Source organism: Archocentrus centrarchus, chromosome 1 (genome assembly GCF_007364275.1).
Source record: "Archocentrus centrarchus isolate MPI-CPG fArcCen1 chromosome 1, fArcCen1, whole genome shotgun sequence".
Taxonomy (NCBI): domain Eukaryota; kingdom Metazoa; phylum Chordata; class Actinopteri; order Cichliformes; family Cichlidae; genus Archocentrus; species Archocentrus centrarchus.
The window spans coordinates 21,404,020-21,520,181 of NC_044346.1; the positions used below are offsets into that span (position 1 = coordinate 21,404,020).

A 116,162-nucleotide genomic window follows, 5' to 3' on the forward strand; every position below is an offset into this window, starting at 1 on the left:
AAAATTTATAATATATGTACGGTATTGTACGTACGGTATGTACAGAAGGTACGGTATGAAAAATAAAAATATAATAAATATATAAAAATTAGAAATATAAATTTTAAATATATTATTAATATATTTATATATTTTCTATATTTATATAAATGTAAAAATAAAAAGATAAATATAAAAATATAAATACAAATTTATAATATATGTATTGTATGTATGTACAGTATGGTACATACTGTACGTACATATGATATGGATGTTGTGGAATGTACGGTATATACGGAATGTATCGTATGGAATGTACGGTATGTACGATATGTATGTAATGGAATGTACGGTACATACGGTATGTATGTAATGGAATGTACGGTACAAAAAAAATATAAATACAAATTTATAATATATGTATTGTATGTATGTACGGTATGGTACATACTGTACGTACATATGATATGGATGTTGTGGAATGTACGGATATATACGGAAGGTATGGTATTGAATGTACGGTATGTACGATATGTATGTAATGGAATGTACGGTACATACGGTATGTATGGTATGTATGTAATGGAATGTATGGTACAAAAAAAATTAGAAATATAAATTTTAAATATATTGTTAATATATTTATATAAATGTAAAAAGTAAAATATAAATAAAAATTTATATTATATGTATTGTATATATGTACGGTCTGGTACTGTACGTACATATGATACGGAAGGTATGGTATGGAATGTACGGTATGTACGGTACATACCGTATGTATGGTAAGTTTGGTAGGTACGGTATGATACGGTACATACGGTAGGTACGGTATGTATGTAATGGAATGTACGGTACATAATGTATGGAATGTACGGTATGTACGGTACATACCGTATGTTCGGTAAGTTCGGTACATACGGTATGATACGTACGGTATGTATGGTACATACGGTAGGTACGGTATGTATGTAATGGAATGTACGGTACAAAATAAATCTAAAAATTTTAAATGTATATAAAATATAACAAAAAATTTATAATATATGTACGGTATGGTACGTACGGTATGTACAGAAGGTACGGTATGAAAAATAAAAATATAATAAATATATAAAAATTAGAAATACAAATTTTAAATATATTATTAATATATTTATATATTTTCTATATTTATATAAATGTAAAAATAAAAAGATTAATATAAAAATATAAATACAAATTTATAATATATGTATTGTATGTATGTACAGTATGGTACATACTGTACGTACATATGATATGGATGTTGTGCAATGTACGGTATATACGGAAGGTATGGTATGGAATGTACGGTATGTACGATATGTATGTAATGGAATGTATGGTACATACGGTATGTATGGTATGTATGTAATGGAATGTATGGTACAAAAAAAATATAAATACAAATTTATAATATATGTATTGTATGTATGTACGGTATGGTACATACTGTACGTACATATGATATGGATGTTGTGGAATGTACGGTATATACGGAAGGTATGGTATGGAATGTACGGTATGTACGATATGTATGTAATGGAATGTACGGTACATATGGTATGTATGGTATGTATGTAATGGACTGTATGGTACAAAAAAAAATTTGAAATATAAATTTTAAATATATTATTAATATATTTATATAAATGTAAAAAGTAAAATATAAATAAAAATCTAAATAAAAATTTATAATATATGTATTGTATGTATGTACGGTATGGTACATAGTGTACGTACATATGATACGGAAGGTATGGTATAGAATGTACGGTATGTACGGAAGGTATCGTATGGAATGTACGGTATGTACGATATGTATGTAATGGAATGTACGGTACATACGGTATGTATGGTATGTATGTAATGGAATGTATGGTACAAAAAAAAATTAGAAATATAAATTTTAAATATATTGTTAATATATTTATATAAATGTAAAAAGTAAAATCTAAATAAAAATCTAAATAAAAATTTATAATATATGTATTGTATGTATGTACGGTCTGGTAATGTACGTACATATGATACGGAAGGTATGGTATGGAATGTATGGAATGTATGGTATGTACGGTACATACCGTATGTATGGTAAGTTTGGTAGGTACGGTATGATACGGTACATACGGTAGGTACGGTATGTATGTAATGGAATGTACGGTACATAATGTATGGAATGTACGGTATGTACGGTACATACCGTATGTTCGGTAAGTTCGGTACGTACGGTATGATACGTACGGTATGTATGGTACATACGGTATGTACGATATGTATGTAATGGAATGTATGGTACATACGGTATATATGGTATGTATGTAATGGAATGTACGGTACAAAAAAAATATAAATACAAATTTATAATATATGTATTTTATGTATGTACGGTATGGTACATACTGTACGTACATATGATATGGATGTTGTGGAATGTACGGTATATACGGAAGGTATGGTATGGAATGTACGGTATGTACGATATGTATGTAATGGAATGTACGGTACATATGGTATGTATGGTATGTATGTAATGGACTGTATGGTACAAAAAAAAATTTGAAATATAAATTTTAAATATATTATTAATATATTTATATAAATGTAAAAAGTAAAATATAAATAAAAATCTAAATAAAAATTTATAATATATGTATTGTATGTATGTACGGTATGGTACATAGTGTACGTACATATGATACGGAAGGTATGGTATGGAATGTACGGTATGTACGGTACATACCGTATGTATGGTAAGTTCGGTAGGTACGGTATGATACGTACAGTATGTATGGTACATACGGTAGGTACGGTATGTATGTAATGGAATGTACGGTACAAAATAAATCTAAAAAATTTATATGTATATAAAATATAACAAAAAATTTATAATATATGTACGGTATGGTACGTATGGTATGTACAGAAGGTACGGTATGAAAAATAAAAATATAATAAATATATAAAAATTAGAAATATAAATTTTAAATATATTATTAATATATTTATATATTTTCTATATTTATATAAATGTAAAAATAAAAAGATAAATATAAAAATATAAATACAAATTTATAATATATGTATTGTATGTATGTACAGTATGGTACATACTGTACGTACATATGATATGGATGTTGTGGAATGTACGGTATATACGGAAGGTATCGTATGGAATGTACGGTATGTACGATATGTATGTAATGGAATGTACGGTACATACGGTATGTATGTAATGGAATGTACGGTACAAAAAAAATATAAATACAAATTTATAATATATGTATTGTATGTATGTACGGTATGGTACATACTGTACGTACATATGATATGGATGTTGTGGAATGTACGGATATATACGGAAGGTATGGTATTGAATGTACGGTATGTACGATATGTATGTAATGGAATGTACGGTACATACGGTATGTATGGTATGTATGTAATGGAATGTATGGTACAAAAAAAAATTAGAAATATAAATTTTAAATATATTGTTAATATATTTATATAAATGTAAAAAGTAAAATATAAATAAAAATCTAAATAAAAATTTATAATATATGTATTGTATGTATGTACGGTCTGGTACTGTACGTACATATGATACGGAAGGTATGGTATGGAATGTACGGTATGTACGGTACATACCGTATGTATGGTAAGTTTGGTAGGTACGGTATGATACGGTACATACGGTAGGTACGGTATGTATGTAATGGAATGTACGGTACATAATGTATGGAATGTACGGTATGTACGGTACATACCGTATGTTCGGTAAGTTCGGTACGTACGGTATGATACATACGGTATGTATGGTACATACGGTAGGTACGGTATGTATGTAATGGAATGTACGGTACAAAATAAATCTAAAAATTTTAAATGTATATAAAATATAACAAAAAATTTATAATATATGTACGGTATGGTACGTACGGTATGTACAGAAGGTACGGTATGAAAAATAAAAATATAATAAATATATAAAAATTAGAAATATAAATTTTAAATATATTATAAATATATTTATATATTTTCTATATTTATATAAATGTAAAAATAAAAAGATTAATATAAAAATATAAATACAAATTTATAATATATGTATTGTATGTATGTACAGTATGGTACTTACTGTACGTACATATGATATGGATGTTGTGGAATGTACGGTATATACGGAAGGTATGGTATGGAATGTACGGTATGTACGATATGTATGTAATGGAATGTATGGTACATACGGTATGTATGGTATGTATGTAATGGAATGTACGGTACAAAAAAAATATAAATACAAATTTATAATATATGTATTGTATGTATGTACGGTATGGTACATACTGTACGTACATATGATATGGATGTTGTGGAATGTACGGTATATACGGAAGGTATGGTATGGAATGTACGGTATGTACGATATGTATGTAATGGAATGTACGGTACATATGGTATGTATGGTATGTATGTAATGGACTGTATGGTACAAAAAAAATTTGAAATATAAATTTTAAATATATTATTAATATATTTATATAAATGTAAAAAGTAAAATAAAAATAAAAATCTAAATAAAAATTTATAATATATATATTGTATGTATGTACGGTATGGTACATAGTGTACGCACATATGATACGGAAGGTATGGTATGGAATGTACGGTATGGACGGTACATACCGTATGTATGGTAAGTTCGGTAGGTACGGTATGATACGTACGGTATGTATGGTACATACGGTAGGTACGGTATGTATGTAATGGAATGTACGGTACAAAAAAAAATTTGAAATATAAATTTTAAATATATTATTAATATATTTATATAAATGTAAAAAGTAAAATATAAATAAAAATCTAAATAAAAATTTATAATATATGTATTGTATGTATGTACGGTATGGTACATAGTGTACGTACATATGATACGGAAGGTACGGTATGGAATGTACGGTATGTACGGTACATACCGTATGTATGGTAAGTTCGGTAGGTACGGTATGATACGTACGGTATGTATGGTACATACGGTAGGTACGGTATGTATGTAATGGAATGTACGGTACAAAATAAATCTAAAAAATTTATATGTATATAAAATATAACAAAAAATTTATAATATATGTACGGTATGGTACGTATGGTATGTACAGAAGGTACGGTATGAAAAATAAAAATATAATAAATATATAAAAATTAGAAATATAAATTTTAAATATATTATTAATATATTTATATATTTTCTATATTTATATAAATGTAAAAATAAAAAGATAAATATAAAAATATAAATACAAATTTATAATATATGTATTGTATGTATGTACAGTATGGTACATACTGTACGTACATATGATATGGATGTTGTGGAATGTACGGTATATACGGAAGGTATCGTATGGAATGTACGGTATGTACGATATGTATGTAATGGAATGTACGGTACATACGGTATGTATGTAATGGAATGTACGGTACAAAAAAAATATAAATACAAATTTATAATATATGTATTGTATGTATGTACGGTATGGTACATACTGTACGTACATATGATATGGATGTTGTGGAATGTACGGATATATACGGAAGGTATGGTATTGAATGTACGGTATGTACGATATGTATGTAATGGAATGTACGGTACATACGGTATGTATGGTATGTATGTAATGGAATGTATGGTACAAAAAAATTAGAAATATAAATTTTAAATATATTGTTAATATATTTATATAAATGTAAAAAGTAAAATATAAATAAAAATTTATATTATATGTATTGTATATATGTACGGTCTGGTACTGTACGTACATATGATACGGAAGGTATGGTATGGAATGTACGGTATGTACGGTACATACCGTATGTATGGTAAGTTTGGTAGGTACGGTATGATACGGTACATACGGTAGGTACGGTATGTATGTAATGGAATGTACGGTACATAATGTATGGAATGTACGGTATGTACGGTACATACCGTATGTTCGGTAAGTTCGGTACATACGGTATGATACGTACGGTATGTATGGTACATACGGTAGGTACGGTATGTATGTAATGGAATGTACGGTACAAAATAAATCTAAAAATTTTAAATGTATATAAAATATAACAAAAAATTTATAATATATGTACGGTATGGTACGTACGGTATGTACAGAAGGTACGGTATGAAAAATAAAAATATAATAAATATATAAAAATTAGAAATACAAATTTTAAATATATTATTAATATATTTATATATTTTCTATATTTATATAAATGTAAAAATAAAAAGATTAATATAAAAATATAAATACAAATTTATAATATATGTATTGTATGTATGTACAGTATGGTACATACTGTACGTACATATGATATGGATGTTGTGCAATGTACGGTATATACGGAAGGTATGGTATGGAATGTACGGTATGTACGATATGTATGTAATGGAATGTATGGTACATACGGTATGTATGGTATGTATGTAATGGAATGTATGGTACAAAAAAAATATAAATACAAATTTATAATATATGTATTGTATGTATGTACGGTATGGTACATACTGTACGTACATATGATATGGATGTTGTGGAATGTACGGTATATACGGAAGGTATGGTATGGAATGTACGGTATGTACGATATGTATGTAATGGAATGTACGGTACATATGGTATGTATGGTATGTATGTAATGGACTGTATGGTACAAAAAAAAATTTGAAATATAAATTTTAAATATATTATTAATATATTTATATAAATGTAAAAAGTAAAATATAAATAAAAATCTAAATAAAAATTTATAATATATGTATTGTATGTATGTACGGTATGGTACATAGTGTACGTACATATGATACGGAAGGTATGGTATAGAATGTACGGTATGTACGGAAGGTATCGTATGGAATGTACGGTATGTACGATATGTATGTAATGGAATGTACGGTACATACGGTATGTATGGTATGTATGTAATGGAATGTATGGTACAAAAAAAAATTAGAAATATAAATTTTAAATATATTGTTAATATATTTATATAAATGTAAAAAGTAAAATCTAAATAAAAATCTAAATAAAAATTTATAATATATGTATTGTATGTATGTACGGTCTGGTAATGTACGTACATATGATACGGAAGGTATGGTATGGAATGTATGGAATGTATGGTATGTACGGTACATACCGTATGTATGGTAAGTTTGGTAGGTACGGTATGATACGGTACATACGGTAGGTACGGTATGTATGTAATGGAATGTACGGTACATAATGTATGGAATGTACGGTATGTACGGTACATACCGTATGTTCGGTAAGTTCGGTACGTACGGTATGATACGTACGGTATGTATGGTACATACGGTATGTACGATATGTATGTAATGGAATGTATGGTACATACGGTATATATGGTATGTATGTAATGGAATGTACGGTACAAAAAAATATAAATACAAATTTATAATATATGTATTGTATGTATGTACGGTATGGTACATACTGTACGTACATATGATATGGATGTTGTGGAATGTACGGTATATACGGAAGGTATGGTATGGAATGTACGGTATGTACGATATGTATGTAATGGAATGTACGGTACATACGGTATGTATGGTATGTATGTAATGGACTGTATGGTACAAAAAAAAATTTGAAATATAAATTTTAAATATATTATTAATATATTTATATAAATGTAAAAAGTAAAATATAAATAAAAATCTAAATAAAAATTTATAATATATGTATTGTATGTATGTACGGTATGGTACATACTGTACGTACATATGATACGGAAGGTATGGTATGGAATGTACGGTATGTACGGTACATACCGTATGTATGGTAAGTTCGGTAGGTACGGTATGATACGTACGGTATGTATGGTACATACGGTAGGTACGGTATGTATGTAATGGAATGTACGGTACAAAATAAATCTAAAAAATTTATATGTATATAAAATATAACAAAAAATTTATAATATATGTACGGTATGGTACGTATGGTATGTACAGAAGGTACGGTATGAAAAATAAAAATATAATAAATATATAAAAATTAGAAATATAAATTTTAAATATATTATTAATATATTTATATATTTTCTATATTTATATAAATGTAAAAATAAAAAGATAAATATAAAAATATAAATACAAATTTATAATATATGTATTGTATGTATGTACAGTATGGTACATACTGTACGTACATATGATATGGATGTTGTGGAATGTACGGTATATACGGAAGGTATCGTATGGAATGTACGGTATGTACGATATGTATGTAATGGAATGTACGGTACATACGGTATGTATGTAATGGAATGTACGGTACAAAAAAATATAAATACAAATTTATAATATATGTATTGTATGTATGTACGGTATGGTACATACTGTACGTACATATGATATGGATGTTGTGGAATGTACGGATATATACGGAAGGTATGGTATTGAATGTACGGTATGTACGATATGTATGTAATGGAATGTACGGTACATACGGTATGTATGGTATGTATGTAATGGAATGTATGGTACAAAAAAAATTAGAAATATAAATTTTAAATATATTGTTAATATATTTATATAAATGTAAAAAGTAAAATATAAATAAAAATCTAAATAAAAATTTATAATATATGTATTGTATGTATGTACGGTCTGGTACTGTACGTACATATGATACGGAAGGTATGGTATGGAATGTACGGTATGTACGGTACATACCGTATGTATGGTAAGTTTGGTAGGTACGGTATGATACGGTACATACGGTAGGTACGGTATGTATGTAATGGAATGTACGGTACATAATGTATGGAATGTACGGTATGTACGGTACATACCGTATGTTCGGTAAGTTCGGTACGTACGGTATGATACGTACGGTATGTATGGTACATACGGTAGGTACGGTATGTATGTAATGGAATGTACGGTACAAAATAAATCAAAAAATTTTAAATGTATATAAAATATAACAAAAAATTTATAATATATGTACGGTATGGTACGTACGGTATGTACAGAAGGTACGGTATGAAAAATAAAAATATAATAAATATATAAAAATTAGAAATATAAATTTTAAATATATTATAAATATATTTATATATTTTCTATATTTATATAAATGTAAAAATAAAAAGATTAATATAAAAATATAAATACAAATGTATAATATATGTATTGTATGTATGTACAGTATGGTACTTACTGTACGTACATATGATATGGATGTTGTGGAATGTACGGTATATACGGAAGGTATGGTATGGAATGTACGGTATGTACGATATGTATGTAATGGAATGTATGGTACATACGGTATGTATGGTATGTATGTAATGGAATGTACGGTACAAAAAAAATATAAATACAAATTTATAATATATGTATTGTATGTATGTACGGTATGGTACATACTGTACGTACATATGATATGGATGTTGTGGAATGTACGGTATATACGGAAGGTATGGTATGGAATGTACGGTATGTACGATATGTATGTAATGGAATGTACGGTACATATGGTATGTATGGTATGTATGTAATGGACTGTATGGTACAAAAAAAATTTGAAATATAAATTTTAAATATATTATTAATATATTTATATAAATGTAAAAAGTAAAATAAAAATAAAAATCTAAATAAAAATTTATAATATATATATTGTATGTATGTACGGTATGGTACATAGTGTACGTACATATGATACGGAAGGTATGGTATGGAATGTACGGTATGGACGGTACATACCGTATGTATGGTAAGTTCGGTAGGTACGGTATGATACGTACGGTATGTATGGTACATACGGTAGGTACGGTATGTATGTAATGGAATGTACGGTACAAAAAAAATTTTGAAATATAAATTTTAAATATATTATTAATATATTTATATAAATGTAAAAAGTAAAATATAAATAAAAATCTAAATAAAAATTTATAATATATGTATTGTATGTATGTACGGTCTGGTAATGTACGTACATATGATACGGAAGGTATGGTATGGAATGTACGGTATGTACGGTACATACCGTATGTATGGTAAGTTTGGTAGGTACGGTATGATACGGTACATACGGTAGGTACGGTATGTATGTAATGGAATGTACGGTACATAATGTATGGAATGTACGGTATGTACGGTACATACCGTATGTTCGGTAAGTTCGGTACATACGGTATGATACGTACGGTATGTATGGTACATACGGTAGGTACGGTATGTATGTAATGGAATGTACGGTACAAAATAAATCTAAAAATTTTAAATGTATATAAAATATAACAAAAAATTTATAATATATGTACGGTATGGTACGTACGGTATGTACAGAAGGTACGGTATGAAAAATAAAAATATAATAAATATATAAAAATTAGAAATATAAATTTTAAATATATTATAAATATATTTATATATTTTCTATATTTATATAAATGTAAAAATAAAAAGATTAATATAAAAATATAAATACAAATTTATAATATATGTATTGTATGTATGTACAGTATGGTACATACTGTACGTACATATGATATGGATGTTGTGCAATGTACGGTATATACGGAAGGTATGGTATGGAATGTACGGTATGTACGATATGTATGTAATGGAATGTATGGTACATACGGTATGTATGGTATGTATGTAATGGAATGTACGGTACAAAAAAAATATAAATACAAATTTATAATATATGTATTGTATGTATGTACGGTATGGTACATACTGTACGTACATATGATATGGATGTTGTGGAATGTACGGTATATACGGAAGGTATGGTATGGAATGTACGGTATGTACGATATGTATGTAATGGAATGTACGGTACATACGGTATGTATGGTATGTATGTAATGGACTGTATGGTACAAAAAAAAAATTTGAAATATAAATTTTAAATATATTATTAATATATTTATATAAATGTAAAAAGTAAAATATAAATAAAAATCTAAATAAAAATTTATAATATATGTATTGTATGTATGTACGGTATGGTACATAGTGTACGTACATATGATACGGAAGGTATGGTATGGAATGTACGGTATGGACGGTACATACCGTATGTATGGTAAGTTCGGTAGGTACGGTATGATACGTACGGTATGTATGGTACATACGGTAGGTACGGTATGTATGTAATGGAATGTACGGTACAAAAAAAAATTTGAAATATAAATTTTAAATATATTATTAATATATTTATATAAATGTAAAAAGTAAAATATAAATAAAAATCTAAATAAAAATTTATAATATATGTATTATATGTATGTACGGTATGGTACATACTGTACGTACATATGATACGGAAGGTATGGTATGGAATGTACGGTATGTACGGTACATACCGTATGTATGGTAAGTTCGGTAGGTACGGTATGATTGTACGGTATGTATGGTACATACGGTAGGTACGGTATGTATGTAATGGAATGTACGGTACAAAATAAATCTAAAAAATTTATATGTATATAAAATATAACAAAAAATTTATAATATATGTACGGTATGGTATGTATGGTATGTACAGAAGGTACGGTATGAAAAATAAAAATATAATAAATATATAAAAATTAGAAATATAAATTTTAAATATATTATTAATATATTTATATATTTTCTATATTTATATAAATGTAAAAATAAAAAGATAAATATAAAAATATAAATACAAATTTATAATATATGTATTGTATGTATGTACAGTATGGTACATACTGTACGTACATATGATATGGATGTTGTGGAATGTACGGTATATACGGAAGGTATGGTATGGAATGTACGGTATGTACGATATGTATGTAATGGAATGTACGGTACATACGGTATGTATGGTATGTATGTAATGGAATGTACGGTACAAAAAAAATATAAATACAAATTTATATTAAAGCTGCAAGCAGCGATAATAGGCCCTCGCCGGCCGCCGCCCAAGCGCTGGTGCCGATTTGAACAGTCCTTTTCCGGCCGTGCCAGTTTTAGCGGGTTTTTTTTGGCTGCTACATGTGAAATTTTGAAATGGATGAATTAGCCAATTCATCCATTCAAGGAAAAAGATGCCATTTTCCGGACTTTGCCATGGCAACGTCTTACATATTACATCTTTTTGACCTGTAGGTTTGATGTTCAGGGAGATGTGGAGAATGCGTGTACCAAATTTCAGGCATTTGTATGCATTTTTGAGAAAGCAAGGGTCATTTTTCCATCGCAGAAATTTCACATTTTTTCCCATAGGGATAAAATGGGGCAGTTTTGGCACCGTCATTGGAACAGCGTCCAAAATATTACATAGGTGTGATTGACTTTTTTGATCAGGCTGACATCAGCAATCTGTGTACCAAATTTCATGTATTTCGGGCAAACTAAGCAGAAACTTTAGTATGGGGGATTTTTCGCTTTTTCCCATAGGGATAAAATGGGGCATTTCGGGCTCCACCATGACAACACAGTAGAAAATAGAGTATGGGTGTAATTGGCTTTTTTGATCAGGATGATGTCAGGAATGTTGACACAAATTTTCATGCATTTCAGACAAACTAAAATTCTGGACCTCCATACAAATTTTTGTTTGCTTCTGTAGGGGGCGCTATTGCACCTAGAAACTTGATTCCCTAATTGTGGGTTCAGGCCGGTTCAGTAAACAAGTTATTAAATTTTGAGGCTGATCGGCCAAAGATTGTGCGAACGAATGCACAAAGAAAATTGCGGCGAGAGACAAAAACGAAGACCAAATTCACGCGGTTGCCATGGCAACACCGTTGAATATTCTATAAAACCCCGAATAACTTTTGATGGCCCACTTCTCCAGATGATCCTGAGCGATTTTGGTGGCAGTCGGTTAAACGCCATAGGACAAGTTGATTCAAATACGAGGTGTGCAAAAATGTTGAATCGGCAAAGGTCAAAGTTCAATCCAAAATGTTTGACTCCCTGTTTGTCAGGCGGCAACTCCATAATGTAATTTTTTGTCGGGCTTCGTATGGTCTCTGTGTGACTCGAATTTTCGGAGTCTACGACAAAGTAAATTTTAGCCCCGCCCATAGGAATGCAAATTTTGAATTTTCCAGGGGGCGGGGCTTCACCATTTTTTTAAGTTTTTTAATGGCGCCATTAAAAAACAAAATTTTTCACCAGACCTGGCTTGTATGCAAAAATTGGTGAGTTTTCGTATATGTTCAGGGGTTCAAATTAGCGATCGTTTACTCAGAAAGAATAATAATAATAAAGAATAATAATAAGAAGAAGAAAAAGAAGAAAAATTCTAACGATTCCAATAATGCGCCAATCCAGTCACCTTCATATATACGTTTTCGGAAACGTCTCGACACGACCCACGTTGTCGTGAGGTCCATGGTCAATGACGAGCACGTTGCGCTCGTCATTGACCCACTTTCGTCGCGCAAGCTAGCTGCTGACGCTAACGATTTCAATTATGGGCTGCTCCATTCACCCCCATATATACGTTTTCGAGAAGCGTTCGACCTGACCTACCTTGTTTGAAGCGCTCGACTTTGACCCTTTTTCGTTTTTCGCGCGAGCGAATACAATAGGCTCCTCGCCGATCCCTTCGGGAGGCTCGGGCCTAAAAATAGCATTTAGTGGATTTTTTGGGGGGTTTTAACACAGTGGCGGGTCAGTTTGACCTGAGGACAAAAGGAGGGTTAAATGAGGAGGTCAACATTAAATAACCATGTATAAAGTTTTGTTAACCTGTCTGAACATCGGAAACTTTTGGTATTCCCTGGTTTTGTGGTGCCACTAAGGATATCTGTAGGGTGCAAAACCAAAGGAAAGGTTCTTTTTATTACAACTCTAAAATGCTATACTCCAACTTTCATAGCAGCACTTATTTTATTAAGGATTACAATGCATATTTTATGTAAATCCTTTCAAATACAGTACCAGTTAAAAGTTTGGGCACACCTTCTAATTCAGTAATGCAAAAGTCATCCAAACTATGAAGAAATACATATGGAATTATTTAGTAAACAAAAGAAGTGTTAAACAAACCAGAATATTTTATATTTTAGATTCTTCAAAGTAGGCATCTCTTGCTTAGATGATAGCTTTGGACATCTTGGTATTTTCTCAGTCAGCGCTTTATGAGGTAGTCACCTGCACCTTGTCAATTGTTAATTTCTTGAATTTCTTGCCCTCTTAATGTGTTTGAGACCATCAGTTGTGTTGTGAAGAGGTAGAGTTGGTAATGTTCTAAACAATATTTCGGCAAGAACTACTCAACTGAGTAAAGAAAAATGTCAGTCCATCATTACTTTAAGAAATGAAGGTCAGTCAATCTAAAAGATTTCAAGAACTTTGAAAGTATCCTCAAGTGCAGTCGCAAAGACCATCAGACACGATAAAACTGGCCCTCATCAGGACTGCCCCAGGAAAAGAAGACCAAGAATTCCCTCTATTGCACAGGATAAGTTCATCAGTTACCAGCTTTAGAAACCACAAGTTATCAGCACCCCAGATATGAGCCCACCTAAATGATTCATAAAGTACAAGTAGCACACACATCTCAACGTCAACTGTTCAGAGAAGACTGCGTGAATCTGGACTTTGTGGTCGAATTGCTGCAAAGAAGCCACTTCTAAGGAAGAACAACAAGAGGGGGAGAATGGTTTGAGCCAAGGAACACAAGGAATGGACATTAGACCAGTGGAAATCTGTTCTTTGGTCTGATGAGTCCAAATTTGAGATTTTTGGTTGCAAACCCCATGTCTTTGTAAGATGCAGAAAAGGTGAGTGGATGGTTCCTACATGTGTAGTTCCCACCATGAAGTATGGAGGAGGAAGTGTGATGGTATGGGGGTGCTTTGCTGGTGACACTGTTGACAATTTATTCAAAATCCAAGGCACACTTACCCAGCATGGCTACCACAGCATTCTGCATGTTCCTACCATCCCATCTGGTTTGCGCTTAGTGGGACCATCATTTGTTTTTCAACAGGACAATGACCCCAAACACACCTCCAGGCTATGTAAGGGCTATTTGACCAAGAAAGAGGGGGATGGAGTGTTGTGTCAGATAACCTGGCCTCCGCAATCACCTGATCTAAACCCAACTGAGACGTTTGGGATGAGTTGGACCGCAGAGTGAAGGCAAAGCAGCCAACAAGTGCTCAGCACCTGGGAACTCCTTCAAGACTGTCGGAAAACCATTTCAGGTGATTACTTTATGAAGCTGATTGAGAGAATGCCAAGAGTGTGCAAAGCTGTAATTAAAGTAAAAAGTGTAGTAAGTTTACTACATGATTCCTTATGTGTTCCTTCATAGTCTGGAAAACTTCAGTATTAATTTACAATGTAGGAAAAAAAAAATTGAATGAGAAGGTGTGTCCAAACCTTTGACTGGAACTGTATATTACAACACTGAAGGCACTGTATGCATCAAGCATAAAATCGACCCTTTTGGTTTACATATTTGCCTAACAAACAAAACATCCCTGGTTCAGTTCTGGGAAAAGATATAAATCCTTTTGCAGCCGAGTCAAGCAGAGCATCCAGCATAAAACGTCTGCCAAAAGAAACACGCACAGCCACCCACTGTGGTGACATCTTGTAAGTAAGGGCGATTCTAGACAAAGCACATGGACTTGATTATTCTCAGTTCCAGTAAGCCGTGAATTGGGTTATGCAAGACCTCCTCTGAGTTGCAGCCATCAACATTATGACCATGCTACTGCTTTGGCATGTCATAATGGTCTTCTACAATTTCAAAAGACGTAACCACATACAACACTACACACTTGTAGATTTTTATTCTCAGCTATTGATACACTGCAGCCATTTTGTTTTCTGTATTTTTGAATTTTGATACAGTAATACATGCCTTTAGAGATATTTATTTATATATGCACTGTATATGTATATAACTGTCATCATCACAGAGAAGGGATGCTGATTCTTGAAATTATAAGCATATCTGTCACAGTGAATCTCCACTAATTTGCATTTTACATTTTTTTCTAAATCACATAATAATCAGTGATAGTGAAATAAATACATTGCATGTTGTAAATACAAACAGTAGCGATGCTCCGAGCTGTGAATAATCATATATTTAAGCTCTGAAATGGCTTCCTTACAGATGTGTCTGGTGTATCATTATCTTGCATTCATCACCTGTCCCTCCACAATGGGACTATCCCTGTGGCTAATATATACTGTACGCAGTGCACGGAAAGCATGTAGGTGTCCTCTTCTGACATTCAGGAGTGCAAAAGCAATTTGTGGAAAATAAATATTTCTTTTCTTTGCTGACAGAAACTGCCACCCACTCTTTAACTACACACAGAATCATTCACTCACAAACATAAATCACAGAACTGCCCGTGTGTACTTCAACAATCCAATTCAAAAGATAAACTAAAAAAGCTTTACATAAATAAAACAGTGAGTGTATTACCACATATGTAATATCAGAAAAAATGTCTGTGATTATTCCATTCCCCAGTAATGAATTCTGAGGGGCTGAATTGCTAAATAATTTCTGTATACTAAACAGTAAAATGAACCCAAAAATACAAAAAACAGAACAAAACAGAAACTTGAATAAGACATCTGCAAACATCTTAAAACACCTAACTCAACCAAACATAAAGCATCTACAGTCAAGCCTTACTCACACATGCATTCATCCCCTCCATACAGTGTAAGTTAAGGTCAACAATTTTAGCTAAAACATAATAATAAAGACTGAAAGACACACTGAAGGTAAAGAAAGGCAGAAAGACAATCCACACAACAACAAAGCAGTCAAAGCTGGGATCAAACTGACAGATGTTGATTAGTCATGCCTGTTAACTTCACATGAGTGATTATTAATTCCTAGGCTACAGATGTCAGTAATGTTGAGATTAAATATAAGATATAATTCCCAAAGACAGATTACACATAGTCTACACGAAACACAACAGCAGCAGTTAAATTCTGTGTCAGTACAGTCTGATTTTTCTGTTTGTGACATCTTGATCATCTAAATCAAAAAAAGCAGAGAGGCTAGTACAGTGAGTGAGAGATTTTTTTTTTTTTTTTTTCACAAAGGATTATCTGTGAAACTCGAGTTGTGAGAGGCAGTGCAATGTGAAATATCGTCTTTCAGTCCAAGCACCTACTCAGAGAGCAGTACCAGTGTTTAGTAGGTAAAGTGTTCTTTACCTTCTGGAGGTTTGTGTGTTATTATGTTTGGTGTGTTATGGGGAGAGTGTTGCTCTGTTTTCTTTGTGTGTTTTGTTGCTCTACCACAGGATAAAGACAAAAATATCAGACAACTCAAGTTGGAAAGTAAAACAATCAAGAAAACAACAAAAGGCTTTCTTTGGTCACAAAAAGGCAAAAAAAAAAAGAAAAAAAAAAGAAAGAAAGAAAGGAAAAGAAAACATTTGAAACATGTAAAGAAACTCAGAAATACTTTAACACCATGCAGGGAAGAAAACTCCAAATCAAGAACAAAAGATCATCTTCCAGGTCCTAAGTGGGAAGACTGCAGTAGCTTTGAAGTGCCTTTGTGCACACTAGGATTGCATGTGACTAATGCATAGGATTAGCCGGGATTTTAGCATGGACAGAACCAGGGAGTTGGGTAGAGTGCTCTTTCACTCTTCCTTCTCCTCTTTGTCCTCATCATTGTCCTTTTCTTCTTTGTAGTAGTGGTGAAAGAGCTGGTGGAGATGCTGTTGGAGATCACGGGTTTTCGATCCTTTTCTGGGGTGGTCCACTCGCTCTTGAACGACCTGTTTGCGCTGCCCAGCTCCCTCAACCACTGTTCGTGTGAGAGTGTGACCTTTATGCAGACGGGCCCTGGAGAAGCAGCGAGGGGAAATAGATAAGGAAAGATCAGCGTCTTTTAAAAAAATGCACCTGTGGAAACTAAAGGATGTGCTGTAGATATAGATGTGTTATGGGAGAAAAAAAACCCCACATACATATTACAACAACAGTCTCCTCAAGGCATTTGATATGGTAATGTGAAAACCCTACAGTGTTCTGGAGAAAACTCCCATGAAGCACTTTGTGATGGTGGGAAGGAAAACCTCCCTTTTAACAGGAAGAAACCTCTGGCAGAACCAGATTCAGGAAGGCGCAGCCATCAACCCTGACTGGTGGGAATGGGTGTGTGGGGCTTGGGGGGCTAAGGAGCGCATAGGAAGACAGGACAAAGACACATGATGGGGGAGAAGACAAAAAATCCATGACATGCTGCAGCAGTATATAAACACATGGGGAGTGAAAAGAGGTGAGTGGACAAGAAATGCTCAGTGTATCACAAGAAGTCCCACAGCAGTCTGAGCCTATAGCAGCATAACAAAGGGATGATTCAGGTTTACCTGATCCAGCCCTAACTAGGAAAATGAATATTATCAAATATTAGTAAATATTAGTAAGACACACACACACACACAGTTGCACTCCAGCATGTGCACACCTCCTGACCACATTTCCATCCTCTTTGACAATCTCTCTTTCTACCATATGAGGGAGCTCTATTCCACTAAAACCACTTAGATAACCAAGTGCCTGAAAAGCAGAAAACACAATCTCTTAATTTATAGTGATTAAATTATAAAAACAGAAACTGGAAATAATGGTGACAATAAGGGTGACAAAGTGTATAAAAACCTTTTTGAAGTCATCCTGGGCTGTAGGGAGGTCAGAGGCCAAAGACTGATCACCATGGTGTGCCACTGTCCTTTCACCCTCCAACACTATTGTCCTTTCTGTGTGACTGACCTTACGGCCATCAGCTGTCTCCTGCCTTGATGATGAGGAACCCTCACATTCAGTAAACGTCACCTAGGTCCAAAAAAGTTTATTTAGCTGTACTTTATATGGCAATATCAGTACAAATGTTATGCCTGCGATTTTCTGTGAAAAATAAACAAACATGAAAGTCCAACAGAAAACAAAAACAGTTTGAAGGAGGAAACCTGCAATACACACACCTCTGTGTGACCCCCCTCACTTTTCAGGACTGTCCGCTTCACCACCTTAGAATACCCATCTCCTTCCGCTGCAGGAACAGACCCCTGAGGAGCTCCTTCTAACGACATCTCTTCACGCTCCACACCATCCGCGGAAACACACTTGCGAATAATTTTACGGGTAACCTGAGCGAGATAATGCATTTAAAGACTATCAGGAAATGAAGCATTCACTGATGGAAACAGATGACCAAACTAAATATTCTACTGGAATATAAATAAATATACACAAAAAACAGTGTTGTCGGTACTTAAATGGAGCAATGATGCTACAAAGAACCTTTCCTTTACATTGACAAATTTACTTTGTTAGAATTAACTTTTTAAGGTCTCTCCCAGTTTAAATACTGTCATACTGTACACATTTTTCTTTACCTTTTTGACAACTATATGTCCATTTTCATCTGTGTACTTTTCTTCTGATGCTGACTGGGCAGGGAGGTCAGGCATTTCATCGGCCTATGAGGGAAACAAGACACATAATAATCAGAAAAGCTAACATGGGTCAGTGTGACATTCATGTCCTTAATTGACAAATTAATGCAACCGCATGTTAGAAAGAAAAAAGGGCACAAACCATTAAGGCAGTAATTCAATGAGAAAACAGGGACTTTGGGAAACAGGAAACAAACTTGCATTTTCAGGGGTATGTTGTCAAATAAACCAACAAAAGAAAGAAGAAGTTCTCACAGCAGCACATAACTGTTCAGACGTGTTTATCGAGTGGCGTGTTTTGAAATTTTCACCCATTTTCATCCATTCTAATAAGATTAAAGGTTGTTAGAAACATTTGTAACTTGACAGTTAAAGTTTTTAGCTTTCATTTAGTTGCCACGCTGGTTTCAAACACCATCAGTCATGCTAAATCAAATACCTGAATGACAACTTTCCTTCGTACTATTCTGGTGGTCAAAAAGTCTTCATCTGAACTTTCTGACATTGATCCAAGCTCGGTGGTGATCTCCTGACCAAGCAACACAAATCCACTGACATTTAATGAATGACAACATGAATGCTAGGTTTGCAGGAAAGCAAGCAAAAAGCAGAGTGATATGTTGTGCTTTCAAATGATTGCATGTCACAGTTGTTTTGTACATTGAAAGTACAACATGGCAGTCTGTAATTTGTAATTAAAACTAACAAACAAATAAAAAACACCATGCTTTCACCTAGATAACAATAAATGTGCCTATTGCTGAAAAAAGTAGCTTATGTTATCACTGAGTGAACCTACTAGTTACAGGCAGCAAAGTGACATGCTAAGTTAGGATTGGTTAAATCTGAAATCAAAACAAAATAAGGGTAATAAGGAGTTTTGGATCCCATTCATGTGGTTAGAGGGTTACCAGCAGTCATTCCTCTCTGAAGCAATTATAGTAATTTGGCCAAGCTCAGCTCTGGGGAAAACACTTGCAGGTTTTTTTTTTTTTTTACCAACTCTCATCTTACCCTGGTTAGAGATTTATCAGTATCATGATATGCTCCAGTTTCACAGACAGGTGGTGGTTGTGAAGTCCTACACAAGGTGAATTCTTCATCTGACGTTTCTTGCATTTCTTCTCTCTTTACATTAACATGATAAAGAGGCTCATGGACAAAAGAAGCATCCTCATAATCTTCACTTCCAGAAGACGACAACAGTTTTTGATTCAACTTTTCCAGCACCTGAGGTTGATCCTGGGTTTGACCTCCACTTGACCTAGCTCTTGTCTCAGGTTCATCAGGATCAGGCTCAGAGAAATCGGACGAAGCCTGTTTGCAGTCAAAGTAAGACTCTGGATCTGAATATTCAAAGGTTGGACTGTCTGCACCACTACGCACTGTATGAGTGTATCCTGGAGGTATTTGAGTGTAGCTAGATGAAACAGAGGAGACCTCTGCATAGCCAGGTGGGAAGCTGAACTCTTCATCGGATGCTGAGAAAGAATCAGTTTTCGGTTTGACTGAAGAAGACTGAGAGTCAAAACATTCATCGTCTACTGAAGTCAGAGATCCTTCTGAACGGTGTTCACTGGTCCTGTCCTCATCTGAGGATATTTTCAAATTTCCCGAGGAGGGGTTTGCCATCAGCTCCTCAAAGCTAAAACATCTTGCAGATATAACTGTCTCGGGAGTCAAATCAGAAAGAGACTGTGAAGACAAATCTTCATTATGAATACTGTCACCAGAGGCTACTGCCCATAAATGAAGTCGATCCTGGACACTCTGTGATTCTTCTGTCACACCTTTCACGTCATTAGATGGTGTATCTGATTCATGTCTTTTTTGACTTTGAAGAATGTCAGTTGTAGAGTCTTCCCAACAGATATTGTTCTCAAGTATCTCAGACTTGCTCTTTGCAGCAACTGAAGGAAATTGCTGAGTATCCTTTAGATCATGTTTGCTTAACTGGAATGCATCCACATGAAAACTTGAATCTAGTGGTTCGTCCATGTTTTCACAAAGTCTTTGGGGAGATTCTGGATTTGAAAGGGATTCATTAGAGGACTCGGGACTGTCTTTATGAAGACCAGAGCTCGATGGTACACTTGTGCCAGTTTCTGTTACATCGGGAAGTACTGAGACCACTTCATGTTCAAGTTGAATGGATGTATGTAAATGTGGAGCTTTGGTGACTGCTATGTTTGGGTTATCTACTGCAAGCTGTGCAACAGATGATAGACTGATTTTTAGTGTATCACTATATTCTACAGGACCCTGATCCTGAAGCAAGAAGTCTTTGATCTCATGCATTTCTTTAACTTCAGGGATCTCATTGGTGGATTCAGATGAATACGAGTCAGATGCCTCTGGTCTAAACTTAAGTTTCATCTCCTCCAGATCTGACAGAAGCTGGTCAAGCTGAGGGGACCCAGACTCTGTTGGTGTTGATGTGGATTTTGAGGAACTGACAGTAGTACCATCTGGGCAATCTTGAACTGTATGACAAACTGATTCTGTTGCCACCAAGCCTGGTGTAACTAACCCAGAATCTTCACTTAGTGTGGGGAATGACTTTTTGTCTTTTTCCTGTGGTGCACTAGTTTGATTAGTGAATGCGATATCATATTCTGTTTTACTTATATCAAAGGTAGACGGAATAGGTAATTCTAGTTTTTCAGTGGAAATCGCATTTGAATCATGTAATAATGATGGGGACTCTGCTGGAAAGACCTGCCTTTGTCCTAAATCAACATTTTTTTGTTGTGAATCTTGTGAAAGATTTGTCTTGGAAGATGCAGGTGATACCTGAAAGAAATGGTACAATGGAGTGGGAATTAAAAATAAATATCATTGGTGGTTTCTTTGCTGATGCAAGGAAGACTCAAATGAAACATGCATTTTTCAAGGACAGGTTGTTCTAAACATGAGAGCAGTGAGCAATGTCTGAAATGATGAAGTTCACTTGTAGCCCACATGCATATAGAACAGAACTATTAACATATTATTAAGAAATATGTTAATAAAATATATTTAACAAGCAGCATGAGGTTTAAAAAGCATGACATGAGCAATTCAGATGCACATAGATATTTTTGAATCTAATTGACAACACATTATAATACAAACATGATCATTTGGCACAAATTAATAATCAAAGATTTTATGTACTGTGAAGATGGACATGCTATTTTGCACTTCTAAGAAAATAGTCACTTCCATGTCATACTGTAAGGTCAATCACCCATCAGTTTGCATTATTCTAATGATAATTCCCCTATTACAAAAACCCCTCCCAAATTACAAAAGCTTCACAAAGAAAACTACAGTTACATCAGGTGAAGATTAGAATCAACACAACCAACCCAAGGTGTTGTGTCCTCTGCCAAGACATCTGAGAAAGCAACATTTGTGGGTTTTAAATTTAACTTATTTGACTTATATGGGAATTGGTCATTGAGCATTACATGTGCAATTGGAGCTGTATTTTTATTTTTAATGTTTTTGAATAAAACATTGGGAGGATGTACCTACAAAGAGGAAGAAAAATATTATCTGTGCCAATTTAAGACTTCTGTGGTTGTTAACTGAACAGCTAAACACGGCTAAGAAACGTATTGCAACTACAAAAAATAAAAAGCTCATGTCACTAGGCAGCATCTTGGTAATTTTAATTAGTTTTGCTTCAGGGAAAGATCATTCCATCTATTCTAATGCAAACATGCCATGGTAAATGAGCCATTGCTTGTTATTAGTGGAAGCTACTTCTTCCAAAATCAGCACTGCATTCAATGATATGCAACAGCTTGAGCTGCCTTACCAAACCAAGGATTTTTTTTTCTCTTGAACTTGATCGTGGATTTTCTTTTCATGTCTTTTCATATACTTGGGAAGACAAATCTTAGACATGTGATATAGTTGTGTCCATTCTTTTTCGTACACAATTTGCATTCATTTCATGAATTCTTTCCTTGCTTGAGGTTGTTCATGGAAAGCCTCCTCCAGCCAGGTAGCATGATGAAAACCATCATTTTCTACAGATGGCTTGTGACTCAAAAATAGCTAAAACTGGCTATACTGTGTGGTTTATTCTGATTTAGTATATATTCTTTGGCATTCAGTGAAAAGGCTTGATTAAAAAAAAACAAACAAATGAAAAATGGTTATCTGCATCGTAGGAAGGAGCTATGGATTCTGTTTCAGATGTTCTAGTTTGTGTAGTCTTTGTTTCAAGATATGTATATGTGACTAACTACTGTAGAGTGAGATAGTTCAGAATTCTGTAATCTATCTGAATGCTTTCCTTTTTTTCTCTTCTAATTTCATGAAACCCCCAACAGGTTGCAACAGATGGCTGTCCCTCCCTGAGCCTGGTTCTGCCAGAGGTCTCTTCCTCCTAAAAGGGAGTTCTTCCTTTCCACTGGTTGCTCAAAGGGGATCATATGATGTTAGGGTTGTATCTATAACATTATATTTTATGAACAGTGTCTTTACCTTGCAATATAAAGCACTCTCATATCACCACTGTTGTAAATTGGCATTATATAAATTAAAAAACTTGCACTCAATCAGGTATGATGCCTGCAAAATTACAAGATCTGCCATTTTGACATTGTCACATTTCTTCTGAAATTCTTAAAATACCATTTAATAAGAATAAGAACAACTTTATTGATCCCATAGGGAAATTCATATGTCTGACATAGCTCATCTGCTATTTGCATGAGAATTGAAAAGCCTGATGGCTTGTGGGTACAAATGATTTTCTGTATTTCTCCATTGTAAAATGGAGAAAGAGGAGTCTTCAGAACTGATGTTTTTTGTCCCATAAAGATGTTATAGACTGGGTGATCAGAGTTGTTCAGAATGGCTTCTAACATCTTTAATGTGAATTTTTTTCACAACTGCTCTCATGTCCATTCTGGCTTGAATTACACAGTGAGCTTTCCACATTAGTTGGTCCAGTCTCCTTGCATCCTTGTTTCTGATGCTGCCACCCCAGCAGACTGCAGCATAGAACAACACACTTGCCACCACAGAGTAATGGAACATCTTCAGCAGATGTCAAAAGATCTAATTTTTCTTAACAAAAAAAGATGGCTCTACCCCTTGTATAGTTCATCTGTATTCAGGGACCAGTATAGTTTGTTATCTTGGTGTAAACCTAGATATTTATATTTTTTTACCACCTCTACGTCCACACCACAAACCTTCACAGGCTGTAGGGGGGGCGGCAATCTTCAGAAATCTACTATCACTTCTTTCGTCTTAGAGGTGTTCAATATGAAGCGACTTTTGTGACTCCAGTCACTGAGGGCAATAACAAGATCCCTATATTCAGATTCCTTTCCATTCCTGATACACGCCACAATGGCAGTGTCATCCGAGAATTTTTTGATGTGGCAGGACTCTAAATTGTATTTGAAGTCTAGTCTGCTGTATACAAGGTGAAAAGGAATGGAACCAAGACACTCCCCTGTGGAGCGCCTGTTAAAACAACATGTCTAATATTGGGTAGGTCCCCAGCAAAACACTTATGATCCATTGGGGCATGCACATGGGAACTCAGGGTGTATTATTAGGTGTCTGACTGGTTGCACTGCACAATATCACCCCTTTTCCACAAATGTGGCCTGCATTTCCAGCATTAAACACCAAAACTTGTTATAAAATGAGCTCAGCAGACTGGCATGGATCAGCCCAGTATTAGGGGACATGACGAGTTTGGTACTTATAACACAAAGCTTATGAACGGAACATAAAACTTCAAATTTAGCACTTGAAGTGCAGCCACATTCACTAAATAAGGCAGCAGTGGATAACACCAAAGGACTGGTTCTTATACAGCACTTTTCTACTTGAACACTCAAAGTGCTTTATACAACTTGTCTTCATTTATGCATTCACAGACATACAAGCACTTCTATGTCTAAGTATTTTAAACATTTGCACACAGACAGAGCTTTATCAGTGAGGTAAAGAACATAAGGACTGAGGAATAATTGATACTCAGAATATATAGTACCAGTTAAAAGGTTGCAAACACTCATTCATTCATAGGGATGGGTGAGTGTGTCCAAACATTATACTGGTCTAAGGGAATGCACACATGGCATCACAACTTAACTGCCAAAAGGCAGGATTAGGGGTGCTGCAAGTATGGCAATGCAGGAGTATGATATCCCACAGGCAATATCTATAATACCAAATAATGTAATACTGAAAGGTGAAAGTTAAAAAAACATTGAAAAATATGTTCTCTTGTTCTGCAGTTTCAGTTGCTATTAGAGTAGTATATTTTGTGATGTAGAAATTACTTTACTAAACTTGTTGAAAAGTTTCAGCCAGTCGTACATCACAACAACAACATTTTCCCTTATACATTGGATCAAAAAGCTGTGATATTAGTTTGTAAAATAAAGGCTTGTTTGTGATGGTATGTGGTGGTGGTTCCTTAAGAAATTTAATTTCAAATGACTGTGATGACATGGAATGCAAAGATGGAACATGGAGCTGGGCATGACTTTTCTGTGACTCATGGAGCGAGACCAAGTTCTTGAAAGATAAGGGTTTAAAGTCGGATGAAAAAGCCTTGACCAAATTTGACTTTTCTGTGAAAGGATAACATGTGTGGCTTTCAAATGAAGATCCATTATCAATATTTGTATATGGTGTAACAGAAAACAAATGTGGGGATGCAGTGAAAGTTTCGTCAGCTAAGTGTTTGGATTCAAGATCTGAAGAGCACTGTTTACATTGTTTATCACTCAAATCGAAATTTTCAGTCTCTGACACTGCTGAAAGAGGTGAGGCAGTGTGATTGTTAGAACTTTGCAAGTAATAGTTACAATGTTGACCGTTTAATTGACAAAAACTCAGCTGAACACAGTGTTGAACTGATGGCACAGACACTAGAGAGGAAACTGGGTGACTGGGTGAACACAATTTTCTGTTGCTGGCTAACAAATCCAGTTCAACATTGGATGAACTAGATTGCACAACCTCTGCATAGGTCAAAGGTCTTGTAGCAAACAGCAAAGGTGACGCTTTTACACTTACGCCTGAGTGTTTAGCTTCAACACTCGAAGAATGGGAATCTGGTGAATCTGGTCTCTCGTCCTCAAACATTTGGGCAAAACAGGATTCAAAATCCTCAACATCAGACGCTGTTGAAAGAGGTGATGCGGCTCTATTGTCAGAATATTGCAAGTAGTAGTTACAATGTTGACTGTATATTGGACTCAGCATCACGGAAGAAGAATGAGAACATTGATGAACTGACACCACAGATTCTGGGGAGGAAGCTCTAATGTCTGCAAGCCAACTGTGCAAGAGCAAAATATCAAAATCAGAAGACACAGTATCTGGAGACAATGCTCTGTTACTTGATAATAAATCCAGTTCAACATCGGATGAATCAGATTGATTGGACGCTGGTCTGATCTCATCAAACATGATTTCTAGAGACATATCCGTATCCTCCCAGTCTGAAAATGTTGATTCTGGTGTAAACGACCTTTGCCGTAATAATTCCACATTGCACTCATTATATGGGCATCTGAACTGAGGAACAGGTGAGTCAGGTGAGAGAGGCCTAATTTCACTTTGAGAGTCGAGTGATTCAGGAGATTGTGGCCTTAATTTTGCCACCCACTCATCTATAAGTGAAAGGGTGCTTTCTGTTTCTGATGGTTCTGATGGCAGAGATGGAGAGGACAGAGGTCTCAAGTGACTCCTTTGGAAGTCACACAAAGTGTCACCTTCTCTTTCTTGTGTAAAGCCTCGCACAACCTCTGCATAGGTCAAAGGTCTTGTAGCAAACAGCAAAGGTGATGCTTTTACACTTACGCCTGGGTGGTTAGCTTCAACACTCGAAGAATGGGAATCTGGTGAGTCTGGTCTCTCGTCCTCAAACATTTGGGCAAAACAGGATTCGAAATCCTCAACATCAGATGCTGTTGAAAGAGGTGATGCGGCTCTATTTTCAGAATATTGCAAGTAGTAGTTACAATGTTGACTGTATATTGGACTGAGCATCACGGAAGAAGAACGAGAACATTGATGAACTGACACCACAGATTCCGGGGAGGAAGCTCTAAAGTCTGCAAGCCAATTGCGCAAGAGCAAAACATCAAAATCAGAAGACACAGTATCTGGAGACAATGCTCTGTTACTTGATAATAAATCCAGTTCAACATCGGATGAATCAGATTGAGGGGACGCTTGTCTGAGCTCATCAAACATAATTTCTAGACACATATCTGTATCCTCCCAGTCTGAAAATGTTGAATCTGGTGTAAACGACCTTTGCCGTAACAATTCCACATTGCACTCATGATATGGGCATCTGAACTGAGGAACAGGTGAGTCAGGTGAGAGAGGCCTAATTTCACTTTGAGAGTCGAGTGATTCAGGAGATTGTGGCCTTAATTTTGCCACCCACTCATCTATAAGTGAAAGGGTGCTTTCTGTTTCTGATGGTTCTGATGGCAGAGATGGAGAGGACAGAGGTCTCAAGTGACTCCTTTGGAATTCAAATAAAGTGTCACCTTCTCTTTCTTGTGTAAAGCCTCGCACAACCTCTGCATAAGTCAAAGGTCTTGTAGAAAACAGCAAAGGTGACGCTTTTACACTTACGCCTGGGTGTTTAGCTTCAACACTCGAAGAATGGGAATCTGGTGAATCTGGTCTCTCGTCCTCAAACATTTGGGCAAAACAGGATTCGAAATCCTCAACATCAGATGCTGTTGAAAGAGGTGATGTGGCTCTATTTTCAGAATATTGCAAGTAGTAGTTACAATGTTGACTGTATATTGGACTGAGCATCACGGAAGAAGAACGAAAACATTGATGAACTGACACCACAGATTCCGGGGAGGAAGCTCTAAAGTCTGCAAGCCAACTGTGCAAGAGCAAAAAGTCAAAATCAGAAGACACAGAATCTGGAGACAATGCTCTGTTACTTGATAATAAATCCAGTTCAACACTGGATGAATCAGATTGAGGGGATGCTGGTCTGATCTCATCAAACATAATTTCTAGACACAAATCCGTATCCTCCCAGTCTGAAAATGTTGATTCTGGTGTAAACGACCTTTGCCGTAATAATTCCACATTGCACTCATTATATGGGCATCTGAACTGAGGAACAGGTGAGTCAGGTGAGAGAGGCCTAATTTCACTTTGAGAGTCGAGTGATTCAGGAGATTGTGGCCTTAATTTTGTCACCCACTCATCTATAAGTGAAAGGGTGCTTTCTGTTTCTGATGGTTCTGATGGCAGAGATGGAGAGGACAGAGGTCTCAAGTGACTCCTTTGGAAGTCAAACAAAGTGTCACCTTCTCTTTCTTGTGTAAAGCCTCGCACAACCTCTGCATAAGTCAAAGGTCTTGTAGCAAACAGCAAAGGTGACGCTTTTACACTTACGCCTGGGTGTTTAGCTTCAACACTCGAAGAATGGGAATCTGGTGAATCTGGTCGCTCGTCCTCAAACATTTGGGCAAAACAGGATTTGAAATCCTCAACATCAGATGCTGTTGAAAGAGGTGATGCGGCTCTATTTTCAGAATATTGCAAGTAGTAGTTACAATGTTGACTGTATATTGGACTGAGCATCACAGAAGAAGAACGAAAACATTGATGAACTGACACCACAGATTCCGGGGAGGAAGCTCTAAAGTCTGCAAGCCAACTGTGCAAGAGCAAAATATCAAAATCAGAAGACACAGTATCTGGAGACAATGCTCTGTTACTTGATAATAAATCCAGTTCAACATCGGATGAATCAGATTGATTGGACGCTGGTCTGATCTCATCAAACATGATTTCTAGAGACATATCCGTATCCTCCCAGTCTGAAAATGTTGATTCTGGTGTAAACGACCTTTGCCGTAATAATTCCACATTGCACTCATGATATGGGCATCTGAACTGAGGAATAGGTGAGTCAGGTGAGAGAGGCCTAATTTCACTTTGAGAGTCGAGTGATTCAGGAGATTGTGGCCTTAATTTTGTCACCCACTCATCTATAAGTGAAAGGGTGCTTTCTGTTTCTGATGGTTCTGATGGCAGAGATGGAGAGGACAGAGGTCTCAAGTGACTCCTTTGGAAGTCACACAAAGTGTCACCTTCTCTTTCTTGTGTAAAGCCTCGCACAACCTCTGCATAAGTCAAAGGTCTTGTAGCAAACAGCAAAGGTGACGCTTTTACACTTACGCCTGAGTGTTTAGCTTCAACACTCGAAGAATGGGAATCTGGTGAATCTGGTCTTTCGTCCTCAAACATTTGGGCAAAACAGGATTCGAAATCCTCAACATCAGACGCTGTTGAAAGAGGTGATGTGGCTCTATTGTCAGAATATTGCAAGTAGTAGTTACAGTGTTGACTGTATATTGGACTGAGCATCACGGAAGAAGAATGAGAACGTTGATGAACTGATGCCACAGATTCTGGGGAGGAAGCTCTAAAGTCTGCAAGCCAACTGTGCAAGAGCAAAAAGTCAAAATCAGAAGACACAGAATCTGGAGACAATGCTCTGTTACTTGATAATAAATCCAGTTCAACACTGGATGAATCAGATTGAGGGGATGCTGGTCTGAGCTCATCAAACATAATTTCTAGACACAAATCCGTATCCTCCCAGTCTGAAAATGTTGATTCTGGTGTAAACGACCTTTGCCGTAATAATTCCACATTGCACTCATGATATGGGCATCTGAACTGAGGAACAGGTGAGTCAGGTGAGAGAGGCCTAATTTCACTTTGAGAGTCGAGTGATTCAGGAGATTGTGGCCTTAATTTTGCCACCCACTCATCTATAAGTGAAAGGGTGCTTTCTGTTTCTGATGGTTCTGATGGCAGAGATGGAGAGGACAGAGGTCTCAAGTGACTCCTTTGGAAGTCACACAAAGTGTCACCTTCTCTTTCTTGTGTAAAGCCTCGCACAACTTCTGCATAGGTCAAAGGTCTTGTAGCAAACAGCAAAGGTGATGCTTTTACACTTACGCCTGGGTGGTTAGCTTCAACACTCGAAGAATGGGAATCTGGTGAGTCTGGTCTCTCGTCCTCAAACATTTGGGCAAAACACGATTCGAAATCCTCAACATCAGATGCTGTTGAAAGAGGTGATGCGGCTCTATTGTCAGAATATTGCAAGTAGTAGTTACAATGTTGACTGTATATTGGACTGAGCATCACGGAAGAAGAATGAGAACGTTGATGAACTGACACCACAGATTCTGGAGAGGAAGCTCTAAAGTCTGCAAGCCAACTGTGCAAGAGCAAAACATCAAAATCAGAAGACACAGTATCTAGAGACAATGCTCTGTTACTTGATAATAAATCCAGTTCAACATCGGATGAATCAGATTGATTGGACGCTGGTCTGATCTCATCAAACATGATTTCTAGAGACATATCCGTATCCTCCCAGTCTGAAAATGTTGATTCTGGTGTAAACGACCTTTGCCGTAATAATTCCACATTGCACTCATGATATGGGCATCTGAACTGAGGAATAGGTGAGTCAGGTGAGAGAGGCCTAATTTCACTTTGAGAGTCGAGTGATTCAGGAGATTGTGGCCTTAATTTTGTCACCCACTCATCTATAAGTGAAAGGGTGCTTTCTGTTTCTGATGGTTCTGATGGCAGAGATGGAGAGGACAGAGGTCTCAAGTGACTCCTTTGGAAGTCACACAAAGTGTCACCTTCTCTTTCTTGTGTAAAGCCTCGCACAACCTCTGCATAAGTCAAAGGTCTTGTAGCAAACAGCAAAGGTGACGCTTTTACACTTACGCCTGAGTGTTTAGCTTCAACACTCGAAGAATGGGAATCTGGTGAATCTGGTCTCTCGTCCTCAAACATTTGGGCAAAACAGGATTCGAAATTCTCAACATCAGACGCTGTTGAAAGAGGTGATGTGGCTCTATTGTCAGAATATTGCAAGTAGTAGTTACAGTGTTGACTGTATATTGGACTGAGCATCACGGAAGAAGAATGAGAACGTTGATGAACTGATGCCACAGATTCTGGGGAGGAAGCTCTAAAGTCTGCAAGCCAACTGTGCAAGAGCAAAAAGTCAAAATCAGAAGACACAGAATCTGGAGACAATGCTCTGTTACTTGATAATAAATCCAGTTCAACACTGGATGAATCAGATTGAGGGGATGCTGGTCTGAGCTCATCAAACATAATTTCTAGACACAAATCCGTATCCTCCCAGTCTGAAAATGTTGATTCTGGTGTAAACGACCTTTGCCGTAATAATTCCACATTGCACTCATTATATGGGCATCTGAACTGAGGAACAGGTGAGTCAGGTGAGAGAGGCCTAATTTCACTTTGAGAGTCGAGTGATTCAGGAGATTGTGGCCTTAATTTTGCCACCCACTCATCTATAAAAGAAAGGGTACTTTCTGTTTCTGATGGTTCTGATGGCAGAGATGGAGAGGACAGAGGTCTCAAGTGACTCCTTTGGAAGTCACACAAAGTGTCACCTTCTCTTTCTTGTGTAAAGCCTCGCACAACCTCTGCATAAGTCAAAGGTCTTGTAGCAAACAGCAAAGGTGACGCTTTTACACTTACGCCTGAGTGTTTAGCTTCAACACTCGAAGAATGGGAATCTGGTGAATCTGGTCTCTCGTCCTCAAACATTTGGGCAAAACACGATTCGAAATCCTCAACATCAGATGCTGTTGAAAGAGGTGATGTGGCTCTATTGTCAGAATATTGCAAGTAGTAGTTACAGTGTTGACTGTATATTGGACTGAGCATCACGGAAGAAGAATGAGAACGTTGATGAACTGACGCCACAGATTCTGGGGAGGAAGCTCTAAAGTCTGCAAGCCAACTGTGCAAGAGCAAAACATCAAAATCAGAAGACACAGTATCTAGAGACAATGCTCTGTTACTTGATAATAAATCCAGTTCAACATCGGATGAATCAGATTGATTGGACGCTGGTCTGATCTCATCAAACATGATTTCTAGACACATATCTGTATCCTCCCAGTCTGAAAATGTTGATTCTGGTGTAAACGACCTTTGCCGTAATAATTCCACATTGCACTCATGATATGGGCATCTGAACTGAGGAACAGGTGAGTCAGGTGAGAGAGGCCTAATTTCACTTTGAGAGTCGAGTGATTCAGGAGATTGTGGCCTTAATTTTGCCACCCACTCATCTATAAAAGAAAGGGTACTTTCTGTTTCTGATGGTTCTGATGGCAGAGATGGAGAGGACAGAGGTCTCAAGTGACTCCTTTGGAATTCAAATAAAGTGTCACCTTCTCTTTCTTGTGTAAAGCCTCGCACAACCTCTGCATAAGTCAAAGGTCTTGTAGCAAACAGCAAAGGTGACGCTTTTACACTTACGCCTGGGTGTTTAGCTTCAACACTCGAAGAATGGGAATCTGGTGAATCTGGTCTCTCGTCCTCAAACATTTGGGCAAAACAGGATTCGAAATCCTCAACATCAGATGCTGTTGAAAGAGGTGATGTGGCTCTATTTTCAGAATATTGCAAGTAGTAGTTACAATGTTGACTGTATATTGGACTGAGCATCACGGAAGAAGAACGAAAACATTGATGAACTGACACCACAGATTCCGGGGAGGAAGCTCTAAAGTCTGCAAGCCAACTGTGCAAGAGCAAAAAGTCAAAATCAGAAGACACAGAATCTGGAGACAATGCTCTGTTACTTGATAATAAATCCAGTTCAACACTGGATGAATCAGATTGAGGGGATGCTGGTCTGATCTCATCAAACATAATTTCTAGACACAAATCCGTATCCTCCCAGTCTGAAAATGTTGATTCTGGTGTAAACGACCTTTGCCGTAATAATTCCACATTGCACTCATTATATGGGCATCTGAACTGAGGAACAGGTGAGTCAGGTGAGAGAGGCCTAATTTCACTTTGAGAGTCGAGTGATTCAGGAGATTGTGGCCTTAATTTTGTCACCCACTCATCTATAAAAGAAAGGGTGCTTTCTGTTTCTGATGGTTCTGATGGCAGAGATGGAGAGGACAGAGGTCTCAAGTGACTCCTTTGGAAGTCAAACAAAGTGTCACCTTCTCTTTCTTGTGTAAAGCCTCGCACAACCTCTGCATAAGTCAAAGGTCTTGTAGCAAACAGCAAAGGTGACACTTTTACACTTACGCCTGGGTGTTTAGCTTCAACACTCGAAGAATGGGAATCTGGTGAATCTGGTCTCTTGTCGTCAAACATTTGGGCAAAACAGGATTCGAAATCCTCAACAACAGATGCTGTTGAAAGAGGTGATGCGGCTCTATTTTCAGAATATTGCAAGTAGTAGTTACAATGTTGACTGTATATTGGACTGAGCATCACGGAAGAAGAACGAGAACGTTGATGAACTGATGCCACAGATTCTGGGGAGGAAGCTCTAAAGTCTGCAAGCCAACTGTGCAAGAGCAAAACATCAAAATCAGAAGACACAGTATCTGGAGACAATGCTCTGTTACTTGATAATAAATCCAGTTCAACATCGGATGAATCAGATTGATTGGACGCTGGTCTGATCTCATCAAACATGATTTCTAGAGACATATCTGTATCCTCCCAGTCTGAAAATGTTGATTCTGGTGTAAACGACCTTTGCTGTAATAATTCCACATTGCACTCATTATATGGGCATCTGAACTGAGGAACAGGTGAGTCAGGTGAGAGAGGCCTAATTTCACTTTGAGAGTCGAGTGATTCAGGAGATTGTGGCCTTAATTTTGCCACCCACTCATCTATAAAAGAAAGGGTACTTTCTGTTTCTGATGGTTCTGATGGCAGAGATGGAGAGGACAGAGGTCTCAAGTGACTCCTTTGGAAGTCACACAAAGTGTCACCTTCTCTTTCTTGTGTAAAGCCTCGCACAACCTCTGCATAAGTCAAAGGTCTTGTAGCAAACAGCAAAGGTGACGCTTTTACACTTACGCCTGAGTGTTTAGCTTCAACACTCGAAGAATGGGAATCTGGTGAATCTGGTCTCTCGTCCTCAAACATTTGGGCAAAACAGGATTCGAAATCCTCAACATCAGATGCTGTTGAAAGAGGTGATGTGGCTCTATTGTCAGAATATTGCAAGTAGTAGTTACAGTGTTGACTGTATATTGGACTGAGCATCACGGAAGAAGAATGAGAACGTTGATGAACTGATGCCACAGATTCTGGGGAGGAAGCTCTAAAGTCTGCAAGCCAACTGTGCAAGAGCAAAAAGTCAAAATCAGAAGACACAGAATCTGGAGACAATGCTCTGTTACTTGATAATAAATCCAGTTCAACATCGGATGAATCAGATTGAGGGGATGCTGGTCTGAGCTCATCAAACATAATTTCTAGACACATATCTGTATCCTCCCAGTCTGAAAATGTTGATTCTGGTGTAAACGACCTTTGCCGTAATAATTCCACATTGCACTCATGATATGGGCATCTGAACTGAGGAACAGGTGAGTCAGGTGAGAGAGGCCTAATTTCACTTTGAGAGTTGAGTGATTCAGGAGATTGTGGCCTTAATTTTGCCACCCACTCATTTATAAGGGGGAGTTCTTTTTTGGGTGGAACAGAGAGAGGACATGAAGTTCCTGAATGAGTTTTATTAATTTGTGCATCTTCAAGAACTAAGTAATCTGTGTATGATGGTGAATGTGGCCTTAAGTTTTTCTTGTCACTTTCAAACAATGAACAATGACATTTTTTGTTTATAGTTTCATGTAATTCTGTTCTTGTGTTTGAGAATGTAGCCCTGTTTGGAAACTCCAAAATATATTTTTGTCTCTGCACTAATTCAAACACCACTGGTTGCACTAATGATTTTTCCTTCAACTTATGACACGTTTCACTATGTTTTTTGTGTTCTTTGTGAGGAAGTGAGGAAGCGTTTCTTAAGGACAATTCCTTCACCAAAGACAAATTTATGGTCTCTTCTTTTTCATTGTTTTCTGGGGCCATTTTTGTCTTTTTTGTTAAATCACCTGACTGTCTTGATGAAGAGTTATTTTCAGAAGATTCTGATTGCAAGTTTGAAAACCAATAATCAAGGTAAAATTGACTCCCTTTTTCCCCTGGTTTCGTGTCTGTAGCCACTACAGGCCTAAATGAACAGCCTGAATATTCGGTGTCAGTTATTTCAACATCTACATGTGTAAGATTTTTTGTAGTTTTTGTTGAGTCCAGAATTGGTATTTCTCCATTTTTTATGTTACATTTCAATGAATCTGATGCATCTGTGGTTTTATCATCTGACAATTTATTAAGGTCAGATGAACAGTTTTTTATAGAATATTGCATGAAATCACATGTTTTATGCTGGTGCTGTGAAGCTGAAAAATCTGGTGGAGGATAACAAATTGCTGTGTCTGATTGCTGAGGGAGAGGAGGAAGGTAATCGGGATCTACAAAGTCTTCCATTAAAGGGCTACTTTGACCCACTTCCTTCCCACTAACTGGATGGTAAGTAGCTGACCTCAGTGATGGTGAGGATGAAATTTCTCCTGAATACTGTAAATAATAATCACAGTATTGGTTCATCAGTTGGGTGCGAACTGGCTGTGAGAGCAATAACTCAAGAAATGAAAAACTGCACTGAGAAGTCTGAGATTGTGGGGAAGATGGTCGGCAATCTCTATCTGTAGATAAACAATTATGAATAGATGTCAATAAGTCAGGTGAAGACATTCTTTTTTGAGACAAAACATGTTCATTTTCTGATGTCGTAGGTGAGAATGTTATGGACTCTTTCTTTATGTGTACACCCTCATGTCCAGGACTATATTTACATACTTGATAGTCAGGGGATACTGGTCTAGGATGTGAAATTACAGGAACAACAAAATCTTTTGAACCAAACAGTGGTTTGTGTTCATAATTACATGACTCACAGACATATTCATTTTCAGTTACATTTGTTGCAACTTCTGGAGAACTACATGTCTCATTCATTAGAGAGAGTGCATAAGTCCCGTCCAATATATTTGAAAGGTCTGCAGGTAATACTCTTTCCCCACCCCGAGGAGAGTCAGGTGACATTGCTCTATAATCACTAATTGACATGACAGATTCAGGGGATGATAGTCTAGGTATAGAATCATTTAACATCCATGCATCTGCAAGGAAGAGATCACTTTCTTTAATAGGTGAAAAGGAGCCCCCTTGCTCTTCAGATGTCAAAGAATCAGGGGTCAAATGGCTGTAGTCTATAAAAGTGGAAGGTAATGTCACATCTGGCTCAGGTGCTTGTAGTGTGAGATAGGTGACAGGGTAGAAATAGTGGGAATATACATTCTCTGGCTCAGTAATGTAGGGCATGTTTGCTTCTGTCACAAAATGGTTATTTTCTGGAGTAATAGAAGACCAATTACAGCACACATCAGTTGAGTCACAAGCCATATGTTGAGAACAACTGGTTGTCTGACTGCGTAGCGTTATTGTCTGTACATCATTTTTAAATGGATTCAGCATGCTGGATTTAGCTGTTGCAACACTGGCTTCATTTGACTGTATATCGTCATTATCATCAATGAATGGGAAGTTTTCCAGAATTATTTCCCTATATATGTTGTATTTTGTGTTTTCTTCTTTGCTTGACTTGAAGGGTTTGATATCCATGTCCACACCTGAAACCTGTGAGATCTTGTCATGACCATAGTGTACTTTGGTGAACTGAACTGTGAATTCATCAGTACCCTGCTCAAAGAGCCTGACTTTTTGAGCTACATCAGTGTTATCTTCAGTCAAGGCCAGAGTTGGTTGATATGTATTACAAAACAGTGGAGCACAACGTAACTCATCACAAAGTTTACTGAAGTCATTTTCAGCTTTGTCTGACTCTGACAGGCTCAGAGTAAAGTCTCCAATAGATACAGATGAATGAGATGAGTCAATATGACAGGATTGACCTTGGTCGTCTTCACAATCATACTGCTTTAGGCTGTAGCCATCTTTAACTTGAGCTCCACTTTGGGAAGACCTGATGAAATGAGCTTCTACGCTGCAGCAAACTTCCTGGTCTTTGACTTTGAGGTCATAAACCTGAGGTGCTTGGCTCCCAAATGCAGCTTCTTTTAAAGTGGGTTGCATACTTACTTGCTCATCTAAGTTGTCTTGACTTGGTTCACGTGTAATTACATCCTCAGAGGTCCACAGATTAGGGTTCAACTCACTGTAGAAGAAAAAGAAGGCTAGGTCACAAGACTGCAGTGAAACACACCCAAATAACTGCACCCATTGTACGATACAAAACACCAGTGGAGGTAGGATAGGGCACTGTTCAATGTTCTGGGGCCAACATGGTAGGAAACGTTGACCTTGAGAAAAGTAGTTTAATCTGACACTATGTTGCATTGCTAGAGTATGATGTAGAGTCACGAATCATTTCAAATGAATAACTTACTGTGGAATCTCAAGCTCCTCCAATAAATCACCATGCATGCTCTCTGAGTGGGTCTGTCCAACAGGCTCTGCCCACGAAGGAATATCCAGGAGGGAAGCAACTGACAGGTCTTCTTCTGAAACAGCTGGGGGTGGTCTGCGGTCTGACTCCATCCTTCTCACGACTCTGGGGCTGTCTGCATCTTCTTGCACTGAAGACAGGGCTACTGATACTGAAAAACACACAATAAATATGAGTGCCATAAACACACAGAGAGCTTAATCTTAGGGCTCCTTTATACCTGCCGTCCTCATCAATGGCACATTGGGCTGCTGCTGCAGTTGAAGATGTGTGCATGACTGTGTTGGTTTTTACCACCATTTTATTGACATATCAATACAGAAGCACAGAGATCAACAGATTATACAATGATATATAATCTGTGTATAATCTGGAAATGTTGCAAAAGTATTAAAAGAAGAAACTGTGGAAAAAACTTTGAAAAAAAAAACTCAGCAATTTCTTTGCTTCAGTTTTTTTTTTTCTCCTGCTATACCAGCGCTAATGTGGAGGTTTTGTCTGAGTGGCAACACCTATCATTCAGGAGAATACTGCAGTGGGTATCTGTGGCATAATGGTGAGCATAAATTTATGTGGCTGTGTGATGACATCACCAGTGGTGTGCCAAGTGACCAATGCAGCAGGTATAATGGGGCCCTTAGGTAGAGTCTTCAGCGTGTTATGCTGTACAGCTACCTTCACTGTGATCCAGTGTCTTCTCTATTTCTGCATAAGTTCTAGATGTTTGCTCTTGAACTGACTTGTTCATCTGGGTTTCAATAAGATGGACAATGTCCATGCGATTGATCTTGGTTAGTCTCTTAATCAGACAGTCCTCTGTGGAAAAATGTATCATTAATAGACATAAATTAATATAAAGACATTCATTTAATAAAACTGGAAACATAAGATTGTGTTCAATCAACAATATGAATACAGGTCCACCAAATGCACAAATAATTCAATAAATAAGACCAAAAAATACATTTATTCTATAGGCTGTGTATCTGAAAATAAATTCACTACCTTGAAACAATTTACCAATGTCTAAAGGATTTGAAGTAATATACTGACCAACACTAATACAATCTTAAGACAAGTGCTATGGACCTGTGGCATGTTTGCCTTCCCGTTCAACCCAGCGTTGCAGCAAAGCATGGCTCTGCTCTTGGAGGGAATTAGGATTCTCTGTTCTCACTAGTTGAATATCCTCCTCACTGAATTCCAGTTCTCTTGCCAGTTCTGGGGAGATGGGAAACGAAGCAAGTAATAAAAAAGTTTTATATATAGCATCACCTGTTCCTGCTTATGAATAGATGAGTTCAAGTTAAAATACCATTTTAAAAGTGCAGTAAATACTGCCTCTACCTAAAATGCATTGTATATTTAAAATTTAAATTTAAAACAGAAAACAACTGCATCATTTGACAGCTTACCAGTCCAGCTGAAGCCGAGAAGATCTGAAATGATAGCTAATGTCTCCTCTTTTCTGTCCGCATCTTCCTGCCAATCAACTAAAGAAATGCCACCATAGCCAAACATTAAATGTTAACAACTACCAGAGGGGAATAAAATTCTACTGAGCAAAAATTTTACATATTCCAGGTATTTGTCATGTGAATGTGTAGATATAAAATATTATTTCCTGAAGATTCTATGCTATAGGCTGTAAACTAAATGTAGATCTGTGATACTTGCGTGGATGATAACATAAAGGCTGGATTTGAGATGAATTAACTTTCTTACAAATGACTGGTCACAAGCCGCAAATCATGCTTTTTAATTATTAGCATAAGGAATGTCATAGATCTGCTTTTTATTAAGTTAATATTAGTAAAGCTGTAGTATTAGTACAGACAATAATCAAAGTCTATTTAGACTATTTCTTTAGCCAACATGGCAATTCAATCTTGAGATTGCACATTCACAAACAGAGATGGGAAAGTAACTCACATGTGCAACACAACAACATACACATAGAGGCACACATACGCACACACAAAATACAAGCATTAAACTGTGAAAAATGGGACCTGGCAAATCACAACACATGAAAGCAAAATGAGTAATGGTGATATTGTTCTTAAGCAGAAGAACAAGGCTCTTTCAACTGAGGAGAAGAGGTAAGAAATCAAAAACCCACTGTAGGTCTGGCCATACCTGCCGTACATTCTGGAGTTTGGTCATCGATGATTCTCTGCATCTGAGTTTCCACCTTTTCATCCCAGGCAGGCCTGGATTCAAATACATCCTCTGTTCCACAAGACAGATGTTCTGCTGGCTCAACTCTACTGCCATCAGAACCTGAACTGTGCGAGGCAGGAATTTCATATGTGAAGATAACGGAATCTGGGCTTCTCTGGCTAGCGCTACTTAAATCATCTGTAGCCAAAGAAGACCTAACAGATGTTTCTACAGTCTTGGAGAGCTTGATATCTTTCCTTGGAGAAGAGCATGTGGGGATCATATGAGCTAAAATTTTCTGTTGCGTCATTACCGTAAATGTGGAGGGAGAAAGGCTGGATGTATTAGTGGGCTGGCTACAGTCAGAATAACTTCTCCTCTCTTTAACAGAAACTTTACTTGTGTCACTAACCTCAGATCTAGTCCTACGGGCCAAGGTGGACGTTTTTTCTGCTTCTCCTTGAACTTGAGATATCTGGGAGTCTTTCTTGGCTTTTTTAAAATGGCCATCTCCCTTAACTGTGGTGGCTGGTTTTGTCAAAGGTGGAGGTGAATCCTGATGATATGCTGGCATGCCAGGCTGTCCATATGAAAGGGCCGTTTCTATGACTGAGCACTGATCATCGTCCTCTTCCTCATCAACCTCATCATCAGGGGAGGAGTCTGAGAAATCATGGGCTTGCCCTGAGCAGAATGAATGGGCAACTGCAGATGTGTCTGACTGAAGATCGGCTACGGTAGAGTCTAGATAGTCCAGACCGAGGCTTTCAAGGCTTTCAGTGTCTATTTGAACATTTATTAGACTCTTCAAAGCACTGGAGGAAGCAAGATGAACCTCCATAGAGCTGCCAATTTCAGCTTTTGTAAGTGGCTTCTCAAGCTGTGACTTGCCACCTGTGGGTACGATGACAATTTCAGATTTGGGACTAGATACTTTGTCACTAGTACCCTGAGTCAGATATGAATTTAAGGTCTCTTGAAGGTTTACATCTGGAATAGAATCACTGGTCTGTAAAGTTAAAGACTTTGATTGAGAATGTTTAGTCTCTTCTGGCACAACTTCATCAACTGGATGTTCCCCAATATGAAAAAATGCATATGCTTCCCTTTCTTCATCAAAGCTTCTTGTCATGTCAATAGCTCCACCTCTGGTCATTTCGAAAAGTTTTCCCTCTTGAAACTGAAATGGATCAGGGGATTTCACATCACCTGGTGTTTTATCTGGTGTTCGTCTATCCTCTGCAAAGCAAAGATTTATTTGCTTCTCAGCCTCAACCTGTGCATTGATGACTATATTGTTACCCTCACATTCTACAACAAATTCTTCTTCTCTAGTACACACTGGTTGACTACCAGAAGCTGAGCCATCGGTAAGTGGTGACCCAACTTCTTTGTCCTCATCTGAATGATGCTCATCTGACCCAGAAAAGGGCATGTCAATGACTGCACCTCCAGTAGTGTCTTTACCTTGGTGTGGCACAGAGTATTCACCTTCTTGATCAGGTTTCTCTTTTTGAGTCGCAGATAAACACAACGAATTGTCAACTGAGTGAGTAGTTTTAAATTTTGACTGAATTTCTTCCTTCTCATTAAAAGTCATATTTGTTGCCTCATTAAGTGTGTGAGTGCCTTCTGTAACAACTTTTTCTGTTATTTTCTGTATGATATCTTGTGAGAAAGACTGTAAAACTGGGTCAGATTTAAGATGAAGCTCACCATCTTCCTGATCACTTGTTTCTGATTGTGCAGTGGCGTCAAAAGATTTTTCTCTCCTCAGTTTTGACTCCTGTTCCATCTCCTCAAATGTTTTGATCTTTGCAGCCATTTTAAACATCTCCTCTTCTGGTGTGAACTGTTTATTGGTGGCATCATCCTCTCTCTCTTCTGAGTCAAAAGAGTCTTGCCTTATAAACATATGAAGACTCCCACCATGAGCTACTCTCTTTGTAGATTCAGAATAGTTGTCTTCTTTAATTTCACTATACATTTCAGTTGTCTCAAGATTTTTGTCATAAGCAAAACATGCTCTGAGCTGGGAAGCATAATCTTCATACACAGCAGTCTTTCTTGGGATCTTAAGTTCTGCATTGTTTGACTGAGTAGGGCTTCCCTCAAGAGAGTCTGGACAAGGAGATTCTTTGGTAGGGCTTGGCTCAATTGAATCAGGGGATTTCTTTGAGGATTTATCCTCCATGAGAGGACTTGCTTCTAATGAATCTTGAATACATGACTCATTAGCTGGGTCATCGAATGTCACAGAGTTTAGATTCTCCAAATCATCTGGTCGTTGTAGTGTGCTAAAACTAATTGGTAGTTGCAAAAAATGTGTTTTGGGAACTGAATCAGAGACAGCAACACTAGCATCTTTAGGATCACTTTTACAGTCATCCATCTTTGCATATGACTTCCCATCCATCATCCCTTCAGTTGCTGAGGTTTTAATCTCACCCTCCTCAGATAAGAAACTCTTCAGACCTTCATCTTCTTTAGAACATGTGTGCCAGCCACTTTCCAAACCTTGTTTATTAGTAATGTCTACACTGTCAAAACTTGTATCATCTAGGGACATCATTTTATGTTCAAGAGATGAGGCATGAATTTCTCGTTTAAAATCCTTTATCGCTATAACTTGTTTGTAGCTCTCATGGACTAGATCCTCTTCCAGTTCAGATTGCTCTACCATTGGCTTTTCCTGTAAATGTTGATCTAAGTCTTTACTGAGAAGTGACAACATCCCAGACATATTTCTCTCAGTTGTAAACTCTTGTTGGTTTAAGTTTCTCTCAATGCAAATCTCTTGAAATGATGCCTCTGATACAGAACCTGGTGTTAATTCTTTTACTTCAACCATATTAATTTGTGTCTGTTCATCTGTCTGTGCACTCATTTTTTCCTCGATATCAGCACTAGAGGATTGACAGACTTTGGTTTGAATAACTTGCTCAAAGTTCTCCTGGGTAACGACTTCCTCTGAAGGCTTACTTTTCACTGGCTTGTCCTTGAGGTACTGATCCAAGTCATTGTTCAGCAGGGACATCATGCCTGACATCTCCTTTGGTTTTTTATCTGTCTGTCTACTTATTCTGTCTGGTACATCATTACTTGTCAGTATAATTTGTTCACATTTCTCATGGACAAGATCTTCTTCTGACTCAAACTGCATTGCCACTGGCTTTTCCTTGAGATGTTGATCTAAGTCATGACTGAGAAGTGACAACATGCCAGACATATTTTTCTGGGTTGTAGATTGCTGGTGGTGTGCCTTTCTCTCAATGCAGACTTCTTGGAATGGAGTTTCCACCACTGAACTTGGTGTTCCTTCTTTGTCACCAGTTACATCGAACTGCAGGTCTTCATTTGACTCTCCCCTTATCTTGTCCTCCAAAGTATCACTTGTCAATAGGACTCGTTGGCAGCTCTCATCGACAAGCTCTTCATGTGGTTGGGATTGTATTGTCACTGGCTTGTCCTTGAGATGTTGATCTAAGTCATGACTGAGAAGTGACAACATGCCAGACATATTTTTCTCGGTTGTAGATTGTTGGTGGTGTGCCTTTCTCTCGATGCAGACTTCTTGGAATGGAGTTTCCACCAGTGAACTTGGTGTTCCTTCTTTGTCACCAGTTACATCGATCTGCAGGTCTTCATTTGACTTTCCGCTTATCTTGTCCTCCAAAGTATCACTTGTCAGTATGACTCGTTGGCAGCTCTCATCGACAAGCTCTTCATGTGGTTGGGATTGAATTGTCACTGGCTTGTCCTTGAGGTACTGATTCAAGTCACTGTTCAACAAGGATAGCATGCCCGACATTTCCTTTGGCTTTGTAGTTGGCTCATATGACTGTTGATGGTGTACTTTTGTGGCAGTGCACACCTCTTCTTCCTCTCTAATTAAATCCATCTGTAGGTCTTCATTTGCCTGGCTACCAATTTTGTCCTGTACATCATTACTTGTCAGCATAATTTGTTCACATCTCTCATGGACTAGATCTTCTTCTGACTCAAATTGCATTGCCAGTGGCTTTTCCTTGAGATGTTGATCTATGTCATGACTGAGAAGTGACAACATGCCAGACATATTTTTCTCGGTTGTAGATTGTTGGTGGTGTGCCTTTCTCTTGATGCAGACTTCTTGGAATGGAATTTCCAACACTGACTTTGGTGTTTGTTCTTTGTCTCCACTTAGATCAGTCGGCAGTTCTTCACTTGACTCTCCCCTTATCTTGTCCTCCAAAGTATCACTTGTCAATATGACTCGTTGGCAGCTCTCATCGACAAGCTCTTCATGTGGTTGGGATTGTATTGTCACTGGCTTGTCCTTGAGATGCTGATCTAAGTCATGACTGAGAAGTGACAACATGCCAGACATATTTTTCTCGGTTGTAGATTGCTGGTGGTGTGCCTTTCTCTCGATGCAGACTTCTTGGAATGCAGTTTCCACCACTGAACTTGGTGTTCCTTCTTTGTCACCAGTTACATCGATCTGCAGGTCTTCATTTGACTCTCCCCTTATCTTGGCCTCCAAAGTATCACTTGTCAATATGACTCGTTGGCAGCTCTCATCGACAAGCTCTTCATGTGGTTGGGATTGAATTGTCACTGGCTTGTCCTTGAGGTACTGATTCAAGTCACTGTTCAACAAAGATAGCATGCCCGACATTTCCTTTGACTTTGTAGTTGGCTCATATGACTGTTGATGGTGTACTTTTTTGTCAGTGCACACCTCTTCTTCCTCTCTAATTAAATCCATCTGTAGGTCTTCATTTGCCTGGCTACCAATTTTGTCCTGTACATCATTACTTGTCAGCATAATTTGTTCACATCTCTCATGGACTAGATCTTCTTCTGACTCAAATTGCATTGCCAGTGGCTTTTCCTTGAGATGTTGATCTAAGTCATGACTGAGAAGTGACAACATACCAGACGTATTTTTCTCGATTGTAGATTGTTGGTGGTGTGCCTTTCTCTTGATGCAGACTTCTTGGAATGGAATTTCCAACACTGACTTTGGTGTTTGTTCTTTGTCTCCACTTGGATCAGTCGGCAGTTCTTCATTTGACTCTCCCCCTGTCTTGTCCTCCAAAGTATCACTTGTCAATATGACTTGTTGGCAGCTCTCGTGGTAAAGCTCTTCATGTGGTTGGGATTGCATTGTCACTGGCTTGTCCTTGAGGTACTGATTCAAGTCACTGTTCAACAAGGATAGCATGCCCGACATTTCCGTTGGCTTTGTAGTTGGCTCATACGACTGTTGATGGTGTACTTTTGTGGCAGTGCAAACCTCTTCTTCCTCTCTAATTAAATCCATCTGTAGGTCTTCATTTGCCTGGCTACCAATTTTGTCCTGTACATCATTACTTGTCAGCATAATTTGTTCACATCTCTCATGGACAAGATCTTCTTCTGACTCAAACTGCATTGCCAGTGGCTTGTCCTTGAGATGTTGATCTAAGTCATGACTGAGAAGTGACAACTACCAGACGTATTTTTTCTCGATTGTAGATTGCTGGTGGTGTGCCTTTCTCTCGATGCAGACTTCTTGGAATGCAGTTTCCACCACTGAACTTGGTGTTCCTTCTTGTCACCAGTTACATCGATCTGCAGGTCTTCATTTGACTCTCCCCTTATCTTGGCCTCCAAAGTATCACTTGTCAATATGACTCGTGGCAGCTCTCATCGACAAGCTCTTCATGTGGTTGGGATTGAATTGTCACTGGCTTGTCCTTGAGGTACTGATTCAAGTCACTGTTCAACAAAGATAGCATGCCCGACATTTCCTTGACTTTGTAGGTTGGCTCATATGACTGTTGATGGTGTACTTTTTGTCAGTGCACACCTCTTCTTCCTCTCTAATTAAATCCATCTGTAGGTCTTCATTTGCCTGGCTACCAATTTTGTCCTTTACATCATTACTTGTCAGCATAATTGTTCACATCTCTCATGGACTAGATCTTCTTCTGACTCAAATTGCATTGCCAGTGGCTTTTCCTTGAGATGTTGATCTAAGTCATGACTGAGAAGTGACAACATACCAGACGTATTTTTCTCGATTGTAGATTGTTGGTGGTGTGCCTTTCTCTTGATGCAGACTTCTTGGAATGGAATTTCCAACACTGACTTTGGTGTTTGTTCTTTGTCTCCACTTGGATCAGTCGGCAGTTCTTCATTTGACTCTCCCCCTGTCTTGTCCTCCAAAGTATCACTTGTCAATATGACTTGTTGGCAGCTCTCGTGGTAAAGCTCTTCATGTGGTTGGGATTGCATTGTCACTGGCTTGTCCTTGAGGTACTGATTCAAGTCACTGTTCAACAAGGATAGCATGCCCGACATTTCCGTTGGCTTTGTAGTTGGCTCATACGACTGTTGATGGTGTACTTTTGTGGCAGTGCAAACCTCTTCTTCCTCTCTAATTAAATCCATCTGTAGGTCTTCATTTGCCTGGCTACCAATTTTGTCCTGTACATCATTACTTGTCAGCATAATTTGTTCACATCTCTCATGGACAAGATCTTCTTCTGACTCAAACTGCATTGCCAGTGGCTTGTCCTTGAGATGTTGATCTATGCCATGACTGAGAAGTGACAACATGCCAGACATATTTTTCTCAGTTGTAGATTGTTGGTGGTGTGCCTTTCTCTCAATGCAGACTTCTTGGAATGGTGTTTCCACCACTGAACTTGGTGTTCCTTCTTTGTCACCAATTGCATCGATCTGCAGGTCTTCATTTGACTCTCCCCCTGTCTTGTCCTCCAAAGTATCACTTGTCAATATGACTTGTTGGCAGCTCTCATGGACAAGCTCTTCATGTGGCTGGGATTGTATTATCACTGGCTTGTCCTTGAGGTACTGATTCAAGTCACTGTTCAACAAGGATAGCATGCCTGACATTTCCTTTGGTTTTGTAGTTGGCTCATATGACTGTTGATGGTGTACCTTTTTGTCAGTGCACACCTCTTCTTCCTCTCTAATTAAATCCATCTGTAGGTCTTCATTTGCCTGGCTACCAATTGTGTCCTGTACATCATTACTTGTCAGCATAATTTGTTCACATCTCTCATGAACTAGATCTTCTTCTGACTCAAACTGCATTGCCAGTGGCTTTTCCTTGAGATGTTGATCTATGTCATGACTGAGAAGTGACAACATGCCAGACATATTTTTCTCGGTTGTAGATTGTTGGTGGTGTGCCTTTCTCTCAATGCAGACTTCTTGGAATGGAATTTCCAACACTGACTTTGGTGTTTGTTCTTTGTCTCCACTTAGATCAGTCGGCAGTTCTTCATTTGACTCTCCCCCTATCTTGTCCTCCAAAGTATCACCTGTCAATATGACTCGTTGGCAGCTCTCATGGACTAGGTCTTCCTGTGGTTGGGGCTGTATTGTCACTGGCTTGTCCTTGAGATGTTTATCTAAGCCTTTACTGAGAAGTGACAAAATCCCATACATATTGCTCTCAGTTGTAGGCTGTTGTTGGTTTAAGTCTCTCTCAATGCAAACCTCTTGAAATGGAGTCTCTGAAACAGAACTTGGTTTTAGTTTATTTACTTCAATCAGATTAATCTGTGTCTGCTCATCTATCTGTGCACTCATGTCTTCCTCAACATCAGCACTAGAGGACTGATGGATTTTGGTTTGAATAACTTGCTCAAAGGTCTCCTGGACAGCAACCTCCTCTGAAGGCTTACTTTTCACTGGCTTGTCCTTGAGGTACTGATCCAAGTCACTGTTCAACAGTGATAGCATGCCCGACATCTCCTTTGGTTTAGTAGATGGCTCATATGACTGTTGATGGTGTACTTTTGTGGCAGTGCAAACCTCTTCTTCCTCTCTAATCAAATCTGTCTGTAGGTCTTCATTTTCCTGGCCAACAATTTTGTCCTTTACATCATTACTTGACAGTATAATTTGTTCACATCTCTCATGGACTAGATCTTCTTTTGACTCAAACTGCATTGCCAGTGGCTTTTCCTTGAGATGCTGATCTAAGTCATGACTGAGAAGTGACAACATGCCAGACATATTTTTCTGGGTTGTAGATTGCTGGTGGTGTGCCTTTCTCTCGATGCAGACTTCTTGGAATGGTGTTTCCACCACTGAACTTGGTGTTCCTTCTTTGTCACCAATTATATTGATCTGCAGGTCTTCATTTGACTCTCCCCCTATCTTGTCCTCCAAAGTATCACTTGTCAATATGACTTGTTGGCAGCTCTCATGGACAAGCTCTTCATGTGGTTGGGATTGTATTTTCACTGGCTTGTCTTTGAGGTACTGATTCAAGTCACTGTTCAGCACTGAGAGCATGCCTGACATTTCCTTTGGTTTTGTAGATGGCGCATACGATTGTTGATGGTGTACCTTTTTGTCAGTGCACACCTCTTCTTCCTGTCTAATTAAATCCATCTGTAGGTCTTCATTTGCCTGGCTACCAATTTTGTCCTGTACATCATTACTTGTCAGCATAATTTGTTCACATCTCTCATGGACTAGATCTTCTTCTGACTCAAATTGCATTGCCAGTGGCTTTTCCTTGAGATGTTGATCTAAGTCATGACTGAGAAGTGACAACATACCAGACGTATTTTTCTCGATTGTAGATTGTTGGTGGTGTGCCTTTCCCTTGATGCAGACTTCTTGGAATGGAATTTCCAACACTGACTTTGGTGTTTGTTCTTTGTCTCCACTTAGATCAGTCGGCATTTCTTCATTTGACTCTCCCCCTGTCTTGTCCTCCAAAGTATCACTTGTCAATATGACTTGTTGGCAGCTCTCGTGGTAAAGCTCTTTATATGGTTGGGACTGCATTGTCACTGGCTTGTCCTGGAAATGTTGAACTAGGTCACTACTGAGAAGTGATACCATGCCTGACATATCCATCTTAGTTCTAGATTGTTGTTGGTTTAAGTCTCTCTCAGTGCAAACTTCTTGAAATGGAGTCTCTGACATAGTACTTGGTTTTAGTTCTTTTACTTCAACCACATCAAACTGTTTCTGTTCATGGGTCTCTGCACTCATCTCATTGTCTGTGTCAGCACTAGACATTTCATGTATTTTGGTGTGAATAACTTGCTCAAAGTTTTCCTGGACAGTAACCTCCTCTGGAGGCCTACTTTTCACTGGCTTGTCCTTGAGGTACTGATCCAAGTCATTGTTCAGTACTGATAACATCTCTTTTGGTTTTGTAGATGGCTTGTATAAAGTATTCTTCTCTACCCATTCTTCCTTCACTGGTAATTTTTCTGTCATGCTTTCTTGAGTTTCTTTTTGTCTAGATGTTTTAACTTCAAATGTATTCTCTACCTTTTCAGTGTCCCTTTTAAGTCTATGTTTGTCCTTCTCCACAGTTGCATGATTTACATCTTGTGTTCTTTCATCTATTATTGCTGCTTTATTTTCATCAGTAAGGAAAGTGAATATTTCTTTTTTTATGTCCTTTTTCAAAATAACTTGTTCAAACTTCTCCTGAACAATATCTTCCACTGATGGCTGCCTGTTTGTAGACCCATCTTGTAGATCCTGATCCAAGTCCCTGTTCATTAAGAACATCATCCCTGACATATCTTTGTCTGCGGTGGAAGCCTGACTAGATGTTTCTATCCCAAAGTAGATTTCTTGAAGTGGTGGCTCTTTGACCACTGTAACTTCAGTTTTACTTTCTGTAAAGAATTTCTTTCTTTCATGTTCAATGGTTGCATTTTCTTTAGTTGCTTCAAGAGATTTATCTTTCACTGGTGGTATGATATATATTTCTTGTCTTTTAGCAGCATTAGAAAGCATTTCATCGGTCAATCCTGATACGAGTCCGTCAGAGTTGTCTCTCTCATTTGTGCTGGAATGAGATGTCCTAATAACACTAGTGTCTGAGAATTGATCCATGCCTTCATGTTTGGGACTCTCAAGACACTCAGGGCTTATGTCTTCCTCAAAATAAGTATCAGAATCATAAGCCATGGTCTCCTCCTCACGTGTCTCAAGTTGATTTCTGACATTTGAAGCTGTCTTCTTGAACTGCTGGTACTTTGGATTGTCCTCCAGCTCAGCTTTTATCTCAGCACTAAAGTCCTCAGAAGGTCTGCGATCAGGGCTGATCTGTGTATCTTCAGGTAAGCAATCAAAAGTGCTGATGGCTGGTTCTTCTAGCTGCATTCTCCTTCTTGATAACTCAGGCTCATTAATCCGAGGGGTAACTTTTCCATTATCTAACTGAATCCCATAAGCATTTTCTACTGTTTGTCCAAAACAAGAAATATCTGAAATTGGTTGTGAATCCTGAGAATTCTTTAGACTTACTGTTTGGACTGCTAAATCAGTGACATTAATCTGGGGTTGGAAAGCTGTAATATTCTGCATTTGGGTTTGCAATTTTGTCTCCTTTCTGGAACTGTGTTCACTCTGCTGAATCTCTGACCCTGATTCTAATAGTTCAACTTTACTTTTCAAAGGGTCCTTCTCAGACTCAAATGTTTTCCTCAGCTCCTTTACAGACATGGCATCCTTGTGTAATATCCTTGGCCACTCATCACACTGTGTCTCAACCAATTTTACTGTCTTTCCATAAGGAATATCTGAAATTATCTGTGATTCCTCTTTGATTAAGCTTACTGGTTGATCAACTAATTCTGTTTGGTCATATTGATTGGCATCACTCTGTTGATGTAAATTTGTGAGGCTCTGAGTTAGGATTTGAGAATCTGTCTGGTTTGTAGGACTTTGTTCAATAGTCTGTATCTCTGCAGAATCTCCTGAATGAGATGTTAATTTTGAAATAGAGGAAGGCAGATGTTTGTGTTCAAAGAGTCCTTTAGTTTTTGAGGGATCTTGCACAGTCTGGAATGTTTTCATCAGCTCCTTAACAGACACACACTGCTCTTCTGAAAACTCTGGCACTTCTCTCTGTGGGCTAACAGCATCATAATGAATAGTGTCAGAAAATTGTACCTTTTTCGTCACAGAACTGTCTATACTTGATTGTGCTTCCTCGTTGATCAAACTTTTTGACTGATCTTCTAGGCCTGTGATTTTATGTATGTCAGTATTACTCTGTGAATCAAAAACTGTGAGGCCCCAAGCTGGCTCCAATGTAGGACTTGGTAAGGTGGTCTGTCTCTCTACAGAATCAATAGAGTCTAATTTTAGTGCTGAACAAGATCCTGCTTCATCTTTCTGATTATCTTGCCCAGTCTGGTATGTTTTTATGAGATGTTTCACAGAGACTCCCTCCTTCTCTGACAACTCTGGCACCTCTCGGGATGGGCTAACAGTTTCATCACCAAGTTTAATAGCATCAATAAATGTAACTCTCTCTTCATTATACACACTATCTGAAGTTTGTGATTCCTGAGAGCTGATTAGGTTTGCTGGTTCATCCTTTGTGTCAGTTTTATCACCTTTCTTGATATTACTCTGTTGATGGAAAATTGTGGGCCTCTGAATTTGGATTTGTGATTTTTGCTCCTGTGTAGGACTTTGTTCCATATCGTGAATCTTTTCAGAATCTGCTGATTCAGAAATCAATGTGGACATACAAGAAGAATGAAAGGCTTTGTGTTCAAAAAGCCCAAATTTACTCTTTGATGGGTCCTCCCCAGTTTGGAAAGCTTTCATCAGCTCCTTCACAGACATAGTCTCCTCTAATCTTTCTGTCTGAGATCTAGGTGACTTGGGAACTCTGGGAAGTTCTGGCATAACTTCCTCTGTTTTCTTTGTGGTGATAGAAGATTTTTCATCATATATAAAGACTTTAGTACTTTTTTGCATCTCTTCCTCTTCAACTTTGTTCTGTAAAGCTTTTACCCTGTCCTTTATTGATCCTATTGGTGTCTCAACCACTAAAGGAGAAGCAGGTGGATCAGTAACTGGGGTGGGTAAAAGGCCACTCTCTTTAAGAATAGTATCACCATCTAAGGACTCCTCAGAGCTCATCCTTTCCAACTCTCCCTCAGAGCTGCTACATCCAGAACGTGATCTGTCTCTAAGTTTTTTACGAATAGGTTTCTTGATATCTGGGGGATGCCTTTTGCCAACGTGCTTTTCAATGACCTGTTCAAATTCATGTCGGACAAGAGCTTCTTGAGAGTCATATGTTCCAATAGGTTTCTCTTCAAGGTATTTTTCCATCTCTGTGGCAGGGTGTGAGACCAATGGCATATCTCTGACATCTGTTTCAGATCTACTTAAACTTTTTGTCTCAATGCAAATGTTCTTTATGACTGGTTCTTCAAGGGCACTGGCCCCATGGAGTGAATATTGCTGTTTGCTAGCATCATTTTGTTGTGCCTTCTGTTTACTAATATTCATCCCATCTTTGCCAGCCTTTTCTATCCTGTCTTTGAACTGTTCCACAATGGCCACAGACTCTCTTTCCTCCAACCTACTAGTTCCACCTCTCTCTTCATACATATCTGGAGTAAAGACAGCAGACATTTTGACATCTGACATGTCTGACAGGAGATCTGGGCTTGCAAGTGTTGCAGGATCAAGAGGTTGGTTATTTCTGAAGGAGAATGTCTCAGTTGATTCAGATTCATCATCTTCAATGAAAAATGTTTGATAACCAAAAAGGGTACAGAACATAAGGGACAAATGAAGTGGGGAAAAAAGACATCAGAAAACTGTCACCAAGATATGTCATCAAAAATCCATCTTCAGTTCACAGAGTAAGAAGATGACAAGGCAGAGAATAAGGAAGTCTCAAAAAGAAGACCAAAAGAAGATGACAAAGTAGTCCCCAGAGGTTTGAAGGGAAGTAGTGTAGCAACAGCATAAGCAAAGCCAAGAGGAATAACAAAATGAATAGAATGTAAGGAAGTATCATAATAATCTAACTCATTTGACTATGCATTCAAAAATTAAACACAAGACCTATAAAAAACAAAATTAAACAGATAAACTAAGATATGGAACAAAGGGGCAAGGAACACGGAAAACAGACAAACAAAATGTCTCAAGATTGTTGCTGTAATAGTCATGTTTGCCAACAAAAATTTTAAAATAAACTTTGAATTAAAAAAATAAACGTATTTGAAACAAATTCAGAGATAAGCGCAAAGTAATAGAATCACTGTTTCTAGATTGTTTTATCTTTTGAAGATTTTCAGTATGTATAGAAAGTTTCTATAAGCAGTGTAACAGAATCCTAGATTATTGGAAAATACTAAAATTTAGGATTAAGATTCTATTTGATGTATACAGGTTCACTAGTATCAAATATTACAGCTTAAAAGTTAGAAATGGACTACTAGAATCCTAATGTTTTGTGACTTGATCGCATATAGAGAAAAGACAAAAATAGTGATGTAAAATAATGTAAACCTGATTTAAAACTGAATGAGTGAATGAAAGCAACTTAGAAAAACTGGTTAATTTAAAGATTTTGCAGTGGAAGTAAAACTACAAAAGAGAAAGCAGTGGCAAAAGAAAATCATACAAAATAAATGATAAGAATAAATTGGCTGGTAATGAACTACAAACAACATGATATTGTTTGTTTTCTGTGTGAAACAATTTTTTCTACATGCTTTTTACATGTAAAATTGTTACAGAAATGTAGCATGAGAAAATAATAGGTCAAAATAAACACTTCTTACACTTAATAATAATATATATTATTACCACCAACCATAATTATCTGGAGATTAACTTCAAGTACAAATACCGAGATAAACCCAGAGAAGACATGAATTAAAAAGTATTATTTTGACCTTTATTTTAGATTAATTAAAAAAATAGCAATTACAGAAAAATTAAATAATAAGAAAGTCAGTTGGGTTTGGAGTAGGCGAACATAAAGTACAGCAGCCATAGCATAGCCTCCAGTCACAAACATATAACTGCATACAGTGTTAGTAGAGCACAATAACAGACAAATTTCTAAACTAATATTTCAAAATCTTTATGGCTAGTAATCTTATGCCAATCATGTGATGTGTCTCAATTTTATGCTATGCTGTACTGTAAAGATCATATAATATATAGACCCATTACCATTAAAAATATTTTGTAAAATGTGTCAAATGGATGAATATATATTAGAAAGAAAACTAACTTCTAATGAGACACAAATAGCGAAATACCAACTTACATTTCTTGTCACTCTTCTCACTCTGAAAAAAAGGCAATCAAAAAAAATCAAAAAGGCACAGTTAGCTGCAATGTAAATATGCAATATATGGTTCTTTGCTGTAGTGTGAAACCAAGCAAAACTTTATTTACCTCATCGTCTGCATCTTGGTCTGAATCAGACTCCTAAAGAAAAGAATAAAATAAGGAGAAATCAGCAATGCAGCAGCTTCAAAATGAAAATAATCTACCATTGTTATATAATTACAGGGTGAAATATATTCAAACTGACCTTTGAATATGGTGGAAGGGTGATGTTTAGGTTGCAGATTGCACTGTGATTAAGACTACGGTATGTGCGTGGTTCCTTGGTGAAAGACAATCGACCACATGGCTCCTGTGCTGTGTCTCTAATCTGCTCGTATATGAAAAAAATATATATCCATGGATTGGAGATATTTGGATTTGCTGAATTTCTGAGTAAAGAAGTGAACATTTTATAATGTTTTTACAGATTTAAATTCATACTTTAATAAAGAGCGCCAGCCTGTTCTCTTTGAAGGCATAAAAACTGAACACATGGTGTTGTCCACTCTTGGTAAGAGGCACCAGGTTTCCAAAGCAGTCAGCAAATATAGGTTTTCCCTCTAGCACCTGTATCAGGATATGAAAAATCCAAAATCCAAAAATTTTCATGGCTCAAAACAAACAAAAACTCTCATCCCTCTGTCTCCATAATCAGCTTCTGTTATTATGTAGACAGTGTATTGTAGCCACAGACTAATTAGCATTACTTTTCTCATTTACTTTAGATAAACTCTTTCACACACTTATTTTTCTTATTCATTCCTCAACATTAGACTGCACCTCAACATCTCGACTGCGGGCAACTTCAGTGAAGTTCTCTTGCTGTTCCAGAGTTTTGTCCATCTTGTCGTCTGTCATGCAGAAACACCGCAGGCGACCCTCAATGGGGTCCAGTGTCTTAGCAAAAATGACAAACTTAGCCATGTATGGGACACAGATGATTTCTCTGTAGACCTGAGTGCCAAAACTAACAGAGTCCTGGATCTGTCTGCAGTCTATCAGCCAGAACCTATGAACAAACAAGATTTTTAGTTAGTAACTAATAGGTGTCACTGGGTAAAATATTAAGCTTAAATGTGTATCACAGTGCTGACCTTCAATCACAAGACGTCATGTAACACCAAATGAATGATTTACCTTGCTGATACATTTGTGGTGAAGGAAACACATTGGTTAACAAAAGTGAGAGGTGTGGAGCCGGTGATGTCCTCCCATTGGGCTGGAGTGGTGCCACCTGAAAGACAGACCCATGACAGACCTTTAAAAATGATTCACTAGGTTTTTGTAATATTTAGACAAGATTTGTCTTTCCACTGGAATTAAGCAAACACCAAGATGGACAGATCAAATTACATTAATTAAACCCAGTAATCTGCACACTAAAAATATCAAAGATTGACAAAAGAGCTTTATATTGGAATTTTAAACATAAAATGAAGATATGAGTAAATTTATAAAAATGTAGATTTCTTAATAAATCATAAAAAACGGCAATTGTACAAGCAGCAAATAAAATGTCAGCAATGCACTTAGATGGTAGTGTATTATAGAGGCAGCATTTCATCAGTATTTGAAAGTCAACTGATCTTTATAAAACAAGAGATTTTAATTTTATTTTTTAGATACTTACCTGTAATACTGCAAAGCAAACGTAAAGTTGGGGTCTCCCCACTGAAATTTGCATCGCTACCGGAGCTCTTGGGAATTGGAATTGTCATTGTGATGGGTTTGTGGAACTTTCTCCTTCTTGGCTCCAATGTGACAATTGGACTGAAAGTTGCTTTACTGCCAAGAATCTTTCTCACCACTTCAACATCAATAGGCTGAGCCTGGGGCAAGATGTAGTGAAATTTATTCATATTTTTTTTCATTGCCATAATTTGGAAATTCTGTTGGTATAAGGAATGCACGCACCTGTAGCCCAACTCTAATCTTCTTAGTAAGGGCTCCTTCGGGGAATACAGCCTGGACCTGGGGCACAAGAGTACTACTGAGGACCCCGCCCTCTGGGCCAATCAGATGACTGTCCTGCTTTATCCTTGACACAACAGCAAAATACTGTGGGAAATCTCTGGTGATGATGCGACATATTCTTTTCTTCTCAAGCTCCTCGGGGGAATCAAGTTCTGTGAAAGCGATATAAAGTATCAAGTTAGTGCTTTGTTTTTACCATTATTATTTACTTCCTGTACTTCACACTATTATTCTAGCATTTTCAAATCTATGCAACAAATTTTTCCTGCTCTAGTGCTGCCCTTGTTATAACTTTCATGTATTGTTTTACGCATTCATGCATTTTTTTTTTTAAATACACTGAGATAGCAACCTATCAATCGTGGTTGAATACCACAGTCCAGTTCAGATCCCTTACTTTCATCCATGCCATTAAGTATCTGGTTCAGTTCCTCTTCAGTGAAGTCACAGTGATGTTCCTTCCAGCTCTCCCCTGTTTCACTCCTTAAGATCACTAGCTCTCGCTCTGTCCCGCGCAGAGCAGCAAAATGAGGAATCTCCACAATCACAGGCCTAAAAGGTGTGACAATGTAAAACCAAATATAAATTGGAATTGGATAAGTGTAAAATGGATAGATGGACTAACGCTAATTACTGCTTGTCAGTGCTGACTTTAGAAAAAAAAAAATCAGACAGCACAGTGTTTTGGTTGACACATGAATGAATTTACAAAGAAAGAAAACAAAAAAAAAGTCAGTTGAAAGTAATTTCAAAAATGTGTCAACATAACTAAAATCTTTTTTCCACATTAGAACCAGAATCCAACTAGAAACATTAATGGGGATAAGGTGCCGGTGGGAAGCATGAGGAAAACTCAACAATATAAGCCGACAGATCAGGTGGTAAAGTTGCGCTTCTCTTGTAAGAAAGAGAGGGAGCAGCAAAAAAAAAAAAAAATAAAATAAAATAATAATTAATATATATATATGATGAAAATCTCAAAAAATCTCATTTGAACACAAGGGGAAAAAGATGGGTAGTCATGTAACCAGGATTTGAGGGTGGTCAGGTATCCCTCTCACATGTTCCTACCCGAGGAACTTGGTTCCTGGAGGACCCAGCTGCAGGATGCGACTGACCAGGCTCTCACCCTCATTCAGAGGGGGTGGAGCTGTAGGAAGGTGGAGCTTACTGATCCATACGCAGCACAGAGGGGGGAGTGAAAAAGAAAGTATGAACACACCACACAACTGTTGAAACACAGTTATACAAGATAGTACAAAACCACAAGCAAGTACACAAACTGTTAGTACACACACACCCACACTCTCTTAACCATACACTTACCCCAAGAACTGGGCTCCAGTGGGTCCCACTTCTATGATGCGACCAGCCAGCCCTTCACCCTCCACCATAGGGGGCATAGAGGCCAAACGATGTCTCTTTACCAGCCTGCATGTCACCCGTGTAGGTGCAGAGCACTTTCTTGGTGGCACAATAATTCGCAAACCGTTATGACGGCAACCACGCATAGCTCCACCTCTGGCATCTACCATAAAGCTGACCAGGAAGCTAAAGAAAAGGCACCAGCAATGAATAAATTGGTTTCCAAACATTCAATCAATAAATAATGCACAGGTTTTGTTTGTCAATTAATCTCCATGCTGACATGGCAACTGAAGCAACTAAAGAGAAATGCAAAGGGCTACTTTTATGACACGAATAGAGATATTAATAACAAGCAGGTCTCAATAAATAATGTTTTCTTCTGCATAAATGCTTTGTGGCTTTACGCTGTTTTAACTATTTAGCTTGCAAGACAGGCAACAAAACAGAAACTGATCATCTGGTTGGGACATGGGATGTAGTATGAACAGATCTAATTTATAAAGAATAATGTTTTTGGTCAACTATATTCATCTAATAATTTAATTACATTAAAGACAGGGAAAAACCTGCAATGGATGAATTAGAATGGAAAGAAATGATCTCTGCAGCTACGTAAAGCCTAAAACACTGAAGAATTACTAATGATTTTTTTTGATTTGACAACAAGAAAAACCTATCAAATTCAGATCTGACTTTTACAGATGCCCTATTGTGTACTCCTATACAATATAAAATCATTCTTTATGAATAAATGGTGTATTTGGACTTTGTCTCTGCAGATCATAAAGATCAGAAAAATTAGATCTGCATTAAGGATAAAAAATCTGGTTATGCAGGTAATATAAGGGCATTCATTATGAAATAAAGCAGACAAACAGGATGGAAATGAGGTCATTCAATAGTGACAAAGGAAAAAGAAGTAAGGACACAAAGGAGAGAGGAAAATAGCCAAAATAAAGAGTTTCACCTGCTGTTGTCATGGTCTAGGCATGGTGAGGAACGGCTAGAAGCAGAATACAAAAACAACACACACACACACACACACACACACACACACACACACACACACACACACACACACACACACACACACACACACATACGTGTTTTTCCTCAAACGTGGGGACTCTCTTTAGGCCCCTGACTAGGTGGTTACACGTGGGGACCCAACTTTCTAAACGATCTAGAGGCTTGGTTTTAGGTTAATTTTAGTCTTCTATTTTTTTGAACATGAAATATCATCTTTAATATAAAAAATAATCAAATTTAGAAAATTTTAATCTTTCAGGTTTTTGGCTCCACATGGGGACCTGCTCATTTGACTTATCCACCAGGTGGCACTGTTAAGTTTTAGGGACCACTGAGATATATGAGGATGTCAAATATAAGCAATAAATAAGTCAATAAACCACATTATATTTGATTCTTTTTTGTTAAAAATTATTTTTAAGTACTGGTAACCTGTTTACTGCCAACCATCAATACTGGACTCTCCTTTCTGGTTTTATGCAAACCATTTTATTGCACAGTTTATAATATTTCAATCTTGTGGCAAAAAAAATATACATAAAAGCCAACATGTAAAACAAATGAAAAAATAAAAATTTATGTATTCATCAATACGTATTCATAAACATGAACATGCAATATGTATACATACTTCTATTACAAAACCTGACTGCAGCTGTCCCAAAACTTCAAAACTTTCAATCTCCAAACAGAACTGGCGTGGTTATGGTACTAACAAATGGCCCGTTTCCATTCACTTTAATAAAAGGTCAACGCTTACCTTTTTGTGAAAGTCTCTCGTTTTAATGCATCTATGCGATTTTTCACATAGAACTTTACCGCTTGCCATGTCCTGTTCTCAAGGGCCACTGGTGAGGCTTCAATGCACTTCATACACTGGGCTTTCCCAGGAACCGTTCCAGAGTCAATACAGTCCATGAGCGTTTTCTCCACCGCCTGGATTTCTTCTTGGCTCCACTTCACTCTCTTCCTATGTGATGGCCCTGTAAAATGATTAGAGGGCGTAAGCATTCTTCAGTGAAAAAAAAGGTTTCAATCTTTGTGACAGGGCAAGTTATATGCTATTATGAAAACATTTCTTCACCACAGCAGCAGCACACTGCAGTAAAAGTATTATTGGGGGTGGGTGTATTACTTGTTGAAGCTGACAACTGGTAATAAATCAAGACACAAGTTTCACCAGCACTTATAAAAGCATCAGCAGGTACAGGAGAGAAATAATTGTTCAAAGTACATCACAAGAATAAATGATTAAGGTCAGGGGCATGTTAAAAAAAACAAAATTGCTTAATATATCAGACATTTCCAAAGGATTTCACCAAAAGAAAGGTTTTGAGTGATTTGATGGTGGCTAGAGACTCTGTGGACTTGAGTTAAGAGAGCATCAACATAAGTGGGGCACTCTAATGGATGAAGCCCAAATTTCCCTTTTTCACAGAGTCCAGCCTGGGAAAACTCAGCAGGGCCTGCGCAGTTTTAACACTACAGTGGAAAAAAAGTGGTGTTGAAAATGTTATTGGTGCAGTTAAACAAAAAGATTAAGCTAATCATCCAAACTACCTTGGATGATGCTAGTTAGTTTGCTGTTCCAAGACAGTTCAAGGCGAAATTAGTGGGGAAGAAGGGGAGAAGAAATAAAACCAAACTATTGCTTGAGGGTATGCAGTCAAATGAAAAAAAAAAGCTATTCTAAAGTTTTATGTGTAGAGACATCATCTGGTCTTCACCAGGCTGCAAAACGAAGAAACCTCAGATTAACACCACACAGAAAGTGTTGTGAACTGTTAATAAATTTCCCATTGGTTTAGTTCAATAACAGATGGAGGAAATATTGGAAATAGGTTTACACCTGTTAATGTGAAGTATTCATTGAACAGTGACAGTAAATGCTTGTAAAAAATAAGTAAAAGTTTACGTGTTTTCAAGCCTGGCTTACAGGAGGAAAATTCAGTTATCAAGACATTGGACCCAATGGGTATTATTCTTTTTATGATAACAATTAGAAGTCAAGTAAATTCTTCGGTTTGAAAGATGTCTGTCTGGCAACATTTTTAACACTTCTGCCCATTTATAATCTCCAAGTTTGAAGACAAACTACCTTTAGTTGTGTTGGAGTTGCCAGAGACTTCCATGGCCACCGGTACCTTGTCATTTGATCTCTCTATGAAACAAAACAAAACTCAGAATATATATGCAACTTTGAGAAAATCATCAGGTACAGAATAAATTGAAAAACTTAGAAGCCAAAAAGAACATGCATGAAGAAGAGTAAGGATACAGGACAGTGGCCTCTAAAGGTCCAATATTTATCAGAAATCTGCAATCTCATTTTCTTTCCACTTAGAAATATTCTTACCTTTGGCTGAAGGCAGATCTTTGTTTTGTCCACCTTCAGTGGTGCATCTCCTGGTCACCCCAAATTGATCTAAATAAAGCAGGTCTATTAAGTAAATGAGTATTAAACAGTAAGCAGTCAGTGTGTTTGCTTTATACAAGCATCTTAAATGACTAGTTTAACAGCTGACCTTCTTAGGAATTCTTAAGAGCACTAAATCAGAAGCTGCTGACATTGTAATCTAATTTTCACCATCAACATTTAGTTTTGCGCTGTTAGCAACAGTTTTTAAAACAGTCTTCCTTTTATGGATGAAACTGTCAATCATTAGACAGGTTTCCATGATCCCTGGATTTGCGTAAAACCAAATATCAAAAAAAGAAATCCTGTAATGGAAACTGCACTAATTTTTTTTTTCAAAACACTCCTCAATATCGAATTAACCTTTTTATGCTTCCAGGAGGTGGGTTTTCAGGCGATTTGAAAAATGTTAAAAGTGTTATAGAAACACTTTTTTCACATGTCCACATCTCTGGCAGACCTGGATGTGACATAGTCAATCTAAAGTTATCAAAATCTAGTTTCCAACTGTTTTTGGCCTAATTAATACGATGTAGTTGTCCTGTAACACGAACTAATCATTAGTCCATTTTCTTCAATGTTAAGATTTTGTTTTTCATTGTTTTGAAGAGAAGTCTCGCAGGACAAGATACAGAGAGTTACAAGAATTACACACACACTCGAAAAACAGCGATCAGTGGAAACACTGACCCCCTGCAGCACTGTCTTTATCGAACTTTCAGAGATAGAGGGACAAACAGAGACTACAGCGCGTTGTGCACTCTGCTGAGAAGGTGATTGGCTGTAACCTCCCATCTCTCCAGGACCTGTACACCTCCAGGACACTGGGGCGTGCAGGTCGGATCACAGCCGACCACTCTCACCCTGGGCACAGACTTTTTGACCCTCTCCCCTCAGGCAGGAGGCTACGGTCCATACGGACCAGAACCTCCCGCCATAAGAACAGTTTCTTCCCCTCTGCTGTTGGACTCATGAACAATAACCCTAAGACTGTTACCACCACCCTCCACAAACGCTGATGACCCTATGTCTATGCACCTGTCTGACTGCACTGATGTACATATTAGTGGAATATAGTCTACATTCTTTTATCTTTTAATTAGTCTCTGCACTGTATATTTTGTAATTTTGTAATATTGTGCTATAGTTATAGCTCTAATATCTCTGTATATTTGCAATTTGTATACTTGTATATTGTCTTATAGTTTTTATACTTATTTGTTTTTTTTTTCTGTAAGCACGAAGTACCGCAGCAATTTCCTAATGCTGTGAACCTGTTCACCCATATGGCAATAAAAACCTTCTGATTCTGATTCTGATTCTGATATGATTTTCTTTTGTGCAAAAGTGTCATGAAAATACAGTTATCGTTAATTGACAATTTCATCCATACCTGGTGATCTGTAAGATGAAGTTGCAGGATCCCTCTCAGCTGAGTCAACCTCCTCTTCAGTGTCTGATCCACTGTCCACAGACATTTTCTCTGAAAAACAAAGTAACATCATCCATCATATTAAACTATTAGATGTCTAAAGCCACTTTAAGCAAAACTAAAAAGGCCAAAAGAAGGAGTAATGATAGAGCTAGTACTAAGCAACTAATAATGAAATATATATATGCTGCCATCAAAAAGTTAGCGCTATTCCTTGTTTTATTACCATTCAAGTGAGCAATTTGCAATGGGAAATTATGTGGTAAATTGACCAAAGGTTAAAACAAACAAAACAATAACAAAAAACTTACCAAAGACTACAAGAATTAGACTATATAATATGTAAAAGTGCCCACTGGGCTACTTGTTCCTACAGGTGTCAATTTCTCACATGCAATTCATTTATAAAAAGTATTGTTATAATTCACCAAATTCAAAAAAAAAAAAAAAACATTTCAAAGAGGAAAAAAAAAAAAACATCATTAAAATAAATAAAATCTGCCATGCCAGGAGGTCAACTTAAATCTTCACTAATAAATCACACCAATTTACCTTGTGGATCAATGCTGATCTCATCCAGATTTCTTCCTTTGAAGTTGGAGAGCTGTCCTCTTTCCAGCGCCAGCAACACTTTACTGATTTTTGCAAGCTGTAATGTACCTTCAGGCAATCTGTAGAACTGACGATGGACTCTAATGTCATGGCCTAGGAAGTCAGCCAGGTCATCCATTTCATTGTCCTTTAGGTTAAGAACCTTTGACATGGTGGCCATATGCTTCCTGAGTTTGGTTGAGGACAATGCTTCTGGGTGTTTTGCTCCACAGCTTTGAGCTATCTCACGAATAATATCAGATCCTCTGAAGTGATTGAGAGTCTGTGGTCTGCCAAACATGTACGGATTTTCATCCAACACATCACAATGATGACGATTTTGTACAAGCAACTCCATCGATGAAGCCATATCAGGAGTGAGGAGAATGGGAACCTTTCGGCCGCGTTTGCCTTTTATCTCAATTCGCTGGAAGTGCTTACACAGCTTCTTCTCAAGTTCTGACAAAGCAAGCTCCACATCTGGATGGGTGACAGAAGTATCTCTCAAGGTAAAAGCATTCTGAGGCATCTTGGATACTTCTCCCTCTCTTCTCCGGTTGAATATTATCACCTCACACAATGTGATCTTGGCAAGTTCAGCCCAGTTCTTCTTTACTGCTTCTTCCTTCAGGTTTCTCTGGCACTCAATCCTTTTTGTGTCAAGATACTGATGCATTTTTCTGACATCATCAGCAAAGGGAATAAGCTGAGGAGCATTCCATTTAGCCTCATTCAAAGTCCTAAGGGCATGGGAAGAGACACACTCGCTCCATCTGGTCTCACAGATCTGTTTGAAAACTCGCACATTCTGAATGGTATTCTCATCGCCTGAGATCATAGCCTCACATTCAAGAATACTGGCCACTTTGTTGAGGTTGTGACCCAACTTGAGTGCTAAAGATGGTGTTTTGAAGACTTTTGTTCTCTCGTCCAAGCCAGCCACCTTCTGAACGGCATCTATGACGTGAGGGAAGTTAGCTGGCACAAAGAAATCTGACAGCATCTCCAACTTGCCATCTTTCTGTCCTTGCAGAACAACTCGTGCGGTCTCACGCATCTTCTGTCGGATGTATTCGTGTCTTGTAACATCTTGGCCATGTTTATTGAACAAATGTTCTCCTAATTTCAAGATGCACTTCTCACTGCGGACAACCTTTGTTATGTCATCATGGTGCATGTTAAGTACTAGTTTCCAAAATTGTGCATTGACACTGTCGGGTACTGGCTCTGCATATTTACAAAGGGCTTGGACTCGAGATGTTCCTGGCTTAAGTCCTTTGACTTTTTGACTGAGGTTACACCTCCGCATATGACTCCACAAGGATTTCTGCTTGAAGTAACCCTCACAGTAGATGCAATGCAAGTAATCAGCAGCTTTTGCAGGTTTGGTGGATTGTTGACGGGGTATGACCATTCCTTTTCCCTCTTTAATCACTTTATTATTATGGGCACGGTTTCCTTTGTTTCTCAATAAAGAGAACTGCAGCCATCGCTCTTTAGAGCCTTTGGGGCATTTCAGTGCATTTGCCACTTCTGGTTTATCACTGTGTTTTGCTTCTAGATGGCGTGACATTTTGCTATAAGGTTTATTACAAAATACACAATAATACCTTTTATTGTAAACCCTACTGCCATCTTCCTTCTTCTTCAGGGTCATGACTGTCACATCAGGTGAAGAAGATTCTCCATGGTCATTCATATCAGCTGAAGAAGATTCTCCAGGGTCATTCACATCAGCTGAAGAAGATTCTCCAGGGTCTTTTGCAGCCAAGGAACAAGAAGTGGTCACACGCCTTCTCTTAAGTGGTTGGACTTCCAGAGAAGAAGCTGAAGTTGTTTTCTGGGCTCTTTTCTTCCTCCCCTTAAGCTGTTTAACATCTACTGAACTGTCACTGTCAGATTCAGGAACATACTCTTCCTCACTGATCTCAGAACTTGATGGAGCCTCTTCTGTGTATCCAAGCATTTGTTCGTGTAACTAAAAGGATTAAAAAAAAAAAAAAAAGAATACTTTAAGATACTCTCTCAAATATAAAACCAAATCATAAGAATCTAAAAATTTACAACTAGTATTTAAAGAAAGTTGAATAAAAAGAAAAACTCCCAATACTGGTATGATTTTTTTATTTTTCGGTGCTTGGAGCTCAAATGTTTTTTCAACTTTTTTAAGCATCCCCTGAACTTTGTTTTCAACCATCCATAAAATCATAAAGAGACTAGCTAAACTGGAAGTTGCTGAATGTTTTACAGCAATATGTCCTATAAAGAAGCTTAGATTTTAAATGCTACAGTTTTCCCTCCATTAAAACTTTTTTTTGTGTGTGTGTGTAAAATTAACTTGATTTTGTATCTCTAAATCTGTGACTAGGAAAGCTCTTTGGGAGTAAATGTCTTACGCTAAAAACAAGCTTAGGTTATTCTTATGGTACAAATAATTTTAATTTCTTTGGAAAGAGAGTCAAAAATAGAGGACATATTAAAAAAATAATGGGTTCCTTTGATTTATTAATTTTCTTCACTTTTTTAAAAAAATTGTCTTTTTTTTTTCCAGGCAAATGCATCACAATCCATATTTAGAGAAATGAAATTAACTTACTAATCATAATCAAATCATGAGTAAAGATTCCCACCAACAAACAAGGTTACCCCAAAAAGTGACAGATTTACCAGCACATGGCCACTAACTGAGTTAGACAATTTGTTTTTAAATAGTGTAATAAAACAATACAATAATCCAGGAAAAATAGAATTTCTAACCCAAGTGAGTTTTAATATTAGGGTAAAATAGTGATACCAGTTAAAATAACAAACCAAGTACCTCCTAGGTTAGACTATGATGCTTGTAGATAAACTTACAATCACACTGTTGGTTCTGGCGAGCTCAGGCACACTCATGTCCTGGATTACTGCAGCTGGTGTTGGACCAAGGATGATGGTATCGTCACTCTCACTGGATGACTGTTGTGATTGCTAAAAATTGAGAAGTTTAACACTTAAATTAGTCCACCCCAAAATGAAATGCAATGCTTCAATACAGAGCTAACTTTAACTGTATCAAGGTATTTAAAAATTCCAAAGATGTCAGTTCTCAACAGCACCAAAAATGCAAAGGGTCCTTCAGATTAAACTTGAGTTTCTGAATCTTATGGTGTACAATATCACAATGCACAGTACTTTTTTACAAAGTGGAGAAATAAAGCAATGCCTCCAGAAGGGGGGCAGCAGGGCCACAGTTCACCTATCACCCACACAGGAGGTAGGCACTGACCACTGCCAAATACTTCTGGATTTTGGTATTCATTGCCGACTAATCCTACCCACCAAGTTTAGGTTAAAAGACACTGAAACTATGTAAACTGATTTTATAGTTTAATTTGACAGGCCATGAAAATTTCATAGACTGGCAGATAATAAATCCTTCAGAGTGTTTTGAGTTTAGTCCTGATTAGTCCATGTTTGTATTGTAATGGACGCTATATAAATAAAATTAATTGAATGACAAAGGTGGGTCCCCCTCAAAGAAAGCTCCTGTGCACGTTCTCAAATTTCATGTTGCAGAGATTCATCTGCAACGTGATTTTGCTCAGCTGCCACCACCACATGCATTTCTTCTGATAAGCACAGTGTCTGCATCATGATGTTGGCCATTTGAAGTCTTGTAATGGATAACTGAATGCAATTTTTGTTTAATGAAAGTTTTAAAGTTGAAAAGACTGTTTTATCAAACATTAATTATGGCTGTTTAAATTTGAGTTGATTTCATAATTATAGCAGGTACTAAGAAATTTGCAACTCCATTTTACAAAATATTTTTACAAAACTAAGTCAAAACAGCTCAAGCCATACATACTCTGGTACATTTACTGATGACACACCCATAACAGTTCTCATCTCTGGGATGTAAATCAGAAAAACGGTGAAGCAAAACTAACCATTAAACCCTTCTCATGTAGACAAGACGTCCTCTCCTTCTCTTCATTTGCCATCTTTACACAGGCTGCCTTGTAATGAGCCTCACATTTATCATGATGGGCTTTGAGTTTCTTGAGGTGACAAGTGTGACGTGTTTGATCCTATAAAACAGAAAACAAGCATTTGTAAATGTCCACATTTGTGAGGTGAACAGACCGGAAACACAGTAAAAGACATCGGATGGAACTGAAACCTGACCACAATGATGCATCCAGATGAAACTTTAAGTCAAGGATCAGCAACTCTTGTCCTGCAGCAGCACACCTGATTCAAATCAAATGGTTCTCCACTAGCTTGTTATCACACATTTGTTAAAGATCAATTTTGGTCAAGTGCAGTGGAGCAGGCAAACATCTAAAACAAGCAGGAAACCAGCCTTCGGAGACCTGAGCTGCAGATCCCTGTTTTAGGCATTTATCTACTTGACAGTTTGAACACAGATAGTGATCTCATGTGTCTCAAACTTCTTGTGATCAATTTTTAAAAAAGCCAAAAAAAGTGAAGCAGTGTGGCTTTAAAAAAAATTCACATTATTTTCAAAATCAGAGACATCTTAACGGGCCTGATTTCAGTGGTCATCTATGATTCAGACATAACATCTGCTTTACACCTGAAATGTCAGCTTGGTTGGAGGCATATTTTCAAGATATAGCTTACTCCCAAACTCAATACCACAAGCTTATATCACAAGTCAGGGACTTTAGACATCACCTTTTACTCCAGTTTATCTTTTTTAGGCATTTCTCTACATAACAATATAGGCAACCTCTCTACAGTGAAAATAGATATCACCACTGTAGGATTTGAAAAGTATTATTGAAAATACTGATGAATACTTTGGTCAAGTTCAGTGGTTAAGACTAGAAAGCAACCTTTCCAAACTTAAATTTAGAATAAGATTTAAATCAACTTTGCAGTATGTAGAGTACAAGTGAGCTAGAATTAAACTGAAATAGTGTCACATCATTTGGACCTCTTCATAGGCACACTTACCTTTTGCCTCTGTTCAGGATCAAGCTCATTTGTCTCATCAGTGGCTGAAATTTAAAAAAAAAAAAGAGAAAAAAGTTAATTGATTTAATAACTGGTCACCTTGAAGCCATTCAGAGGTTGTGCATCTAGATTTGTTCTTCTCAAAATAGTTCTGGGCCTTATCCCTAGGTCACGAATGCTAAATTTGGGATTAGAAATTAATACCCTCCCTTAAGGATTCAATAATTCAGGTAATGCTTTAAGATTTCTCACTTTATCCATTTAATATTAAAGGTTGGCAACTATGAAGGACTGAAACTGACAATATAAAATAAAAGCAGAAATATATATATTTTGTTTTGCCTTTTCCTTATTCAAGCATTTGTGCGTTTTACATTTCCTTGTGTCTTCTTTTTACTTTGCCATCTGCATTTCTGCCTCATTATGCAAAGGAGGAGGGCTGCCTTCTTGGTCCAACTCCTCTACTATTGGTTAATAAACGGGAAGGAGCAGGATCCATGTACAGATCAATTGTGTATCCCTAGTTTTTGGCCGTTTCAGGACAATGCCTTATTTGAGAGGAACTGAAGTCCTCGCACTATACTTAGGTTGCCTAACTGAAGTCAAGGGCGCAGGCATGCACAATCGATCTGCACATGGATCCTGCTCCTTCCTGTTTATTGACCAATAGTAGAGGAGCTGGACCAAGAAGGCAACCCTCCTCATTTGCATAATGAGGCAGAAATGCATAAGGTCAAGTAAAAAGAGGAGACAAGGAAAGGTAAAAAGTACAACTCATATAAAGAAAAAAAACATACATTTCTGCTTTTATTTTTAAATATGTCAGTTTCAGTCCTCCATAGACAACAACTAGACTAAGCCTAATTAAATAAAATTTGCAAAGCCATGACAAATCAACAATGGAAGCATGCAAAAAGTAAAGCAGTTGAGCTGGGTCCTAACAAAACATTATTCCCCCGTCAGAGATGACATCACTAATCTTTATTTCCTCTGATATTCAAAAACAATTGGCATTTGAAATAAAACTGTTGAAGGACAGATGTGCTGAGTCTTTTCTGGTTTGACAAGAAAAACTTGAGAACTCTTAAACATTAACTGATATTAGTGGTACCTTCTTCTAGGCAACTAAAACCATGTGAATAAAAATTATAATTTTATTAGACTTCTTGTTACACCTCCCTTCTCTCACCTGTCCAATTATAAGTCACATTATATTAATTTAGCATAAACGTTTATGCAAAACAACTTACAAGTGAGAAACATATTGTGGGCTAATGTATCTTTCCCTAGGATAATTCACCTTTTGAACTGGGACAGCTGGGTGTAGACTCGTCAAACCTCTCCCACGCTACCGGCACTTCCATCATATGATCTAAAACTCTGGTTGGCATTCTTTGAAGAAAAAAAAAGTGTAATGATTAGAAGTCAGTGTCAAAGCCCTGAAATTCATTTTTCTAAAACAGGTGCCCCTGCCCCCAAGTTATAATGCTGAAGTTAGTTCCCAATTCACAGCTCCTGATTCACAATAACCCCCCAAAAGACAAAAAACAAAAAAAAACTTAACCTTTATCATTCTACAAATAATGTAGGGTCTGGTGTAATGTGGTCTGCAGGCCCCACCCCAGCATAATCAACCTTTATGCACAATGAGTCATCCATTAACTTCAGCCTCATGTTTTAGCATGCCATGTCTATCATCTCTCCATTCAGAATACATGCAAAAATTTATAACCCTTTTCAATAACACAAGTGGGCTGACTGAAATAACTTGTATATTTCATGATTTCTATTCTATTAGCTTTGCAGCTGTCAAACCTTTTTTTATTTTACATTCAAGCCCTTTTTGAGAGCAGTCATATTTAACTAATTTAACCTTTTTTTAGGTTAATTGTCACTTTCATTTCTATTTATTTGCTGGACCTCATTAAATGGAAAGTAAAACATGCATGCGTCTCAATAGCTGTAGCTCAGGTAATTTCAGCTAGCCATCCTAGCGAAACTCGATTGAAATATAGCTTTTATGGATCAATACGTATAAACAACATTTAAAAGTATATCTAACTGGTACTATGACATATAGATAATAAATAGGAGCTTGTTAAAATAAGAAGAACCTTACCATTTTCTTCAGTGTGGCACAGCTAGAATGCTCCTCATTCCTCAGACATTAGCATGAAGGTCTGAATGCCGTCGTTGGTGCAGGTGTGAGGCAGTGATAAAGGAGCGCTTGATTTAGGCTCCGGTACAAACCGGAGTTCCTGCTTGGATACAAAAAGCAGCTAGCTGAGGCTGACGGCTCAGCCCTGTGTAAACAACTAATGACACTTTAACTCAGCCTTCACAACGTTACCACGCATCAATTAAGTAATAAAACTATGAAATTAATTAATAAAATTCGATAATCTCCCACAGTAATGCTTCAGGAGACAAAGTTATTCGTTATAATGGACATTTTGTACGTTTCGCACCAGTCAAATCTGCAAGATTTGAGAGTTTCAGCAAGCCATGGAGGGAGTGTTGAGGGGGGATGGGCGTGGGTGCGGTGGGGACGTCAAATCTCAGGATGCGTGTGAGATGGCAGCCATTACAGAGACTGGGTGGAGGGGCTACAGAGAGTGGGGGCTCCACTGAATTATAAAGGGGGGTTCTGAGGTTTTATAAGGGGGTACAAAACATTTTTTACACCTCCTATCTCTCACCTGGCCAGTTATGACTCACATTACATTTATTTAGCATAAACGTTTATGCAAAACAACTTACAAGTGAGAAACGTTGTGGGCTAATGTAGCTTTCCCTGGGATAATTCACCTTTTAAACTAGTACAGCTAGGTTAACTCAGCCTTCACAACTTTAACCCAGATCAATTAAATAATAAAACTATGAAATGAATTAATAATATTCTGTAATCTCGCACAGTAATGCCTCAGGAGACAAAGTTATTCATTGTAATGGAGATTTTGTAGGTTTCACACCAGTCAAATCTGCAAGGTTTGAGAGTTTCAGCAAGCCATGGAGGGAGTGTTGAGGGGGGATGGGCGTGGGTGCAGTGGGGACGTCAAATCTCAGGATGTGTGTGAGATGGCAGCCATTACAGAGACTGGGTGGAGGGGCTACAGAGAGTGGGAGCTCTACTGAATTACAAAGGGGGGTCCTGAGGTTTTATAAGGGGCCCAAAAAAATCTTGATGCAAAATAAAACAGGAAGTGACCAACATAACATGCAGACCTTGACACTGAAAACATTACACAAAGAAAGAGGAAGGGCACTAAATACAGAAGGGCCACACACAGACAATACACACAGGTTCTGGTTCTGGGGATGCAGAGTAGACCAGAACCAAAAGACCTGAGTGGTCTTGAAGGTTGATACAATAACAGGTCTGTAATGTATTTTGGTGCTAAGCCATTCAGTGATTTATAGACTAAGAAGTATTTTAAAGTCTATTATCTGAGCTACAGGTAGCCAGTGGCAGGACTTTAGAACTGGGGTGATGTGCTCCATCTTCCTGGTCTTAGTGAGAATATGAGCAGCAGCATTTTGGATCAGCTGCAGCTGTATCTGTAATGGTCCAGGGCCCTTTTAACCCTGTGTGTTATTGTTTTATTTTTTCTGTTCTGGGTTTCTTTTGGTTGTCGGGTTTAGTTGTTGCATCACCTGTGATCCCACCTGTTTCCATTCCCTCGTTATCCCTCTGTGTATATATTGTCTGTGTTCTCACTCGTTCCTTGTTGCATCCTCATCTCTGGTCAGTGTTGTCATCCCTGCCCTGCTGTGTGCTTCGTGATTCATGCCATGTTATGTTCATAGCTATGTTGAAGTTTAGTATTGTGTACTGCTGGCACCCGACTAGCCCCACTTTGGTTCATCGTTATAAAGTTTAAGCTTAAGTATAAGCTCTGCCTCTGAGTCCTGCTTTGGGGTCTTCTGCTTTGCCTGCACCAGCAGAACGTGACAGTATCACTGTGACGAAGACGTTTTTCATTATTTGTTTTTTATTCATTTGTATGGTTTGGGTATTAAATGTTGGAACACATTTACACTTTATTAGCACTCAGCACTTTTTGACAGACTCAAAATGAGGGCTCCTAAATATTTATTGATTCTTTATTGAGTATTTTACTTAGTATGGTTCTGTCTTCCAGGCACTTGAGCAGCTACTTGGTGTGTGGCAGACAGATGCTGTAAAATAAACTAGTGTTAGCCACAAATGTAATTGACATGTGGTTAAGAAAAGTTTGGGTATTTACAGTTGTGTTCAAAATAGCAGTCCAACATGAGTAACTAGATCAGTCATTTTACTACATGGCAAACAATTTACCAGTAAGTGTAGTAGAGTCATAGAAAACCAATAGACCCAACATTCATGATATGCATGCTCCTGAGTCTGTAATTGAATAATTAATTGAAAAAGGTGTGTTCAAAATAGCAGTGTAGAGTCCAATCGGTGGTCATTCATACTGTGAAAAAACAGGTGTCAATCAGGTGGCCCTTATTTAAGGATGAAGCCAATACATGTTGTACATGCATTTCTCACTGAAAACCTGAGAAAAACGGGCCGTTCCAGACACTGTTCAAAAGTAAAGCGTTCTTTAAAATGTTGACTGAAAAGGAGAAAACAAAGTGCAGAAAACGATAGGCTGCTCAGCTAAAATGATCTCCTGTGCTCTAAACTGGAAAGCAAAGCCAGAGAGAAATGGATGAAAATGGAAGACTACCAATTCATTGGCTCGAATAGCCAGGATGGCAAAGACTCAGCCAATGATCAGCTCCAGGGTGATCAGAGACAGTCTGATGTTACCTGTGAGTACTCTGACAATTAGAAGACACCTGTGTGAAGCTAATCTGTCACCTAGAGGCCCCCATAAAGTCCCACTGTGTAAAAAAAATAAATAAATAAAAGGCATATGCTAAGAGGTTACAGTTTGCCAAAGAACACATTGACTGACCTGTAGAGAAATGTAGAAACATTTTGTGGACTGATGAAATTAAGATTCTTTTTTTGGTCCAAGGGCCCCTGACAGTTTATCAGATGAACCACAAGCACCGAATTCAAGCCACAGTATGCTCTGAAGACAGTGAAGCATGGTGGCGCAAGCATCATGATATTCAAATGTTTCTCTTACTATGGTGTTGGGCCAATTTATTGCATACCAGGGATCATGGATCAGTTTGCATATATCAAAATCCTTAAAGAGGTCATGCTGCCTTACGCTGAAGAGGAAATGCCCTTGAAATGGGTGTTTCAACAAGACAACCCCAACCACACCAGTAAGTGAGCATCATCTTTGTTCCAAACCAACAAAATTAAAGTTATGGAGTGGTCAGCCCAATCCCTGGACCTTAATCCAATAGAAAACTTGTGGGGTGCCATAAAAAATGCTGTTATTAAGGCAAAACCAACAAATGCAGAGGAATTGTGGAAAGTTGTCACATCCTCCTGGGCTGGAATACCTGTTCACAAGTGCTAGAAATTGGTTGACTCCATGCAACACAGTTAAGAAGTACTAAAAAACAGTGGTTATACAATTAAATATTAGTTTAGTGATTCACAGGAATGCTAATCAGAATCAGAAGGTTTTTATTGCCATATGGGTGAACAGGTTGACAGCATTAGGAAATTGCTGCAGTACTTTGTGCTTACATAAAAAACAAATAAGTATAAAAACTATAAAACAATATACAAATTACAAATATACAGAGATATTAGAACTATAACTATAACACAATATTACAAAATATACAGTGCAGAGAATAATTAAAAGATAAAATGTAAACTATAGTCCAGTATTATACACATTAGTGCAATTCCTAAAGATTTGTCAGTTCATAAAGTGAAATTTGAGTTTATAAAGAAAAATGCAGACACTGCTATTTTTTTGAACAACCCAACATTCATTTTTTATTTCCTGTTAAGTAATTGGAAAAATTATAAATTTTTCTTCTTGTTTTGATTTAGAATATAATGTGCAGTGTTCCCAATGCCTGTAAATAAAAACAATTTAAAGATTCCAAGCTTTACTCATGCTTTTAAATGCACTGCTATCATTTTGAATACAACTGTAACTTGTGCAGTGATTGGATGCGGATATAGTGCAAGTGGGTTTGTGGTATAGCAATTACTCACCTGTTTCTTCTTTTGTCTTTCCAGGGTGTGTTCAGGCAAAAATGTTTCCTAGGCTGTCTGAACACAATTTAAAGGTTCCGGGAGAGACCAAGGAGGAAATTGGGTGGGGAAGTTGCTTGGGATTTTTTGGGTATTTTTGTAGATGTTTTGTAGGGGTATCTGGTTTTATTGTAGATAATGGTTTATGGAGATGTTTGGGTGATGGTTTTAATTATAAATGCTGTTGTCTAACTGTTCGTGTATTTTTATTGTTGTAGGGAAAATGTGTGATGCTCCTGCAAGATGTGTAGCAAGGTGTGGCTCATAAACAGCTGGGTATGAAAAGGGGTGCTAATTGCCCAATTGGCAACTTCTGCTTTACTTGGCTTGGGGTTGCTGAAAAGCTTACGCCTGCCTCACGAGGCAGCTGAGTTAATGGTTTATATTAAGCCTTGAGAAATAAAATGGAAAAAATGTGGTACAGAAAATAAAGTCTGCCTGCAATGATTTAAAGCCTTGCCGCTCATGGTCTTCTCTGCGTCACAATCACCAATCACCTTTAAGAGCTTGTGGAGAAAACCACTGGAAGAAGATAAGGGAAGTTGAGCAAGATGTAATACTAATTTGTGCAATTATGTTAAGCATATGTTATTGAAATATTCATAAGAGCCTGTTGATTGATGTAAATATGAAGTGCTTCATGTGGTGTCAGTCACAGCTCAGTTCACTTTTATAGATAATTTCTTCAATCAAGGAGGATATTAAAGGCAACTATGAGATCTCAGTTGGGTTAGCTGTCTTTGATGTGTTGTTTGATGGCCATTAACAATGGCCAAAAATTTTGGGGGACCAGGCATGATATATTTTTGACTGACAATGCCTACTAAGCAGAAACGCAGTCTGTCAGCTCTGAAATTAGATTTTTGTTTATGTGAAATTTTGTTTTGGTGAGCCGCGTAAAGCTGCAGTATATAACTTTCATAAAAACAATATTTTTCTACATATTTATTGAAATTGTCACTATTTCATGACAGTAAGGTAGGAGACAGATAATCTGTGTCTCAGGGAGGAGGTGGAGGAGATTGATCTTTTTACAGGTTATCTGTCTCATAACATATTGTCACAGCATGGTGATAGTGAAATATGTGGAATTTAGAGCCAAACGTATTGCAATGGCATGACATCTGACTTCGCCACGCCACCACGGCCAAGCCCTCTAGTGAAAACTTTTTGTGCTTTAAAGCAAGTGAGACCAACTTGTTATCTGTCTTCTGACTCAGGATCATCTTGATTAGGTCAAGGGGATGAGATGGAGCATTCCAGGAAAAAAAAAATAGACTTCCTGTTCTGAGGGAGCAGGTCTTTGATAATGTCAGCATATGACCACATAGTATCGTTGGGGATCCCACATAGATGACTCATACCAAGATTGGTGTAAATCAGTCTTTCTTTATGAAAGTTATAGTGTTTCGAAATTTGTGGCGTGTACGTCAATTTTGAGACCTGGCCACGCCCCTTTAACTTGCACGAAAGTTCATTGTTTTGATAGCTATTACTATCTAATGTCTTAAGAACGTATTGACCAACTTTGAAGCTCAAAATCCCTAGGAGGAGTTCATTAAAGTTTAACATTTAAGAAAAGTCAAAATAGCTTAAAGAAAGCCCTTTGACCCAAAAAGGCTGACTTCCTGTTGGGGTTAGTGCATACTTCCAAGAAACTTTTTTTTAATTGTTTCAGTGCATTCTACCTACATACCAAATTTCAGCTCTGTATGACTTACCAGTTGGCCTTGCTCATGTTAGGGGGTGCTGTAAAGCCATTTGGCGACACCCACTTTCAATTCCATCAGTTTTGGGACAAGTTTAGTGAGTTTTCAATTATGTTTAGTCCCCCAAATTAGTGCTTATTTTCAGAGGAGAATCATAATAATAAACATTTGAATAACAATAAGCCTTTACAATAATTTTGTTAAAATAAAAAAGTAAATATTCAATTTAAATAAAAATAAAATAAGCTAAATGAAAAATACTGTATTAACCCCAGACTGTAAGAAATAAAGGTAAAAAGTTAATTATAAAAGTTAAAGTTTAATTTGACCATTAAATTGCAATACCCTTTCTGACCAATAGGTCAGAAGGGCGCTAGAGAGTGAGCAGGCAGTTACGCACACTTCCCGCACACCAACCTAATGGGGACTGCAGTACTCGTGTGTGACCACAAGGAGCGCATGCCTATACACTTCACACAAATTTTGTCTTGAAATGACGTTCATGGGGACTTTCTAGAAAATTGCATGGGGCATATCTACACACTATTTTCTGCTTGAAAATGGGGTTGTGCCGGTGGGGACCTCAAATGTGGTCCCCACGGGCAAACAGGTCCCCATGTGTATGTATAGAGTCAGGCCAAAGTCCCCACGAATGAGGAAAAACGAGTACACACACACACACACACACACACACACACACACGCACACAGTCACAAACAAACACAGGCAAGATAAGAGAATGCACAATGAAGCAACAACAACAACAACCACAACCACAAAAAAAGGAAAAGAGATAAAAAAGAATGAGTAAAAGTGAGAAACAGACCAGACAGAAAATTACACAGCAGCAAAGATAAAAGAAGTAGAGTAGAAAACACAGATGTGAAGCCATGAAAAATACAAGTACACCTGAAAAAAAAATAAAAGCATGTAAAAGATGGAATACCTGTTTCAGGATATAATGGCAGCAGTGTAATAACCAGCACAAGCAGCAGAATGTTTGATAATTAGTTACAGGAAGCATATATGCTGAAGGACAGGTGCAAACGGGAGCAAAGCACGAAGGTGTTATTGTGTGTCTTATTTATACAGCAACAACATCAAGGAGCACCCACTTTGGTTGCTTTATCAGCAAGTAAATTAAATTACTAATGGCAACAATGGCAGAATAATGCTTTGAGTATAAGTGAATCATTATAATAAATCAATTTCAGCTATCCCTTTGACATGCTGCTGCCCATACTGTACATAAAGCAAAATGAAAATTAGGAGATCAGCTTAGAAATGCCCAAATAGCCTGTTCATCCAAGAGGTAAAGCTTTGAACATGAAAATAGAGCCCTCAGCCTGAATTCTAATGTCTACCCTCAAAATGCTACAAATGTAGCAAAATGTTGATTTCACTTTGGCGTTAATGTGCCTTTGGAAAGCACTGCTGCCATAACAGATATAGTTAGAATTTCCAAAGATGAGCTTTATTTATTTATTTCTATAAGACATACCATACAAAATGTCATTGTACCTGAGTGTAGTGACAATAAAGACAATCCTGTTTTTGGTTGTGAATAATTTGGGTAAAGTGTGCACCCTAGTATTAATAAATGCAAGTCCAGAAAAAGTTTGTGGCATCTTGTGGACTTCATAAATTGTTGGGTTTTTAAAAATTAAAAATTAAAAATTTACAGACATGATGGGAATGCTCATGTTGAGTTTGCAAGTGGCTGAAGTCCTGAAATTTGGATTTTCTTTGCAAAAAAAGAGTGTGGATTTTTCTTTGTGTGTTTATACCCAGAATGAAGCAGACTGGAGGACAGCACAACATTATCGAGATGTTCAGCACCCCAGCTCAGGCGGAATGAGTCCTTTTCATGTTCTCTAGACAGTGCTGACACCTAAAGACCAACAAACATCAACAGGCTGGTTGGACTCAAACTCTAAAGAAGTTTTAAGTAAGGTTACACCACACAGATACTACACCTTATCCTCACCTGGTGACTTGTAAGCATCTCTTCAATGAGAACTCCTTCTCTCTGATGGAAACTCTGGTGAATAGGGGTGTGCTGGGGCCTGATGAAAAACCAAGGTGAATTTTCTCAGTGCCTTTTTTCTGAATTTATCTGTATTACTGTAGGTTTTCCTGTGGATGATGATGAGCTTGGCTAACAGCAGATGAGGAAGGTATGCTCTAAGCAAATTTAGACATCTGTTAAGCTAAATACAATATATGTGTGTTGTTTCTGACCTGTCCAGGTTGTGGCTCATATAGTTGAAGCCATCCAGATAGTGTCCTGGCAAAGAGTCATCTCCCAGCTCACGGAGGTCCTCCGCTCTTAGATACTCTCCCCCATCGCCAGTCATTGTGTCCTCACCTAGAAAAGAGATAAAACAAAAATGCCAACAGTTGTTATAACCAATTAAAATTTATATATATGTTAGCTCTGGGGGAAAATACGTGAGATTGTTTAAACATATTCTCAGTTCCCTTCTACTTTAATTCTCAGCTCATCAAACCATCAAACCTACCATCAAACCAGTCAAACCATCAAATTTGACATGCAGTTAGTTCATGAACCTAGAATTCTGGATCTAATTCAAGCCCCCCCCCCCCCCAAAAAAGAAAAAAATTAAATACTGCACACCAAGCACAGATGCTGTACCTTCCAACTCCACAGAAATGTCAGATAATGGTTCTTCTTCCATCCTTAGAGCTATGAAACATACAGTTTTCAGACCCCAAACTATACACCACCTACAATACACACTTTTTATGACTACTAAAGAATGAGCTATAATTTTCCTTAAGATCAGTCATGACTTTGCCTGTAAAAAGGGAGTTTGATATAGATAAGCAGCACAGTAAATGATTGTTTTCCACATTTCAAGTAACTTACCCTCTTCGTCAGATACATCAAGGATCTCAGTCATAGTCTCTGGAACATTCAGTTTATGTTTCTCTGTGACCGTCTAATGTGACACCATTCACAGTCATGGAAAAATGACAACCAAAATAGAAAAAGGTTAGATTGTATTTTCTGGAAATTTTAGGACTAAATTGCTTGACTGCATATCCAGCGGTTAAAGCTATCATGAGCTTACAGTTGTGGTGGTGATGACCTCCTCAGTGACAACTTTCAGTGTGTCTACTACAGAGATGTAACCCAGACGTCTGGCAATTGACAGAGCGGTGTTTCCATTCTAACAGAGAGAAGGATATAGCATAGCATACAGCGGCACAAAAAAACTATTTTTTTATACTAATAAAAATGAGAGTTGAGCTCTATTCTCTTACCACTGTAGTAGCACTGGGCTTGGCCCCATGTTGTAGTAAAACATTAATTATGTGTGTATTCCCTTGTTGTGCTGCTTGGTGAAGTGGTGTGTAACCATTCTGTAAAACAAAACAAAAAACAACCACATTTTGTTTAGTCACAGTAAAAACTAAAAGGAAAGTGATGCTATATTTGGCCTTAATTTCATGCTGTTCTTGCAGTTTAACTTAAACAGAGATTGCATGCTTCAAAAATAAGATTTGAACACAACCTTGGTTTTGGAGTTGACGCTGGCACCTTGTTGTAATAGGAAGTTAACCATCTTGACATTTCCATAATGACAGGCGACAATCAGAGGGGTATATCCAAGCTGAAATGTAGCAAGGAGGAGAAGATGAGAAAAGGAAAACAGACTGATCTGCTGTAAGAAAGTATACTGACTCATAATGCTTCCTGTATGTATGATGCAAACTTTGTTTTCAAAATGCCACTAGATGCCTCAAATTTCATGCGTGTGTATGTGAGTCACTTACATATCAGCAGGTAAACATAAACTGCACCAGTGGATAAACACGAAGACATACTGAACTGTGCTGCTGATTAACTACTTTTTTTTCTGTGTATGCTTGTTGGTCAATTTGTCATGTATATGCATGTCTATACTTTGGTTTGCTGGTCCAAGTTGGCATCATGTTTGGTCAGTACTTCTGCTGCATTGACTCTGTCCTCTTGGGCAGCAAGATGCAAAGGAGTCAGTCCACTCTGTAAAATACGAAGCACATACATGTATTTCTTGTGTGGAAGGTTACATACATATAAGCTGAACTGTCTACATCAGTGTAACTACACTGTCGCTGCATATTCTCAATGGCTGATTGGCAATCAAATCCACTTTGAAGCAGAATGCCATATTTGTGCAGATGACTTATAGTGTTAACAAAACCAACTGCATTAAAAAATTGTGCTTCTGTGTGACCTTTGTGGCTGTGTTCACATGAGCTCCTTTTCCCAGCAGGAGGCTGGCCATCTCGGCGTGTCCTTCCTGAGCTGCCAGATGCAGAGGGCTGACTCCCTGCTTGGTTAAAACATTGGTCTCTGCTCCATACTGCAGTAACGCTAAAGCAATGCTTGTCTGGTTCTTTTTGGCTGCAATGTGAAGAGGAGTGTAGCCATTCTAAAAACAGAGAAAGGAAAGAAGATAGATATCGTGATAACAATATGGCCTTGTAACATAGCATCAAAGCTATAGTGTGACACTATCAGCAAGATAACATATTCCAAGCAAGTAAGATTAATGCATTACATGTAAAGAAGTGTGACTTTCTCATGTACTTTTTTCTTTAAAACTCTTTGTCTAACCTTTGCAGTAGCATGAGGTGATGCCCCTTTATCCAGGAGCAGCAGCGCCACCTCTTGGTTGTCGTAATGAGCTGCCACATGTAGTGGAGTTAAGCCATTCTGTAAGAGGAAGCATTTGGCTAAATTACACTTTTTACATACCTTTATGATTTTGTTGTGTTCTTTTATTTTCTGCTTCAGATCAGTTTTATTGTATTCCATAATGTGTATTTCAGAGAAAACAATCTGACATTGTTTTACATTTCATGTAATGTGTCTCTCTCACTGAGATAAATACAATCACCCTCAAATAATGTTAGGTTTTGTTTCAGAATCTACGTCTACATCTTCAGCTCACCTTGCCAGCATCATCAGGAAGAGCTCTGCGTTGAAGGAGAAGTTTTGCTACGTCAAGGCTTCCATATTTTGCTGCTACATGTAATGGAGTGAATCCCTTCTGTAGATGTAAAAGGGGGAAATTAAAATTCCACTGATTTACCTTATCACATGGTATTTATCTGTCTATATGCATCTACCCATTTTTCACCTTGGTGGCCATTGAGTGTGAAGCTCCAGCCTCCAGGAGCACAGCAGCGGTCTCCACTTGCCCCTCCCTGGCTGAAATATGGAGAGGAGTGTAGCCATTGGTGGTGGCAGCATCTGGGTACGCCATGTGCTGTAGAAGTAGCTGGACAATATCTGTTTTCCCCAGACGGGATGCAATGTGGAGGGGAGTCTGATCCTCCTGTAGTTGGATGAAAAGGTTTAACATGTTTTAGTATAACGGGATAAGGATAACGGAAAATGAAGCAGTCATAAGCAGTAAAATTAGAATGAACAGTGATGCTGCAGCCAGAGCTGAGACAGGTGACATAAGCCATACAAACCAGTGCATGAAATATATTCATTTATGTAAACAGAAGGAAAGAGTGATTAACTTTAATGTTTACAGTTGACTCACCCTGGCCATGGCATCTACCAACGCTCCATTTCTCAGCAAACAGCGAACCACTTCCATCTGTCCTGCTCGTGCTGCCATATGGAGAGCTGTCTCACCGCGCTGATATGCAAAGGCAGAACATTGATAAGCTTTAAGACACCGCTAAACACAAAATGTACATAAGAATGGCCTCGGGCGCTTGCACTGAAATGATGATAGATGAAAAATGTGTGTTTATTTTGTGATGTGTATTTCCAAGCGCTGGCCACTGAGCTGAACAAATTACCACTCACAATGTTACGAACATCAGGAGAAGCTCCATTCTGCAGCAGAAGTAAAACAATGTTGAGGTGACCCATGAAAGCAGCTACATGGATGGGAGTCAGACCAGACTGTAATAAAGAACAGTCATGAACAATACAGAGAACCATTATATGCAAATTTAGAACAATGTTAGGGTGAAAGTGTACTATACTAATCCACGATATTTTGACATACTAAAACAATCTCACCTCAGTAATTGCCTGTATGGATGCGCCGTATTTGACTAGCAGCTCCATCACCTTCACTCTGTTCTTCTTACAAGCAATGTGGAGAGGAGTAAAACCATTCTGGCAGAGACAATAAGAGAAAAATTAACAGGTATATGCATACCTCTAGCTGTATTTAAAAAGGAAGTATAGTACTTTAATTCTATAATTAGCACCTTATTTTTTATGTCAGGAGTTTTTTTAACTTTTGGGGTTAAATGACCCCTGATAAGCCTAATTCTGATTAACCAATTAATTAGCCTAATTCTGTATGTGCAAATGTCCTAATGCCAATTGTGGTGCTTCTCTAATTGTTTCTCTGAACCCTTACCAGTGCTCTTGCATTGGGATTGGCCTTCTTGTCCAGGAGGAGCTTAGTCACTCTGTAGTGGCCACAGTGAGCTGCGACATGCAGTGCTGTGAGGTAGTCGAGCGTGACATCATCAACAGGCGCCTTGTGTTGCAGCAGTAGTTTCACACACTCTATGTGGTCTCCTTGGGCTGACATGTGCAGCGGAGACAGTCCATTCTGTATGGGTGCATAGACAGATTTTTTAAAAAGCAGTACATTGAAGAGAGCAGCAGCAGAGATGAGAACCAAAGGGATATAAAAAGGGGCAAAAGAACATATTGTGTCAATTATAAGTGATATGCTAGTGCAAGTACGCTGACCCAGTAACGGCACAGTCTACCTTGGTTCTAGCTAAGATGGGGGCTCCTCTTTCCAGCAGAATCTCAACTGCAGGATCATGTCCACTCCTGGCTGCACAGTGCAGGGGTGTCAGCCCATCCTATGGAACAATCACACATGCACAAACAAATACACACATTAATCCAGTTTACTGATTTTGATACAAGAGGACCTGAAAAGCGGTTGCACACTTTCTTATATGATCACTACAGGTTTTTAATAAAAGCTGAGTTTTACCCTTGTTTTAGCATCTATCTGAGCACCTCGGTCCAATAACAGGGCCACCATGTTGGTGTTGCCTCTCTTGGAGGCAACATGTAGAGGTGTTATTCCATTCTGATAAGGCAGATAAAGAAACAAAGATAATTTAACTTGACAACAAATTATTGGACATTGCTGTTAGTAGGAGTTGGCAGTATAGGACATGGAACTATAGACAATAATAGGAAGTTTGACTAAAACTAAAAACACACAGGAAGAAATGCAACTTTTAAAGGGCTAGAGCAAAATGCATTATTACAGATTTAGATTAAAAGTGAATGCTACGATGGTAAATAGCATGGTGTTCTGCAACTGTCAATGTCAAAACAGCCACACAGTAGGAATTTGGCTCTACCCTGGCTGTGAAGTCAACAGCAGCTCCTCTGTTCAGCAACAGGGTGGAGACATTCACATTACCATAGTGAGCAGCAATGTGCAGAGGGGTGAACCCACTCTGTTTGGAAAAGAGAAAATAGAGAGAGAGAAGAGTGAAAGGGAAGGAGGTTAGAGAGCATAGATCAACTTGGAGGAAAATGAAAACGTAAAACCAAAGAAAGACAATAGCAAAAAGAGACTTTTCTGTGTTGAATACAGGAACAGACTCTGCTGAAGCAGTAATATGATGAGAGAGAGCGTGCTGAAAAAACAGTGTAAGAAGGAGCACAAAAAATGCGCAGATCCCAAAATAGCACATCCAATACATAATACATGCAAAACTGCTCAAATTCAGCCATGCTTACTAAAAAAAAGAACTAAAGATGAATCAACTTTGCTTTTGAATCCTTAAACATATCCAAATAAAGGGCAAACCAAAACTCAAATACACAAAGCAACACTATGGAGGCTCGCAAGTATGTGTATTACTTGGATGGACAAACGGACATTTATATATTAGCTATTTATCTATAAATATCTACAGTATACAGTTGTAGGTCGGTTCACTCCTTACCTTCCCATTCTGATAGACATGGTGCAATTTAATTAAGAAACAGAGTTAACTTAAAGATCAGAGATCAAAGTGTTTCAGAGAAGTAAATCAATATCAACGTGCACAAAAACATCCATGCTGTGAGTTACGCATAGAAAGAGAAGAGTAAAAGAAATTTTGGCTGAATGCTTTCAGTGTTTCAGTTCAGTATAAAAATCTGCAAAACCAATACATTTTAAAGAATTATCAGTTAAAAATGTTTTAAAAGGAACTATAAAACAAATGATTAGTAATTAAGTGCAATAAACTGACATTCTAAGGGAATTACTAATACAACACAATGTGTTTTACTGTCAGCCATGCAGTGTGTAGTACAGCAAAGTCTGACATGCAGGATATCCCTATGTCACAAAAGTCCTCAGTAAGTAAGGGGGACGGTCAGAACACAAGAGCTGAAAGAGATGGTCAGAAGCGACAAAATTTAAAATCAAAGGAAGAGGTGATGAGTCAGTATACCTCTGTGGTTCTATTGACCATCATCTGGTTAGGACGCATTGAGAGAGAAAGGGGGAATAGGGTGAAGGGCTGTTAGGGGAAGGACTTAATACAACATTTGCATAAAACAGTAAGCATCTTTTCTGTTCTCCCCTCCCATCTACAACCCCTCCACCCTCCATCAACTTGTCCCTGTTTCCCACCCTCACCTTAGACTGGACATCAGCATTGTGGTCATTCTGAAGCAGCAGTGCAGCAGACTTTGTGTCGTCTTTGCGGGCAGCAATGTGCAGTGCTGGAAGGCGTACCTTCCCCTTAGTGTCATGCTCCAGCAACAGGGAGACAACTGAGTTGTGCCCCTGCTGGAGAGCAATAGCAAGTGGAGTAAAGCCATCCTGGAGGACCAGAGAGAAAGAAAAAAAAGTGAAATGGTTACAATCAACTACAGACAAAAAGGAAACCAGGCCGTTTTAGTACATGATGTATTTACCGTCAATATTTAATATATAAGTAAAAATGTTAAACACAAACATACTTCTGTTGCAATGCTTTGATTTCCTTCGTTTTCCAACAGGTATCGCACAACCTCCAAGTGATTCTCCTGGGCTGCCATGTAAAGTGGAGTGAAGCCATTCTGCAGAGGCATACAGTCCATACACACATACAGATGTACAAAAACAAAACTGCATCTTATTCTTGTTGTTTGTGTTACACATTAATGCATTATCTAAAAGCTCTTGTTAATTGGCACCTGTGACTGAGCATTGACATCTGCTCCTCTTGACACCAATAATTTGACTACTTCTTTTTGTCCAGCCAGGGAGGCAATATGGAGGGCAGTGTTTCCTTTCTACAAAGAAAAAACAGGGTTAAGACCACCAACCGAGTATGTATGCCCATCTCTTACCTTCTCCTTTAAAACCAAATTATGCAAACTAATATTGCACAACTGTCTTCATTTCATATCTGCTTTAATTTTCAGGATGTGATGGTTACACTTAATACCAAGAAATATTCATATTAATAGAAGAACACTAACAGCAAGGTGGCAGGCTCTGCGTCAGCTGTTCAGTGCTGCTAGCTGTTAAGCCTGAGTCATGAGACAGTCACAAACTCACATAGCAAGCAGCCTGCCAAAAAGCACACTACACATTCACTCTCGTCTTCTATTACTCCTTCCGACTGAATGGTACAATATCAATGTGCATGATGCAATTATAAATGCTTATGAAGCTGAGTGTGTGAAGCCAACACTTTCAACCACATTCAGCTCTTTTCTCATTTCTTTGTTAAATCTTAAATCACCCTCATATCCACTCTTATGACTCCATAGTTCACCAGAGAAGGAATGATTTTTATACTATTTTACAACTTATTGCACTGTGTTACCAACATGTGCATTCCTTTACATCATCTCCCTCTTTCTCTTTTGGTCAATATCACCCCCCACTCCTTTTTTTTTTTTTAATTTCACATTTATATTTGCCAATGCAAGCCAAAGAGCAAACCATGCTATGCTCATATCTAGGTAGTGATTAAAGCAACAATTATTTTAACTAACAACCCCCATAATGTTAATTCATACGTGTACCTTGGTGGAAGAGTCAACAGATGCTCCTCTCTGCAGCAGTTCCTCCACCAATTCTTTGTGTCCCTCCTTAGCCGCCAGGTGCAATGCATTGAGACCATTCTGAAAAGAAAATAATTACAAGAGAAGATTTCAAAAAAGCTGATGTGAAAAAGAAGTGAAACTGCATGGTGCTCAGGGAATAATATTACAAGGAGACACCCCCATATCAAAGACCTTAGGCAATATGCATACCAACATTACGTGATATAAGGCGGTATCTACAGGAAATTGGCTTAACCCTAGAATGCTAGCGTGAGCTTTGTAACACTATCACTCACTTTCACATGAGTGAGAATCTCCCATTAGTGTTTTAGGGTTAATGACATCAAGAACTGCACAATCCACTGCATTCAGATATGCTCTTGCAATAAAAGCAAACTACCACTGTGAATTATATAAAATTCTTGAAGAGGTGATTAAATTTGTGGTAACTTATGAGGGAATAATGAAACCTGGCACTGCATTTTACTATACATGATTTATATTATTCATTTCATTCATATTTGGAGATTTCGGTGTTTAAGAATTAAAATAGAAGAAAAACTGCCTGGGTCAAAAAACTTGCTGATTTTCCACAGTTCAGTGTCAAATGTGCAAATGTTTCACACCAACAAGCACTCACAACACAGCTGATCTACTCCTATTCAAAAACGCACATGTACCTCCTCTGAGGGTGGCATATATACACAGAAAAAGAAGAAAAAAAAAACGTTCACCTCATCCTCCTTTTTTTCCATCCTGTGATTTTGTCTCTTTGAAATGTTGTTCTTGTTTTTTCATTCAAAATAACTGCTCCTTTGGGTATTCTGCATCTTCATTAATCTTTTGCTCTGTTATATTTTGCCTTCTTAAAAGGTGCTCCAACTCAGAAATGACAGATGATGGAACTCCAACCAGTCCTCCACCTCCTGCTTCCTCTACACTCCTGGTTTAGAACCAGTGTTCTAGGTCTGTGTATTCTGTTCTCTTCCTGCAGGCAAATTCAGATGAATGACAGCAAGGAAATGTGCCTCCAAGCTCTGGAGGCTCTTCTGGCACTGATGTAAAAGAGGAGCTGTTGCTAACCCCTCTATCATTGCCTTTTTCCTTCCATAGTGCATGTACATCATGCATATGCACTCTCACACAAATAGACACACGCCTACTCTTTCTTTCTCGCGAGTTGCCAAATGCCAAACAGCCAAGAGGGTATCATATTTCTGCACAGTCATAGAGGGTACCCAAACACAGATACTCATATTTAGAATCAACTGAAAATGTCAACCTTTAAAAAAAGAAAAAAAAGGGGGGCATTCCTCAAAAGGTCAAAGTATATCAGTAACTCTCTGGCTGAGAGATTTGTGACATGACTTTAAAAAAAACAAAAAAATGACACATAGTTGATACCAATATAGTATGACAGCATAAGCATAAGCATGCGACATAAGTCAGCATAGATGTTTTGCAAACTGTTTCTAATGAGCTATGAGTAAAGTGGCACACATGGCACTAGACCAGGGTCTCTTACAAGTCTTAAACAAATCTGCAGAGATGCACCGATCAACAGGCCAGGGACCAGAATCGGACGATTTCCAACATTCTCGAGTCTGACCGGCTTTGTGTATGTCCAATTATGAGCTGGTCACACAGCGGCGCAGGAAAAGGCTAAATGTCATTAATGTGGAAGCTCCTCACTGTGAGGGAACACACAATGATTGCCATAGTAAACTATGGAGGACCACCGTGAAAACCTTGTCAGACACTTAAATCATAATGAGCCAGCTGAACATGGGCATTTTAAAGACAATCAGTTTTGATTAGTAAAGACTTTACATTTCAATTTTTCTGATAAACCAGTGGATGGATTTTATTTTGATTAGTGTCATTATCACCGCCAGAGTGATCGGGTGAGCTTGAGATGCTGGCTGCACTCTGCTACGGAGAACTGTATATCATGTTTGTCAGGTTACACTACCAAAGCTACTAATGTCATCAGTATATTTTAAATCAGTATGCAGTTGTGACTTTTGTCCACTGCACTGGAAGATGAAAAAAAGAAAGAAAGAAAAAAAAAAAAATAGGCTAGGCGTTCTTTGCTGAAGGAGAAAGTCAAGCTTCCATTATGCAACAGTTCTGAAATGGTGGACTTCCTGACACAGCAAAAATGATCTTATTTTCAGTCACATTTCAGCCATTACACATTTCAGGAGAGACAGGAAAAAACAACACACATGCATTCTGTCACAAACTGATCTAAATCTCCTTTTCCTCTGAGCTGAGTTGTACGTTAGAGCTTCATTTAGCTAATGGACACAGTGATCCCTGGCACTTTGTTGCTTCCCCTAGCATGAGACAAAATGTTGAGCTCCATCCAGCACAGACTGTCATTCAAGCTCCTTTGACCGCTGAACTATGTTATAATCACACATGGTAATAAAAAAAAAAAAAAAAAATTAAAAATCACTCATACTTGGTGCTGTTTTATGGTCCCAAATGTCACAGGGGATAGACATTAGAGGAAATAATGTAAATGCATGCAGATTAAAGAGTAATATTACTCACCAAGGATTAACATTTTGAGTAGATTAGAGGGGAAATCTGGCCTTTAATTGTGAGGAACAAAACAGCTCTTACACACACTCTTGACGCGCAAGCAGATAGGTATATTGTATTAAAAATGTATGTTAAGCAGCATTTCCCCATTCTTCTCTGGAACCCTAACAATCAAGATACCATGCTTAAAACTAGAAGAACAAGCATTATCTGTACAGAACAATATTTATTTATATATCTCATTCATAAAATCTGTGCAATGGAGAAGCGTGGTACGACAGAGGCTTTGGCAGGCTAGAAGTATACCTCTCTCCCTCTCTTTAACTAACTTGGACAGCCTTCTGCCCTTGGTGCCAGTTTCTGGCTGTTGCGACTCTCTTCCTGCTTTCTAGGTTTTGACTCTTCAGTTATTAATGAACACGGCACCGAGGGCGACACTCAAAATTCCTGCATGAAATTGGTGTGTGAAATCTTCAGCTTCTCTTGGCGTTTTGCAAATGGATAAACTTTTTAAAGAAAACACCAATAATGTTATACATATAAAATGTTAAGATACATTTCCTCTGTTGTATCTTGGGCACAGTAATTGCAAACACATTAATATGAGCAAAGGAAATTGACTTCTTCAATTGTTATATCAAATTATCCAGACTGAACTGCTTAGATTCCTATGATTTTATGTCTTCTGAGGCTCTTATCAACAGACCACTGACTCTACTAATTCATTATCTGACATTATTTCAGAAAATGGCTCTGTGATAATATATGGGGTGCTTTTCCATTGTGACCATTATGAGCCACTCATCTTTTTGGAGAAAATCTGTCTAGAATCACTGTATTTTTGTGGTGGAATCTCTCTGAAATATCAAGACTCAAAAAGCATATCTGGGCTTATGCCATCATTTCCAGCATGGTCATATCACTGTATGTTGTGTATTGACTAAACAGAATCATTGTAGAGACACTCCTCATTAGATGCCATACACGTTCAGTAGAAAATAAGACTCGTAATGCATGCAATATGCAGGTAAAAATTGTAAAACAAATTGTAAAAAAATGCAGGCAATTATTGTATGTAGGTTCTAAACAAAATTACATTCACTGTATACTGGTCTCTGCGCACACAAACAGTGAGGGCATAACTAGGATATGTATGAAAATGTCCCTCACATTTTTTGGTTGGCTGACAAGGTCTCAAATTTGATCATCTGACCACCGAGAAATCCTATGAAGGGCAAGGCTCTCTTGTTGCAGGACAGGAGGTGTGTGTGCGTGCGTGCGTGTGTGTGTGTGTGTGTGTGTGTGTGTGTGTGTGTGCGTGTGTGATTTCTATATTCAGGCTTCCCTCTTGGGGCACAAAACAGAATCCATGGTCCCCATGATAACAAACAATAGAGCTATGGGTCAGCTTATTATAGCTGCAAACCAACTATAACAGTCAACAGCAATGACACAGTAAGAAATAATGACATGCATGCCCACACACAACACGTACACTCACGTAGTCTCACTACTTTAAGCTGTCTTGTGACCGCTATAAATCATATTGATGTAGACACGGCAGAGGGGTAGGGGGAAATATTTTACCCTCTCCAATCCCTCCCCTTCAGTGGAATGTGGGACAGGGTGAGTATGGGGGATGGGGGGGGGGGGGGGGGGGGTGAACAGCTGTCAGTGGACCATAGACCTTTCAAAAGCTGCTGAGTTTGGAGGGAAGAATGGGTGTGTTAGAGGGAGGGAAAATGAGTAATTGTAGTTATGAGGGTGGATGTGAGCTTGTAAAAGGGATCTGGCAGGTTAAGGTATGTGACCCAGCTCAGTGGTGTGATGTCACCATGACACAGCAGGGCGAAGGTTAGTCTAAGCAGGTTTGACAGTAGCATGTATTGTATGTGCAACATGAGGCCTTAAACAGCAGATTTCAGATATGACTTCACGTAATTGGTGTGTCAATTCTGGAAAGACTAGCTGTAATAAATATTTTGATATTAAAACTAAAACAAGAAACATGAAATGCAGTTCATTTTAAATGAAACAACACAAACGTGGAATTGTGGACAATATAACTGAACTCCATAAAACCTGAAAAACAGTCACTGTTCATCACCTCTGTTCAAAATCTGTTTGCAATCAGATGCTGGTAAGACGTTTTCCTACCTGGTTACAGGTGCTAATATCAACCCCGTTTTTCAGGAATTCAAGGACTTTGTCAATGTTCCCAGCTCTGGCAGCCCGGAGGAAGCTGGTGTTACTGTCCGACTAGAGAAGAAAACAGAAATTAGGATGATATTAGAAACGGGCAGACAAGCATATCTTTATATTTTCCTTTGTGTTGTGTATTGACCTCATTCTGGAAAAAGTGCCACATGTATGGAAGATTCGCGTAAAGGTTGGTTGCACAACATAATAAATTCACATTACATTAATCAGACAAAAAGTGATTTTTCTCAGTACACAAAAACAGTTTTGGTGGGTATTACTAACAGACCTATGGGTCTTCTAATTCTGAAAGCCTTTAATTCGAGTACAAGTGATGCTTTAATCCCATGCTCTATTTACACAAACTTGTGCATTAAAGCTCCTGTAATATGAAAAAACAATATAAAGGATTACGCACACGTTTTTATATGGCTACATAGCTGCTTGTGTCAGTGTCCTACTAGGCTACTCTAAATTTAACCATCAGACATCAAGGGTGCACAAAGCAGCTGCGCGCGCGCACACACACACACACACACACACACACACACAGTGTAGTGTTTCTTCCACATCAGCGGACGTTATGCTGAGTTACATTCATTTCATGGAGATTCTAACGCTGATCCCTACATCAGGTTTTCATACCGAATATTTGCATTATAGATAACATTGTTTGGGTTTTTGGTTATGTTCAGAGTCATTTCCTACTTTATTTAGCAGTTCCTGTTCTCAGTACACTGTTGTCAGTTTTACTTCCTGACTTTGGTAGTTTCCCTCCGTCTGTCCTGCACTGATTAGTATCACCTGTGTTTAACCTGCCACACCTGTTCCTAATCAGTCTCCTCATTGTATTTATAACACCAGATGTCCAGCAGTTACTGCTTGTCCTCAAGCTTTCCAGCATTTCTTTTGCTCCTGCTGTATGACCTATTGCAATTTTGAAAGTATACCCAGGTATTTCTTAATTCTACTGTCCTACTGTAACTGAATATCACATTAGTTGAAAAATAGTACTGCCTTTATTGACTTGAGAGTGTTGACAAGGTTTTAACCTGAGGTTAAAATGTTAATGTGTCAGTCAATCACCACTGGGCGTTAACTAGTAAGGTCATCATCATCAAGCTCCGCACTGCGCGTCAGGGATTAAGACACACCCCTGATGTGGATCACCCTCCACACGAGATGTCACCACAAGCACACAAATAAACAACCAGACATTAGCATGTTTGTTTCTGACAAAAGTTCAGTGTAACTACCAGAAAACAAAAAAGGCATTATAACCAAAATAACTTTGCTTCCCATCTCTTACCAGTAAATCATCAACTTCAGATCCAGCGTCAGCAACCTTGTAGTAATCAATGTGTTGATTTAAGTCACAGTCACTCCCAATGGTCTTTAAAGCCTTATCTGATCCACAGAACGTACATGTTGCTGCATTACCCATGGTTACCATTCAGACAGGAAAATAATTCCTGGCTTTACCTGAATATTGTGGCCTTTCTTTACTCTCTTTGATCAATTCTTGTTAAATTCTTGCAGTTTCTCACTTTGCATCCTTTGCTAAAAGCCTCTCAATCCTACATTTCTGATTACTGGTGGCATCCTTTAATCCTACAGTGGATTAAATTTGTGCGTATCAGTTCAAACATAATAATTTAACTTAATGAATTACCAAATCTTGCTTCCTTCTCTAATTAACACTACTATGTTCCCTTGTTGTTCCTTCTGATCACAGCAAGCACTCCTGAGCATCAGACGCCACTAGGTCTGACTTAATGCTGTATGTGGTCAAGGCCCAGTCCTGCCTACTCTTCCTCTGCCTCTCCTCTCTCGCTGTAAGATAACAACTGCAGCCATAAACATTTAACCCTAACTATCTTTCCTGTCTTAGCTATTTTTACCATACTAGACCTCCAATTCCACCTTACACAACCAATGGTGTGTGTGTGTGTGTGTGTGTGTGTGTGTGTGTGTGTGTGTGTGTGAGAGAGAGAGCGAGAGATTAGAGTAGGGTGCACAACAGCTGGGTTTCAGTCAGAATGTAGACCACATGGCCTACAGTGCTTTTCAGGAACACCAAGGGTCAAGACTCAGACAAAAGTCCAACATGAACACAGCAATCAAATCAAATTTAAGTACCTTACAGCTAGAAAGGCACCAACTGCAAATTCCTTGGCCAATTCCAGTTTTTTGTAAGTGTGACCTGGCAATACGGATTTTTGCTGATTCTGATTTTCTTTGTGAGAACTATACCCGATAGCATATACAAACAAAAATCGATGCAAAATTTTCTCTGCTGCTGTGAAATTATTCGACTTTACAATTGCTCTCAAACTGCATGAAGTTACAAGATCTTCTCTCACTGAAACAACTGAAAATAAAGTGCTCTGCTGGAAAGATGTACAAATAAATTACTGAAAATGAGTTAGGGTTAGGGGCTGTACACCCACCTTTACCTGACATATTTTACCTTACCAAACAAAACAGCAACAAGCAAATGCAACAGATTTATAGAACAAAAAAATATCCCAGTAACTTTCATTTTTTTTCAGTATGTTTATAAATTTTCCAGATAACATGACACCAACATTTTTCTCTTTTTTACTTATCTGCACAATTGTCCTCATAACTGCTTTGATCCTTTGCTCATACTGAGGCTGCTTGCTTGTGCTCGGCTCTGAGCTCTGGATAATTTAAGCTTTTGTCACTTTGCCTTTGTTAGTTTCTTTAAAATGTTCATGTCTGGCTGGGTTTTGGTGATTTAAATGGTTGACTAGGTTTTATGTTACAAAGGTTCTCATGTGGTGAACACTGAGTATTCATGACAGTAATGACATGTTGGTGTGTGGCAACTATTTGGGTGCCCTGCTGTGCGTGTGTTGCACATGCGTAATCAGACCAAAAACACTGAAAACTGACCAATTCTGATCTCTGGTCAGTAAACAGGTGCATCACTACATTCAACCTTTTTAGAATTGTTCACTACACAGCCATAATTTTACATAATTTATATTTTGTACTTTGGACACATTTGCCACTTCATCAAAGCCATGCTTCTCTTTTCATTGTGCCATTAGTTAATGATAATTAATACTTTATAACATTATTAACCTTATTAATTAACAAAATTTACAAGGTATCACACATTCAGAAAGGCATTACTGATAAAATCAGGTGTGTGTGTGTGTGTCTGTGCATGAAGAATATTTTTCAGCCTCTGCTTAGTCAGTTTTAACTTGTCTGTCTGCCTCATTCAGCTGTTTGCCAAGCAAACTCCTCATGCAGAGATTGGATTGATTGAGAACCAGCTGTAATCTCTGTATCCGTACAGGATTTGCGTAGATTAGCCTGGAGTCAGTCATGTAATGAAGGATACTCGATAATACACTGTAGCCTTTCCAAATATATGCTTACCCTGGATGAAAATCAAAACTCTGCTTATTATCATGAATGTCTCATTAACAGCTGCTTTGTGTACACGAGGTCACTTATGAAAATATGTGAACTAGTATTGCTAGGGGCTAGGTAGTGCTATGAAAGTGAAAAACAGATGACAATCTTAAAAGGTTGTAATGGTTACGGTACACAGCGTTCCAGTTACTTTTGCTTTCTTTTTAAGCAAAGCATTTCAACCACCTTTACATCTGTGCAATCCCCACAGCCCCTTCTTATGATATCCTACAGCATAACACCAAAGCTTAGAATAAGTTCTCACAATAAGGACACAACAGAATGCGGTGATGAAATTGTAGCAACACACACCACATGTGACAAATGTGTGTTTTACCTGACGTTTTCGCTCAGCTCTTTCCCGCTGCCGTCTCCTCTTCTCCCTGGCTTTCTGTAGGGCTCTGTATTCTGGGTGTTGCTCAAGCTCACGAGCTTTCTTAAGATGGGCTGCAGCGTGGGCCATGACTTCACCCTTCTATGTTTCTGTCTGTTTTGCTTGGTGCTAAAGTTTATAAATCCTGCTCTAATGCACAGTAAATATAAATACCTTTACTTTTAGCCTTTCTCAAAATATTGATGGATTATTCTCAAATTACTGAACCCCCCCCCCCCCAACAAAACCAACTTTCAAGTAGTGTTCTCCCAAACTCAATAAAAGGAAAAAAAAAATCAGTTTTCTTTTCTTCTGTCTTGCACAGCAGCTGGATTTCAGTCCTCATACAAAAACACAGGCACACACCTACAGATGCCCGATAAAAAAAAGAATCACTCACTTGTATGGTCCTATCAAACATGAACAAGAGGCATGATGACTGAAAAGGGCTGATGAAAAATGAGCACAGGAACCACTCACTCGCTCATCCTCATCGCATATTTCAACACACACAGGGAATTACCCAGCCCAGATGTGCATGAAAACCCTCCATGTGAACAGATGTGGCTACAAAAAGTTGTGCGCGTATGTGCACATCTATGCATGAGTGTTAATGTGCATGTGAGCCAGTCACAGGAATTTTTTTATTGTGTAAGAGATTTAGGGAGGCTGAATGCTAACAGCCAGCTGGCTGCTGCAGACACAGCTACTTTCTCTGCTGCTGTGAAAACGCTCTCCCTCCTCAGCGACAGTGGGTAATATGTGGAGAAGTAAGGGTTAATAGGTCAGAAAGGGGCATAAGGTGGATTACAATGGTGGATATAAGGTGAATATCAAAGTCATTTTGTGTAAAATTGAAAAGATAGTGCTGATTTCTGTCAGTATAATCATAGTTCATAAATAAAGAGTCTATGAAGATGTTTTATAGTGTCACAGTTTTATAGTGTCAATTTATGCACACGTTTCGTTTATTTTATACCATATGACAAACTTACGAAAATATGCATAAAGCAGACTTTGCAAAATAACAAATGAATTAAATAAGACTGCACGAGAAAACAAGAGGAGAGCATGAAAAGAAGGGTGAACTTGAGTGCAGGCTTTCCTACTGTGAGCCAACAGCGAAAATAGGACACACCACTTGCTCCAGAGGGGGGGACCAGTGAGCAGAGAACAGTGGCTTCCAATTACCTACAAGTTACAGGCTTCCCCCTTCATGGGCGGAAAGTGGGCTGGTCTGAATCTCAACTGCATTGCACCCTCTGTACTGGTGGCTGATAGAATTGAATTTGACAGCTCGTGCATGTGAGTGTGTGTGCCCACTCCAAGCAGACGGGCGTCAGGGTCTCTCTCTGTCAATGCAGCTAATGTTAGAACTTTGAAATTTCAGCACCAGTGACAGGGGCACAGTCTCACACCTCTATTTCTGCTCACACATTCTGCCCGATACGTTTTCACAGGCTCAGTCAGCAACAGTAGCATCAGCAACATTTCTTTCTACTAGTAATCATGAATGGGACAGAGTTGCTGAATCACTACACAACTGTAATAATATTTGTAATAAAAACTGGTGCACTGAACCTGACTGCTTCATTTAGTTCCATGACAAAGCTGACTTTGGAGACTATATTTTTCAGTGAATTCCTTTGCTGCTCTCTGCTGGTGACTCAGGGAATGAGGCAGTCATTTTTTTTTTTTTTGATGAAACAGCTATAGATCTTAGATTGAACGCAATAATCTGATATAATAACAGTGATAATGGCTGGAAAAATAAAGAGAACAACTGCTAGTAACACAAATAAAAAATTCTTGACATTTCTGTATTATTAATCCATGATATTAATATTCTAAGAAATAACTAAGATGTACACAAGTTTTTTGAATAAGCAGCCTTTAATGTCTTTTATTCATTTTATCCAAAAAACAATATAATCACTGACAAATTATAATGAACTGAAATTGTAATGTACACTTTTATCCCGATGTCAACTGTTGTTTATGCCACTGGCTCTTCCCTTAACCCCCAGCTGAAAATCTAAAGTCTGGTTTTGATACATTTGTGTTATCGAGCACAAACTTATTTCAAACTCTGTAAAGAGCGTGCTATTCACTAGGTCACCTATTCATTTGTAGTCATAGAACTGAAACTGTGGCTGGATAGTAGACTTGCTTTTGAGACCAATGTTGAACACTTATTAAAAAAGTGGGGTGACTGTGACTCAGAAGGTAGAGCGGGTTATCTACGAATCGGACGGTTGGTGGTTCAATCCCTGACTGAACCAGACTGCGAGCCAAAGTATCCTTGGGCAAGATACTGAACCCTAAACAAGCTTTCTAACAAATGCTTCAAAAAGTATACTGTGCCTACAGTACAGTACAATTTTACAGTAACCCCTTGTTTTGCCATTGTAATTTTAAATGTATATGCATCATGGCTTGAAATGCACCACACGTTGAAATACTTAGAGTAGCAAACAGCATGTTGTTACAGTGACACATTCCAGTTGCAAGTTTTGTTCTGATTACAGATGATGTACTGTCTTCTGCAGGTGTACCTTCACTAGGTACACCTGTTCAACTGCTTATTAAAGCAAATATGTAATCAGTCAATCACATGGCAGCAACTCCGTGCATTTAGGCATGGGGAGATGGTTAAGACAACCTCCTGAAGGTCAAACTGAGCATCAGAATGCAGAAGCAAAGTGATTTAAGTGAAATTTGAATGTGGCATGGCTGTTGGTGCCAGACAAGCTTGACTGAGTATTTCAAAAACCACTGATTTACTGGGATTTTAATGCATAACCATCTCTACCATTTTTACAGAGAATGGCAAAAATGCAGATTGTTGATGTCAGAGGTCAGAGGAGAATGGTCAGACTGCTTCAAGTTGAAAGGAAGGCACCATCAACTTAAATGACCACCCACTGCAACCAAAGTATGCAGAAGAGCAACAGCATATCTAGCATACACAAGAAGGCAAGTCATTAATGTTTTAAGGGTCATTCTTCATCACCTAAGATTAAAAAGCTTTCATTCTGTAGAACTGCATGGGGCTGTATTTAGTAATGGGCTCCATTTGCAGTCTCCATTTGCAGTGACGTATACAGGTTAGTCGAGTCCATACTAGGAATTCATGTACTGTCTTTCAGTACTTAGAATGACTTTTAAGAACTTTTTTATATAGTCCTTTTTATCGACCTTGCATCTGGCATGAAAAACCTTCCCCGTGTCAAATAAAGGCAACTCTGTTTTACAAGTAAAAAACCTGGTATTGCCTGACATCTTAAATTTCAGATTTAACAGACAAAATCAATAATTATGAATCAGCATGTTAGTTGATCCACAAACAGTGTACTCAGTAATAAGTAATAATGCTACAGTTGCTTGTCTGCAAATGTATGTGTATGTGAGGAAGTGTGTGTGTATGTAGGCGGTTTTCCATTTGAGATTCAGGTTACACTGATGGGAGATCTGAAAGATGATGTGAGCTCTTGTTTCTGTTGGTTCAGTGGATCTAGTACATGGGGAGGGGTTAATGGTCTGCTGTCCATTTTATAGATCCAAAGGCTTTTATTTGGCCCATTAGCATTCTGTGATAGACATATGGCAGAAGCAGAGATGAGCACACATGCAAACTTTAAGTGTTTGCAGAAGTGTACAAGTGCTTTTTCATATGCAGACAAACCCATGCTTTGATATGTAAAGGGGGTTCGAAACAACCAGATTCACACTGTACACCTATGTTTCATTTTGTTCCTGTTTATTCTTTATTCTTTTCTTTTGTGTTCAATTTTCCAGCTGCATACAATAGGCAACTGTAGTTATATTGCAATAATACTGTTTTCAAAAAGAATTTGAATGCATCAAAAGGCAACAGGGTTTTAAAAAGATAGTACTTGCTCTCCAGTGCCAAGAAAATGAATTCTAACTCTGATGGCAACATTAAACTGTAATCGCTATTTGTTTTGCCGTTGCTTACGTAGCTGCTTTGGATGTTGCTTAAGTTGTGGTAATATAACGGGTCATGTCCATTTGTCATGAAGATTATGCAGAAATTACCTACCCAATTTTTATGAAACTTGAGCACACATGTGGAGCATAAGCAAAGGAATAACCCATTAGATTTTGGATCACTTTCTTTAAAATTGTGAGCTAGGGTATTATCCTTGATGGAAGACGCGGTCTCCGAGTGGTTTTTAAGTTGATAACGATTATTGTATCTGCTAATGGAGCTACAGTGCTGACTAGTGACGTTCTGTCAGAGATGAGTGTCTTGCAGCAGATAATGCATCTTTCTGTTTGAAATGACTCATATAAACTTCTTAAAGCTTTTAAAATTTTCATACCCCCCTGAAATTTGGAACAGGGATTGAGGAGAGCCGCCCAATTCTTTTTTGGGCCAACACTTACTTACAAAAATTACGCATGGTAGAGCTGTACTTCTCGACCATCCATGAACCGGAAATGGCCAACTTCCAGCGTGCTCGGCCTGGAATGACCAGCCAGTCAGTCTCATGTACATCTAATTATGAGCCGGTCCATTTCACACATGCACAACACATGCATAATGGCACAGGCAAATAGTTGCACGCACACTCATGGACATAAATATATGCTAAAATGTCCTTGTCCATTACTTTGGAGCCTCCTCACTGTGAGTGAAGACACAAAGTTTGCCAAAATAAACCACAGGGGGAACACCACAAAATGGACATAACAAGAAACCTGATGAGACATTTAACTAGCCTCCACCTTGCTGAACATGGACATTTTAAAGAAGCTAACAAAGGAAATGTGGCAAAAGCAAAAGTTATCCAGAGCTCAGAGCCAGGCAGCCATAAACCAGCAGTATTGGTATGAGCAAAGGATCAAAGCAGTTATGGGGAAAATTATGGAGACAAGTAGAAAACAGAAAAGGGTCAATGTCCTGTTATCTGGTGAAGTTACAAACATACTGTAAAATGATGTAAGTAAATTATATCTGCTTTGTTACATAAATCTGTTGCACCTGCTTTTGTATGGTAAGGTAAAATTAATGTCATATAAAGGTGATTGTACAGCAACTCATTTTCAGTTAACTATTTGAGCCGCTTTCCAGTAGCAGAGCACTTTGTTTTCAGTTGTTTAAGTGAGAGAAAATCCTGTAAGCATCAAGTTTGAGGAAATTTTTAAAGTTTAAGCATTTTTTAAATTATGAACATAATATTTTGTTTTGCTTCAGTTATAGTTTTGATAAACAGAATCAGAACTGGCAAAAATTGGTCACACTTAGAAAAACAATCAGAAATTGGACTCAACCAAGAAAACTGCAATTGGTGCCTTCATAAATCTGCCAACAAGATCTACAAACAGCATATGCAGAAAAAAAAAACAAATAAAAACAACAAATATACAATTTTTTCAAAAACAAATGACTTTGCAAGTTGCTATCTCTATATGTTATTTCTAATAGATAAATCATCTGCCCATGAATTATGTCTGTTCTGCTCATATTTGTATAACAGAATGAATAAAATGTATCATTGAAACAGTAGTAATAGACTGGCTTAGAGACCATGTTTAAATGCCAAGTCATTTTGAAGGCCTATTTTGGTGCTTAAGAAAGGTCAGAGCCATAAAATACACACCACACATTCTCTCTCTCTCCGTCAATCCCAAAACCAAATCATGCAGTCAAATTTAATAGAAAGTGAACAAAGCAGGCAGTTAAGAATCCAGACCAGACCACACCCAAACACACAGTAAGTAATAAAAACAAGGATACTTGGTGGGAGGGGCTGAAATGAGATGAGATGGAATAGAAAGGCATATTGTAGACAGGACATAACCTTGACACGAACACATGATATACGCAGAGAGAAAGTCGAATGAAGGAAGAAGTCAAATGGACCACACCTTGTTGTAAATAAGCAGAGAATCAAACGCACACAAATGGAAAACTCTCATTAGTCACTCTGCTGATTTGCACATAACATGACTTGCTCCATTTGTTTTTCTGTTTTACAGCCACATTAACACCCCCAATACTCACACCCTCACACACAGGCACGAGCGCTAAAGGCAAACAGCAGGGTTACATTAACTGATTGCGAGCAGCTTTTACTTTTTGTTACATAATGCCACAACCTTCAATGTCTTTCTTTTCCCAAATAACCTATGAGCACTGTAAGAGAACCCAGATGGCCAGTAATGCAGTGTAAGCAACTGCTCACATCAATAAATTCATTATTCACGTCCCGTAACTGATGGCAAGTTTATGAGGTGTTATATCTAAAAGCTGTCAGTAAAATGCGATGCTTTCCAGCTACAAGCAACATCCCTGTGATACATGAGGGTTAGTAAGATAGCCACTACCTTGCAAATGGCCAATATACAAATTTATAGCTTTCCCCTTTTTGAAGTTCTGCCCAATCCCTTGGGAACACATGATGTCAGCTTGCATTTCCTTTTAATTAGATGAGAGAGAGGCCTTGAAGCCAATGGAAAATAAACACTTGAATAAGACTGCCATCCTATTATCAGATGCTATCATTGTTAAGTAATAACAATGTACATACCAGATATCGTGACAACGGTCTGCAGTTCTGTAATAAATACTGAAGTACATTTTGCGTGGCTCCATAATGTACACATTTACCTAATAAGTGAAAGATCTCCAGTTCGATGCCAGGAGGAGACACAAATCTCTTTGGGGTTGCACCAGGAGGGGCATCTGGTGTAAAAAAATCTGCCAAATCAAACATCCCTGTGAATGTGTGAGCAGCTGTCCATAGTTATGCATATAGGCTGTAATTTCAGCACTATACACTACAAAGTATTATGGTTGTGCCACATGATATAGTCTGTGATAATACCTGTGTAATATTTTACATGGCATAAAAGTGTCACATCATATATCACTGCTATAGCAAAGCCATGCCTTTACATTCTCTAGTGTGCTCAATAATGAGACAAGCCTGGGTATGTCAGACAGTGAGAGCTGCGTGTCAGCCTCTAATGACAGTACATAAAAAGTGAGCTACTTCAGCAACCTCCAATGCTTTGCAAAATATCCAACAAACTTGTTTTGCCACTTGAGACAAAAACACCATCAAGTACAAGGAGGAGATACTTGTATCTGTTAGTGTGCAACCCAAATGTAAACAAATTACTCAACCTAGAGTCGCTGGAGCACTCACTTGTTGCACTCCATATGACAAGAAATGCAAACAGTGAATGCAAATTACAGATGCGGTTACATAATGGAAAAGCAGGGACTTAAACATCTGGCTAAGAAGCTCCCAGGATAGGATTGGAGCCTATCCTAGCTAGTGTACACCCTGGACATATTGCCAGTCCACTGCAGGACTTACACATAAAGACACACAATCATTGACACTCACATTCACACCTACAGCCAATTTAGAATTGGAAAATTATCTATACAGTAAATTGTGTGCACCTTCACTTGAGCTTCACTATTCTTTTCATGTGCTAGAATAACACAATTATGCTGTGTCAGATGACAACGGGTATTGAGGCAGAAACTGATTTCACCTCCAAATTGAATGTATTATGAATAATGAAGCGTGTGACCTAAAATTCACTGCAGTGCACAGTAATACAGGAATGCTGAGTGATGCTGCGATGCTGTCACGCTGTGAGAGAAAGAACTGCGCAGACAATTAGTAAGACAGACATAAAATAAAACTGTGAGACAGTGACAGAGAAAATGAAACAGATGGGAGCAGAATACCCATTTATTTAGAAGTCACTTTTTTCAGCCCATTTTTATATCTAACCATATGTGATGTGAGTTCAAAAAAGGGAAATGTTAGACCTAAATAGAACGTAAAAAAGTGGCACAAATGCCAGAATGAATTCTAACAAGCGTGGGTATAAATCAGGCATTAAGGAGGTAAACTGCACTCTGATGCTGCAACTGCATGAGTTAGAAGTTGTGTCACAGCATCTTCCTCTGCATGTGAAAAAAGCAGTCTGATGTCTTGCTGCCATGTGTTTGCGCACACGTGTGTGTACACTTAGTTCGATGAGCCAACCTATTCTCAGCAACACAGTGAAAAGCTTTGATGTGTTTTCCTGTGAGAAAACTTTCACTTACCCAACTTAAATTTGATGCAAGAGGCAGCAGAGACGGGTGGAGAGGAGGAGTATTAGAAAGGAGCTGACAGCTGGAGAGAGTGCACATTTACATAGACATGTTTGAGCTTCTGAGAAGTCCATTGATCACCAACCACACCCTGCTCTGTTTCTCTCTAACGGGAATCAGCGTTATAAGGCCATTATAAATAAATTAACTTCTAAATGCCTCCCACTACCCCAGTCCAAAAACAACAACTGCCCTCCATGGAGTCAAGGACGCATCTCGAGCGATACAATATTTACATAGTGTTGCTAGTTTTTCCTCATACTTAGCTCATATTCTCTCAAGTTCTCTCTGTATGATTTCATCTGCTTCAGTGAGCAAACTTTTCCCTAAATTAGAAAAGCACAAGGATGATGAACCATGACATGACACATCAAGTGATGCTATCTCTGTCCTTGAACCACCTATAAGGAAAAGGTATGCCAGTGAAAGATGGTGTCAAATAACTAGGGCACCCCAGCTAGCTATGAGGTTGTGTCAGGATGTTGTTTGTACCCCAGTATAGACATGCTCATGTGCACTTTGGATTTTGGATATGGGACAGGAATACCAATGCATTTCTCTTCACCCTATCACCATTACCTAGTACAGAAACTGAACACTCATATGTATTGCTTGTACATTGCATCAGAGCTCGTCAGCAACGTGGCTCATTGGTATTTGAAGAACATCTTCTAATAAGGTCACTCTCTGAGATCAATTTACAAAAAGTAGATGTCAGTATTGAAAAATAATTGCAATTGCTGAAATTATTTATCAATTATCAATTAATAGGTTGACAAAGCCATAATTTTGAATATAGCAGTGAAAATTCCAATTAGCATTCTTTGACATATATTCCCAGAGCTTGTTTCGTTGGTTCAAAAGCACCAAACTACAAAAATATATTCAATATATAGCAAAGAAAATGCAGGTGGAACCCTAATACTACATTTTTTTTTTAATTAAAAATGAAACAATTAACTAACTCTCAAAATAAGAAATGGATAGATTAACATTTTAACATCCAAAAAGTGACTGATGGTTTAACTTATAATGAAAATAATTATTAGTTGAAACCCTGGGTAACTTTAATGCTGTCTACATTTACAGTAGTATGCCATTTTGCTGATGGTATAGTACATGGGTAGTGGGAAAGTGTAATTGACAGGTGTATCCTGCTGACTCATATCTATACAGAAATGATCTGCAGGTACTAAGCCCACATTTCACAGGAAACAGTTATAAATTGTTAATGGCATTTAACCATCCAGTACTCGAGTTGTTGGCCTGCAGTCGTTTACAGGTTTCTATGCAAGAATTTATAACCAGGCATGTGCTCTAAAAGCTCTGGTAAATACTGATATACAGTATAATGCTTTTATCTATAAGTGTGTTTGGATATTTCAATGGACATACAGTATTTCACCCCAAACATTTCTACTGGGCAGAGTGCAGCAGAAGATAACTGTGGTCATATGTGGGTGTATGTTGATGAAGCTGTTTTGAAGTAATGCAATGAAGCTCATGGCTCCATTAGGACTCCCTTCCTGCAGAGTCCTATGATGACACTCCCAGTGGAAAAAGAGAGACCGATTGATAGGCAGGCAGATACAGAAAGACATAAAAGATGCAGACAGAGAGGCGGAAAACAGAAAGATGAAAATGTCAAAGGCTGCAGTGTAATCTGACCTCCTTGCACATCGGGACCTGAGTGTAGGGACTAGTGGGCAGGAGTGCGGGGCAGAATCAGTGTAGGGAGGGGGTGGGGAGGGGAGCTAATTTGCTGGGAAATGAGAGATGGGTAGGAAAGGCAGCCAAAAAGATATGGAGAAAACCAAGCTAAAGAGTCAAACCCCTTTGTTAAGGGGGGAAAAGGAGAAAGTGAAGCTCTGGAAGATAACTGGCAAACTGAAAAGAAAGTGGAGAGGGAATGCAGCGCAAGAAAAGGTGTAAAAAGAAGGAGAAGGGGATCATGTAGTGACATTCATTTCAAATGGGATCTTCATGCCAAGCCCTGAATAAGAAACAGGTGAAGTGCGTGCAAATGAACAGTGACATTGGTCCTTTGCAGTGAGCGCAGAGACGTGGACACAAAGCCATTTGGCTGGGAAGAAGCAATTTCTCTCCAGGACAATCACGAGAGAGGCAGGCAGTATTTTTAGACCTGAAAATAAGATCTTCACATCCCAGTCTCCCTTAGTCATGTTCTCTTTTTGTGTCACAGCCCTGTTATTGTTGAACTCAATCTCAACATTTTACATTTGCTTTACATTATTCATAATATTAAACACTAAAGCTGTGTATTGTGTTAAAACTCTTTCTGTCAAGTTGTTTTTGTTGTTTGTTTTTTGCAAGTTTCACACCTGTTTTCTATCAGTGGTTTGGCCAGTGCAGTGGAGATAAAGCAAAATTCATCTGTTGGATTCAAATTTTTGAAAGTTCAGTTCAAAATAACAATAATCCTGTTATGAGACATGTCTGCGAAAAGCATTAGACTCTCCACAAACCAAGCTATAGTTTCTAGAAAGATATTTTCCCTTTAACAAATAAAAACAAGAGTATCCACTCAGATGGATACACATTTGGAAGACAACAAAATGGTATTTTTTTGTACTAAAGGCTGTTAATTGGACAGTATCCCTTTGATGTGCCTTGCAAGTCAAAGTGATGTAACCCAAGAGGCCAAAATGTGTGATTCTTTATACTCACAGTGAATAAAATGATCACATGTGGAATGACTCGCTTTCACAGAAGAACCCACTTAACTCTACAGCTCTGTACCACTCATTGCTGGGCCACGCACATTTAGGCTACTTCATTTTTGCTGCTCTCATTAAACCCATTTCCAGCAACGGCAGATGTGTTTTCAGCATATAAAAAGCGCTCGATGAAACCAGTGTACACTAACAAAATGGGAGACAGACAAAGCAGAAGCCTGCTGGTGAAGAAGGTCCAACATAAAGCAAGCACAAGACTCAGGAGTTGAAGGGGAAGGGGACCGAGACAGAGGTAAAAAGAAAGTATCAGTATCAGAGTCACTCATGTCTGCTGGACTTGCAAATAGCCAAATGATTGCACACATGAACACAAAACAACTGTGAACCGTAAGTGTACAGTGTATACCCCAAAGTGTGCGCATGCACACACACACACACACACACACACACACACACACACACACACACACACACACACACATCAAGAAGATATAGACAGAAATCTGAACTAACTTTAAGCACAGTTTTTCATAGATTTTGTTCTTCATGTCTTTTTGTGATATAGGGGTGCTGACTCTTTAAGGTATTTTGACTTTGCACCACTGTTTGCTCAGCTGTGACGCATTATGCACACAGTGCATTCTACTGAACAAATCATTTGTTACTGATCGTTGCCTCAGGCATCTTTTTTTTCTGCATTGTTCTCTGTAAAAAAGAAAAAATATTATATATACTGTTATGTGAAAAAGAAAGTTTTCAGAGGACTCTTATAACAATTAAGAACACACCATGATTCAATGTCTTGTAGAACCACTTTAAGTAGTGATAACTTGAAGTAATCATTTAATTAGTCTCCCAATTTGTCGTGAAGGAATTTTGCCCCACTCTTCTTTACTTTGCTTCTGTTCAGTGAGGTTTGCAGGAATATGATAGCACACAGCTCTCTTAAGGTCAACCACAGCATTTCAGTTGGGTGGAGGTCTGAACTTTGGGGCATTGCAACATCTTGATTCCTGTCTTTTTTTCCAGCCATTCTGTTGTAGAGTTATTGACTGTAGGTATACAGTGCTTAACAAATTTATTGGCCCACCTGCCGTTAAAAACAATAAAGCACAAATATTTTGCAAATCAGTCAAAAACCTGTTTAAAACAAACAAACAAACAAAAAAAATTATATTGTTATTTATTAGGCAAATAAACTGGCTTCATGTCTTTTACCTAACTCAGAAAGCAGAAATGAATTGAGCACGACATTCAAACACGAGAGAAAGAGCTCCTGCATACTGGTGCATTAACCATTACAGAACCCTAAAAAATGGTTTTGGTAATTACCAATAATGCTAACTTAGGGCAGCTATGGTATAAACCTTGCAATGGGTGATGGCCTAATAAATTTATTAAGCACTGTATATTGGAATGACGGTGACAAATCTATACAAGGGCAATGTCAGATTATTGGCCAACCAATATATTGGTCTCTAAAATAAATAAATTAATAAATAAATGTGAAAAAATATAAGACAAACAGTATTATACTTCCATGTGAATTGTAATAAATGCAGTTAATTTCAGCTGGATAAGAACCTGTAAGATGTGGCTCATCTTACCAGTTCAGCCTCTAAAAAGCCTCCACACTCAATGAAAATTAAGAAATTTATGATGTAAGACCACATCAACATAAATATGCTGAGCATCGGTCATAGTTCACAGATAAATTACTAGTTTGCTCATATTTTTTTCTGTTCAAATTTAGCTAAATATGGGGCAAAAAAAAAACTAACTACAGTAGTCCTCATACACACTATGTTATTGGTTGAAGGTGAAGAAACAAACTCATGGCTGAGCAGTGTGCCGTTTGACATTTCAATGCCATTCAATAAAAAGAAACTCCTGAGTGCATCGAAGTATCAGAGCTCAAAGGCCCCACCCCATAAGAAGGGTCTAAGTGTCTGTCTGTGTGCATGCGTATATGTAGCACCACAATCCATTACTGAAATCACATTAGCCCCAGAGAGTGCACTGAGACAGGAAACAACCCTCTACCATCTCCTGACTCACTTCCATTGAGCAGCCGAACACACACATTGTATGATTACATCCATTTTCTTTTTTATACTTAAAATTTATGAAAAGCAACTTGTGGATTCCTAGTATATGGATTTATAACAATAAATCTAGAACTTAATGACAAATATACAGTACTGTGCAAAAGTCTAAACTTTCTTTATATTTTGCTTCAAAGGATCCAGAATTTCATGTCATTTTTTAAAAGTGGTCTTGAGCTATAGTTCTCCAGCTTTCTGAAAGCCTGGAGAATGACCTGACCATTTTCAGACAAATGGTTTTTGTGTTTTTGTTTTCTTTGTTAGTGTTAACGCACTTAACACTAACCTATAAATCATTCAAGTATAAAAAAGGCACCTAACTATGCTTCATTTCTTTACCTGAATCTGCAAAACAAAACAAAAAAAAGGCAGCAATTACACAGTTTGACAAGCATAAAATAGTATTTTTGCAACACCAAGGTGATTCCCAAAGTCCTATTAGCCAAAAATGTAGCTTAACTCAGCATGGTGTGCATTATGTCATTAAAAATCTGAAGAAATTTGACCAAGGGGAGCACAAAAATGATGTGGCAGGACTTTTTGGTTCAGTCATCAATAGGTATGCAGGAGGTCAGGAGAGAGTTACAAAAGCGAGTTTCTACAGCCATTTGTAAAGCATGGTGAAGGCCCTGTCATAGTTTGGGACTCCATTTTATCCAGTGGTATTGGGGATCTTGTCCAAATTGATGGAATTATTAAAGTATTAAAGTACTGTCAGATTTTGATCTACCATGCAACACCATCTGGAAAGCATCTGATAGGCAACGACTTCGTTTTTCAGCATGACAATGATTCCAAAGACGTTGCCAATGCAGTAAAAGCACAGCTGGAGAGAAAAACACACAATGGAAGACTTTCAGTCATGGATTGGCCTTCCCAGAGCCTCGGCCTCAAGATCACTGAAGGAGTGTGGGATCATCTTGACAAAGAACAAAACAAAAAGCAGCCAACATCCAAAGAAGAGCCTTGACTGTCCTTCAAGAAGCCTGGAGAACTGTTCCTGAAGACTACAAGAAATCTGTTTTAGAGAGTTCAGGATGTGAGCTCACTAGAATTATAAAACCTCTGCTTTTGCTTTATATACTGTATTTTCATGTGTGTTTGCACGTTTCAGTAAATTGCTGAGCTTAGAAATGAGTGGTGACCCAAGACTGTATGCAATAATGTTGGTGCACACACAGGAAGAGGAGCGAAGAAAGGAATTTCAGCCCATAGGAGGACTTAATAGCAAACAGAACAAAAATAGCAACAGAAGCACAACTAAGCAGATACTACATACTATGTGTGTTTGCGTGTGTGTCATTATTTGAGCTTGCGGGTCTCAGACTCAAGTCTCTGGATCTACAAATGTTTGGAAGAATAACATCTAAAGTTCAAAATAATCAAGCAAATATTCAGAACTAGGTAAATGACTTGCAGTGTGTTGTGTTTGTTGAAGAGAGGATATAGTCCATCCACACGGTAAATTTCCAGTGGCAGGCGTTAAGTTGTAAACATTCTTCACTGAAGCGCATTATAGAGCAGACCTGGCGGTATTTATTTTGACGGCCATAACAACTGGCACAGCTGGCCTGTTTGGGTTTTATCACACTCTGCTGAAGCACGCCCCTCTAAGTCTCTTATCAAAACAGATGGCATTTTCTCCACTGAAGAGCTTTTCTATTATTAACAGCTAATTTGAACACAATTTATGCAGCAATATGAGAAAATCTGTCAGCTCGGCAGCGACGATGTGATAAAGCACGGCAACGCCTATGACCGCTCTGCCGAAGCGTACAGCATCAGCATCAGCGGTTTGGACTGCTCGTTACACGGCTGACTGGTCCAGCTAGTGCAGAGAGAGAGCAGGCTGCGGACAGACACCCACCTGCCGTATACGGTTTTGGTGCAGCGGTGGTGGATTTCCATCCTCGAGGGACGTGCTGCTCGAAGAGGCCATCTTCAAGTCACGGTTGGAGCCGCCGCCCCTGGAGTGAGTTTCTTCAGGGCTACTTGACATTCCGTCTCGGGCTTGCTGCTGCTGCTGGAGGAGACGCGGTCAGTGGGGGTCCTTTTGCCGGTCCAGTGTGGTTTTCTGTGCGCGCCTCAGCATCCAGGGGGCCCGGCAGAGCCCGGAATCATGATGCGTCGTCAGAGAGTCTTTGATAAAGCTTGACAAAAGCTAATACAGCGAGTCTTCCAGACTGTAAACCAAAACGAGCGGTCCCTCCTTTCAGGGATGCTCCCGGTGTGCTACTGTGGCCCGCGCGCGTGTTTGTGTGTATGGACACATGAACGCGCTTCAGATGCGCTTCCCCGAACCTCCGCAAGATCAGTGCTGCCTTCAAAGACAATAGGAAACCTTGTTAGCGCACCTTGGCAGTGACGACCACTTTGTAACACTGGAAATGTCAACCCCTCCGGTGGCTGAATGCGACCTATAGGGGGCTCAGAGCACTAGTAAAAGCGACGGTCTGTGCCTAGACGCGTTTTTAACACACCGCATCACGTAAGGAATACATTGCCACAATATAATCACTGAGGAAAAGAGTGCTTTATCTGGCTCATAATAAAAATTTGCGACCAAACTGTTCCCAGCGGTACTTGAATACACCGACTGCTCCTGCAGCAGTTAGCTTCAGAGATCAAAGTTATCAGTAGACCATGTTGTGCCATGGCTGAATAAAAACTGTAAGATTACTTATATGTTCATATGAGATCATGGTAACCCAGACACTTTGGGTTGGGCTTAAATAATGCAATCTCCCCTTTAGTGTTCTTACCACCATGGCCTGGGCTTCTTCACTAGATGACAAATTTAATGTAGGTTGACAGGGCAAAATCAATAACAGTGTCTCGGAGGTATTCAAAAAACAGACAGCAGCTCGGGCAGAGGAGAGTAAGAAATCATGTTATACAGGCAAAATGTCGTTGTTTGGGATGCAGTCTTTAGAGCCAGAAAGTCACGGAATTATATGTTGTAGGCCAAACCTATTTCAATTGATCATTTCTTTAAATCATAGTGAAAGATGACTGCATAGTAAAGACAGAGGTGAAGCTTTAATTTTACAGAAATCTTTGCCTTTATATATATGCTTTTATATATATATATATATATATATATATATATATATATATATATATATATATATATATATATATATATATATATATATATATATATATATATATATATAAAACATTTCTTGGATGAAAGCCCTTGTTAGATAGATGGCCCTGTGCTTTACCCCTTTTTCATAACCCAAATCAAACAAATGTGATAAAAAGAGGGAGAACACACATAGTCTTAGAATACTGTTAAATGGTTTAATTAAATAAAGAAACCAAAGATTAGTATGAACAGTTGTCAGTACATCAGTGTGTATGCAATGTCTGAGTACAGGGAAAGTGTGGGAGAGTATGTGCATGCCAAAAAAAAGAGAAACTAAATCTTCTAGAGCTGGTGAGAGGTTCTGACTGGGCTGCTTTACAGTACCCTGAGCCCCATCTGCTTAGGTGTGCTGCATCAGCACAAGTGCGCTGTTTTGCCTTTGATTTGCCTGATGTCTAAATTGTAAGGCTGCAGAAAGAGGGCCCACCACACGAGCCTCTGATTTGGGTTGTGCAATGAGTTCAGAAAGATGAATGGCTTATGATCAGAAAATACTAAAACTAGCCGACCAGAGTCAAGAAACACTCTGAAGTGCTAAAAAGCCAAAATTAATGCAAGTGCTTCTTTTTCAATAACTAAACAATTCAGCTAGTGGGGAGTTGACCGTCTTGGAAAAGAAGCACTGCCTTCTTCACTGCCTTCTTTACCAGCCTGGATGAGCACAGCACCTGCACCAATATGGGCTGCATCCACATAAAGCTTGAACAGCTGATCCAATCTGGAAGCCAATAAAATGAGAGCAGAACACAGCAAAGCTCTGACATTAACAAAACCTTGTTGACATGAAGCAGAGCAAATAAAGTTTGCTTTTGCTTTCACCACATCAGTCAGAAGAGGCACCATAGTTGAAAAATTCAAGCAAAAACAGTGATAATAACTGACTAGACCCAGAAATCTCATGAGTTCCTTTTTTAGTGGTGGGAATACAAACTCCTGAATAGCTGGTATCAACAGGCCTCATATGACCTTGACCCACAACCTTACCAAAATAGGTCACTGTTGCTTTTGCAAATTCACATTTTGCCAGGTTCACAGTCAAATTTCCATCTGCTAATCATTCAAAAAAAAACAAACCACAAATGCAATCAAGATGATTCAATTCAGTTTTATTTATATAGCACCAAATCACAACAGTCGCCTCAAGGTGCTTTATAAGGTAAAGACCCTACAAGACCTCTCAGATATACTATATACCACCACATCTTCCAAATGGACAGCACAACATTTCAGCCCATTAAAAATGATTTTCAAGTCATTGAAACGTGGCTGGTATGTTACATAATTCAAAACCCGTGACTGTATATGAGTAGCGGCCAGATGTTATGATGAAAACAGATATTTCTTGAGCGCTGGGAGTTCACTTGCCAGTATCCAGTATATCACACTTGCTCACGTGTTCAGCTGTACCAACTTGATCAATAAGTTCTTTGATGTGAGGCAATGTGTAATAATCAGGCTTAGTCACCGCATTTACTTTGCAGAAATCAGTACTTATCTGGTTTTTGCACCTGAAGACAAGGAGAAGCCTAGTTTGAGGAAACTGGTACTGCAATGTTATTTTCAAGCATATATGAACCTTCACCATCAATCATTTTTCTCTTTTCTTCCAAGACTCTGTAAAACCTTTGCAGGTGTTGTTTTGCATCACCCACATCAGGTTCATGTTCAATCAAAGTGGTTTCAGGACGCATGTCCCCAAACAAAGATGGATGACTTCTAATCAGAATAGCCCATCTCAGTGTGTTTCTCAAAAGGCAAATGACCCAACAACACATCCAAGTAAATGCCCATGCAATAAGGTGTCATCATGTGTTGCCATATCCCCACCCACCACACAGACGCATGCGCAAGCACGTGCGCATGCACACACACACACACACACACACACACACACACACACACACACACACACACACACACACACACACAAACACACTAAAGCTGTGTCCAAATTCAGGGGGTGCATTCTTCAAAAGACCTGGTCTTCATAGACCGGGTCCTTCAGGATGCAGCCCCTGAATTTGGACACAGTTTAAGATTGCAGGTTTTACACTTGTTTCTCTCTGAAAACAGAGTGGCAGTTAAAATGTATAAGAGGAGGTTGAAAGGTTGAAAAAAAATCAATATGGTTTTCTATGAGGGAGAATTTGCCTATTAGAAATTGTTGGGGACTGTATGAGGTCTTGAGGACTGAAACTCAGGTGGAGTGCAGAATATTTCCAGAGGACAGCTGCATTATTACACATAACCTGAAATCTATGTGTAACAGCTGACTTAAACAACATGTAGAAGAGCACAAAATGAAAGAAACTACATCAAAATTGTTCTGTGTGTGTGTGCACTGCTGAGAAAACACACGCAGAGATGTTTTAATTGTATACCGATCTCTGTGCAGAAATGATAAAAAACAAAACACAGTTCAGTTCTTCTCAGTTTCAGTAAAATACTATTATCCTGAGGAGCAGAAAGGGACTCAGCTCTAGACACTCACAAATGTCACACCAAAATAACACATTATTTTATTTTTATCTATGCTAAATTTAACGCTAAACTGTGTGCAGCAAACCTTAGTAAATTAGTTTCTGTGATTCATTTAAATATTCTCCTTCACAAATTTTGTGCTGTGAATAGAAAACTTGTACAAATGTATATAATAAGGCCAGCCACCAAAATAGATGGTGGCGTCCTCTTCGTTACATCTCCACAGTAGCTGTTTAAAAGGGTTTTGCTGTGGTGCAGGGCGTTGGTAAATCCGGCCCGTGGACACAGTTATTATTACAGTTGACCTCATTAAATATGTATTTAGATTCCTTTCAGACCCAGCAGGGGAGCCGCAATAAAAAATGCATGCAGGCAATCAAGTTATTTCTTGAAGTGAGCCGATAGATTTGCAGTGTTTCAGATTTTTAGTCAAATGACTGGAATCAGCCCACAATGAACACAATTGAAGCCGCACTGCTCTGCAACACCACAGGCCATTTTCATGTAGTTTCCTTTTCTTCTCTCAGATCTGTAAAATACAACAGTGAAATCTGCCAAAATTAATGGGACAATTAAGGTGAGTCAGAAAGATGGAACATGTCTTAGATTAAGGTCTGAATAACATCTGAATATTATAGCATATAATGCCGACTGTAATAAATACCAAGTATTACAAGGCATACAAAAAAAAAAGAAAAAAGAAAAAGATGATGTGCACATTCACGCTGAGCCCTCTTCCGGATGAATCCTGCCTCCACCCGAACTGCAGATATATCTATAACTCTGACGTTATAGATTTAACAACTTGCGTGTGCACTGGTGTGCGTGTAACAGATGCTCTCCGCTGCATCTGGGTGCAGTCACAATCAATAAGTACTGTAGACTATGAGGCCCCCCTAAACCAGTACTTAGCAGATATACTACTCAGATGACCAGTTCACATGATTAACTCACAAACCTTCTCTAAAGGCAAGCCAAAAAACTAGACAAAATCAGTCTATACAAGATCCGATCCCAAGAGTACTAGTTGCCACCCAACAAAGTAGTGCAAACAAGCATTAGAAAGCTTACCGGACCAGATAATTTGCGCAGACAAGCCCCCATTTGTAACAACCAAGCTCAAAAGCATGACTAAAAGAGGGAGATGACATGTAATCCTAGGATGCAGCTAAGTGGTTTTATTAAGTCAAGAATTAAATAAATAAAGAAACCTGGTATTAGTGTGAATGCTTATCTGCACATCAATGTGGATAGTGCAGAGAAAGTGAATCCGTGCATGTATGCATGCAAAAACAAAAGTGAAACCAAATGCTCAGCCAGCCAAACAGCAAGCACCTGGATGGAATAGACACAGGAAAACATGGCCAGCACTGTCACTGTCACACCTTTCCCATTTAAGCCCATAGGTTTTTGAACCATGACACAATTTTTGCAGTTTTGCCTCTGCACCCCATCACTGTGCATTTTCAATCAAACAGTCAATATGTGGTTGAACTGCAGACTTTTAAGGGGTTTAAATTTTGCATTAACTTTTTAGGAATTACAACCATTTTTATAGTAAGCACCATATTTTGAGATGCTCAAAAGTAACTGGACAAACTAACATAACTATAGATATCAGGATTGTTTTTATGCTTAGATGAAAATCAAAGGAAGGTTTTGCAGTCAGTGATTGCCTGAAGTCTAGAACCCAAGGACATCACCAAATGCTGTATCCTCCCTCGAGATGTTCTGCTATTACTGCAGCCACTTTTAGTTGCTGCTTGTTTGTGGGTCTCTCTGCATTCAGTTTTGTTTTTAATAACTGAAAAGCATGCTCCGATGGGTTGAGATCAGGTGACTTGGACAGTAAAAAATATCCCATTTCCTCACCTTAAGAAACTCTTAGGTTCCTTTTATAGTTTGCATTATCCATTTGCACAGTGAAGCTCTTTGGCTGAATCTGAGCAGAGTACATTTCAGAATTCATCCTGCCTCTTCTATCAGGAGTCATGTCATCAATAAACACTACTGATCCGGTTCCACTGGCAGCCATACTTGATCATGTCATAAACATTGCCTCCACCACGTTTTACAGATGATGTATGCTTCAGATCATTGACCTGCTCCTTTTCGTCTCCATACTTTTTCTTCCCTTCATTCTGATACAAGTTAATCTTATTTTCACCTGTCCAATTTTCCCCCCCAGAACTGTGAAGGCTCTTTTAGATGTTTTCTGGCAAAGTCTAATCTGACCTTCTGTACTTGAGTGTAACCAGTGGTTTGCACCTTGTTGATTTCCATTCATGAAGTTGTTCAATTACACTCCCCTCCAAAAGTATTTAAATATTGAGAATAATCTCTTTATTTTGCTGTAGACTGAAAATATTTGGGTTTGATATTAAAAGATAAATATGAGACAAATGATCAACATCTCAGCTTTTATTTCCAGGTATTTACATTTGTGTCCTGTTACATTGATTGCACTGAATGTCTATGCTCAGTTTCAGATTTGGGTTTTTTCCTGTCCAGACTGTGCATTTATAGTTAGAGGAGTAAGCAACATTAAAACCAGAGAGCTGTCTTTGGGTGAAAAACAAGCAATTGTGAAGCTGAGAGATGGAAAAACAATCAGAGCCATTGCACAAACATTGGCCATAGCCAGTGTAGCTGTTTGAAATGTCCTGAAGAAGAAAGTCGTCGCTGGTGTACTAAGTAACAGATGTTGAACAGGTAGACAGAGGAAAACAACAGCAGTTGATGACAGAAACATTTTGAGTGCTGTAAAGAAAGACCCTAAAACAGCTGTTAGTGACATCAGCAACAACCTCCAGAGGGCAGGAGCGAAAATATCACAATCTACTGTTCACAGAAGACTTCATGAACAAAAGTATAAAGGCTTCACCAGAAGATACAAACCACTAATTAGCGAGATGAACAAGAAGGCCAGGCAGGAATTTGCCGATGAATACAGAGACAAGCCTCAGAAATCATGGGACAAAGTTTTATGGTCTGATGAGACCAAAATTAATGATGGAAAGTCTAAAATTTGGAGAACGG

At 38.1% G+C, this 116,162-nt stretch overlaps 1 protein-coding gene across 1 annotated transcript; it reads right to left on the bottom strand.

Annotated features, from left to right (window-relative positions):
• Window positions 1–15,839: 15,839 nt before the first annotated feature.
• On the bottom strand, window positions 15,840–109,687 carry ank2a (ankyrin 2a, neuronal). Its single transcript, XM_030734370.1, has 49 exons — window positions 109,359–109,687; window positions 90,677–90,778; window positions 85,949–86,047; window positions 85,109–85,207; window positions 84,893–84,991; window positions 84,567–84,752; window positions 84,379–84,402; window positions 83,884–83,892; window positions 83,290–83,388; window positions 82,911–83,009; window positions 82,675–82,773; window positions 82,314–82,511; window positions 81,965–82,063; window positions 81,746–81,844; window positions 81,474–81,572; window positions 81,060–81,257; window positions 80,871–80,969; window positions 80,534–80,632; window positions 80,151–80,348; window positions 79,838–79,936; window positions 79,446–79,544; window positions 79,195–79,293; window positions 79,002–79,100; window positions 78,797–78,869; window positions 78,148–78,274; window positions 77,894–77,972; window positions 77,694–77,797; window positions 58,569–58,604; window positions 57,560–57,784; window positions 57,305–57,403; window positions 56,631–56,785; window positions 56,174–56,385; window positions 55,890–56,088; window positions 55,397–55,493; window positions 55,040–55,268; window positions 54,701–54,826; window positions 54,465–54,587; window positions 54,326–54,358; window positions 54,195–54,216; window positions 39,370–39,447; window positions 39,044–39,175; window positions 38,630–38,770; window positions 37,895–38,105; window positions 37,588–37,663; window positions 19,444–19,527; window positions 19,030–19,194; window positions 18,707–18,880; window positions 18,513–18,604; window positions 15,840–17,887 (listed from the first exon to the last, which is right to left on the bottom strand). The coding sequence occupies exons 1-49, from the start codon at window positions 109,488–109,490 to the stop codon at window positions 17,683–17,685; spliced, it is 5,829 nt and encodes a 1,942-aa protein (XP_030590230.1). The 5' UTR covers window positions 109,491–109,687; the 3' UTR covers window positions 15,840–17,682.
• Window positions 109,688–116,162: the final 6,475 nt, after the last annotated feature.

Coding starts and splice junctions, on each gene's coding strand:
- ank2a (XM_030734370.1), bottom strand. CDS start 109,490: ATGTCAAGTAGCCCTGAAGAAACTCACTCCAGGGGCGGCGGCTCCAAC. Junction 80,970..81,059: donor CACACTCAATGGCCACCAAG/GTGAAAAATGGG, acceptor TTACATCTACAG/AAGGGATTCACTCCATTACA. Junction 55,269..55,396: donor ACCACAAATGTATCAGCAAG/GTAAATCATTCA, acceptor GTTTGTTCATAG/GTTCTGGCTGATAGACTGCA.